General features: G+C 42.0%; 10 protein-coding genes and 1 long non-coding RNA gene across 17 annotated transcripts in view; 6 read left to right on the forward strand and 5 right to left on the reverse strand.

The window, feature by feature from the left end:
• Positions 1-7,052: 7,052 nt before the first annotated feature.
• Positions 7,053-7,837, reverse strand: LOC122698586 (small cysteine and glycine repeat-containing protein 4-like). 2 transcript variants are annotated; one of them, XM_043909804.1, is made up of 2 exons: positions 7,530-7,837; positions 7,053-7,499 (listed from the first exon to the last, which is right to left on the reverse strand). In XM_043909804.1, the coding sequence occupies exons 1-2, from the start codon at positions 7,784-7,786 to the stop codon at positions 7,448-7,450; spliced, it is 309 nt and encodes a 102-aa protein (XP_043765739.1). In that variant the 5' UTR covers positions 7,787-7,837; the 3' UTR covers positions 7,053-7,447. The 2 variants fall into 2 exon arrangements, with proteins under 2 accessions (XP_043765739.1, XP_043765738.1); XM_043909803.1 differs by having other exon boundaries at positions 7,053-7,837.
• Positions 7,838-11,644: 3,807 nt separating this feature from the next.
• On the forward strand, positions 11,645-12,454 carry LOC122698589 (small cysteine and glycine repeat-containing protein 7-like). The gene has a single exon (XM_043909808.1). It carries the CDS (start codon positions 11,695-11,697, stop codon positions 12,004-12,006), a length of 312 nt encoding a protein of 103 aa, XP_043765743.1. The 5' UTR covers positions 11,645-11,694; the 3' UTR covers positions 12,007-12,454.
• A 12,811-nt stretch (positions 12,455-25,265) lies between these two features.
• On the reverse strand, positions 25,266-26,031 carry LOC122698588 (small cysteine and glycine repeat-containing protein 3-like). Its single transcript, XM_043909807.1, has one exon. It carries the CDS (start codon positions 25,982-25,984, stop codon positions 25,670-25,672), a length of 315 nt encoding a protein of 104 aa, XP_043765742.1. The 5' UTR covers positions 25,985-26,031; the 3' UTR covers positions 25,266-25,669.
• A 6,146-nt stretch (positions 26,032-32,177) lies between these two features.
• Positions 32,178-33,309, forward strand: LOC122698590 (small cysteine and glycine repeat-containing protein 9-like). Its single transcript, XM_043909809.1, has one exon. It carries the CDS (start codon positions 32,224-32,226, stop codon positions 32,530-32,532), a length of 309 nt encoding a protein of 102 aa, XP_043765744.1. The 5' UTR covers positions 32,178-32,223; the 3' UTR covers positions 32,533-33,309.
• A 2,823-nt stretch (positions 33,310-36,132) lies between these two features.
• SLC19A3 (solute carrier family 19 member 3) lies at positions 36,133-67,722 on the forward strand. Of its 6 annotated transcripts, XM_043909798.1 has the most exons (8): positions 36,154-36,240; positions 56,589-56,748; positions 58,051-58,202; positions 61,562-62,372; positions 63,932-64,124; positions 65,580-65,721; positions 66,503-66,617; positions 66,769-67,722. In XM_043909798.1, exons 3-8 carry the CDS (start codon positions 58,053-58,055, stop codon positions 66,819-66,821), a joined length of 1,464 nt encoding a protein of 487 aa, XP_043765733.1. In that variant the 5' UTR covers positions 36,154-36,240; positions 56,589-56,748; positions 58,051-58,052; the 3' UTR covers positions 66,822-67,722. The 6 variants fall into 6 exon arrangements, with proteins under 6 accessions (XP_043765731.1, XP_043765733.1, XP_043765735.1 ...); XM_043909796.1 differs by lacking the exon at positions 56,589-56,748 and having other exon boundaries at positions 36,133-36,240; XM_043909800.1 differs by lacking the exons at positions 36,154-36,240; positions 56,589-56,748 and adding an exon at positions 36,321-36,478.
• A 39,600-nt stretch (positions 67,723-107,322) lies between these two features.
• LOC122698593 (cytochrome c oxidase subunit 7A2, mitochondrial-like) lies at positions 107,323-107,761 on the forward strand. Its single transcript, XM_043909812.1, has one exon. It carries the CDS (start codon positions 107,353-107,355, stop codon positions 107,602-107,604), a length of 252 nt encoding a protein of 83 aa, XP_043765747.1. The 5' UTR covers positions 107,323-107,352; the 3' UTR covers positions 107,605-107,761.
• A 7,030-nt stretch (positions 107,762-114,791) lies between these two features.
• On the reverse strand, positions 114,792-115,526 carry LOC122698592 (small cysteine and glycine repeat-containing protein 7-like). The gene has a single exon (XM_043909811.1). It carries the CDS (start codon positions 115,477-115,479, stop codon positions 115,210-115,212), a length of 270 nt encoding a protein of 89 aa, XP_043765746.1. The 5' UTR covers positions 115,480-115,526; the 3' UTR covers positions 114,792-115,209.
• Positions 114,792-123,991, reverse strand: LOC122698591 (small cysteine and glycine repeat-containing protein 8-like). The gene is made up of 2 exons (XM_043909810.1): positions 123,642-123,991; positions 114,792-115,209 (listed from the first exon to the last, which is right to left on the reverse strand). Exon 1 carries the CDS (start codon positions 123,933-123,935, stop codon positions 123,642-123,644), a length of 294 nt encoding a protein of 97 aa, XP_043765745.1. The 5' UTR covers positions 123,936-123,991; the 3' UTR covers positions 114,792-115,209.
• LOC122698587 (small cysteine and glycine repeat-containing protein 7-like) lies at positions 117,275-117,831 on the forward strand. Its single transcript, XM_043909805.1, has one exon. It carries the CDS (start codon positions 117,316-117,318, stop codon positions 117,631-117,633), a length of 318 nt encoding a protein of 105 aa, XP_043765740.1. The 5' UTR covers positions 117,275-117,315; the 3' UTR covers positions 117,634-117,831.
• A 15,353-nt stretch (positions 123,992-139,344) lies between the features above and the next one.
• LOC122698594 overlaps positions 139,345-143,158 on the forward strand; it is a 15,421-nt gene continuing 11,607 nt past the window's right edge. Inside the window, exons 1-2 of the long non-coding RNA XR_006342376.1 lie at positions 139,345-139,502; positions 140,816-140,821. This is a non-coding gene — a long non-coding RNA (uncharacterized LOC122698594). The remainder of the gene's footprint in view (positions 139,503-140,815; positions 140,822-143,158) is intronic.
• LOC122698584 (small cysteine and glycine repeat-containing protein 7-like) lies at positions 141,487-142,287 on the reverse strand. Its single transcript, XM_043909802.1, has one exon. The coding sequence runs from the start codon at positions 142,214-142,216 to the stop codon at positions 141,917-141,919; it is 300 nt and encodes a 99-aa protein (XP_043765737.1). The 5' UTR covers positions 142,217-142,287; the 3' UTR covers positions 141,487-141,916.

Genomic DNA, 143,158 nt, shown 5'->3' on the forward strand with positions numbered 1-143,158 from the left:
TACTGGGAATCAAGTTTTTCACTTTTCATTTACTTTGGACTTTTTGAAAAGGTTAAACAAATACATGTGTTTTCAAACCCCTCTTAGATAAACTTTCCAAATTCTTTAAAATACTTAATTCCTTCCTTATGAATCTGTGTTAGAAAATGGAAAAAAGGAGTGAAAACTGGCTGCATTATTTTTTGAGACAAATGTCATATGGATTCCAAACTAAGGATTTTTCCAGAAAAGGAATGTGTAGAAACAATTCACTTATAAAATTTGCTAATTCACTATGCTGAAGGAGAAAATTGAGAAGACTACCTTAACTTATAAAGAAAATTTCTTATAAAATTTGAAAGCTGTTTTTTGTCTTTGAGAATATAAAGAATATCACTTACTGCCTAGAAATTTCCTGGTAACATACAAAAAATATTATATTTAATGAAGAGACTTTGGCTATATTCTAGTTACTGTCAGAAACAAGACCTGGATACCTAGAAATATTAATAGAACCAACTGATAAATCATTAGATCTAGTAAGAGAGCTCAGAAAAGTGCCAGATGTAGAACCAAATGGAAGAAACCAATAGCAGGTCTTTATGTACCACTCAAATGCAGGATACTTAACCCCTGTGTTAATTTCCTAAGATTTCTGTAACAAAGTTCCACAGATTGGGTGAGTGGAAACAACAGAAATGTATTGTTCCACACTTCTAGAGGTCAGAGGAAGACCTGGGTTCGAGCCCTGGGTTGGGAAGATCTATACAAACTATATTTGGGGTCTCCAATCTGAATCTAATATTCCTTCTAGAAATGAAGGCAAAAGATCACCATTAGATAAGCAGACCGAAACAATGTTTGTTTTTTTTTAAACCCAGATCTTTTAAGTTTAGCCAATACAGCAAATTAAATATACCTGCTTCTTCTCAGAATACTCACACCACAGGAATATAAAAAATACACTATAAATAGGATCAGAATGATTTATGAGAGAATTTAATTTGTAATTTGTTGGACTGCTCTTTTATTAATAGGCTGCTATCAACTGCATTTACCTCTATGTCTCATTGAGTGAAACCAACAACCTTAAAGGAAATTGTCCATCTCTCGCCTGGTTGTTTCCTGTATTTAATATAATTTTTAAATGGGCTCCCTTGTACAGTGTTCCAGACCTCTCAGAAAAGAATAGAGGCCATCCTATGCTGTTCCATCACTCTAGCAGTCATCAGCTGTGGTGACAGAGTACCATAGCCTTACACAGCAGATTTATTTTCTCACAGTTCTGGAGGCAGGATGTCAGAGAGCAGGACGCCAGTCTGGTCGGGTTCTGGTGAGAGCTTTCTTCCAGTTCATAGAAAGCCATCTTCTCACTGTGTCTTCGTGTGGCAGACAAACGGCTCTGGTGTCTCTTCCTCTTGTGAGAGCACTAATCCCAGCATGAGACCCACACCTCCAGGACCTCATCCAACTGTAATTAACTCCCAAAGACCCCATCTCCAAATATGGGGGTTGAGGCTTCAGCATGTGAGTTTAGCTTTCTGTGATTGTGGTTTTCGTTCTCGAGGCTGTGGGTTTAGAGTTCTTGCTTCTTCTGTCTGCCCTCTGATGGATAAGGATAAGAGGTTTATGCAAGCTTACTGATGGGAGGGGCTTGCTATGGGGAAAACTGGGTCTCGCTTTGGTGGGCAGGACCACACTCAGGAAATTTTTAATCCAACTGTCTGCTGATGGGTGGGGCTGTGCTCCCTCAGTTACTTTTTTGGCCTGAGGTGACCCAGTCTTTCAAATTGGGAAAGGAGTACATCAAGGCTGTATATTGTCACCCTGCTTATTTAACTTATATGCAGAGGACATCATGAGAAACGCTGGGCTGGATGAAGCACAAACTGGAATCAAGATTGTTGGGAGAAATATCAATAACCTTAGATATGCAGATGACACCACTCTTATGGCAGAAAGCAAAGAAGAACTTAAAAGCCTCTTGATGAAAGTGAAAGAGTAGAGTAAAAAGTTGGCTTAAAACTCAACATTCAGAAAACTAAGATCATGATATCTGGTCCCATCACTTCATGGCAAATAGATGGGGAAACAGTGGAAACAGTGAGAGATTTTATTTTGGGGGCTCCAAAATCACTGCAGATGGTGACAGCAGCCATGAAATTAAAAGACACTTGCTCCTTGGAAGAAAAGTTATGACCAACCTAGACAGCATATTAAAAAGCAGAGACATTACTTTGCCAACAAAGGTCCATCTAGTCAAGGCTATGGTTTTTCCAGCAGTCATGTATGTATATGAGAGTTGGACTATAAGGAAAGCTGAGCACTGAAGAATTGATGCTTTTGAACTGTGGTGTTGAAGAAGACTCTTGAGAGTCCCTTGGACTACAAGGAGATCCAACCATTCCACCCTGAAGGAAATCAGTCCTGAATATTAACTGAAAGGACTGATGCTGAAGCTGAAGCTCCAATACTTTGGCCACCTGATGCAAATGACTGACTCATTCGAAAAGACCCTGATGCTGGGAAAGATTGAAGGCGAGAGGAGAAGAGGACGACAGAGGATGAGACGGCTGGATGGCATCACTGACTCAATGGACATAAGTTTGAGTAAACTCCGGGAGTTGGTGATGGACAAGGAGGCCTGGCGTGCTTCAATCCATGGAGTTACAAAGAGTTGGACATGACTGAGTCACTGAGCTGAACTGAACTGAACTGACCCAGTCTTGGAGTCTATGACTCTGTGATAGGGTTGCTGGCATCTCCAAAAGGCCTTATACCAACACGCCTCTCAGGACTACTGCTGCCTATGCTCCTGTCTCTGCAGCAGGCCACTGCTGACCACAACTCTGCAGGAGACCCTTAAACACTCATAGGCAGGTCTAGCTCAGTCTCCTGTGTGGTCACTGGTCCTTTTCCCTGGGTCCTGGTACACACAAGGTTTTGTACCTTGTGGTACCCCCAAGAGTCTCTGTTTCCCTTGGAGACAGAGAAAACTGGGAAATGGAAATCATCAGTTTTCATTACAATCCCAATGAAATGCAACGCCAAAGAATCTTCAAACTACCGTACAGTTGTGCTCATTTCACATGCTAGTGAGGTAATGCTCAAAATCCTTCAAGTTAGGCCTCGACAGTACATGAACCAAAAACTTCCAGACGTACAGACTGAGTTTAGAAAAGGCAGAGGAACCAGAGATCAAATTGTCAACATCCATCGGCTCATAGAAAAAAAACATGAGAATTCCAGAAAAACATCTACTTCTGCTTCACTGACTACGCTAAAGCTTTTGACTGTATGGATCACAACATACTGTGGAAAATTCTTCATGAGATGGAAATACCAGACTACCTTACCTGTCTCCTGAGAAACCTGTATGCAGGGCAAGAAGCACCAGTTAGAGCCTTACATGGAACAACTGACTGTTTCAAAATTGGGAAGGGAGTCTGCAAGGGCGTCTGTATGTTGTCACCTTGTTTATTTAACTTCTATGCAGAGTACATCATGAAAAATGCCAGGCTGGATGAATCACAGGCTGGAATCAAGATTGCCAGGAGAAATATCTACAACCACAGATATGCAGATGATACCACTCTAATGGCAGGAAGCAAAGAGGAACTAAAGAGCCTCTTGAGGAAGGTGAAAGAAGAGAGTGAAAAGGCTGGCTTGAAACTCAGCATTCAAAAAACTAAGTCCATGGCATCTGGTCCCATCACTTCATGGCAAATAGATGGGGAAAACATGGAAACAGTAACAGATTTTATTTTCTTGAGCTCCAAAATCACTGCAGATGGTGACTGCAGCCATGAAATTAAAAGACACTTGCTCCTTGGAAGAAAAGCTGTGACAAATCTAGACAATATATTAAAAAGCAGAGATATCATTTTACTGACAAAGGTCCATGTAGTCAAAGCTATGGCCTTTCCAGTAGTCATGCGTGGATGTGAGAATGGACCATAAAGAAGGTTAAGCACCAAAGAACTGATGCTTTCAAACTATGGTGTTGGAGAAGACTCTCAACTGTCCCACGGATGCCATGGTCCAGCCCCGGCAGGACCAGGAATACCCAAGGGATGAGTGGCATTGGCGAGGAAGACAGACAGACAGACACACACACAGAAGGTTGTGTAGAAGAGGTAGCTTTTTTTTTTTTTTTTTTTTTTTGAGGTAGCTTTTTTTTATTTTTAGGATAGCTCAGTTTTTATAGAGTGAACGTTACCTCCCCCTTAAGTCACCACATATTACATCAGATATTGGTTTGTGCTTCCATCAATATTTTTCCCCCATGTTTTTCCCCTATGCATTCATCTAGAATGTTTCTGATTACAGGGTTTATTCTTAAATGTCCTGTACATAGTCTTCTTGCCTCAATGGCCTAACATTCTCACTCTAACAAAAACAATGTTCCACAAATCTCAGGTATAGTGTAAATTATTTGGACAATAAAACAATACATGGGAAGGGTCACAGTAACATGTTTGACATTTCTGAGAATAGTACCATGAGAAAAACCTGATATTTTTCTTTACCTGAAACCACAAAATCTCAATTTACAAGATTAACTATTAAACAGCAAAAACACCTCTACAGCAGCAAAACACCTCTATTAATAGTGAGATAATGGCAGTGAAGCTGGTTAATATAAATCTTCTATTGAAATCCTATGTACCCCATTTTCTAATTTTACAAAAATACCCATAATATCCCATGTTGTTTAAAGAAAGGGAAACAATGAACAAATAGCAGCAAGAAAATAGCAATAGTGAAAACCCTTTCACCACGGAGCAAGTAAACTAAAGCACTAAACTATTTCTAAATCTAAATGCCTCTACTCTTTTCTATTCTAGAACATTATAATTTTTCAAGCAAGCAGCCAAACTATACCTGTGGCCTTTTCTTTTCTGACTTGATGTTTATGGTCGTGTCCTGAGCCAGAGCAATCATGTTCAGTTCAGTTCAGTTCAGTCACTCAGTCATTTCCGACTCTTTGCGACCCCATGACTGACAGCACGCCAGGCCTCCCTGTCCATCACAAACTCCTGGAGTTTACTCAAACTCATGCCCATCGAGTCGGTGATGCCATCCAGCCATCTCATCCTCTGTCGTCCCCTTCTCCTCCTGCCCCCAATCCCTCCCAGCATCAGGGTCTTTTACAATGAGTCAACTCTTCACATGAGGTGGCCAAAGTATTGGAGTTTCAGTTTCAGCATCAGTCCTTCCAATGAACACTCAGGACTAATCTCCTTTAGGATGGACTGCTTGGATCTCCTTGCAGTCCAAGGGACTCTCAAGAGTCTTCTCCAACACCACAGTTCAAAAGCATCAATTCTTCAGTACTCAGCTTTCCTCACAGTCCAACTCTCACATCCATAGATGACCACTGGAAAAACCATAGCCTTGACTAGACGGACCTTTGTTGGCAAAGTAATGTCTCTGCTTTTTAATATGCTATCTATTTCCAAAAAGGCTTGGACTTTTCCAGGGAGGCCTTATTACTATATATTTCCAAAAATTAATAGAAAGCCCAACAACAGTAAGACAGAAGGAAGAAAGGGACATACCGGGCCCCCGGGACAACCTCTAGGGGAAGAGCTGCCTTGCAGATTCCTTTCTGGTCCCGTGACCTTGTCCCGAGGACAACCTCAAGGGGAAGAGCTGCCTCGCCGATTCCTTTCTAGTCCCAGCGGCTCCCGAGGGGACATATTGGGCCCCCGGGGCAGCCCCGTGTGAGGAAGAGCTGCCTTGCAGGTTCCTCTCTCGTCCTGTGACAAGGTCACAGTTTGGGCGCACTGTGGATGCCCAAAAAAGGACGGTTTGGGCGCACCCCGGCGGCTCCCGACACATGGACAGCATGGAGATCCAACCAGTCAATTCTAAGGGAAACCAACTCTGAATATTCACTGGAAGGACTGATGCTGAAGCTCCAATACTTTGGCCAACTGATGCGAAGACCTGACCAAGGATTCCAAGGATCATTAGAAAAGATCCTTATGCTGGGAAAGATTGAGGGCAGGAAGAAAAGAGGGTGAAAGAGGATCAGTAGGTTGGACGGCATCACCGACTTCAATGGACATGAGTTTGAGCAAACCCCAGGAGACACAGAAGGACAGGGAAGCCCAGTGTGCTGCAGTCCATGGGGTCAGAAAGAGTCAGGCACCACTGAAACACTGAAGAGCAACAACAGCGTGAGTTTAGGGGATACAGTTCAGTCCACAGCAATCATTGTCGTCCCACCTTGCCTATTCTGTAATTGCAGGCATCATAGACATTTGCTGGGTTTTGTATTTGCCCATAAATATGCTACCCTGCCATTGTTTCGGTTCTTATTGCTTGTCCCAGGAACACTGATGGAACTTTAGTTCTCCGATTGTGGTACAGGTGGCTGCACCAAGTTCCTTCTTGAAAACCTTCACTGGCCAGCAGCATTGTTGCGTGTCAGAGCTCCACCGGCTGCAGCCGTGTGCTTTAAGCAAGTTACTTAACCTCTCTGTGCAGAGGGCGTTGTAATAGTGCTTCTTTCAAAACAGGTGCATTGTTAGAAAAGTGCCTGGATTTTAAGGGCAATGTGTGTGCTGGTCACCGGTGTCATTGTGAACGATAGACTTAGTGTCTTTTTGGTGCTTATTTCTAACTATTTATATTGATATGCTCTGTACTTAGGTGAAACGCATGGCTTGCTGGTTTCCATATGTGCTTTGAACTTTTCCATCCCTCACTTGTTCGCCCTCCTTCAGAATGTCTGCCTCCAACTATCTCCACTTGTCACAGTCTTACTAATTCTTCAAAACAGCTCAAAATGTCATCTCTTTCTCTACTCGTTACACCCTTTTCTCAGCCAACAATGAGGAGTTCCTACTGCCATGATGCATGACATCATGGTCTCCTGGTATGTTTATTGTTATTCTGTCTTGCATTCATGGCTATTTGTGTATGGCTGGATGGTAGAGTAAATAAAATTGTAAACCACACCAGGGCATAATTATTTGTGTATCCCTGACAACCCCAAGCCATGGGAAACTATAATTAATACCAGTTTAATAAGAGTATCTCTAAGAATAAAACAAGAGCAAATGTTCAGAATTTATTTTTGTATTTTATTAAGACATTTTAATGACATCATCTAGAAAAAACTCTATGGCCACAGGAAGAACAGATATTTATGGTAAAAAACAAGAAGGCAAGGCAAAGACAGAAAAGAAGTTCACAAAAAAAGTGAGAATCATTACCTCATTTTGCTGAGCTTAGTAAGCAAAATGCCCTCCATCATTTTTCTTGGATGACTTTGAATAAAATATCCATGTGTGACTAAATTAAAAAATGGAAAAAGATACTTAAAGTCAGAGCATGCGAACCAGAGGGAAGTGCCATAAAGCCCAGGTTCCAAAGAGAGAGCACAGTACAGATGGATGGATGAAGTCTCAGCAGTGGGAGCAAGCAGACGCCCAGCAGCACCTGCAGACCAGCTCACTCAGTGGCAGCACTGCTTGTGGCAGCAGCACTTCTGCTGGCAGCAGCCCTTCTGCTGGCAACAGCCCTTCCCACCGCCGCAGCCACACGAGTTGCAGCTGCAGGTGCGGCGGTGGCAGCAGACCACGGGGACGCTGCAGCAGCCCCCGCAGCAGCCGTAGCAGCAGGGGCAGCAGCTGGTGCAGCAGCCCACCCGGTAGCACCTGCAGCTGCTGCAGCCGCCGCAGCCGCCGCAGCCGCCGCCGCAGCCGCCGCCGCAGCCCCCGCCACAGCCGCCGCCGCAGCCCCCGCCGCAGCCGCCGCTGCAGCCGCCGCAACTTCCACAACCACAGCAGCCCATGGTGTCGGTAGAGAGGACTTGGACTCAGGAGAGGTGAGGAGGGAGTCTCAAGATGTGAGGGAGGTTGAATGTCACCTTCTTCTAGGGGGACCCTTATATACCATCTTCGGGAGCTGAGCCAAGAATATACAGTTTGTGCCCTGTTGTTCATCCCACTTCCTATAAAAGACCTCACGAGACTCTGACATCCTTCCTTGTTGAGACTGTGTCCAGTTAACATTGCTATTTTAAACCATTACCTGTCTCTTAAAGCTATATTTGGATTAGAACACACTTCGAACAGCTTTGCGCTCCTAAGGACTTACACGTGTATGTATGTTTTGCCCCAGGGACTGGAATAGTGCCTGACCCATTGTACATATTCAACAGCCAGCTGCTGTATTAAATAAATGCCTGAAATATTGAAGAACTATCCTCATTTTTTATAACCGTGACAGTTTGCATCTGGAGTCAGGTAAAAGTCCCATTTTTTAACATATGCTTCTTAGTCATCGCAGGTTAGGAAAAAAGATTGTTTTTCTCTCTACTGAGATTCAATGTTTATCCACTAAGTTACAAAAACCTCTTGGAAGAATAAGTGAAAAACCAGACCCCAAACAGAAAGAGCATCCTTAACATGTCACCTTAAAACGCAGGTGTGGTTTCCGGTTCAAGATAGCAGAGGAGAAGGACACACACTCCTCTCCTCCTCCAAAAACACCAAAATTGCAACTAGCTGTTGAACAACCATCAACAGGAGGACACTGGAACCCATTAAATAAAAACACCCTATGTCCAAAGACAAAGAAGGAGCTGCAGCGAGACAGTAGGAGGGGCACAATCATGATAAAATCAAATCCCATACCCTCCATGTGGGTGACCCAAAAACTGGAGAACAATAATACCAAAGGAGTTCTTGCACTGTTCTGATAGTTCTGAACTCCACATCAGGCTTCCCAGCCTGGGGATCCAACAAAGGGACTGGGAATCCCCAGGGAATCTGATCTTGAAGCCCGTGGGATTTGATTACAGAACTTCCAGAGGACTGGGGAAAATAGGGACTCCAGGCTTAGAGGGCACAAACAAAATTTTGCATGCACCAAAACCCAGAGGAAAGGAACAGTGAACCCACAGGAGACTGAACCAAAACGACCTGTTAGTGTTGGAGGGCCTCCTGTGGAGGCATGGGTCGGCAGGGGGCTCACCACAGGGATGGGGACACAGGCATCGTCAGGCCAGGAAGGTCCTCTTGGTGTAAACCCTCTTGGCGTTCACCATTAACCCTAGCACAGAGAGCCCACAGACCCCAGGGCTGGGTCACCTCTGGCCAAACAACTACCAGGGAGGAGTGGAACCCCACCCATCAACAGATAATTGGATTAAAACTTTACCAAGCAAGGCCCTGCCCACCAGAGCAAGACCCAGTTTTTCCCATCACCAGTCTCTCCCATCACCAAGCTTACACAGCTTCTTAGCCCCATCCATCCAGAGCAGACAGAAGAAGAAGCATAGTTTCACAGTGGCTAAAACAAAAACCATATTACAGAAAGTTAATCATGAGGAAAAAGCAGAAAGTTATGTCCTAGACAAGATAAAATGCCAGAAAAAGTGGAGATAAGCAACGTTTCAGAAAAAGAATTCAGAGTAATGATAGTGAAGATGATTCTGGATCTCAGAAAAAGAATGGAGGCAAAGATCGAGAAGATGCAAGAAATGTTTACCAAAGACCTAGAAGAACCAAATAAAGAAACAACAAACAGAGATGAATAATACTAAAAGGAATGGATAGCAGAATAACTGAGGCAGAATGGATAAATGACCTGAAGGACAGAATGGTGTAAACCACAGCCCCAGAACAGAATATAGAAAAAATAATGAAAAGAAATGCAGACTGCCCAAGAAACCTCTGAGGCAACATTAAAAGCACCAACATTCACATTATAGGAGTCCTAGGAGGAGAAGAGAGAAAGAAAGGACCTGAGAAAGTATTTGAAGAGATAATAGCTGAAAACTTCCTGAGCATGGGAAAGGAAAAAGTCAACCAAGTCCAGGAAGCACAGAGTCCCAGGAAAAATAAACCCAAGGAGGAACACACCAAGACACACAGTAATCAAACTGGCAAAAATTAAAGACAGAGATAAAATATTAAAAGCAACAAGGGAGAAACACCAACACACAAAGGAACTCTAATCAGGCTATCAGCTGATTTCTCAACAGAAATTTTACAAGCCAGAAGGGAATAGCATGATATGCTTAAAGTGATGAAAGGGAAGAACCTACAACCAAGACTACTCTATCCAGCAAGACTCTCCTTCAGATTTGAGGGAGAAATGAAAGGCTCTGCAGACAAGCAAAAGTTAACAGAATTCAGCACCACCAAACCAGCTTTACAATAAATGCTAAAGGAACTTGTCTAGGCAGGAAACAAGAGAAGGAAAAGACAGAAATAAAACCAAACAAATGCAGAAAATAAACCCCAAACAATTAAGAAAACAGTAATAGGATCATATATATCAATAATTATCTTAAATGTAAATGGATTAAATTCACCAACCAAAAGACATAGACTGGCTGGGTGGATGAAAACATATACACATATGTACTTCCACTTACCACATCACTTGACTTGACGCCACCCCCCCCCCCCAAACTGTATGTAATTATTTTATATTGTTAAGTTAATCATGTTCCCAGTATGGCTTGTAATTGTAATTATCTTTTTTGGGGGGTGGGGAGGTTCTGGCTATTGATTGTGAAAACTGATAAAACATCTTTTACTATTGTGATTATGTTTAAAAAAAACAAAAACAACAACACAGCTATGCTTTTCCTGGCTCCCTGAGGTTCTTATTTTATAAAACTTGACTGTTCATTAAAGATTACCCTGCCCCTGCCAAAAAAAGAAAACTTGTGTGATGTCAGATGCTAAAACTATAATTTTTTGTAGCCCACACCTAACATCTGCTAGGAGGAAGTTCCTCCTTGTCATTTGTCTGTTAAATAATTGGGTAAACAAAAATAAGAAAGATTTCATCCAGTGGCTGGCCTTTTCCTGTGCCTCTCTGGGTTTGAGACCTGCGGCCAGCCCATCGATTCAATCCAAATATGGCCCAGGGGAATGTTTATTTGAAGTGACTGGTCTCCATCCAGCTGGCTCTGCGGGTCTGGTTTCCTAATTTCGCCCCAAGTAGCTTGCAGGTGTAAAGAGTAGTCCCCTTGCTTGACCGTCTTGAGAATTGAGGCCTGCCCAGCTAGTCCAGGAACTCCAAAGAGCTCACTGTCAGTCTCTCTTGAGACTTACACCGCAGCTTCTGCATCAGAGACACCTGGGCTTGGGCAGGTCTGTGCTTCTCCCAGGACAGTGGTGTCCCTGGACTGACAACTGGCATCTCTTTGTTAAGTTTACCTTTTGAAAACTAGAGAAGGAAATGTTAATATGCCCTCCTTTGATTTACTTCTCACCATTGAGCGGTTTCTCCCAGCCCCCCATTTCCATTGCCCAACGTCATGGGAAAACTCTGGGGCACTCGTGGGAGCTCTTCAACTCTTCACTCATGTGAACTCTAGGATGGTCACGTCTGACACACAGGCAACACTCTGAAGCCCCTGAGGCTGCTTTTTCCCTGCACCTTGGCCATCACTTTTCCACTTCTGAACTAAAGATCTGATACACAACCATTTCATTCCCAACAGAAAACTCAAAGTTATGGGGCTGCTATGCTAAAAATAGCAAGTTATCATGGCACATGTACTCAAGAAGGAAGTAAACAAAAGGTCTTGTGAGACTCTTCCAGGGAAACTGGGCCAAAAAACAGGAAAAGGGGTCAGTATATAAGGGTCTCCCCCAGCAGAAGGCAGCATCCAACCTCCCTCTCCTCCTGAGTCTCGCTCCTCACCTCTCCTGAGTCCAAATCCTCTCTCCCGACACCATGGGCTGCTGTGGTTGTGGAAGTTGCGGCGGCTGCGGCGGGGGCTGCGGCGGCGGCTGCGGCGGGGGCTGCGGCGGCGGCTGCGGCGGCTGCAGCGGCGGCGGCTGCGGCGGCTGCAGCAGCTGCAGGTGCTACCGGGTGGGCTGCTGCACCAGCTGCTGCCCCTGCTGCTACGGCTGCTGCGGGGGCTGCTGCAGCGTCCCCGTGGTCTGCTGCCACCGCCGCACCTGCAGCTGCAACTCGTGTGGCTGCGGCGGTGGGAAGGGCTGCTGCCAGCAGAAGTGCTGCTGCCACAAGCAGTGCTGCCACTGAGTGAGCTGGTCTGCAGGTGCTGCTGGGCGTCTGCTTGCTCCCACTGCGCAGGCAGAGGGAGCACTGCCTCCATCCATCTGTCCGCTCTGCACGGTCTCTCTGCCACTTGAGCTTCCTAGGAATTTTCTCTTTGGTTGTGTATATCATACTCTGAGGCTTCAGTGATTCTTCACTTCTTGAGGGTGATGGCAGGACATCGTATACAATGACATCCAGTGGGGAAAGATGGAGTTGCTTCTTCATCAGTAGCTGCAGCGCTTGGCAGGTGCTGAGAATATGGCAGTTGTAGAGACCAACCTCCCTCAATTCAATCTTGTCTGCTTCTCCCAGATCTGTTACCCTGCTGTGTAGGATTTAGACTCTGTGTTGGGACTTTGTTTTAGTATCTTCTCTTTTTGCTTTGAGCAGTTCAAGCCTTCATACCTTTAAAGTGTTTAAACCCACGGGAATAATTAAATTCAAAGTTGTGAGCACCTCTAAGCACCTGATGGCAGCCCATAGCCCTGATCTCAGACTAGTAGGATTGGGATCCTCGGTATTTTGATCTGTAGCAGGTGTTCATTGTTTCTGTCCACCAAGTTTTGCCTTTGCCATCTCTAGGTACAATGCATTCCTGATTTCGTAATGCCTGCTTTATATTTCTAGTTATTACACTGCCACTTTCTAAATGTCAAATAAAATAAACTAAATCATCCTCAAAATATTGACTCATAAGATCTTCTTACTTGATTGTAACCTCTGAGGGAAGATGGAGGGGTAATGTTGAATAAGGAGGACAGAGACCTCCCTTGGTTGCTTGAATTGATTGTGAGCACAAACTACTTTAATGGAAGACCTACATTAATAAACATTAAAATTTTAAGTTTTTTATCTGTGTCTCATCTATTTTGTGACCTGATTTTTTTTTCCAAGGTTATCTTAAGTGAACTGATAATAATAGCCAAGCACACACACCAAGCTGGACAAAGTTTACCTGGGCTGTAGAATTTCTGCCATTGTGATCCATGCATATTTCCTTCTTTGGCAAAATAATTTCATGAAAGTATGGATTTCATATGCAATTTAAATTTGATTTGTTAAGAGTGTCTTTTTGACAAGTGGGTTTCTTCAATTAAATTTAAAATCCTTGTTCAGTCACAAAAGATTGATTTCCACAGATTTTTAGCCAATTCTGTGTCTAATTACAATGTAAATATCCTCTGTAACAGAATGCAATACTGCTTCTCAGTTTAGAACTATATTTTCACACTTACTGTGAGCAAATCAGGATTTGGAATTATGAAGCTTTTAGGTGAACTCTGCCATTTCTTCCAAAAAAATGAATTTTCCACAGAAGATCACACCCATCCAACCACCATTACAGCCATCATCACCATCCTGACCATAATCACCAGCTTGACCACCGTCAATTTGCATTAAAAAAGAATGAATTGAAAGAGTAGCATTGAAACATATAAAATTATCATATGTAAAACAGACAACCAGTGGGAATTTACTATATATCTAAGGAAGATCAAACACAGAGCTCTGTGACAAGCTAGAGGGATGGGATGGGACAGGAGGTGGGAGGGAGGTTCAAAAAGGAAGAGACATATGTATACCTATGACTGATTCATGTTGATGTATGGCAGAAACTAACACAATATTGTAAAGCAATTATCCTCTAAATAAAAATTTTAAAAAATAAAAATTAAAAGGAAGACTGAATAGAGAAACTTAAGGAACTCACCTTTCAATGGTCTTGAAACAGTATTTTCAAGGTCCCCATAAGCTACTTTTGAAAATGAGTAACAGATTGGAATGCCCATGGAGAAACAATCCCTCCTCTACAATATCTGTAAGAATGCTGAATAGTACTATTTCTTGGGACAGCACTTAAGCAGTCTGAACTTTCATTTCTTTAAGTACATGTCTTTTAATTCAGAAATTTTCTATCTTGGACAAAAGCATACTCTTTACAAGGCTACACACGTTACCAAATCACACTTGAGTCTGCTACCCACATAAAGCCAATCTCCTGGCTGCAGGTGGTGGTGAGGGAAATTGCAGCCTTTACTATAAGGCGCCTCACAAGGAGAATGGGTGGCTCATGCTCAGAAACCCCAAACTCACCAAAGGATTTCAGCAAAGCCTTTTAAAAAGCCAAGTAAGGGAGAAGGTCACAGGGTCTGTGATCAGCTCATGCACAGTGCTCTGATTGGTTGATGGTGAGGGAACAGGGTGGTGTCACAGAGGTTAACATATCAATCCTTAGGCACCAGGAGGTCTGCAGGGCAGGTGGAAGTTTCTAAAAAAATATCTTAGAAAACATGCATCAGATGTTATTATTTAAGCATGCAGAGAGGAGAGAGAGCAGAGGGTATAGGGGAGGTGTCTGCCCTGGGAGGGTCCCTCTTGGTCGAACTCATGGCATTGAACTTACAGACTTTGTTGTTCAGTCACTCCGTTGTGTGCAACTCTTTGTGACCCCATGGACTACAGTACACCTGGCTTCCCTTTTCTCTACCATCTCCCAGAGTCCACTAAAACTCATGTCCATTGAGTGGGTGATGCCATCCAAACATCTCATCCTCTGTCACCCCCTTCTCCTCCTCTCTGCATACTTTCCCAGCATCAGGGTCTTTTCCAATGAGTCAGCTCTTCATATCAGGTGGCGAAAGTATTGGAGTTTCAGCCTCAGTCCTTCCAATGAACGTTCAGGGTTGGTTGTCTTTAGGATTGACTGGCTTGATCTCCTTGCTGTCCAAGAGGCTCTCAAGACCCTTCTCCAGCATCACACATAAAGACTAGGAAAACACTATCTTCCCCTGTGTGTATCTGTGTGTGTTAGTTGCTCAGTTGTGTCCAACTCCTTTGACCCCGCAGACAGTCCGCCAGGCTCCTCTGTCCATCCATGGAATTCTCCAGACAAGAATACTGGAGTGGGTAGCCATGACACCACCCTTATGGCAGAAAGCAAAGAGGAACTGAGGAGCCTCTTGATGAAAGTGAAAGAGGAGAGTGAAAAAGCTGGCTTAAAACTCAACATTCAAAAAACTAAGATCATGGCATCTGGTTCCATCACTTCATGGCAAATAGATGGGAAAACAATGGAAACAGTGGCAGACTTTATTTCCTTGGGCTCCAAAATCCCTGCAGATGGTGACTATGGTCATGAAATTAAAAGACACTTGCTCCTTGGAAGAAAAGCTATGACCAACCTAGACAGCATATTAAAAAGCAGAGACATTATTTTGCCAACAAAGGTCCATCTAGTCAAGGCGATGGTTTTTCCAGTAGTCATGCATGTCTGTGAGAGTTGGACTATAAAGAAAGCTGAGCACTGACTAATTGATGCTTTTGAACTGTGGTATTGGAGAAGACTCTTGAGAGTCCCTTGGACAGCAAGGAGATCAAACCAATCAATTCTAAAGGAAATCAGTCCTGAACATTCATTGGAAGGACTGGTGCTGAAGCTGAAGCTCCAATACTTTGGCCACCTGATGCGAAGAGCTGACCCACTGGAAAAGACCCTGATGCTGGGAAAGGTTGAAGGTGGGAGGAGAAGGGGACAACAGAGGATGAGATGGTTAGATGGCATCACCAACTTGATGGACATGAGTCTGAGCAAGCTCCAGGTGTTGGTGATGGCCAGGGAAGCCTGGCGTGCTGCAGTCCATGGGGTCACAAAATGTTGGACACAACTGAGCTGAGCTGAACTGAACTGGGCCATTCCCTTCCTCAGGGGATCTTCCTGACCCAGGGATCAAACCCACACCTCCTGCATTGCAGGCAGAGTCTATTACCATCTGAGCCACCAAGGAAGCCCTGAAATCAGATTCAATTTCTCTCTGTACAACAGAATCCTGCCCACTTGTCTAAAAAAGGAAATAAATCTCCATGAACTGAGAAGGAATGATTTCAGATAGATTAAATGTTCATAAAGCAAGCTACAGTGTACAAGGTCAGTTATGCAAACTGAAATTTACCTAAACAATTAGAATACACAATCAAGAGAAATGTGTTAACAATGAGGTATACATGAGGTGTTGTCCGAGTAACTGCAGGGGAACAAAGGGAACTAGGGAGGTTTGGGGCTTCCCAGGTGACGCTAGTGGTAAAGAACCTGCCTGCCAATGCGGGAGATGTAAAGAGATGTGGGTTCAATCCCTGGGTTGGGAAGATACCCTTGAGGAGGGTACGGCAATCAACTCCAGTATTCTTGCCTGGAGATTCCTCTGGACAGAGGAGCCTGGCAGACTACCGTCCATAGCGTGGCAAAGAATTGGACATGACTCAAACGACTTAGCACCCATGCAGGGAGGTTTCAGGAAGAGGACCTGATATGATGGTTCCCTGCAGGCTTTAATGGTACACCTGTGATGGCCCTGCCACCACTGGAGCATCCTGTGACATCCCAGCTGAGCAGCATTAGTGCCCTGGGGAGCCCTGAGCCAGGGGGAGTGACGCTCTGAGTTCTCCCTCTTTGCTGGCCTCTCTGGATGTCCAACCACAACTTCCTTGGTACTGGGGCTGAGGGGTTCCAGGGAAAAGCGAGGCAAAGATAGCCTGATAGCAGCTCCCTTCCTGCTGTGTTGGATGCAAGTGTCTGATTTTCAATTGACCAAAGACTTCAACGTCTCCAGATTCCTAGTGGGTAAAATAATTTTGGGGGAGATCCACGGATTCTCATGTACAAAATCAGCTCAATCTATAGGTGTCATTGGTCTTCCCTGGTGGCTCAGTGGAGAAGAATTCACCTGCCAATGCAGGAGACATGGGTTTGATCTCTGGTCAGGAAGATCCTCTGGAAAAGGAAATGGCAACCCACTCCAGTATTCTTGCCTGGGAAATCCCACGCACAGGGAAGCTTGGTGGGTTGCAGTCCATGGGGTTGCAAAGGGTCAGACATGACTTAGAGATAATAATAATAACTAAACAATAATAACAACAATAGGTGTCATTAAACGATTCACCCTTACCTTATTTCCTGCATGTTTTTAAATTCCAATAGGTGCTGTCCAAAAGATCTTCTATAGTCACAGAAGTAGACCTACAACAATCTCTCAGATTCCTAAGGAGACACACCCAGATAAGAGAGGCTTGTCTCCAAACACATTCAGGACAGAAGTGAGGACTGTATGATTAAATTATCATTATGCATTTATGTAATTATGCATTATGAAATCTGCTTCAGAGTATCACTGTTGAAGCTGTACAGTTGGGAGTTCATTACATGCTTAAAGTTTCTTTACAATAAACAGTATAAAAATACAAAGATCAACAAATAGTGTACAATTAGAAAAAGATGCTCAACCTCACTAATAATCAAGAAAAATATTGATCTTTTCATCTGCTATAGTAACAAAACATTGCTTTAATACTATCTAGTGTTGGTTGTAGAGTATAAAGTAAGCATCATACTAAGTGGGTGAGAATAACTGATGTACATTCTATAGGGGGTTATTCAGTTAACTTTTATCACTATGCAAAACATAGGTAATCTTTGATATGGTAATACCATCCCTAGAAATTTGTTCAGAGGAAATAATCAGAACAGAGAAAAGATGTAATATATAGTTAACATTTATGGAGTGCTTATTTTGTGCTGGGGCCTGACACTTTTAATCTGCATAATAACCATATGGATCAGATATTAATATTATTATTATCATTTCTATTGGTTCAGATGCTAAAGAATCCACCTGCAATGCAGGAGACCTGGGTTCGATCCCTGGGTTGGGAAGATCCTCTGGAAAAGGGAACAGCTACTCACTCCAGTATTCTGACCTGGAGAATTCTGTGGATGGAGGAGCCTGGCAGGCTACAGTACGTGGGGTTGCAAAGAGTTGGACACAGCTGAGAAATGTTCGCTTTCATTTTAGGAATAGGAGACCAGAGAGGTGAAGTCATTGCACAAACGAGTAAGCGTTAAAGCTGAGAATTGAACCCTGGGAATCTGACTCCATGTGGGGAGTGTTATTTCACTGTTTGGACATTCACTGTTTGGAATGTTTGGACATTCAGGACCACATTAAAAGTTCACTTATATAGACTTCCCTGGTTGTCCAGTGGCTAAGACTCCAAGCCCTTAATTCAGGGAGCCCAAGTTCTATTCTTGGTCAGGGAACTAGATCCCACATGCCACAACTATGAATTCGCATGCCACTGCTAAGATCCAGTGTAGACAAATAAATTAGATAACTAAATTTTTAAAAGTTCACTCATAGGCATTTGGCCAAATAAATTGTGCTATCTACAACTGTTACAATAGTTCCTACATGAACATCAAGCACCTTTGACTCTCACACTCATCCTATCTGTACTTGCATGTGTACAAAGCTGAAGTTCCCTATAAAACAGCCCGCAGCGTATTCCAAACAAGGACAAACTGTAGCAACATGCTTTAGCCACCCAAATGTTCAGGCCTCTAATTAGAGCAGGGTCACATTTCCATCAACCTCCACAGTCATGGTTGTGTCATGTGGGGTAATGGCTGGATCCGCCCCAGTTTTTGTGTTGGAATCTCATCCCTCTGGTAGTCACTGCCAGGCTGCCCTAAGCCTCTGCACCCTCCCACCACTTGTCGTAAGAGATCCCTAGGTTGCCGGGTCACCTACTCAGCTGTCCCTCCTCACGGCACCCACCCACAATCCTCCACTTTCAACCTCCTCACCACAGACCCTCTTTGCTGCTTCTGACCGACTCTTGTGGATCCTTGCTCTGCTGGACTGAGGGTGCCCTTCTGGCATTCACTGCTTTTATACCATCCATACCCACCTCCCCTCCTCCATCCCAGAGGTGGAACAGGGTCTTCTTTTAATTCCCCACAACTTTTCAGGCTCCAGATGACAACCAAGCTAGTCTCTACTTAAGGTACAAGGACAACAGAAAGGGATTTAATATCATACCAATGCAGCCATGCTCTTTACCCCCTAATGCCTCTGTGATCCGCTCCATTCCACTACTGGTCTCTGGGGGGAACACCAGCCAGCTCCCCTCCTCCAGGCACCTTTGCTCCCCTGGGAATCTAGGCACAAACCACAATTAAACTCCAATGAAAGGAAAATTGGCCCACCCTGGGTGGGGCCTCGTCCTGATCTTATTCTTAAATCTACCCCAGGTCTAGGCAGGGACTGTGGGAAAACCTGCTCCTTTCAGGGTAAATCCCACTTTATTCTCACCCACACAGATGAGGTCTTGCCTCCAAACCTAGAGTTCACAGCAGGACAATTACTTCAGAACACAATAAACCAACATCTGTACCACCTGATACCTGGAGTATTTCAAGTAATCATATGTATGGGATGGGCTTGCCAGGTAACTCAGCTGGTAAAGAATCTGCCTGCAATGCAGGGAACCCCAGTTCAATTCCTGGGTCAGGAAATTCCCCTGGAGAAGGGATAGGCTACCCACTCCAGTCTTCTTGGGCTTGTCTGGAGGCTCATATGGTAAAGAATCTGCCTGCAATGCAGGAGACCTGAGTCCGTATAGTCAAGGCTATGGTCTTCCCAGTGGTCACGTGTGGTTGTGAGAGCTGGACCATAAAGAAGGCAGAATTCCTAAGAACTGATGCCTTCAAACTCTGGTGCTGGAAAAGACTCCTCAAAGTCCCTTGGACAGCAAGGAGATCAAATCAGTCAATCTTAAGGGAAATCAACCCTGAATATTCAATGGGAGGGCTGATGCTGAAGCTCCAGTATTTTGGTTATCTGATGCACACAGATGACTCATTGGAAAAGCCCCTGATGCTGGGAAAGATTGAGGGCAGAAGGAGGAGAGGTCATCAGAGGATAAGATGGCTGGACAGCATCACCAATGCAATGAACATCAACTTGGGCAAACGCCGGGAGATGGTGAGGGACAGGGAAGCCTGGCGTGCTGCAGTCTATGGGGTCGCACAGAGTCGGACACAACTGAGCGACTGAACAACAACAATGTATGGGACATAAATATTATGCCTCTGTTGAAAAGTGCCCAACTCTGACTTCTTCATGTTCATGGTCCTTCCCTTCCTCTCTTAGGGTAAAACTGACCTGGATCATCTTTCCTTCGAAATGATGGGCTTGAACAAGAACGTGAACACTCACACACTCCCCACACCAAGAAAAGAAATAGGGTGACCCAGACAGTTCTCTGTAAACACAGCTAAAATACCTGTCAAATTACTGTTCCCTGAATGAACCTTGTCATCTGCCTCTGCAAGATCAGGATAAATGCTTATCTAGTGGTGGACCCTGGTAGCTCAGCCAGTAAAGAATCAGCCTGCCATGCGGGAGACCTGGGTTCAATCCCTGGGTTGGGACGATCCCCTACAGAAGGGAAAGGCTACCCAATCCAGTATTCTGGCCTGGAGAATTCCATGGACAGAGGAGCCTGGCAGGCTACAGTCCATGGGGTCGCAAAGAGTCGGACATGACTGAGCAACTTTCACTTTCACTGGTGGACCCAAATCAAAGGAGCAGTAACCTGAAGGTAGCTTGAAGTGGTCAGTCACATTGAAGCCAGACATGGCTTTCAATTTTCCTATGAAACCTCTGCTGCTCTCTCCAAAGTATTACAAAGGGGCACAATTACAGGATGGAAGACAGTTGATAACTTTTCATGTTTGAAACTGAACTCATTATCTTCCTCAAAAAGATGCCTTTGTCACAGACATCCTTTCCTGATTTCCCTCAGTTAACAGCAATCTCATCCTTTTGCACCAGCCTAAAAGACGCTGATGCCACCTGGACTCCTGTTTCCCTCCCACACATGTGCTGGGTTTATCAGCAAGTCCAGGGGACATTACCAGAGCCCAAAGCACTCATATTCCACTCACCACCTCCGTCCAGCAAGAACTTCCTCAAGATGGCGCAGTTCCCATCCCAGCCCCTCCAAAGTCAATTCTCAACGTGCTGTTTAGAGTCATCCTTTTATAATGAAAGGAAGGTGATCCCTTTTCTAAACTCACACTCTTCCCAGGTTGCCTGCTCCACTCATGGTCAAAGCTGAAGTTTACAATGATCTATAATGACACCCATGAAATGCAGTCCCCATCACCTTGCTGACCTCCCTACGCTCAGCACCCTCATTGACCTGCGCTCTTTCTGCCCCCTTCCCACCATTCACAATGCTCTTGTCCAATTAACTGGCCAGTTCACTCCTCCATCACTTTCTTCCTTTGCTCAGATGGCACTTTCTCTTCGAGTCCTATATAAAATTGAACTGCCCAATAAAAAATTGAAATCCCACCTATCCTCTCTGCTACTCAAACCTCTTATATTCTGCTCTATTTCTTTTCTTTTGCATCACATTTTAATTTGCTTTGTTCTTTTTAAAGGACTTCAGAGGCCCAGAAGATGATGGACTGTAATCTCTTTGGTTCATAATACACCCTAAGCATAGTTTTCCTTATTTATTCTGCCAAGCATTTTAATAATTTATCAAGCTAGGATCTTAACAAGATAGCCTAAATATAAGGCTCCTACCACCCCAATTTGCCCCCTGTAACCCCACACTCAGGCAAGCCCCTACCCTAATGCCTGTACTCATAATTCCTTTGATTTTCTATGGTCACGGATTGCTTACAACTATATGCATTTCTTTCTATGAATATGCTTCAGTTATTTGTTCATATCTTCTCCAGCTGATGGGAAGTTCCATTGTTTCCAGGTTTTGCTACTTTTGACAATGCTGCTATGAACATTCTTGTATGTATCTCCTAGAGACATATGCAAGAATTTACACACACTTATGAGTGAAATGCATAAGTCTTATGGAAATACATGAAGATCAATCAAAGAAAATGGGTAAAGGTCATTTATTCAGAGTTACTATGGCAAAGGGGCCACCCACTGTCACTGTGTTATGACAGAGACTCAAAGGCGAACAGAGGAGTGGGAAAGCTTTATGGTGGAAAAAGGGGAGGATCCATGTGGACCCTGAATGGAGGCTGTTGTAAGGAAACTGGATGTGGCTAACTAGAAGTGGGGTGTCCTATGCAATGGGCTAGACATGCTTGACTTTCTTTGACTCATCTTAAGTTTGAAGAAGGCGAAAAAATTAGGGAAGTTGTCAGCTATTAATCAAATTGCTACAGACAGTATCATTTGACTTCCAGCACCCTTTGCTAAAGATACTTGGCTACATGGGCTGGTCATTTAGATAACCATGCCATGAGCATGCATGCAACATAGCAAGATCAGCCCAAGACTGATATTGAGTTGTTCATTAGATCTGAGGTTTCATCTATATAATACATATTTCTGTATAATTTCTCTTCCTGAACTTTTAAATTATAAAGTAATTAATTTAATTATAATCATAATAATAATGTTACTTCAATTATAAAGTAAATTATACATATCTGCAAGTCAATTATTTGTTTCACCCTTTATAACATTTAATAAACGCTCATTCTTTGTAGAAAAATGTATTAAATACTTTCTAATGCTCTGTGATACTTCTTTAAAATTCATATTGTGTTGTCCCTACATAAGCTCTCTGGAAATATCTATAAGCAATGGGACACATGCAAGCCCTCAAAGATCCATCAGGAATTCAGTACCCTGCAAAAACAGTGTCTGGACAGAGCTTTTAGACAGTATGACCTTTATACTTGTGGATGTCAATGTGTGTATCCACATTTAAGGTGTATTTACTATTACAACTCCATTACCTATTATATTTTATCTATTCTACAGTTATAAAAGTCACCATGGCATGTATGTTTCTAATTTACATTCTAATTTACATTCTGAAAATAATGAAATGTATTAAAGTATCACTTGTGTAAAAAGAAAAAATTCCTGAGGGCAAGAATTTTTATCTCTTTTGTTCACTGAAGTATTCTCAGTGTCTAGAACAGTGCCTAGTGTATTGTAGACATTCAATATATATATGTAAAATGAAGGGATATGATGTATCTATAAAATATTATTTTACGGGTGCATATGTTTGATTTTGCCATTACCCTCACAAGTAAAAACTGCATCACTCAGAGCTACAACCCCTCCGTTAATGCAGGCTGGCTTCCAGCTTTTGCTTATTTTTATATAATCCACCACATGCTCAATGTTTGACAAAGTTGGTGATCACCAGGTAAATGCTGAAGCAAACTCATCTATTTATATTATTAGCCTTTGATGCACCTATTAATGTGAAGGCTGGCAAGTAGTAACAAGCTATAACCCCCCAGTAAGCAGGATCACCGGAGAAGGCAGTGGCACCCACTCCAGTACTCTTGCCTGGAAAATCCCATGGACGGAGGAGCCTGGTAGGCTGCAGTCCATGGGGCCACGAAGAGTCAGACACGACTGAGTGACTTCACTTTCACTTTTTACTTTCATGTATTGGAGAAGGAAATGGCAACCCACTCCAGTGTTCTTGCCTGGAGAATCCCAGGGATGGAGGAGCCTGGTGGGCTGCCGTCTATGGGGTCGCACAGAGTCAGACACGACTGAAGCGACTTAGCAGCAGCAGCAAGCAGGATCACTCCTCATTGTCTAGGGACATCTGAACACAGACTGCGCCAGGTGGGAAGGGCTCGTTTTTCCCTGTGCCGGGTTAAATCCTCCCACAGCCTCTCCCTAGAAGCACCCCGGTCGCTGTTATTATTGCTGCTGTTTAGTTGCTAAGTTGTGTCCAACTCTTTGTGACCTCCATGCACTATAGCCCACCCGGCTCCTCTGTCCATGAGCTTCCCCAGGCAAGTATACTGGAGTGGGTTGCCATTTCCTTCTCCGGGGGATCTTCCTGACCCAGGGATCGAACCCAAGTCTCCTGTATTGGCAGATGGGTTCTTTACCGCTGAGTCACCTGGGAAGCACATGTCATTGTTATTGCGTGTGTGCTTCTACCGTGCACCCAGAACCAGTGTCTTCTGAAGTTCTTCTCAATGCAACACTTCTAAAGTATCCACCCGCTGTGAACGCTGCCCAGAGGAGTGGGGGAGACGCAGAGGCAGGACCTCTGTGGTCCCAGCACCGTCCAGAAGGAATAAATCACCTTCTCAGCAACTGCCTGACCACTGACGCAATGACCTGCCCCTTTCTTCATCTCTTGCTTTGACCAGGGAACAGACTTAGGTAGAAAATCCTAAGGGCACTGCATTCCAAGGGTGGGTTTATCAACATCGTACACTGTGAGTGGTTTCACCTTCAAGGGACTGTGAGAGATGTGATTGAAAGTACCTTGTTGTAATCTCTTCATTTTTATATTCCTACAGTGGTCACTTATGATAGAATATAATCAAAGTGGGTAGTGTTTCAGTAACTCACAACTCTTAAGAATAGGTTTATTCACTCAGGACCAGATCAGTATTTTATAATCATAATCCTCTGAAAGAAAGTTGATTAGTACTGGTAATGAAATTTTAAAATCTCACTAAATCGTGGTCAGATGTTAAACAAATAAGAACTACACAAATAAACTAAAATAACCAAGACCTAAACAAATGCACCTTGCTTTAGGCGTTGAATTTCATCGGGCTGTAGACACTGAGATCAAAATCTGTTAGAAAGTTACCTAGGGGTAGAGAGAGAGTGATGTCATAAGTGTTCATTGATATGGTGTTCCTAGTATCCTTTTTCTCACTGATATAAGAGGAGAGTTGAAGCCACAAATTTTTTTAAAAATTTATTATTGGAAAATAATTGCTTTACAATGTTGTGATAGTTTCTGCTCTACAGTGAAGTGACTCAGCTCTGTGTATACACATATCCCCTCCCTATTGAGCCTCCCTCCCACCGCACCATCCCACCCCTCTAGGTGGTCAGAGCACTGAACTGAGATCTCTGTGCTCTATAGCAGCTTCTCATCAGCTGTCTATTTTACACGTGGTCATGTATATATGTCAGCGCTACTCTCTCAATTCGTCCCACTCTCTCCTTCCCCCACTGTGTTCACGGATCTGTTCCCTATATCTGCATCTCTGTTCTTGCCCTGCAAATAGGCTTATCCAAACCATTTTTCTAGACTCCCTATATATGTGCTAATATATGATATTTTTTATCTTTCTGACTTACTTCCCTCTGTATAACAGGCTCTAGGTTCATCCACCTCACTACAATGGATTCAAATTCACTCCTTTTTATGGCTGAGTAACATTCCACTGTATAAATGAGCCACAACCACCAAATTTTTACCATCACATGAAAACCTATTAGGGATAGATTATTCATTAATTACTCTAAATTCATCTCAGAAAACATCAAGGGGTCTTACTCACTTCAGTGGGTTTAATTGCATCTTTGCATGAGACACATTCAAACAAGGAAATAAGAGGAGATATTGACACATTTTTGAATGCCAGTTTTATGGTTTATTAGGAAAAGAATTGTCTACGGTTTACAGCATCAGAAAATAGTAGCAGAGAGAGAGAATGCAGAAACCACAGAAAGAAGGAGAAGGAGATAAACCAAACATTTCAACAGTAAAATTTCGAGAAAGCATAGCATTAAAAATCATCACTCCATTTTGTGGGGTTCATACTTTGGTGATGGATGGAGAAAGACTGCATTGGTGTTTTTCATTTGGAGGCAGCATCTCAGTGACCAGAGAATATGAAATAATCTCCTCAGCCTGAGAATTCGTCTCAGGTCACCTACATGACATTCAAATCAGGAAGGACTGGCAGAAAGAAAGAAAGTCTTACCCACAAGACAGTTTCCAGCAGCAGCTTCCCAGAGGCCAGACTGGCAGCCTAGTGGCAGCACTGCTTCTGACAGCAGCTCCTTTGCTGGCAGCAGCACTTCTGCTGGCAGCAGCCCTTCCCACACGAGTTGCAGCTGCAGGTGCGGCGGTGGCAGCAGACCACGGGGACGCTGCAGCAGCCCCCGCAGCAGCCGTAGCAGCAGGGGCAGCAGCTGGTGCAGCAGCCCACCCGGTAGCACCTGCAGCTGTTGCAGCCACCGCAGCCCCCGCCGCAGCCGCCGCCGCAGCCGCCGCCGCAGCCCCCGCCGCAGCCACCGCAGCCGCCGCCGCAGCCGCCGCAACTTCCACAACCACAGCAGCCCATGGTGTCAGTAGAGAGGACTCAGGAGAGGTAAGGAGCGAGACTCAGGAGGTGAGGGAGGTCGAATGTCACCTTCTGCTGGAGGGGACCCTTATATACCAGCCCTGGGAGCAGGAGAGGGAAGACACATGACCACTTCCCTGTTGCTATTTGGCTCCGTAGTCATGGAAGAACGTCATAATATATTAATTAGTACCCTTTTTAGGAATGTCAGCAAGATGTATTAGATGATGTTTGTTTTTCTAAGTCAAACACCCTAAACATTCCAGTGAGGGCCCCCGGGAGCCCTGGAAAAGGGGGTGCTGTGACCAGTCACGGCCACACAAGGAAGTCCCACATAACACAACATGCTGTGCTTGAAATGTCATCTGAGCAGCAAATGAACACTGCCAGGAGGCTATTTCTGTGTACAGCCCAGAAGTCCTCTTACAAAAGATTGGAGAAATGAAAGCGGTCGCAGCCTCAAAAGTCACTGCCAAGTGCAATAGCAGCCCCAATCCCCTCACCAGAGCCTCTTTACTGGGGAATGGAAGGTCCTCACCACATGGTTTAAGGATGGCCACTGTGTTCCGTTATGTAGTAGGTTGCACGTTGTGTGCTGGCTTAGAAAGCATGAATAAACCTTGTCAATGGCTTACTTTTTTCTGGAAAAATTCCTATTGCAATTAAAATAAGAAAGCTTGGACTTCCCTGATAGTCTAGTTGTTAAGACTTCGCCTTCCAGTGCAGGGGCTGAGCATCTGATTCCTGGTCAGGGAGCTAAAGTTCCACATGCCTTTGGCAAAAACAGCAACAGCAACAACAAAAATCAAACAGAAGCGATATGTAACAAAGTCAATAAAGACTTAAAAACTGATCCACGTCAAAAAACAAATACATACATAAAATAAGAAAGCGTTTCCTAGCTAGAATGAAAAATGAATTTAGGTGTTTGAAGAATTTTTATTGATACCAGGATGAAAAATGAATTTGGGTGCTTGAGGAATTTTTATTGATTGATATCTAAGAGGAAAATCTTATATGCAAAATCATATGGCCCAGTGGCAGAGAGATGAAGAGAAACAATACAAAAACCAAAAAAATTAAAAGGACAGATACTCCAGAAAAATGAAAAGTGAAAGTCACTCAGTCATGTCTGACTTTTTGCGACCCCATGGACTATATAGTCCATGGAATTCTCCAGGCCATAATGATGGAGTGGGCAGCCTTTCCCTTCTCCAGGATATCTTCCCAATCCAGGGATTGAACCCAGGTCTCCCACATTGCAGGCTGATTCTTTACCAGCTGAGCCACAACTGAGCTATCAAGGAAGCCCATCCAGAAAAATGAAAGCTTGTACATAAAGGAAATATAATCAGAGTATATAATTTTTATTCTGTGATGAGTCATAGTTATATTGTAATAATTTTATCATCAGTTACAGATTTTACTAAAAATAGTGATATAAATATTAATACATTAGGAGTGACATAAAAGAGTTCAATCCTTGTTTTAACAAAACTAACAATGGCTACCAAGAAATAGTCATTCAAGGAATTAATAAAAAATATGAAGGTTTTCCTGGTGGTCCAGTGGCTAGGACTTCACACTCCCAATGCAGGGGGCCCAGTGTTCAATTCCTGGTCCAGGAACTAGATCCCACATGCTGCAATGAAGATCAAAGATCTCATGTGATGCAATTAAGACCAAGCACACTCATATAAGTAAATAGTTTTTAAAAATAGAAAAGAAATGTTGGGGGTGGGGGGGAGGCAGCTCCCGGAAACGATTGCAAGATGGCAATATTGCCTTTGCAGAGTGGCCTAGAAGGTGAGGTGGGATGAGAGAGGGCAACTTAGAATTATTTTAACTGTGTATGTACATATATTTTGTTAATAATATTCAAGATGTCCTGGTAATTGACTGACACCTCCCCTGTGGCACATTTCACGTGACCCTATCACCCAGTCTTACTTCCTATTCTAAATCACAGATCAAATAGTCACACAAAATTTCCATTTACATCTCCCAGCACAGAACTTGGTCCACCCCAAGAACTCTACCCACGTTTATTAACTAACTGAAGGACAGTTTTCTTTCAAGCAAGTATCAGGCAATTATGCTGTTGTGAAATACTAGATGGGGAGATGCTTTGGAAAGATAAAACACTATCTCAGTCTTGGCACTACTGACATTTTGAGCCAGACGTTTCCTTGCTGTGAAGGGAGTCCTATGCAGAATGTGGAGCAGTATCTCTGGCCTCAACCCACTAGTTATGACAACTTCTTCCTCAGTTGTGACAACCAAAGATGTCTCCAAATATTGTCAAGTGCCCTGGCAGGGGAGGTACAAAATTGCCTCCCATTGAGATCTAGTGCCCTATAGAAATGGATCCAGTGGTAAAGAATCTGCCTGCCAGTGCAAGAGACGCGGGTTCAATCCTTGGGTTGGCAAGATCCCCTGAAGTAGGAAATGGCAACCCACTCTAGTATTCATGGAATTTTCCATGGACAGAAGAACCTGGCAGGCTACAGTCCATGGGGTCACAAGAGTTGGGTGTGATTTAGCAACTGAGCACACACAGAAATGTAATAGGGATAATCCATGCCAAGCTGTTGTGGACAATGATGCAAGTTTAGAAAGAGCAAAAGGATTTGGGGTGAAATTCTTCTTTCCTCTTAAATTCTGGGGAGAATCTCTTGGGCATGTGATTCTGAAGGGGCTAAGCACCTGAGGTGGCTGGTGAAAGAGGACAGGAGAGGCCTCGTCCAGTCTTACTTCTCCCTGCTGCCATACTTAAGAGCAGCAATGCTCAGAAAATGCTTGCTAGAGTAAATTGATTCACATTTTCATGTAGCTTCTTTTGTGCTAAATGTCACAAGAAGGCAGGCAGTAACAGGAAGAACACCACAGGAAATTCTACTGATGCCAACAAAACAAAATCCTGCCTCCCCTTTCTAAAAGTGGAGTAGAAAGACTAAAACACACACATACACAAGCAAAAATGCCAGACAAGGTCCACATGGTCTTGCTAGTCAATTATAAGCCAACATTCTATCTCGCACCTCTGTAGGAAGTGAAAAAAGGAACACAAAGAAACACAAGTGATGCTTGGTGAGGGGAAGGGCAATTGTTGGAAGTGGGGTTTGCCTGCTGACTCCTGGCTGCCACAGCCATTACTGAAAAGACAGGAGACCTGAGGAAGGGGCCTGGGGAGATGGTCTTTTCTATAATATTGGGTACCGCAGGGAACTCAAAGGGCTTCCAAAAGACCTAGGTTGTGGAGAAGAGAAAGATGATAAGGAAAAGGGGCATAAAAACAGAACTGGGAGAATGAATGCAAGGGACACACTCTGCTCCATGCTTCTCCCACAGCTCATCCCCCCACCCCAATTTATGTCGCCTATAGGCTGGGTAGCCAGCCATAGCCTTCTTCTTGGCTTCTGTTTGAAAGCCTCCATGGTGGTCCTTTAACCCAAATTAAAGTTTAACTTTAACCCAAGTTGTTTAAACTGGATTTAACATCATCTCAGTTTGAGCCACTATAACAAAATACCACAGTGGCTTATTAACAGTAGGAATTTATTTCTCATTGTTCTGGAGACTGGAAGTCTGAGATCAGAGGGCCAGCAGTGTGAGGTTCTAGTGAGAACCCTCCTCTAGGTTGCAGACACCCAGCTTCCAGTTGTATCCTTACATGGTGGAAAGAGGGTGAGAGAGATCTCAGTGGTCCCTTTTAAAAGGGCACTAATCTCATTCATGAGGGCTCCACCATCCTCATGACCTAATCACTTCACAAAGGCCTCCTATTAACATCACATTGGAGTTAGGATTTCAGGATATGAATTTGGGGGGGGACAGAAACATTCAATCCATTGCAACTTCTTCATTACTCTTCAACTGGCCCTTTATCGTTTCATTTCTGTGTTCCTGATACAAGGATGAAAATATAAATACAATACAATACCAGACTTTGAAAAGTTCACAGTCTGGTCAAGAACACAAAAGGTTATTATCTGAATGTGAAGACATCAAGAAAGAAAGAAAGAAAGTTCAAAAGAAGTGAGTGATGGTCTGTGGGTACTGATGGTGGACAGAAGATGCTCCAGTTGAGTTTTGAATAAGACCAGAAATCTTCCCAGAGGCCACAAGTGAGGAAAATAGAGATGGTGAGATTTCCTTCTTAGAAGATGATTTCTTAAAATGATCAATCATGGTATCTTTTCAAATATAAAAATGTGACCAAGGAATTAAGCTTGACTGTGAAAGCAAGCTTAATCCCCATTCCTCCAGGCTTTGCAATCTATGGTGGCATTTGCAGAGGGTACCTGAGTGGCAGTGAGACATAAGTGCTTCTTAAGAAGTGATGGGTCACTGAGCATATGTGATCCATTGTGGGCTTCTCTGCAGAGGAACACAGTACCAACTAATCATTGTTCTATATAAAATATGTTGAATATAATAGGAAATCATTATAATCACTGCCATTGATGTTGGATCTCAAAGTCATAATTGAAAGCAAAAAGTTAGCCTGAAAGTCACAGCAGTAGGTTCTGAGGAAACAAAGCAGATCTTAGAATCGAAGAGACATGGAAGTCCCTTCACTGTGTGCAGAACGAGGCATAATTGAGTTGGAGCCCCACTCAGACCCCAAATGTTACCCTGAGCAAATCCTTGGACCCCTTTGAACCAGAACTGCTAATGAATCTACCTTGTAGGACTATGCTGAGAATAAACACAATAAAGTACCTGACATGTGGTCCCTTTCTTCTAAGAAAGCTAAGGATAAAAGCTAACATGGTGTGCAAAGTAAGTTTCTTATATTTACACGAACCTCATTAACTGCTCGTCATGATAAATGTGTGATTTTTTTCAGACCTAGCAACACAAATATATGTGGGTCAAATTATTCCAACTAGAAGACTTTGTGGAAAAGGTAAAACTGGAGGCAGGGTTTAGTGGGGAAGGAGGGATGAACAGGTAGAGCAGTTTTTAGAGCTCTTTTTCTTAGAGCAGTTTGCTCTATATGATACTATGATGGTGGCTACCCGTTATTATATTGAGTTTGCCAGTAAGTTTGTTTGGGCTTTTCCATAAGATGTAATGGAAGAACCCAAATGAACTTTTGGGCAACCCAATACTTATGGAAACTCATAGGATATACAAGACCAGAATTCAACCCTAACATAAATTATGAACCTTGGGTGATAATGACTTTTCAGCGTAGGTTCATAGGTTGCAACAACTGTAGCTCTCTGGTGTGGGATGCTGATGACTGTAGGTGTAGGGGGGCAGGGAGCATATAGGAAACCTCTGTACCCTCAGCACAATTTTACTATGAACCTAAATCTAAACCTACTCTTAACAATACAGTCTAGTTCAAAAAAAAAAAAAATAGACATGATTTAACCTAAACTAAGGAAACTGATTCACAGAGAGACTGGTTTCCTGGGGGACATGAACTCAGTTGGAGGTTGGGGTTCTTGGCTTCTTTGGCCCTTACCGTCAGTACTGGAGAAAAGAGACAGAGATAAACTAGCATGGGACATTCACTTTGAAATCCATCATCACAAGGCCGCCTACCCCAGAGCCATCCCTTTGCCAAGCAGCTTGCCCATAGTTCACCTACTCTCAAGATAAGGACAAAAGTGAATCTTCAAATCAGTGAGAAGATTCATTTGGGTTTTTAGCTTCAGAACCTTATGACCTGCGAAGAGGGGCAAATTGGGGTGCTTTGCTTCCACATGTGGAATTCCACCTTGTCTGGGCTTCAGCAAAGAATATCTGCAAACAGGAGGATTTCCCTCTGAAACTGAGGGAAAGAACTTCACTGGGTGCTGAGCGAGTGATCCCAATGCCCAGAAAACAGGTTAAGTGTTCATCAAATGAGACTCACGGGAGTCTCACTTGATGAGACTCATCAATGAGTGAGACTCAACTCACTCATTGCACTTTAAAACTGCTAGACGAAAACAAAATTTAACATTTTAGAAGCATGCTGTTTTATTAGAAGCATAACCTGAGGAAGAAGCCAATGCTAAAATAAGCAGTTGGATGAGGTCAGGAAATAGCCTCGGCGTCTTGTGAAAGTCTCCGGAGGAAGCTGGTGGGAACCATAACAAAGGAAGTGGTCACCTGCTCTGAGTTAAGCCCTGACGATGGTATTTAAGGGAGGGCCCCTGAGACAAAGTGCATCAGACCTCCCTGTCCTCCTGAGTCTCGCTCCTCACCTCTCCTGAGTCCAAATCCTCTCTACCGACACCATGGGCTGCTGTGGTTGTGGAAGTTGCGGCGGCTGCGGCGGCGGCTGCGGCGGCGGCTGCGGCGGGGGCTGCGGCGGCGGGGGCTGCGGCGGCTGCAACAGCTGCAGGTGCTACCGGGTGGGCTGCTGCACCAGCTGCTGCCCCTGCTGCTACGGCTGCTGCGGGGGCTGCTGCAGCGTCCCCGTGGTCTGCTGCCACCGCCGCACCTGCAGCTGCCACTCGTGTGGCTGCGGCGGCGGGAAGGGCTGCTGCCAGCAGAAAGGCTGCTGCCAGCAGAAGGGCTGCTGCCACAAGCAGTGCTGCCACTGAGTGGCTGGTAGGCTCTGCTTCCCAGGGTAAGAGATGTTGGGGGCACAGCTCACAGCGTTTGGTAAGACTTCTCCTTGGACTTCGCTCCTGTCTCTGATGGTAAAGAATCTGCCTGCAACGCAACAGACCCAGGTTCAATTTCTGGGTCAGGAAGATCCCCTGGAGAAAGGAATGGCAACCCACCCCTGTATTCTTGTCTGGAGAATTCCATGGACAGAGGAGCCTGGTGGGCTACAGTCCATGGGGTAGGGTCACAAAGAGTCGGACATGATTGAGTGACTAATACTTTGACTTTTCTTTTTCCCTCCATCCCTCCCGCCCACTGCCTCCTGTCCCAGGTACCTGGTTGCTTTGTAACTGCTGGTTCTGCCCCTTTACTCTGAGGTTTCAGGGCTTGTTCTTTCCCTTTATCATGTGTGGTATCATGATGACATTAATTTCTGCTCCCTGTATCTTCAGAACTCAGCATACAGAGGTATCTATTTTCTCTCACCTTTGTATTCTTGTCTCCACTTGGAAAAAAGAAAAAGATGAAAGATGAGCATTTATTATCAACATTAGTGCTTGGGAACACAGCCACTCATGTTAAAATCTACTTATATTATAAATATAACAAAATAAAATAAAGATAGGTAATAATTCATTTCTTTAGAAAACATTACATTTGATGGACTTTTTATTCTTTTCTATTGTCCATTTACTAACTTTTCCCCTGTTTCTGTATCGTTTAAAAAAAAAAAAAGGAACTCTTTCTTGATTAAAAGTGATCTTTCTTTATTCTAATGTGTCTCTCTGTTCTATGAGATGGATACCTGCCCATGGGTGATCAAAGAGCACAAAAGACAAAAGGTGATACTCAAAGATTGGGATAAGTTTCAGTTAATGGATGATTAGTCCTCTACTATCCTATATCTGGTTTGATAATAAAGATAGAAATTTGGGGGAAATCCCCAAACTTTGGTTGTCAGTATCATTGAGGGAAATTCCTAGGCTCTCCTACAGATGCTGTTGTGACATCTGTGTCTGCAATTGAGTTTTGGCTTTAAGAGTTGACTGCACCAGTCCTCAAAGGTCACAGCTTCACTCCCTTGCTCCATGTGTTTCTTACTCACTCATTCATTCAGCAAGCATGGGCTGTATTAGGCTAGATATTCAGCCAAGTACTAGAGCTCTGAGGCTAAACAACCCTTTGCCCTCAAGGAGTAGACATCTCAGAGGAAAAGGGAGAGTCAATTACAATATAGCTTTCTATTTCAGTTTTCTTTGTCTGGTCACTTTTCTCCAGGATGGATCCTACATCAGCAATTCAAATAGATTTTGGGGGCACATAACTGCAGCCGCTGTGCTGAGTACCAATGTAAGAGACACTCAAGTCATTTCCTGGATAAGCCAACCAAGGAAATAGTTGATTGTACTTTTCACAAGGCGTTTCACCCAGCCTCCCAGCTGACCAGTTCCTCATCCCTAATAACAACCCCCCTCCTTTTTCTTTTCTCCTTCCTCTTCAACCTTCTCTGCAGCTCCATTTCCAACATTGGTACCCAAGGCTCAAACCTTCATCTTCTTCTCCATTGTTTTACACCTTCATCTGGTCTCTACTCTTTTTTCTTTCCCATAGTACTCAACACTTTCTAACATACCATATAACCCATGAGTTTACCATGCTTATCCTTTGTCATTCCCTCAGCCTCACCCACACCCAATTAGAAGGTACAAAGCAAAGATTCTCACTCTTTTGTTCACTGACCTATTTCTGGCACCTAGAATAGCCCCTGGTACATAGTATGTACTCAATAAATAGCTTTGTAATGAAGAGATGATTTTTCAAAAAGGGTTTAGTCATGGAAAATGTCAAACATACACAAACGTGGAGAAGAGTACAAGAAACGCCTAACCACCATCACCCAAGAAAACAACTGTTAACATATGGCTCATCCCTTGTCATCTATGCCCTCCTCCACACCCCTCCCATCACCAGGTCATCCAGACCGGAATCCCCAAGTCATCTCCTCAGCAAACATGTTCACATTTCTGGGAACAAATGGATTCCTCATCATCTCTCTCTGACTTAGACTATGGCTAACAGCTATCAGAGGAATGCGGCAATAAACTTCTCAGGATCCAAAGCAAAGTGGTCTCTCCGCAAATCATGTAGAGGAAAACATGACACCCTCACCTCTAAGAAAACTTCAGTTTTCCCTGGGAGGGCCCTGCAATTTATTCTTTGCCACTTCCTAGGAGCATCTTGCTAACTTATAGGCAGACTTCTTAAAAAAATCACAGGAGGATGAGAATAGAAAACCCAAACCTATAGTACAGTGATCCAAGACATCTGGAGAGACCTTTAATCAATTCTGTTTTCACTACCAGCCTTCAGAACCAAGCAGTGTTCATCTTTGGGGAGAGTTTTCTGTTTCCAGCAGCAGATACAGAAAATATGTTTTTAAAAATCCATTTTAACAAGTGAGAATTTCATAATGCTTTTTTAAAAAAAAATCTGGGCTTCCCTGATAGCTTAGTTGGTAAAGAATCCACCTGCAATGCAGGAGACCCCAATTCAATCCCTGGGTCGGGAAGATCCACTGGAGAAGGGATAGGCTACCCACTCCAGTATTCTTGGGCTTCCCTGTGGCTCAACTGGTAAAGAATCCACCTGCAATGCGGGAGACCTGAGTTTGATCCCTGGGTTGGGAAGATCCACTGGAGAAGGGAAAGGCTACCTACTCTAGTACTCTGGCCTGGAGAATTCCATGGACTGTATAGTCCATGGGGTTGCAAAGAGTCGGATATGACTGAGCAACTTTCACACTATACACTACTCACACTATGCTTCATAAACAGTATTTAATAAATGAGCTATTTGTTTTAGAAAATTCTCAAAGCACCAGAAAGCCACTCCACCTACCACCTTTAAAAACAATATCAAAATTCAAGAGACAGTGGACATATGTATACTTATGGCTACTGTATGACAGTTCAGTTCAGTTCAGTTCAGTCGCTCAGTCGTGTCTGACTCTTTGCAACCCCATGGGCTGTGGGCACGCCAGGCCTCCCTGTCCATCACCAACTCCTGGAGTTTGCTCAAATTCATGTCCATTGAGTGGGTAATGCTATCTAACCATCTCATCCTCTGTCGCCCTCTTCTCCTTTGCCTTCAATCTTTCCTAGCATGAGGGTCTTTTCCAATGAGTTGGCTCTTCACATCAGGTGGCCAAAGTATTGGAGCGTCAGGTCCACCAGTCTTCCCATTGACTATTCAGGGCTGATTTCCTTCCAGATTGACTAGCTTGATCTCCTTGCAGATTTACACGAAATGTCATATTGATAAGCAGATGATTGTCACTGCTCCCAGCGTCTCTTGCGCTGTCACACTGGGTATTAACGGGTATGGATACACTACTTCCAGTTGGTCTTTCTGCATACAGAGGTGTTTGCCCACAAACCGCGGATTCCCACCTCCAGTTTAAAGGTTCTGGAAGCTTGTGAAGAGGATTTGCAAAACGTTGGGGCGGGGCTTTCGACTCCTAGTAGGACCGGCTCAGCCTCCGCCCCGCCCACGGCCCTGCCCCAGCCCGGTCCCGGTCCCGCCCACGGCGCCACGCTACTATAGAGGCTGGTTCACTGGACCGGACTGTCGAGGGTGCTGGTCCCCCGAGCTTGATAACCCAGGCTGTGAGCGAGTTGGTGAGCAGAAATCCCCTCCTGTAGGTAAGGATGTCTCTGGGAGGTAAATTAATTGATGAAACAGACACCTTCATCCTATCTCCCCTCCCCCACCGTTGGGAGCGTGAGGGGGCGGGCACCTGCGCTGCCGCGGGCGAGTTCAGACTGGCTTGGGTTACCCGCCACCCCACCTCCCCAGCGCTTGGCGGACTGCCAGCTCCTTCCTGTTGCGGCTCCCCTGGGATCCACAGTCCTGCCAAACACAGTGCTGAGACGCGCGCAAGTAAGTTTGGCTAGAATTGTTACTCTCAACCATCTGGAAAAAACAGATTACGTAAAACCAGAATTCTGATACAGGGCCAGCATTCCCCATGGTTACATCCATGGTCACAAATTTTTAACTGTTAAGAAATCTTAAAGTACAATTCTGAATCCTCATCCGAGAATGTCGAAGAAGTCCTAGTGAGGGGAAAAACGGAAACTTTGAAGTTAAGAAATCTGGGACCCTGTTGAGACGACTCTGATTGAAGTTAACAAATAGACTCTGATTGAAGTTAACAAATAACGCAACGCTTACCTTACAATGATACTTCTGGAAAGGATACCAAATTCATCAAATAACGTGTATAACAATTACTCGTCAAGACCTTGTTGCCGCGGTAAATATGCAAAACGTTTGAGCTTGTGGAGTGCTTAAAATTTTTCAAGGGTAATGGAAATAATATTTTATAAAAATACACAGAAGAGTTTTCCGTCTGCAGACATCAGAGTCTCCTGAGGTAGAAGGTGTGTTTCATTAAGATACAGATTTTAAAGACCGGTAAACATAACAGATACAGACATACTTCCCTTTGTTGAGTTTTTCATACAAACTGAAGGTTTGAGGCAACCTCACCTCTTCGACCAAGTCTGTCTGCACAATAGTTAAAACAGCATTTGTTTCCTTCTGTGTCTGTCACCTTTTGGTAATTTTTGCGGTATTTCTAACTTTTTAAATTATTATTGTATTTGTCATGGTGGTCTGTGAGTTTTGCTGTTACTCCCACCATTTGCTGAAGGCTCTCATGATGGTTAACATTTTTTCACACTGAAGTATTATTAAATCAAGGTATGAACATGGGTTTTTTTAGACATAATGCTATTGCATGCTTAATAGACTACAATATAGTGTCAACATAAACTTTTACGTGTCCTGGGAAAGCAAAAAGCTCCAGTGACTCCTTATTGCAATATTTGCTTTATTAGGGTGGTCTATAACTGAAGCCATGGTAGCTGGGAAGTCTGCTGGTATGTTTTTCTTCAGACTATCTTAGTGGTAGCTGAAATGGACAAAAATACTAGTTTCTTTTTTTTTTTTTTCCTCATTTATTTTTATTAGTTGGAGGCTAATTTCTTTACAATATTGTAGTGGTTTTTGTCATACATTGACATGAATCAGCCATGGATTTACATGTATTCCCCATCCCGATCCCCCCTCCCACCTCTCTATCTACCCGATCCCTTTGGGTCTTCCCAGTGCACCAGGTCCGAGCACTTGTCTCATGCATCCAGCCTGGGCTGGTGATCTGTTTCACCCTAGATAATATACATGTTTCGATGCTGTTCTCTCGAAATATCCCACCCTCACCTTCTCCCACAGAGTCCAAAAGTCTGTTCTGTACATCTGTGACTCTTTTTCTGTTTTGCATATAGGGTTATCGTTACCATCTTTCTAAATTCCATATATATGTGTTAGTATACTGTAATGGTCTTTATCTTTCTGGCTTACTTCACTCTGTATAATGGGCTCCAGTTTCATCCATCTCATTAGAGCTGATTCAAATGAATTCTGTTTAATGGCTGAGTAATATTCCATGGTGTATATGTACCACAGCTTCCTTATCCATTCGTCTGCTGATGGGCATCTAGGTTGCTTCCCTGTCCTGGCTATTATAAACAGTGCTGTGATGAACATTGGGGTGCACGTGTCTCTTTCAGATCTGGTTTCCTCAGTGTGTATGCCCAGAAGTGGGATTGCTGGGTCATATGGCAGTTCTATTTCCAGGTTTTTAAGGAATCTCCACACTGTTCATAGCGGCTGTACTAGTTTGCATTCCCACCAACAGTGTAAGAGGGTTCCCTTTTCTCCACACCCTCTCCAGCATTTATTGCTTGTAGACTTTTGGATAGCAGCCATCCTGACTGGCATGTAGTGGTACCTCATTGTGGTTTTGATATGCATTTCTCTGATAATGAGTGATGTTGAGCATCTTTTCATGTGTTTGTTAGCCATCTGTATGTCTTCTTTGGAGAAATGTCTGTTTAGTTCTTTGGCCCATTTTTTGATTGGGTCATTTATTATTCTGGAATTGAGCTGCAGGAGTTGCTTGTATATTTTTAAGATTAATCCTTTGTCTGTTGCTTCGTTTACTATTATTTTCTCCCATTCTGAGGGCTATCTTTTCACCTTGCTTATAGTTTCCTTTGTTGTGCAAAAGCTTTTAAATTTCATTAGGTCCCATTTCTTTATTTTTGCTTTTATTTCCAATATTCTGGGAGGTGGGTCATAGACGATCCTGCTGTGATTTATGTCAGAGAGTGTTTTGCCTATGTTCTCCTCTAGGAGTTTTATAGTTTCTGGTCTTACATTTAGATCTTTAATCCATTTTGAGTTTATTTTTGTGTATGGTGTTAGAAAGTGTTCTAGTTTCATTCTTTTACAAGTGGTTGACCAGTTTTCCCAGAACCACTTGTTAAAGAGGTTTTCTTTTCGAAGATAAGGTGTCCATAGGTTCGTGGATTTATCTCTGGGCTTTCTATTCTGTTCCATTGATCTATATTTCTGTCTTTGTGCCAGTACCATACTGTCTTGATGACTGTGGCTTTGTAGTATAGTCTGAAGTCAGGCAGGTTGATTCCTCCAGTTCCATTCTTCTTTCTCAAGATTACTTTGGCTATTCGAGGTTTTTTGTATTTCCATATAAATTGTGAAATTATTTGTTCTAGTTCTGTGAAAAATGCCATTGGTAGCTTGATAGGGATTGCATTGAATCTATAGATTGCTTTGGGTAGAATAGCCATTTTGACAATATTGATTCTTCCAATCCATGAACACGGTATGTTTCTCCATCTGTTTGTGTCCTCTTTGATTTCTTTCATCAGTGTTTTATAGTTTTCTATGTATAGGTCTTTTGTTTCTTTAGGTAGATATACTCCTAAGTATTTTATTCTTTTTGTTGCAATGGTGAATGGTATTGTTTCCTTAATTTCTCTTTCTGTTTTCTCATTGTTAGTGTATAGGAATGCAAGGGATTTCTGTGTGTTAATTTTATATCTTGCAACTTTACTATATTTGCTGATTAGTTCTAGTAATTTTCTGGTAGAGTCTTTAAGGTTTTCTATGTAGAGGATCATGTCATCTGCAAACAGTGAGAGTTTCACTTCTTCTTTTCCTATATGGATTCCTTTTACTTCTTTTTCTGCTCTGATTGCTGTGGCCAAAACTTCCAAAACTATGTTGAATAGTAGTGGTGAGAGTGGGCACCTTTGTCTTGTTCCTGATTTCAGGGGAAATGCTTTCAATTTTTCACCATTGAGAGGAATGCTTGCTGTGGGTTTGTCATATATAGCTTTTATTATGTTGAGGTATGTTCCTTCTATTCCTGCTTTCTGGAGAGTTTTAATCATGAATGGGTGTTGAATTTTGTCAAAGGCTTTCTCTGCATCTGTTGAGATAATCATATGGTTTTTATCTTTCAATTTGTTAATATGGTGTATTACATTGATTGATTTGCAGATATTAAAGAATCCTTGCATTCCTGGGATACACTTGGTCATGGTGTATGATTTTTGTATAATATGTTGTTGGATTCTGTTTGCTAGAATTTTGTTAAGGATTTTTGCATCTATGTTCATCAGTGATATTGGTCTGTAGTTTTCTTTTTTTTGTGGCATCTTTGTCTGGTTTTGGAATTAGGGTGATGGTGGCCTCATAGAATGAGTTTGGAAGTTTACCTTCTTCTGCAATTTTCTGGAAGAGTTTGAGTAAGATAGGTGTTAGCTCTTCTCTACATTTTTGGTAGAATTCAGCTGTGAAGCCATCTGGTCCTGGGCTTTTGTTTGCTGGAAGATTTCTGATTACAGTTTCAATTTCCTTGCTTGTGACGGGTCTGTTAAGATCTTCTATTTCTTCCTGGTTCAGTTTTGGAAAGTTATACTTTTCTAAGAATTTGTCCATTTCATCCAAGTTGTCCATTTTATTGGCATAGAGCTGCTGGTAGTAGTCTCTTATGATCCTTTGTATTTCAGTGTTGTCTGTTGTGATCTCTCCATTTTCATTTCTAATTTTGTTAATTTGGTTCTTCTACCTTTGTTTCTTAATGAGTCTTGCTAATGGTTTGTCAATTTTGTTTATTTTTTTTCAAAAAACCAGCTTTTAGCTTTGTTGATTTTTGCTATGGTCTCTTTAGTTTCTTTTGCATTTATTTCTGCCCTAATTTTTGAGATTTCTTTCCTTCTACTAACCCTGGGGTTCTTCATTTCTTCCTTCTCTAGTTGCTTTAGGTGTAGAGTTAGGTTATTTATTTGACTTTTTTCTTGTTTCTTGAGGTAAGCCTGTAATGCTATGAACCTTCCCCTTAGCACTGCTTTTACAGTGTCCCATAGGTTTTGGGTTGTTGTGTTTTCATTTTCATTCATTTCTATGCATGTTTTGATTTTTTTTTTTATTTCTTCTATGATTTGTTGGTTATTCAAATGTGTGTTATTTAGCCTCCATATGTTTGAATTTTTAACAATTTTTTTCCTGTAATTGAGATCTAATCTTACTGCACTGTGGTTAGAAAAGATAACTGGAATGATTTCAATTTTTTTGAATTTACCAAGACTAGATTTATGGCCCAGGATGTGATCTATTCTGGAGAAGGCTCCGTGTGCACTTGAGAAAAAGGTGAAGTTGATTGTTTTGAGGTCAGATGTCCTATAGATATCAATTAGGTCTAGCTGGTCCATTGTGTCATTTAAAGTTTGTGTTTCCTTGTTAATTTTCTGTTTAGTTGATCTGTCCATAGGTGTGAGTGGGGTATTAAAGTCTCCCACTATTATTGTGTTACTATTAATTTCCTCTTTCATACTCGTTAGCGTTTGCCTTACATATTGCGGTGCTCCTATGTTGGGTGCATATATATTTATAATTGTTATATCTTCTTCTTGGATTGATCCTTTGATCATTATGTAGTGTCCCTCTTTGTCTCTTTTCACATCCTTTATTTGAAAGTCTATTTTATCTGATATGAGTGTTACGACTCCTGCTTTCTTTTGGTCTCCGTTTGCGTGAAATATTTTTTTCCAGCCCTTCACTTTTAGTCTGTATGTGTCCCTTGTTTTTGAGGTGGGTCTCTTGTAGACAGCATATGTAGGGGTCTTGTTTTTGTATCTATTCAGCCAGTCTTTGTCTTTTGGTTGGGGCATTCAGCCCATTTACATTTAAGGTAATTATTGATAGGTATGGTCCCGTTGCCATTTACTTTGTTGTTTTGGGTTCACGTTTATACAGCCTTTCTGTGTTTCCTGTCTAGAGAAGATCCTTTAGCATTTGTTGAAGAGCTGGTTTGGTGGTGCTGAATTCTCTCAGCTTTTGCTTGTCTGTAAAGCTTTTGAATTCTCCTTCATATCTGAATGAGATCCTTGCTGGGTACAGTAATCTGGGTTGTAGGTTATTCTCTTTCATTACTTTAAGTATGTCCTGCCATTCCCTTCTGGCCTGAAGAGTTTCTATTGATAGATCAGCTGTTATCCTTATGGGAATCCCTTTGTGTGTTATTTGTTGTTTCTCCCTTGCTGCTTTTAATATTTGTTCTTTGTGTTTGATCTTTGTTAATTTGATTAATACGTGTCTTGGGGTGTTTCGCCTTGGGTTTATCCTGTTTGGGACTCTCTGGGTTTCTTGGACTTGGGTGGCTATTTCCTTCCCCATTTTAGGGAAGTTTTCAGCTATTATCTCCTCAAGTATTTTCTCATGGCCTTTCTTTTTGTCTTCTTCTTCTGGGACGCCTATGATTCGAATGTTGGGGCATTTCACATTGTCCCAGAGGTCCCTGAGGTTGTCCTCATTTCTTTTGATCCTTTTTTCTTTTTTCCTCTCTGCTTCATTTATTTCCACCATCTTATCTTCTACCTCACTTATCCTATCTTCTGTCTCCGTTATTCTACTCTTGGTTCCCTCCAGAGTGTTTTTGATCTCATTTATTGCATTATTCATTTTTAATTGACTCTTTTTTATTTCTTCTAGGTCCTTATTAAACATTCCTTGCATCTTCTCAATCTTTGTCTCCAGGCTATTTATCTGTAACTCCATTTTGTTTTCAAGATTTTGGATCATTTTTATTATCATTATTCTAAATTCTTTTTCAGGTAGATTCCCTATCTCCTCCTCTTTTGTTTGACTTGGTGGGCATTTTTCATGTTCCTTTACCTGTTGGGTATTTCTCTGCCTTTTCATCTTGTTTAGATTTCTGTGTCTGGAGTGGGCTTTCTGTATTCTGGAGGTCTGTGGTTCCTTTTTATTGCAGAGGTTTCACCCAGTGGGTGGGGTTGGACAATTGGCTTGTCAAGGTTTCCTGGTTAGGGAAGCTTGCGTCAGTGTTCTGGTATGTGGAACTGGATTTCTTCTCTCTGGAGTGCAATGGAGTGTCCAGTAGTGAATTTTGAGATGGGTCTATGTGTTAGGTGTGACTTTGGGCAGCCTCTATGTTGACGCTCAGGGCTATGTTCCTGCATTGCTGGAGAATTTGTGTGGTATGTCTTGCTGTGAAACTTACTGGCTCTTGGGTGGTGGTTGGTTTCAGTGTAGGTATGGAGGCTTTTGGGTGGTCTCTTATTATTTAATGTTCCATGTAGTCAGGAGTTTTCTGGTGTTCTCAGGTTTTGGGCTTAAGTCTCCTGCCTCTGGATTTCAGTTTTCTTCTTCCAGTAGTCTCAAGACTTCTCCAACTATACAGCACTGATAATAAAACTTCTAGGATAATGGTGAAAAGATTCTCCACTGTGAGGGACACCCGGAGAGGTTCACAGAGTTACATGAAAAAAAGGAGAGGGAGGAGGGAGATAGAGATGAGCAGGAGGAGAAAAGGGGGGACTCAAGAGGACAGAGACAGATCTACACAGTTGTCTGTTCCCAAAGGGTTCTCCATAGCCCAGAGACCCACAAAGATTCACAGAATTGGATTGGGAAGAGAAGGGGGAAGGAGGAAATAAGAGGTGTTCTGAGGTAGAAAACGGAGAGTCAAAAGTGGGAGAGAGTAATCAACACACTCCTGAATAAAAATGGGAACTGAATATTGGATTCTTAAATGTCCAAAATTTATATCACATTACTGAAAAACAAAGATTAAAAATCTAGAGTAGAGATTAGACTCTTAAAAATACAATATTAAAAACAAAAACAAAAACACAAAAAATTTTAGAAATATATATGAAGTTTAGTTTAAAAATAGGGCTTCTCTTTTTTTTTTTTTGCAAGGTTATAGTGAAATGAAAATGAAAATTAAGGAGTAGTCAAGGAGTAATAGAGGACTTTAAAAGAAAATAAGAGAAAGAAAAAGAAAAGAAAAGAAAAAAAATTTTTTTCCGAGTTAAAAAAATCATAAAAATATATGAAAATGAAAGTTAAGGAGTAATGGGGGAGTAATAGGGAATTTTAAAAGAAAAAGAAGAGAAAAAATAAAAAAGAAAAGAAAAGAAAAAAATAATTTTTTTTAATTAAAAAAAAAAAAGGTAAAAATATATCTAGGAATTTCTCTGGAGCTGTTGCGGTCAGTGTGGGTTCGGTTCAGTGTCAGATAGCTCCTCGTTCCAGCTTACACTTCTTGATATCTATAGGACCCTTCCGGTGTAGTTGGTGTTACCTACAGGGATTTTAATCTGTTGCACTGGTCTCTTCTGAAGTGGTTCCCTTTGTTTATTTGGCTTCTGTTTGCCGGTCTCTTCAGTGTCTAATTTCCACCCTGACACAGGCGGGCGGAGGTGGTCTCTTGTCAGGTTCGCTAGTTCAGTCCTGCTGCGGGGAGGGCGGGGCGCTGCAGACGCTGTGTGTGGGGAGCACTGGCAGTGTTCCGGCCACACTGGGTTTGCCCTGCTCCCGGGTGTGTGCTCTCCCCATCTACGCTGCTCAGGCTCCCGGCTGCTCTATGTGGAGCGGGCCCTGCATGGCGTGCGGTTCCAGTTTTCGGGTACTCCACAAAAGCGCGAACTCGGTTGCACCTGCGTTTTGTGCCTTCCCCGCTGGAGCAGCTCAGGCAGCCAGGAGCTTGACCGGCGCACTCTCCCCGGGTGCGGCGCGCCCTCTCCCCTCCGCGTCCCCAGCCTCAGTCCCCGCCTACACCATTTGGGTGCTTGCGCCTTGTGTTTAGCTGTGACCCTCCCAGCAGATGTCGACCATCCAGAATCTCAGGAAGTCTTTGGTTAGAAACTGGAGGCCTGTTTGCAGTGCGGTAGGGGATGCCGTCTCTGGGGCCAAGCCTGCCCCTTTCCCCCCGGCCCTGCTTCCCGCCTCCAGCGGCGATGGGCCGGGCCACAGCCGGCTAGCTCCTCTGGACTTGCTCGGTCCCTTTGTTCTGCAAACGGCCGGCAGTGTGTTCAGGCCGGTTAATTTTCTCTCTCTCTTTTGCTATCCCATAGTTTAAGTTGCTGTCTCACAAAAGCTCCCTCCGATTGCCCTCAGGGCACTCAGGCCCAGTCCTTACCCTAAGCAATGCCGTCTGCTCCTCTCCGTTCCGCCCCCACTTGCTGGTGGCGGATGCGGGTGTCTGGGTTACTTTTCTGCTGGGAGTTGCTATTAGGCACGTAATCTGTGGGTTTTAATTATTTTTCCTCCCAGTTAGGTTGCCCTCCGAGATTCGAAAACTTCCCCTAGAACCGCCAGTGCAAGGGTTTCCTGGTGTTTGGAAACTTCCTCTATTAAGACTCCCTTCCCGGGACGGGTCTCCGTTCCTAGCTCTTTTGTCTCTCTTTTTATCTTTTATTTTGTGCTACCTCCTTTCGAAGACAATGGGCTGCTTTTCTGGGCGCCTGATGTCCTCAGCTAGCGATCAAAAGTTGCTTTGTGAAGTTTGCTCAGCGTTCAGTTGTTCTTTCAATGAATTTGTAGGGAAGAAAGGGGTCTCCCCGTCCTATTCCTCCGCCATCTTGCTAGTTTCTTTCAGTCATTATTGGTTATGGACCAACAGTGGTGTCTCAAGCTTGGGTAATGGTAAATGCAATTCAAGCATAAATATTTAAAGGTGAATTGACTTGGCTCTCTTCCCAGGTGACACTGCGCTTAGTCGCTCAGTCGTGTCCGACTCTTTGTGACCCCATGGGCTGCAGCCTGCCGGGTTCCTGTGTCCATGGGGATTCTCCAGACAAGAATCCTGGCATGGGTTGCCATGTCCTCCTTCAGGTCATTTTCCCAACCCAGGGATTGAACCCAGGTCTCCTACATTGCAGGTGGATTCTTTACTGTCTGAGCCACCAGGGAAGCTAGTGGGAGACATAAGAGACGTGGGTTCCATCCTGGAGTAGGAAATGGAACCTGCTGGAGGAGGAAATGGCAGCCCACTCCAGTATTCTTGCCTGGAAAATTCCATGGACAGAGCAGCATGGTGGGCTATGGGGCCACAGAGAGTCAGCCACAACAGAGCAACCAAGCGCGCACGCACACACACACACACAGACACACACACAACCTTAGCAGTTGAGGTGAAGTTAACTACTGTGTATGTTTCTGAAATTATTGTCTGAACTATGCAGGCCCAGCTGTGTTCATTCTGGTTGGATATACAATGTCTGCCTGTATGAGGGCAATGGGAAGGGGGGCTGTATTGAGTCCCTCATAGGGGCCAAGAACCAGATGGAGCAGTTCCTGAGGCAACCTTATGCAGTGGATGTGATCATCTACATTTTAAGAGGCAGCTTGGAAAGGTTAAGTACATGCTACAAACAAGGGTGGGGGCAGAAGGAACATGGGCTTCAGACTCCAAAGTCTCTTTCCACGGTACCACACTGGTCACAGCAAACCCAGACCTAGGGGGAAAAAATTAAATAAACAAGCTTAAGGCTGGGTAGTCTGTAGTGAGATGTCAAAATATTAAAGCTGATTTGGTGGTTTTAACAACTAGTCCCATATCATTTAAATTCAGAAGAATAAATTAGAGGTTATGTGCATAGGCTGGAGGCACAGCAAATACTTAACAAGTATTAAAAGATAATTTTCAGAAAGAGATAGTCATGACTCATACAGATATAAAATAAATGCATGCAGTAAAGGTTTTATTAACTCATTAATAAGGAAACCGTTAAGGCTGTTAGAACCAGATCAAAGAAGAATCCATGAAATTGGTACATTTATAGGTCAGGAACGTTGAAATGGAGGTAAAACTGGTTTTCCATGGAAGAGAGGGGCAAAAGGCTACGTCTCCCTTGGATAGAACTCATTTTCATGTCTACAGACAAGAGTTCTTTCACATTGCCTGTGAGTTATTACAATTCAGTGCTCAGTTGTGTCTGACTCTTTGTGACCCCATGGACTGTAGCCCACCAGGCTCCTCTGTCCATGAGATTTCTCAGGCAAAAATACTGGAGTGGGTTGCCTTTTCCTTCTCCAGGGGATCTTCCCAACCCAGGGAAAGAACCCATGTCTCCTGCATTGGCAGGCAGATTCTTAAACCCCTGAGCCATCAGGGAACCCAAGTTACTACAGAGTTGTAAAATAGCTCAAACAAATGCCTAGGTTTTCCTTGAAACACAACTTTTCCCCTCCACTTCCACCCACTCCGTATTTTTTACTAGTTACCACACCGCATTTCAGTGACTAGATGTGATGGTTAACTTCTATCAAAGTCATCCACCAGTGTGATGGTTAGATAGGCATATCCCTCCAGCTACATCAGAAACCAGATTTATCTAACCATAGACACACAGAGAATAAACAATCTGGGAGGGGATGATCAATTTATCAACAAACGTTTTGTGCAAATAAAAAAAGGGATGCCAAATATAATAAAATAAGACTTGAAGCATATATTTTAAAGGTCACTTGTATCTACTCTTGCTATGGTTGTGAGCAAAAGCAGAACTATCCGAGCCTGGATATTGAATGTTATTGTTGTTGTTCAGTCTCTAAGTCATGTCCAATTCTTTGGAACCCTATGGACTGTAGTCCGCCAGGCTCCTTTGTCCATGGTATTTCCAAGGCAAGAATACTGGAGTGGGTTGCCATTTCCTTCCCCAGGGGATCATCCCAACCCAGGGATGGGACCTGAATCTCCTGCATTGACAAGAGGATTCTTTACCATCTGAGCCACCTGGGAAGCATATTGAATATCTGGACTTAATTACCTTTTGAAGTTGTGTGGATGCTTCATTTCAGTGAGGAGTCCACGGTTTTGGTTTTGATTGGTTTGGGAGGAGGGAGATACCTGAAGGATTATGAGTGGGTGATGGGTAATAGGGCTACTTCATAGTTTCCTGCGATTCTAAGTCACTTTGACAAAATTCTGGAGAAACTAGATTACTTTAGTAATATTACTCAGAGGAAAGTGTTTTGATGTGTTTACCTCCCTAACCATCTGTTGCAGAAGGGAATAGCAACCCACGCCAGTATTCTTGCCTGGGGAGTTTCATGGACAGAGGAACTGGCAGGCTGCAGTTCATGGGGTCACAAAGAGTCAGATACAGCTGTGCAAGTAACTTTCACTTTCAATCATCTGTGTTTGAGAAAAATCAGAATCTCAATCTTATTCAACGGCATTCCAAAGAGGGTGGCTTCGGAAGAGGGTGGGTTCCAAGGTACGAAACCATTAGAAGGAGGTGTGGTTTGGTGCATATAAAGCCATTGCTCCTGACAACTCAGTTCTGAAGGAGGAGGACTTGAGACTCCAGTGAAAGGAAGGGACATTGTGATAGGGACTCACAGCGGCTGGTGGCAGGAAGAAGCCGAAGTTGGATCTGAAGGCAGGAAATTGGACTAGGTTCTAGGAAGAAATAAGTTCAGGGCACGAAAGGAACAGGTAACTCTGACTCTATCTGCATTATTTTTTAGGATGCTATATGTGGTCAGACTTGCAAAGTTTGTTGGCCTGTCCTGGGTTTTATTTATGAGCCCTGTTTCCATTCTAATATTCTAGGACAGACCCAATTTCAAAGATGCTGTTCTATTTTCAGATTAAATTGAGGTCCTGCTCCAATGTAGAATTTGGGAAAACCTTAGTAGTTGCAGCAATAGGAAAGTTCCAGGACTTTGGAGAGTCATACACAGTAAAATGCTTTGATGGGGGTGGGGGGAAGGGTGGAAGGTGAGGGATATATTTCTGTTAATTGAAGTATAATGTACATGTAATATACAAAGTATAGATTTTTAGCTTGAGTATCTATAATTACATACATGTATGTAACACTAGCATACCAGAATTTAGGATATTTCATTATCCCCAGAAAGTTCTCTCATGCGCCTTTACAGACAGTTCTCTCATGCGCCTTTACAGACAGTTCCACCTCCTGCCGCTCCTGATTTTAATCAGTGATGTATCATATAGAGATGTTTTTCTGTGTCTGGATTCTTTTTAGGCAGCATGATATTTGAGATTTACTTGTTTTAGTCCATGTATTAATGGTTCAGTGCTTTTTAAAAAATTATCTTTATTGAGGCATATAATAAAATGTACATAAAATGCAAATAGATTCTGACAAATCTAAGTTTATAATCATCACTATGATCAAGATGAGGAGCTTTTTCATCACTCCAGAAAGTTCCCTTGTGTTCCTCTGCAGTTAGTCCCCAACCCCATCTCCTACCCCATGCAACTACTGACCTAACTTCTATCACTACAGATTAGTTGTGCTTGTCTTAGGGCTTCATATGTATTAATGAAACTGTATGGCTTTGAGTCTTGGTTCTTTAGAACAGCATAATGTTTTCCATATTCACCCAAATTTTTGCAAATAATTCATTCCTTTCTATTTCTGATTCAGTATTCCTTTCTATTGCTAATCAGTATTAGTTGCTTAAATATACAGTATTGTTTATTCATTCACCTTTTAATGGACATTTCAGTTGCTTCCCATTTTTTTTTTACTGTTATGAATCACATTAACTTTCTTATATAGATTGCCAAAAGGTTTTCCAAAGAGTTGGTACCATTTCACTTTCTCACAAGCACCTGTCTCAACCCAGTTGCACTAAATCTTTGTGAACATTTGGTATGCTAATGTTTTGTACTTAGACCTTCTAGTGGTTATGAAGCATTTTCTGTGATTTTCCTTTCTGGTTTCTAAATGGTATCTCTAAAAGTGCAAATATGGTTTGTTTTTGTTTTTGTTTTTCATTTATTTTTATTAGTTGGAGGCTAATTACTTTACAGTATAAGTGGTTTTTGCCATACATTGACATGAATCAGCCATGGGTGTACATGTGTTCCCCATTCCCCATCCCACCCCTCTGGGTCATCCCAGTGTACCAGCCCTGAGCACTTGTCTCATGCATCCAACCTTAAAAGAGCAAATATGGTTTTTTAATGAAATTCCATTTATCTTTCTTTTTAGGTTTAGTCCTTGTTGTCATTGCAATGAAATATTTACCAGCCCTGAGGTCACAAAGATCTGTTTTCTTCTAAATGGTACTGTTATAGCCACGCTTTCCGGGAAACAGACTCACTCAGAAGGACAATGCAGATAGTGAAGTGCAGTTTATTACACCGGTGGGCCCAAGGCAGAGTCTCCTCTTAGCCAAGGACCCCGTCCAGCATTTGTGAAGATCTTTTATACCCCATATGTATGTGTCCAAACCCACTATCCCAATTCCCTTGAGACTTACATAAACAAAGGAAGGGTAAATACAACCACAATAACCCCATCATTCACGTGTTATGTGTTCAAACAGTCAATAATCAATAAGCCCGCAGTTACATTCCAAATAGTTAATAACCGATAAGCCTGTGCTTACATTCTGATAGATAGTGTCCGGAGGCAGGGGTGATTAGTGTCTGTTTTCTCTTCTTTAAGATTCCCCTGCCCAGAGGGGGGGGTCTTATCCTTCCATTGTCATTCCCACAGGCGCTAAGCACAGAGTTCAGAGTCCACGCTAAGCACAGAGTTCAGAGTCCACTGGAGAGGTGGCCACGCACGATCAGCACAGACAGGCCTGAGATGGAGTCCAGGCCCTATGAATTCCTTCTTCAGTACTCTCTGGTACTTGAGTTTATTATGTGAAATTAGTTTTTCTGTATGGAATATAGTAGCAATAAGTATTAATGCATTTTAAATAAGATGAAGTCACAGCTAAAATGCAGTCTCTCACTAGAAACTGGTGAAACCACTCTCCAACCTTGATTTTGCAACAGAACAATAGTAGTTAAGCAATTCCCTGGAGTCATTTCCCAGGCCTTCCTCCATCATCAGCTTGCCTTGCTTAAGCAGATTTGGATTTGGATGTTTTACTCAAAATTATATTTTCTTCTGTTTTAGTAGTAAATAGATTAAAAGGCATAAGTAGTTGTTATACTCTATCAGCAAAATGCAGATGTTTCGGTTTTCAGTGATTAAATTTTTGATTTGCCTCTGTCTGGTGAGGGGCTTGGCCTGGCAGGGTTGAAAAATCTAAAAGGGGAGCTTGAGTTTTTTGGAAAATGTAACAAATATTGGCCCTAACTCTCTTTTCACAAAGGCTTTGGGCCTTGGGGAGTGAAGCCATTTGCAAATGTCATCTACTTCCCAGCTGCCCAACCCCTTTGGAATTTAGAGGCTCTGAGATTCATGATCCTTTTGAATTACCAGTCTCTTGCTGTGTTGTTTGAGATAGCTGTGAGATTCTGGAGTATAATGTGAAAATTAGGCCAGTCCCCTTCTCAGATGCTGGTTGTCTTGTCAAGCACCCTCTCCAAGATGAATGGAACAATTAGTAAGGAGGATGGATGGGAATGGGGTAGAGACTGGGGCTTCTAGATAGTTTCCCTCTAAATTATTAGCATCTCAATTAGTTCTGGCAGCATCTTCTTAACAAGCATGGAAGAGGATTTGATAAAATGATTGCTGACTGCTGACCTATCCCTTGTACTCCAGGTAAATGTTGTGGGGAACTTCTGCAAAACCAGATTTGGAGAAGGTCTTTGATCAGGTCACCTTGACCCCTGCCTCAGGGAGCCCTGCAGCTCTGAAAACTTTGGCTCTGAGCAGAATTCCATCCTCTGGGAGTGGGTGGAGGAATCTAATTAACTAAGATTTTTAGCTAGGAAATCTACCCAGACCTCAAAGAACCAGAAAGCCCATTGGTGTGTGCCAGTCTCTACAGTTCTTGCTTTTTAATAGCTGCCTTCCTATGCAAATGAAAATATATATTTAGAAATACCTATGGTCATAAGAGTTTTTATGCATATACACAGCCTATGGATTAGGAAATAGGACACTGCCCATGCCTAAAATTTAGATGAAGTTGTCATAGGCCCAGTATGTTTCCCTGTGGCATATATGAATAATACATGAAAAATTTTTATGTGAACAAATGTGGAAAAGGTTTGTTCCACACAATGAGACTACAAGTGAAGATTAACTGAAGGACATACAGCAAAGTGGAGGGTCTGGACTTTAAGAACCAAGAAATGTGAGTTCTGGGTTAACCTTGCAACTCCTTGAAAAGGAGTCAATTTTTTTGTTTACTTTCCATTTTAAAAAGTTTCATTTTTCCCACATTGTAGAATTATAATAACAAATGAACTTCTTTTGCAGTCCGTATAATAAAATTGAGAGTTTCAGAGGTGATATTATAAAATCCAGGAAACACCTAAGATTATTACTAAAGCTATGCACATTCATATGAAAAAGAATGTTTGCTTGAAAGCAGTTAGAAAGGTTTAAGGATATGGTTAAATAACAATAGAAATGGAAAAAGTCAGTTACACAGCAATTCTTGGAATAAAAGAGAAGAGGAAAAACTGGACTCTATACCAAGACACTAAAAACATGTAGGAGATTGCCTAGAAAAATTTTTCTAAGGCAGATAGAAACAACCAGCCCAACTGTTCATAGTTGAAAGACAAGTAAATCTTCATTTTTTTTCTTCAGGAAATGAAGAATAACTTATGATCACCTCAAAGTGAAGTCAGATAAGACATGCCAGCAAAGAGATTATGTTAAGAAGGTTACCACCCCCACATACCCCAAGAAAGGGAAGCAGCAGTAAAAATATGGAACCTTCTAGACCTAGATCCAAATGAGAGACGGAGAGACTCTGGAGACTTGAGTAGAATATGAAGGGTCCCTGCTGAGGCGCTGTGGATTTTAATGAAAAATAATCATTATCCGCCTGCCAGCAAAAAGAGAAAGGAACATGTAGGTCTCAGAGTAGTTTAGGTGAGTCACTTCCAGTCAAAACGGTATTGGTGGTTTGGGGGCTTGCTCACGGCCACAAGGGCTGGCTGGTCACCACAGTGGTGCGTGTGGCAATGTGTGCCCAAGGCCCACGTGACATACTGCCTGTGTGTACAGATGGCACAACTAGATCTGGTCTGCGGGGCAGGCTGAGCCAGGAGGCTGCGACCTGCCAGGGGCCACCGTGGCTCAGCTGACCAGAGGCTAAAGCTTAGCGCCCTGCTCACCTACCAGCAGGAGCTTGCCCTCCTAAGAGCACTCCAGGGTGTCCCGGGCTCCAAAGCCCTGTTAATTCATTCGCCTCTCTTGTTACTTGCAGCGTCTTCATTGTAGATTTCAAGTCTTGGTAGCCTGATAGGCTGAATTTTAGAGACCCGTCTTTTTTTTTCTTTTTTCCCCCTCTTTAATCCTATTGCCTGCTGCAGTGTTTTTATACCTTTTTAAAAACGGTGATGGAGCATGGAAGTAGTATGTGAGAATTGCTGCCACAGGAACAACTTTTGAAAGGATTGTCATATTTGGAAAACACAGAAAGGGGAAAGATAAGCATCTTCTTTCAAAACTGCCAACTCAGAAAATCAGCGTGATTCATATCCTCAGGTTAGATTCACTGAAGACTCTTTAGGAGGAGGAGAATTTTGTGTGGAGTCCAAACGGAATGATAAATGGATAAAGTAGCAAGAGAACAGCCTTTTCAGGATGGTGCATTGCCGTGAAGGCTGTGGTCCTCCCAGACAGAACAGGTGCTCTATGATGACGTAGACAGGTGAGTTTTATTATGAGGGACGTGATTAGATACTTAGTTCTCTTCTTTCCTCTCCAACTTCTAACCCAGTGGCTCTATCTGCAGTAATGTAATGTAAAGTCATGGTCATAAAGTTGACCCTTGAACAGCATGGTTTTGTGCTGCATAGGTGTACTTGGTCATAGACTTTTTTCAGTACTAAGTACTACAGTAGTACACAGTCTGGTTGTATCCACGGATCCAGAATCATCAATAGAGTAGAACCATGGACCACAGAAGGCCAACTATAACTTCTACTCTGATTTTTCAACTGTGTGAAAAGATGGCACCCCTAACCCCCTCTGGTTCAAGGATCAACTGTATTGATGTACTGATAATCCAAACTAAAGTTTTGGAAGAAACAGGCATACTCTGCAGTGCACTTTGATACTTAAATGTTTTTTATGAAACATTTTTTTTTTTAAATCCTATTGACAACCCACTAAAATTTTTTGACACTGATCATCTGAAAGGCACAGTTCTGAAATAAATTGGAATTGGAATTCTGAGGATATAGCCAGGCAGTCTCAACACAGTGTGAGAGGAAAGATTACTGACCTTGTAATTAGAAAAACTGGGTACAAGTCCAGGTTTTGATGTTGGTTAAACGTGAAAACCAGTGCAAATCTTGTCTCTGGCCCTCGGTTTCATTACATGTAAAACAAGGTCAATACCACTTCCTTTAGCTACTTCACAAAATTTTCAGAGAAAAATTAAAATAATTGGCAGCCACTGAGGAAAACAATATGGAGATTCCATTAAAAACTAAAAATAGAATTACCATATGATCCAACAATTTCATTCCTGGGTGTATAATCCAGAAAAAATAAAAATACAAATTCAGAATGACACATGCACCCCAGTGTTTAGAGTGGCACTCTATAATAGCCAAGACACGGAAGCAGCCCGAGTACCCATCAACAGACAATTGAATTAAGAAGTAGTGGTGTATATATATGCAATGGAATATTACTCATAGAAATAAAATATTACTATCTGCAGCAACATGAATGGAAAGTATTATGCTTAGTGAAATAAATCAGACTAAAACATGCTACATGATACCACTTATATGTGGAATCTAAAAAATTATACAAATGAATGTGTATACAAAGTAGAAACAGACTCAGACATAGAAAACAAGGTCACCAAAGGAGAAAGGGAAGTAGGGAGGGACAAATTAGGAGTATGGGAGTAACAGATAGAAACTGCTACACATAAAATAGATAAGCAACAGGGATTTACTGTATACCACAGGGAGGTATATTCAATATCTTCTAATAATCTATAATACAAAATAATCTGAAAAAGAAAAAAAAAATATATATATATATAACTGAATCACTTTGTTGTACACCTGAAACTAACACAATATTTTAAAGCAACTGTACTTCAGTTTAAAAAATTAAAATAATTTTGCACATGTAAAAATTGTACAAAGAAATTGCATAAGTAACTTGATTATCATAGTCATAGCCATGATGACAGTAAATAGTAGCATCTCAGTAAGATAAAAATATAGTGACCAAAACTTCCAGTCATTGTGAGACCAGGAGCCTCAGGTTTCTCCAGTAGGAGAGAGAGGATTTGAGTGATAACCAGGTTGTTTGGTTACCAGCGCTTTCCAGGGTAGCTGGCAAGGAAATGAGGAGGTGATGGAAATGGTGCCATGGAAGTAGGAGGCATTACCCATCAGAGAAAAGGAAGATATAAACTTGGAACAAACAAACCCAACCCTGAACTCAGCTTTAGCCTTTTATTGCTGAGTGGCCATGAGCTTTGGGAGGATCAGTTTCTGTGTCTGAGAAATTCGGGGCCATGTATATATTTTATATATATATATATATATATAATGTATAATATATAAATTACAATTTTACATTATAAATATAAAATATAAATATGTACAATTTGATAAAATAAGTATATAATATGTTTAAATTGTGATTTAAATAATATATGCATTGAAATATATCATATAATGTATAATAAAATGTGTGTGTGTATATATATATAAATATATATTAATAGCTGTGGCAACTGGAGGAGCCAGTTGTTGTTCAGTTGCTAAGTTATGTCTGACTCTTCAACCCCATGGATGGCAGCTTCCCTGTCCTTTGCTGTCTCCTGGAGTTTGCTCAGATTCATGTCCAGTGAGTCAGAGATGCTATCTAAAAATCTCATCCTCTGCTTTGCCTTCAGTCTTTCCCAACATCAGGGTCTTTTCCAGTGCGTTGGCTCTTTGCATCAGGTGGCCAAAGTATTGGAGCTTCAGCATTAGTCCTTCCAATAAATAGTCAGGGTTGGTTTCCTTTAGGATTGACTGGTTTGACCTACTTGCAGTCCAAAGGACTCTCAAGAGTTCTCCAGCACCACAATTTGAAAGCATCAGTTCTTCGGCACTCAGCCTTCTTTATGGTCCTACTCTCACATGAGCCATGGTGTTTTGTCTAGGGCTGAACACGGGCACTCTGGGGCCACTGCTGGATAAGCAGTTTAGGTTGGATGGGACAGAATAGGTCACAAGCAGAGTTCTGTGTGCATATCAAGGGGTTAGTGGGTAGGGCAGGGTTTGAAAGTCTTATCTGAACCATCAGAATGCCTCCCACCTATCTTGTACGCTCCAGGGCTTAGAGGACCAGCAAAGAATTTCAGGGTAGTAGGTCTATGTGTAGGTTTGGGAAAGCTCCCTAGTTGATTTCTACCCACAGCCAGACATTAGCAGCCAAGAGTCTGAGAGTGCCCCAGTGGACAGCAGACAGAGACAGGGTCATTGCAGAAGGAACGCTTCAGGCTCACAGCAGGTTAGTTTCTTTCCTATGAATTTTGTTGGAAAACTTAACCATATCCAAGACCACCAAAACACATGTCCCCTTTACAGAGGAAAACTTGATGCAAAATTATGAAGGCATGAGAGTGAATTTTTCTGTCGCGCATTGTAATCCACATGAAAAAGCAAGATGTTCTCAAATGTGGTCGCCGTAAAATAAAGGTTTTCTTCTTGTTTTTCTGTGTATTGGCGGATGAGGTCCTTCACTGGAGTTTTTATCTGAAATTTTAATTTCAAGCAATGTTATTGGTGAGCTGGCAAAAGGAAGTATGAGCTTAGTATGAATGATCAGTAAGCTACCTGCCCCACTGAGTGGTGTGAAACTGCTTAGAGATGGGATGGGGCCCATCTTAAAGAAAAGTGGAATAACAGTCTGAGACATGCTGCATTCTTTTTGCAACACAGAGTTACACCAGGATGGAAAAGAAAGGAAATATGAAAAAGATGGCAAGTCAGAGCTTTACCAGCTTAACTTTTTTAACCGAAGAATTATTAATTCCCAGATCATAGACACTCAGAGTCGGATGGAGAGAAAATGTGTAAATAAATACCTTCAGCATATTAAGTAAGATTTCTGAGTCAGAGGTTTCTGTGCAAAATGTAGTAGGCAGGTTATAGAAGCCTTGACCAAGTCGATCTCTATTCTGGGAGTGACCTCCTAGAAGGTCTTGCGCAGACAGACTTCCTTTTATTGCGCCTAATTGCGCTTCGAAGATTCTGCATTTTTACAAATGGGAGGTTTGTGGCAAGCCTGCCTCGAGCAAGTCTGTCCACACCATTTTCCCCGACATCATTTGCTCGCTTCCTATCTCTCTGTCACCTTTTGGTAATTCTCACAATATTTCAGACCTTTTCATTTTTATAATGTTTGTCATGATGACCTGTGACTAGTGATCTTGAATGCTAGTGTGGCAGAAAGATTATTATAACTCACAGAGGGCTCTAATGATGGTTAGCTTTTTTTGGCAATAAAGTACTTTTTAATGAAATTATGCTCAGTGCTTTGTTAGACATAATGCTCTTGCAGAGATAATAGACTACAGTGCATTGTAAACACAATTTTATATACAATGGGAAACCAAAAAGTATGACTCACTTTATTGTAATATTTGCTTTGCTGTGGTGGTCTAGAAGACTCGCAGTATCTCTGGGGTATGCCTGTACACTGGTAATTCACTAGCTGATGTTTTACTTACTTTCACGTGTCCATTGGCCCACTGTTTACCCTTTACTGTGTGTGTGTTCATTCAGTTCAGTCGTGTCCGACTCTTTGGGACCCCATGGACCGCAGCCTGCCAGGTGTCTCTGTCCGTGGGATCTTCTCAGCAAGCATACTGGTGTGGGTTACTATGCCCTCCTTCAGGAGATCTTCCTGACTCAGAGATCAAACCCACATCTCTTGCATTACAGAAGTATTCTTTACCACTGAGCCTCTGGGGAAGCCCTTACCCTTTATTGCATGCTAAGTCACTTCAGTTGTGTCTGACTCTCTCTAACCCTGGGGACTGTAGCCCGCCAGGCTCCTCTGCCCATGGGATTCTCCAGGCAGGAACACTGGAGTGGGTCGCCTTGCCCTTACCCTTTATTAGTAGCTACTTACTACCAGGATTATGATGGAGAGCACTAATGAAGTGGGACTCTACTCCCAGCAATAATGAGTAAGAAGTTTGTTGATAAAGTAGGGTTGACTGGCTTCCGTAAGAAATAGTTGAAAGCAGTTGTTAATCACTCACCTTTTCAGGTCAGCTTGAGATAGAGGAAACTTTGTCCTCTCATTAAACATTTAGAAATCAGTTCTCCATTCTCTACCCAGAATGCCAGAAAGAATAAACCTCAGTTCATTTTGGTTTTGTTTTCATTTGATCAGCCATGAGTTGTTTCCAGACTTCAGAGAGCCAGTCTTGGATTTATCCCACTGTGATCCTCTGCCTGTTTGGGTTTTTCTCCATGATGAGACCCTCAGAACCCTTCCTTATGCTGTATTTATCTGGACCAGATAAAAACCTGACCAGTGCAGAGGTGAGTTAATACCCATACGAACCTTGATGTTGTTTAATCTTACGGGACTTAAACGAGGACATAGAGTCAGGGTGTCATTCAACTGGAAATAAGATTAACATACTGACCTCAATGAATCCCATTTTCATGGTGTTTGTTATTTTATAGAACTGTTCAAACTGCTCTTCGCACCTCACACTTGCGAAGATGGGAAACCTAAACACATTGCATGTATAATAAATATTTTCACTTTTACAGAGTTCTAACATTAGGCTTAATGCATGGGAACATGTCAAGTCTCATTGATTCTGTTATACTTAGCCTAAGATACAATCACTGCCAGGCACAGGATCTAGTCCTAATAACCTTTTAGTTTGCTGGGGTATAAGCAGAATTTATTTTTTAAAATGTAGCATTTCTTTAAAAGTGTTAAGAGTGTTAAGTTACTCAGTCATGTCCAACTCTTTGCCACCTCATGGACTGTAACCCACCAGTCTCCTCTGTCCATGGAATTTTCCAAGCAAGAATACTGGAGTAGGTTGCCATTCCCTTCTCCAGGGGATCTTCCCTACCCAGGGATTGAACCCAGGTCTCCTGCATTGCAGGCAGATTCTTCACCATCTGAGCCACCAGTGAAGCCTTTCTTTAGGACACTTAATTTTGAAAAACTGTTTATCAGCAGATGAGACATTAACAGTTTTATCTCCCAGCTTTATCTTCCCTGGAAATTCCAATTCTCTAATTCAAAAGGTCCACTGCTTTTTTTTTTTTTTTAATGACAAGTGTAACAAGGAAGTGCACTGACCCAGCTGGAGAATTACCCTGGGCTGGTTCTGTAGTCTCCAGTCCTAGCTAAGAAGACACTGCAGATTGTGAAGCTTCTCCTGAAAGGGTCATTGATGCTGTTTTATTTGGTGATGAGGCGGTAAGGACAGAAGGGCACGTTTATTCTGCTACACTGTAAAATCACTTAGGGGCAGCTCTGTCTCAGAGTTTCCGAGACGGGAATATGACTCTGTTAAGACAAAGCAGACCACAGAGAGAGGTCCAGAATCAGCCAGTGAACCCCAAGTCTCTACTTCTGGAACCATTATGGACCAGTGCAAAAGTGTTAGTCACTGAGTTGTGTCCGACTCTTTGCAACCCCATGGACTGTAGCCCGCCAGGCTCCTCTGTCCATGGAATTCTCCTGCAAGACTACTGGAGTGGGTTGCCATGCCCTTCTCCAGGGAATCTTCCTGACCCAGGGATCAAACCCAGGTCTCCCGCATTGCAGACAGATTCTTTACTATATGAGCCACTAGGGAGCAACTGTGGACTAGGCGGACCGCATAGGTGCAGCCCCGTCACACTAGCCTTTCAAATCACTGAACTGCCCCCCTTGTCACTGACACAGGGACCCATTGAGGTTGCTGCAGGAAGCAGGGGGCCCAGAAGAGAGGCTAGTGTGGCCAACCTCCACCTGTACCCACCATGCCCCAAAGATCAACAACTTCTTCAGTGCTTTCTATGAATGAACAGTGAGGTCCCCGGCATTTCTAACTAAATCCATGAGACAACATGTATTAAGTGGAGACCAAGAATTGAGTAAACAGAGATAAATCAACAGAATTGAAGAGAAACGTGGTTGGAAGCCCAGTCAATTTGTCCAGGAGGGAGACGAAATGCATTGCTTGTTCCTACATCGTAATTCTGCAGGGTGCTTTACTCTTTGCTGCCTTCCTGTGTGTGTTCATTCAGACTTGCAAGGGCTATTTTTTGCCATAATGATGAATCAAGACAAAGATAAAGGTTGCTGAATTCTTCTAACACTGTAGCTGCTTTATCAAGTGTTGTTAATCTTCAGGCAAGACAAGGATAGTATTTTTTTTAATAGCCTGAAAAACCCACAGGTCTGTTGAACAATTTTTAACTAGTTTACAGGCACACCTCAGAGACATTGCTTGGTTACAGACATAATAAAGCAAATAATGCAATAAAGTGAGTCACATGAATTTTTTTTATTTCCAACAAATAGTTATGTTTATACCGTACTAATCCCCAGTGGCTCAGACAGTAGAGAATCTGCCTACAATTCAGGAGACCTCAGTTCAATCCCTGGGTCAGGAAGATCCCCTGGAGAAGGGAATGGTTACCCACTCTCTAGTATTCTTGCTGGAGAATTCTATGGACAGAAGAACCTGGTGAGCTACAGACCATGGGGTTACAAAGAGTCGGACATGACTGAGCAAGTAATGGTCTCAGCTGAGCATGACTTTCAGTCAAAGACTATTAAATATGCAATAGCATTATGCCAAACAATATATATACCTTAACTGAAAAATATTTTATTACTAAAAAAATTCCAAAACAATTACAATAGTAACATCAAGAATCACTGATTGTAGATTCCATAACAAAGATAACAACAATGGAAAAGCTTTAAATATTGCAAGAATTAACCAAAATATGACAAAAAGACATGAAATGAGCAAATGCTGTTGGAAAAGTGACACCAGTAGTCTTGCTCAATGCACGTTGCCATAAACCTTTAATTTGTAATAAAATAAAATAAAAAGAACAAAAAGTAAAAAGCACAGTATCTGCAAAACACAATAAAATGAGGTATGCCTGGGCTCTAGTGTACATACTATTATACATTTAGCATAGTTCACCTGGGGCTTCCCTGGTGGCTCAATGGAAACAAAACTACCTGCCAGCACAGGAGATGCAGGTTTGATCCCTGGGTCAGGAAGATCCCCTGGAGAAGGAAACCCACTCCAGTATTCTTGCCTCAGAAATCCCGTGGATAAGAAGAGCCTGGTGGACTATAGTCCATGGGGTCTTGAAAGAGTCAGACATGACTTGGCAACTGAACAACAAAGTTCAGATTGCACGTTAAGCAGATACATTCTTGTACTGAGATGCATGTAGATGTATAAAGTGGGTTTTTGAGGTGGTGGGGGAGCTCTCTTTTCCTAGGGTTTCCTTGAAAATCAGTTTTCTATCCTGCTTTCTCATAATGTGAAGATACCCTATCTAATTAAGGCTTCCCTGGTGGCTCAGATGGTAAAGAATCTGCCTGCAATGCAGGAGACCTGGGTTCGATCCCTGGATTAGGAAGATCCCCTGAATGAGGGCATGGGACCCCTCTCCAGTATTCTTGCCTGGAGAATCCCCACGGACCGAGGAGCCTGGTGGGCTACAGTCCATGGCGTCACAAAGAGTCAGACATGACTGAGCGACTAAGCACAGCACAGCACCCTATCTGATTAGATGCAGAGTTTTATATTGGGCAAGCCACATGGATCAACACCTTAGTAATACACAAGTCTGAGAAAGGTTACCCTCCTCACTTCCCAGTGCTTCGTGGTCACAGAATCCATTTTCCATCTCTGCAGCTCACAAATGAGATCTTCCCCGTGTGGACCTACTCTTACCTGGCGCTACTGCTCCCAGTCTTTATCCTCACCGATTATGTCCGCTACAAGCCAGTCATCATCCTCCAGGGGATTAGCTTCATCATTTGCTGGCTGCTGCTCTTGTTTGGCCAAGGAGTCAGGACTATGCAGGTGCTGGAATTCTTCTATGGGATGGTCACCGCCACTGAGGTGGCCTACTACGCCTACATTTACAGCGTGGTCAGCCCGGAGCACTACCAGAAGGTGAGCGGCTACTGCAGGAGTGTGACGCTGGTGGCCTACACGGCGTCCTCCGTGCTGGCCCAGCTCTTGGTATCCCTGGCCAGCCTGTCCTACTTTTACCTCAACGTCATATCCTTGGCCTCTGTCTCTGTGGCCTTCCTCTTCTCACTTTTCCTACCCATGCCTAAGAAGAGCATGTTTTTTCATGCAAAACCCAGTCAAGAAGTCCTTCCAAAGTCACCAGGAATGGACGCTGTCTCAGAGGAACCTCAAAAGGATCACAAGCCAGTGGGAAAAGAAGTGTTCGCTGATTCAGGGGACCCAGATGATGGCCAGGTGACCAACTCAAAGCCAGGAAATGTAGCTCTGAGAGTTTTTGTGCAGTGGTTACAAGATTTGAAGCAGTGTTACTCCTCAAAACATCTTTTTTACTGGTCCCTATGGTGGGCTTTTTCTACGGCAGGTTACAACCAGATTTTGAACTATGTTCAAGTCCTGTGGGATTACAAAGCACCGTCCCAGAGTTCAATATATAATGGAGCAGTAGAAGCTATTGCAACTTTTGGAGGTAAGTAAACATTGATCTATCTTCCTTTGTTGCCCAATCCCCACCCCTCCCCCGCCCCCGTAAACTAAATTCATTTCTCCAGTTGCTAAATTCTCCACAGTGGTAAATTAAGTCTTTTCAGAAGGCATATTAATCGTTTTCAGGCATTGAAGGCAATGGGGGGAAAAAGAGGAACAGTTAATGTGTTTAATGTGTTACAGATAACTCAAGAGTTCAGGATTCAACACCAACTGGTTACGTTCTAACCAGATTCCTAAAATTCCATTTCCTCATCAAGAAAAGTGTTAATATTGCCCTCTTTTCTTTCAGGATTGTTTTTAATATCAAGAAAATGGGTATTTTGTATTAATATATAAACAAGGTGTTCTGTTATCTTAGAAAATGAACTGAAATATTAAGACTTCCAAATTTTCACTGGAAGTATTTTTGTTAATAAAGGATTTGATTTAGCTAATGCCTGTCTTTAAGCAAGTCCAGGTTCTACACCACACGTTTCCAAAATTAGCTTTCTTATGAGATTTAAATCAGAAGTGGAAGATATTTGAGAGTCAAGATTCTAATATCAGAGAGGAGTCTGCCTTTGAAGTTCACTCTGCAATAAATATTTATATCCTGGTTAACAGAAACTTAAATTCAGCTAAGACTTTGAAGATATTTTCTAGGAAGTAGGAGATTTCCACACCCTCCTTTACAAAAAAATTTCAGAAACCTCATGTGGCAACCATTTTACTATTGTTTCCCTTTTAGAAGACTTAATGTTTAGCTCCTGGAAACCAGGACAGTCTTGGAATTGGTTCACTGAAATTATTTATCCCACATTTCAAATTCTGAGAAGAAAAGTAATTTTATTTCTTTGGTAGTAATAGTTCTTGCCTAGATCACATGTGGAAAAGTTAATCAAATCTCAGTAATTCAAAACATAAATCCCTCTCACTTCATTAAAAAGAACTATAATTACTAACCCTAATTTCTGTCAGTTATTCAATCTCGTAAATTCTGTAAATTGTTCACCTCAAACCCAAGGTAGATTAAACCAAATCTTGAAGTCATTGGGATGAAGATTAGAAGAAAGATTAAGATTAGTACTAATGACTGAATTTTACTACCCAGTGCAACATATCTGTTATATATTGCTGAAAAAAACAACAAAGAAAGGCAAATATGAACAGTCTAGGTGTACTGCCAGACAACTGTTTCATCTTTATCTATCCTTGCCCTGAACTTGTTATATTAAGCAACTGAGTTTATGTATCTTTTTTTCCCATTCTGATAGTTAGGAACCTTTCTGGTCCCTCTGCATAGAACAGTGTTTGGCATGTAGTTGATGCTGATTTAAAGTGTGACAACTAAATATTTGAAATGAAAGACAGTAACCAAGGGAAAACATGCTTGAGAAGTGGATAAATCCCCACCGAGGCGAGTCACGTTATTTTCACAAATTGTGAAAGTAATATATTCATCTTTCAGAATTGCCTGAAACCTGAGTTATTAAGACAGCATGTTAATATTTCATTGGGCAAAGTCAGTATGTTGGATCTTCCTTAATGTTTCTTCTGTAGGGGCCCTGGCTGCCTTTGCAGTGGGTTACATGAAAGTCAACTGGGATCTTCTGGGAGAGTTGGCTCTGGCCATCTTCTCAGTTGTCAATGCAGGCTCTCTATTTCTAATGCATTACACGACCAACATATGGGCGTGCTACGCTGGCTATTTGATATTCAAGACTGTCTATATGCTCCTTATCACCATAGCAGTGTAAGTATTACTAAGCATTTCTTCCCACTTCTAAAACGAAACCATGTTCTCTTTTCTGTATTCCTGTAATTCCACTGAGAACTTCGGAAGGATTTTAATCAATGCAATATTAAATGTTGACTACTTCATATTAAATTAGGCACAGTTAAGCCATCTTTTCATTCAATTGTTTATCCATTGAATATTGCTAATATTAGTCAGCAAGGAAAAATGTTTTGTAAGTTCATAAACCAAAGGCATGTTACAGTGTCAGTTGTAATCTTTATTTCAAGTGATTTTCCTGTTTGCACAGTATGATGCAGTTTGATTTGTGATTAAGGTGAGATTTCATCTCTAATTTCACTTGGTTTCTAGAGCAATTCCAGGCATATACTTTTGTATGAAACAAAATATTCTCAGCCCGTCATAAGAAGTTAAATACTGAAAAAAAGTAAATGCAAAAATCACAGGAAACTATAAATCCCAGCGATTTTTTTAATGATTAAAAGAATTTGGTTCCATATATAAGTGCAGAGAACTATGAAATAAGAGTATTTCATGGAAATAAGAGTATAGGAAATATGATTTGGTTTCACTGAAAGAGATAAGAAACATTTGAATTTCAAACACATGAAAGAAGTAGTGCCAAGGTTTTAATCTGTGAAAAATGCTTGACAAGTAATTAACAAAACACAGAAATATAAAGACCCTGAGAAAAGATCATGAAACACAGGAAAGAGATGAAGCTTGTGGCATACTCTTTTTTTTTTCTTTCACTGAACGGAATCAGGTTAATGTATCAAACTCATGTATCTTGAGGGTTTTTTTTAATGTATTTTGTTAAGGTAGAATGACATTATTTCTTTTCATTTTAAGAATATTCAGAACCCGAAGCCTTTTACCTTCATTCCAAGAAAGAACTGCAAATATCATATATTTGCCAGTCTTTCAAAAGTGTTTTGTAATAAGACTTCAAAATCTATATAATTATAAAAAAAAAAAAGTTAGTTATAGATTCACTCAGTTATACCACCAGTCATGGTTTGAATCTTCCAAAGAACAATTCACCTACCAAACTTTAAAACTGCCAATAGAGTCAACAATAAAAAGAATAACTGTCCAAAAAATTCCTTAGGTTGGATGTTGCTGATTTTCATAAAAATGCACTGTGAAACAGTATCTAAGATCAGATAGCCTCCCATATTCTCAAGTTATGAGAACTAGAACATTTAAGTTTAATTTCCGTAAGTATTAAATTGGATAAGAGCAAATTTGCCATATTCCTTTAACTACATTTTAATTCAGCCTTTAAGTATATGTACATTTTTTTTCTCTGCTCTGTCTGTCTGTCTGTACTGGAGGAGATTTAGACAAAAAGTGCTGTTAGTAAGACATTTTCTCTTCAGTCTCTGTCTTTTAAAGATAAGAATCCCATGTATGTTCATGTTTTAAAAGATATTATGTGTTGAATGACAGGTTTCAGATCGCTGTTAATCTGAGTGTGGAACGCTATGCCCTGGTGTTTGGAATCAACACCTTCATTGCCCTGGTGATTCAGACCATTATAACTGTAATCGTAGTAGATCAGGGAGGACTGAGGCTTCCAATCAGCATTCAGGTAGGTTGCAATACTTCCACTTACCTATTCATGTAATTGGGGGAATGTAGAATGAAAGGGATTTTGTTCAGCCTTACCACTGCCAGTATTTAATGTCTTGGATTCCTTGGCTAGGCAAATTTTAAAATAAGCCATTCCTTTAATTACAAACTATAAAATCAAGCAGATTTTGAGCAGTGATCACTGTAGGTTAGCATTTGCTTTGGCTCCTAAAGCCCCATCAAGTGACGCTCACCGTCATGTCCCCCTTATGCCTCCTCTTCCTCCCACGGTCTAGGACCAAGGTTTACTAAGGTGCCACAGGGGAGGAGAACATGCTTACCGAGTCTACTTCCCTTTTCCCTTCAGCTGTGAGAGACTTAAAATTAGACCAGCATCACGTTTCACATATGGTTCCGAAATAAAGGGGATAAGGCAGGTGACAAGTAACCTCAGTGTTTATAATCCATTCCTGGAGACACTACATATGCACTATTCTCCAAACATGGACACATACATCAGTAGGATTTAGTGTTTTTGTTTTTTACCAATAGTGGTATCTGCTAGAATTTAACCCAAACAAACTTGACTCTAGAGCCCATACTCTTAGTTACTGCATTGCTTATCCTTTCACACCTGGTTCTTCTAAAAGGGGAGAAGGAAGCTTTATGCAAATCTAAAGATCTGTATTAAGATCCTAGGTCTCAAAAACCCCATAATCCAAGTAAATCAATAGCATCGCTGTGTATTATCAAGGACAGTCATATTTCATGTGTGTCTAATTCAATTTGTTTTTCTCTAGTTTTTAGTTTATGGAAGTTACTTTGCAGCCATTGCTGGCATTTTCCTAATGAGAAGCATATACATTATCTACTCAGCCGCATGCCGAAAGAGAGTGCAGAACTCTGCTATTACAGGTCAGACTCCATATAGGCCACACCCAGAGCAACCAAAGAACGTCTAATGAGCAAAGCTCTAACCTCTGTCAACCACTGCAGCCTCTGAGCAAGGACTCTGCTGGTCACACTCACATATATACTGAGTGTCATATATTAACCCCCTTCACAGGTCTGGATTCCAAAGAACATTTTCAAAACCAGGGAAGTTCAGCCTTGGACTAGATATCTCTGTGCCCAACTGACCTGGATGCAGCTGACCAGGGCTATCATCTCAATTCAACAACCCATGTCGGGGAACTCCAATGAATAGCCATGACTGGAAAATTCTGGTTTTGATCGCTTACAAGGATACGCATGTGGTATGGAAACAAACCATAAAAAACCCCAGTCATCCTTAAGTTGATGTTCCCCAGCTGTGAACAGAAATACTAACTGAAGTGACCTTGTTCCTTTCTTACATATTGGTTTTGTTTTACCAAAATAGGCAACACAATGGACATTTTTTGTCACATGAACCATTGTCCTTCTTCCATTAAATATATTTCTTTAAAACATACAGTTCCCTGAGAAAATTGTAAGACTTGGTCCCATTTGTAAGGACTCCTTTTCTCTCCTGAGAACACAGTATTATTCACAAGCTATTATTTGTTAATATCACCACTTAATTTTTTCACGATGACTTCTCACTTTGTGCTCTGCTGAGCTTTGTTGTTGAAACTCTATCTCAGGAGTAGCTTCATACACTCCTGTGTGGCCACAGAGTGACATTCATGCCAATTTCCAGTGGTCCCAGGAGAGGCAATAAGCTTCTTCCTGTCATGACTCCTGAAGACGGAAATGGCAACCCACTCCAGTAGTCTTGCCTGGAGAATCCCATGGACAGAGAAGCCTGGCAAGCTACAGTCCATGAGGTCACAAAGATTCAGACACAACTGAGTGACTATCACTTATCACTCACTATCTTGACTCCAGAGAGGTGTTTTAATATCATGTCAATGTGATGTCTGCCTAAAACAGAAAAACCTAAGTAGACATTTTAGGGATTTCTAGAAGTATTTGTAAATAAGAAAATTAATTTTTAGATGGCAGAAATTGTGCTAAATAAAATAGACGTGTGCAAAAATGTAAAGAGCCTTTCTAATTTTTTGATGAATTGTGATGAAAAATGTCTGAGTTTGCATGTCCTTTGAAACTTCAACAATAGTCTCATTGAACAGTCTGCAACTGGGAATACAGAATGCTGATTCAATATTTTGTCTTTCCAATAGACTTTTCTGCAAATCTGAAAATTCAATCACTGGATGAAAAATTAAAATTCAGTCCAAAAGTCAACAATACTTACTTAGTGGAGAAAGCTAATAACTAATTATATCATAAACAAGGGAAGAATGACCACTGTTATAGTGAAGATATTAGTCAACACAGTGAGGTAAAGAATGAAAAGTCAAAAATTGGAAAGAAGGGGAATTCCCTGGGGGTCCGATGGTTAGGTCTCTGCACTTTCACTGCCAAGGGCCCAGGTTCGACCCCTGATCTGGGAACTAAGATCCCACAAGCTGTGCAGCAAGCCATAAAACAAACAAAAAAATTCAAAAGAAGGAGGAAAGACTGTCACAATTACAGAGGCTATAGGTATGCATCCAAGAGACTCAACTAATAACATAGTAGTACAGAAAGTAAGTGTATAGAAATCAAGAGCTTTTGTGATACAACAACCATTTAGAAGCTATATGTTAGTAAAAGGCCACATTTATAGTAGAATAAAAATGAAATACCTATGATTACATTTAATCTATTTAACAATTCAATAAATATGTAACACATATGCCTGAAAACACTTCTGGAAATTACAAAACAACACCTAAACATGGATTCGCCTAACCTTGTTCTTGACTAGTAAGAAAAACACATAAAGGCATTAGGCTTCCTAAACAATTTATTTGGTAAATCCTATCCCAGAGGGGAAAAAAATACCCTTTTCAACTAGTAGAGGTGATTCTAAATTTATTTGGAAATTAACAAAGAAGAACCAATAGAATGTTTTTTTAAGTGGAAAACAAGATTAAATTATTTGCAGAGAATAAAATCTAGCTCTAAAATCTTAATTACAGTAACATAATCAGCATGAAGAGACAGTTTGAATTAATGCCTAATTCATATGAAAATTTAGACTATTATAAAGATAGCATCTCATACAAGAAGAAACGTGAATATTTAATAATGTTGGAACTATTCTTTTCAAAGGAAAAACTAAGTTGGACTAGAATAACTATCAGTATGTAATGTATATGTATCAATAGGCAAATATGAAAAATGAAACTGAAACTACCAGAAGAAAACATGTGAAACTTACTTTCTAACTTTAAACCTTTCCAAAGTAACAGAAAATCTGGAAGTCATAAAAAAGTGAATTGACAGCATAAAACTAACCTTAGGCATGGAAAGTAAAGCAATATAAGCAAAGCCAAAAGACAGCTGATAATCTGGGTGAAATATTGCAACTCATCAAAGCTACTTTTCCTAATTTTTATAGAACCAACACAAATTGAGAAGATAGAAGTCAAAAACCTGAGGGAAAGATGAGCAAAGAATGTGAACAGGGAATTCAAAGAAAGAAAAATATAAATGACTCAGATATATGAAAAAAATGCTTCAATTAACTCATAAGAGAAATGCGTATTAAAAGTACAATGAAAAAAAGAAAAAAAATAATAAAAGTACATTGAAGCTCCATTTTTCACCTCTCAGAGTAGAAAATAATCTAAATGTGTGATAATAGAATTTGTTCTCTGGGAATGGGTCAATGGCAGTCTTGAAAATTCTTGGTGGGACTGTACATTGTCTTCATGGCTAGGAAGGAAAATTCAGGAGTTTCAAAATTACAAATGTGTGTATCTTTCCACCTATAGATTTGTCTGATAGAAATATGTATTACTGATATACTTGCATGCTTGGGAACTGACTTGTGTAAATGTATTTCGTTACAGCAAAGTTTCTAGGCACAAAGGATTAGAAGCTATTTACCTTCATTAAAAGGGGAGAGAAGTGTATTATGGGACACCAGTATATTCACATGTAATAATATTAACGAGCTCTAAATATATTATTACTATTTAGTAAATAATGATAAATTATTGTTAAGCGAAAAAAAGTCAAATGACAAAATAGTAATGAATGCAACAGCTCATCATTCATGTAAAGGTAAGGAGAAAAATAACTATAATGGCTTATATACACATACAACTTCTGGAAAGATTTTAAAAAGTTGATAATAATCTTTCCCTGCTGTGGGGTAATGGGAACCAGAAGGAGTTGTCATCTCATCATGGTTTTTGATGTTTGCACCCCCAAATTAAAATATTGATTCTCAAAAACGCATTTAGCTTCTTGGGAAATAAATCAGCGTGGATGAATAAGGAGCTAGAATTTTTAAATTATTTCTATTATTTCTAATAACTCATTCCACTGTTTTTACATTTTGGGCAATATGCAAGGTTAACAAAATGTACATTTATTAATCAAACAAACACACAAGAAAAAATGGAATATTTTTTCAATAGAAAATTTTATTTGTTATCTCAATAAAGAGAAAGGTTATTACCTTTTTTAATTGAAACATAGGTTTGCTTGGTAAGTTTTTGTGCCTGGTAAGTACACCTTATGGAGAAAAATTTTAAATGTTTTGCTTTGTACAGAGAATGACTCAGAAACAACAACAGAAACAGAACTCATAGACAAATAACAGAAATAAGGAGGAAGAAATAGCAAAAGAACAGCCTTTTCTGAGAAGAAAAAAAAATGGTTATGGTTCTAGCTTGTTTGGTTTGCTCTCTGCCTGTATTTAGGCCTTGACGAAGGTGAAGTATGTTACTCTAGTTGAGAAACTTGTCACAGAAGAGGCACTTTTGGCAGGTAAGCAGGGCCACAGGGCCTGTGAGGAAGAGGCACACGGTAGCAGCAGTGAAAACATCTAGAGGAAGGTGGCAGGTGGCGGGGAGGCCTGGGCCCCCGAGGCCCTGCACGTCCGCTGCTGCCAGAGAGAGTCAGGCTGGGGCTGCGTCATCAAGGAAGGACCTCTGAGTCCTGACCGGGGCCAGGGAACAGCCTTGACTCCTGTATGTGTCATTTAGCTTTATTCCATCATCACAACCACAGACTATATCTAAACCTCCCTGTTGTCTTGTAAGTGTTCACCAAGGTTTGCAGGTTGACTTAGGTGAGGAAATGTGTATTGCTCAGAGCAAATTATGACCGCCTCTAGACACACAATTGAAAACTCCTGTCCTTTGACAATGACTGAAAACTCCTGTCCTTTGGCAATGACTGAATCAAAGGCAGAAATAATTACTAAATCAAATAATTAATAGATCATTGTCTCAACAGAATGAAAGTCGGGAGACAGTAGAAGATAACCGCCAACCGAGAACTGTACCCCAAAGAAACTTCCTTTCACATTTTTTTATCACAGGGAAGAAGGATATTCCCTGTACTGGACAACATTCATTTGCAAGTTTACAGATAAGAATTATTTTCTGTCTCTTTCAGTTTTCTAGAATGTACAGCTCTGTGAAATAGCCCACCTGGCCGTGAAAGGATAGAATCAGGTCACTGGAATCTAGATAATGTCTCTAGAATCTAGATAATGTCTAGTTCTCCACTGATGCACAAAGTCTTCCCTATGTATCAACATACCTCATATTCAATGGCAAAATAAAACAAGATAAAAACAGCAACATTCTAAGCCCACCATTCCCTGTCACCTTACTTCTGCAGTTCAGTTCAGTCACTCAGTTGTGTCCGACTCTTTGTGACCCCATGGACTGCAGCATGCCAGGCTTCCCTGTCCGTCACCAACTCCTGGAGTTTATGTCAGGGAACATTTAATTTTAGGATTCCTGTATGTTGTTTTCTGTTTCTCATGAACCCTCTGTTACGTTCCTCGTAGACAGGAACGAGTGGAACGGCACGCTGTTCCCAGGACTGAGGTCATGGGATGGAACACATGCATGGATTTCCTTCAGTAACCTTTTACCCTAAGGTAAAACTGTTTAGTTAGTCACAACCCTCTTACTCAAGATATGGATTGTCTTCTGGCCTTGTGAGGATTGTTATTTCTTGTTATTCCCTTGGTAACAATTGTTATATGTCTGGTTTTTTGTTCTTTGCCTAACTTTATCTTTTACCTAAAGCTTCCTTGTATAACAATATATAAGCTCACGCAAACATGAATAAAGCATCCTTGTTCCACTAGAAACTTGGGTCCCCCATGTCCTTTCTTTCTTTGGCTAGTTCTTTGGAGCGTGGAGGCCTGCCAAGCTCACTTTCCTGCCCGGGCTTTCAAGACCTTGAGAGGACGCCCTGTGCCTTTGTGAGCGGTACAAGCCCTATTCTAGGGCTTTATTGTTTTCCCACATAACCCAGGGAATATTAGTCTCTCTCTTTTGCTTTCTATTCATTGACTCCATTCCACCAAGCCCCGGTCTGTAAAGAAGACCACAGTTTACTCAAGCTCATGTCCATTGAGTCAGTGATGCCATCCAACCATCTCATCCTCTGTTGTCCCCTTCTCCTCCCACCTTCAATCTTTCCCAGCATCAGTGCCGTTTCAAATGAGTCAGTTTTTCAAATCAGGTGGCCAAAGTATTGGAGTTTCAGCTTCAACATAAGTCTTCCAATGAACATTTAGGACTGATCTCCTTTGGGATAGACTGGTTGGATCTCCTTGCAGTCCAAGGGACTCTCAAGAGTCTTCTCCAATACCACAGTTCAAAAGCATCAATTCTTCGGTGCTCAGCTTTCTTTATGGTCCAACTCTCACATCCATACAGGACTACTGGGAAAACCATAGCCTTGACTAGATGGACCTTTGTTGACAAAGTAATGTCTCTGCTTTTTAATATGCTGTCTAGGTTGGTCATAACTTTTCTTCCAAGGAGTAAGTGTCTTTTAATTTCATGGCTGCAGTCATCATCTGTAGTGATTTTGGAGCCCAAAAAAATAAAGTCTCTCACTGTTTCCACTGTTTCCCCATCTATTTGCCATGAAATGATGGGACCAGCTGCCATGATGTTAGTTTTCTGAATGTTGAGCCTTAAGCCAACTTTTTCACTCTCCTTTTTCACTTTCATCAAGAGGCTCTTTAGTTCTTCTTTGCTTTCTGCCATAAGGGTGGTGTCATCTGCATATCTGAGGTTATTGATATTTCTTCCAGCAATCTTGAGTCCAGCTTCTGCTTCATCCAGTCCAGCATCTCATTTCTCTGCATATAAGTTAAATAAGCAGGGTGACAATATACAGTCTTGACAAACTCCTTTCCGGATTTGGAGCCAGTCTGTTGTTCCATGTCCAGTTCTATCTGTTGCTTCTTGACCTGTATACAGACTTCTCAAGAGGCAGGTCAGGTGGTCTGGTATTCCCACCTCTTGGAAAATTTTTCACACTTGGTTGTGATCCTCACAGTCAAAGGCTTTGGCATAGTCAATAAAGCAGAAATAGATGTTTTTCTGGACCTCTCTTGCTTTTTTGATGATCCAGCAGATGTTAGCAACTTGATCTTTGGTTCCTCTGCCTTTTCAAAATCCACCTTGAACATCTGGAAGTTCACAGTTCACATATGTTGAAGCCTGGTTTGGAGAATTTTGAGCATTACTTCTGCAGAAGCTGAAAAAACAATCACCTGGGGTAAGATGGAGTGGGGTGGAGGGGAGTATTCTGACGGCAGTGACTTTGGGTTGGAGGCTACCTTGGGAATCTTTTCTAAGGTTCTGTGCTCCTAGGACTTTAGGTCACTGAGAACAATATTCTAAAAAAAATTCTGAATTCAGTTTCTTTGATCACATCACTCTGGGAGAAATCTTGGTTATGCTTTCCACCCACCCCCCCTTATTTCCAGAAAGAACTAGATCCAAAAATGGAGTTTTGTGTGACTTTACAAAAGAAGCTGGCTTCAGCAGGATGTATGCTTCAGTGTCCATCAGTATCATGACATTTTGGCAGTGGAGGGACTGTCTCAGAAACTGGGAGGCCATAGGTACTGGAAGAAGGAGAAGTAGAAATCAGGACTCATCCAGAAAGTAATCAAAACAGACAGAAATGAGAAGGGGAAACTTGCTCCAACCTCCTGTCTTCCTCGACCACAGAGGAGGCAATCGGGTGATTTGACATGGTATTCTGATAGAGTTTCAGGGAGATTTATATTTGTGCAGTCAAACCACGCAGCTTCCCATCTCTATATACTGCATGACTTGGGGAAAGATACTTAACTTGTCTGCACCTCAATTTTCTTACCTACAAAATGGGGACGAGAATGGTGTTAGGTCATAAGAGTGTTGTGAGAGTTAAATGGGTTAAGACATACATGTCACTTACCCAGAGGGCTCAGGACACAGGGAAGGGTAAGTCTTGGCTAGTATTACTGTTAATAATTATTTCTCTAAATGTGAGATATTCAGGCACACTTGTTTCCTTGAGTTGCCCGAGTTTTGATTCAGAGATCATATCGTCAGCATTTTTCTAAGTAGAAATTTCAATTTCTACTTAGCAGAGTAATTACATAGCAGAGCACTAGCTTGGGTTTTGGAAACTACAGTTAGTGAACTACTAGGAAAAATAAACGTCTTGAAAAGAGACAGTTTGTATGAGGTTGAAAATACTGAATTGCCCTGGAGGAGGTCCCTTCAGAAGTAAAACTTATGTACTAGAAATTAATGGAGTGGGCTTCCCTGGTGGCTCAGTAGTAAAGAATCTGCCTGCCAATGCAGGAAACGAGGATTTGATCCCTGGGTTGGGAAGATCACCTGGAGAAGGAAATGGCAACCCACTCCAGTATTCTCACCTGGAATATCCCATGGACAGAGGAGCCTGGCAGGCTACAGTCTATGGGGTCACAAAGAGTCAGACATGACTGAGTGACTAAACAACAAAAACAATTAATGGAGTGCTTGATATGAACCAGGTATTGTTCTAGTCCTGCATTAATCAGAAGTCGTTAAAAAAAAAAAAAAAAACACCTTCCATTTTCCTATTTTCAGCAGAGAAATAGAAATTAAACAGAGTCTTTTCTTCGCTTAGCATGTGCTTCTGCTCCATCTGGACCAGATTAGATCTTGGCCCAGATTAGAACATCATATGATGGTTTTATCTAAATGGATGAGGGATTTTCCCTGCTTTAATACTAGGAGTAAATTTAAGAAATTTATTTTATTTGACTGTATATGAAATTCAACTAAACCCTTACATTTCCATTTCCAGGTATCCAATATTGGTAGACCCTACTCTCAACCCCTGATCTATAACTTTATAGTCAGAGTTTATTTCTGGGGACAGTACAGAAAAATAGTAGGTTGTGCAATGTTCGTTGCAGCACTATTTACAATAGCCAGGACATGGAAGCAACCTGGATGTCCATCGACAGATGAATGGGTGAAGAAGTTGTGGTACATTTATACAATGAAACATTACTCAGCCAAAACAGGAACAAATTTGAGGCAGTTGTAGTGAGGTAGATGAACCTGGAGCCTCTTATACAGAATGAAGTAAGTCAGGAAGACTGGTTGGATGGCATCACCTACTTGAAGGACAAGGAGGCCTGGCATGCTGCAGTCCATGGGGTCACAGAGAGTCAGACACGACTGAGCGACTGAACAAGTCAGAAAGAGAAAAACAAGTATCTTAATGCATGTATATGGAATCTAGAAAAATGCATATTAATTTATTTATATTAATGCATATATGTGGAATCTAGAAAAATCGTACTGATGAACTTAGTAGAGAAACAGACTTGTGGACACAGTGAGAAAGGTGGGGGTTGGGAGGGATTGAGAAAGTAGCATTGTATGTAAAAGAGATGGCGGGAAGTTGCTAAACAACACAGGGAGCCCAGCCGAACATTAAAGGGCTGGGATGGAAGGCAGGAGGCAGGCTTTGAGGTAAGGTACTGTGTTTGGGTTTATCTCCCAGGATGATCTAGAAAAGACAAGGGATGAATCTTGAAGGGCAAGGGAAGGCTAAGATTGCCCAAAGCAAATTCTTAAGTGTATCTGTGAGGATATGCATCCCATGCTCTGTTCCCTTCTGTGCTCTGTCGCTCAGTCGTGTCCGACTCCTTGCAACCTCACGGACTGTAGCCCACCAGGCTCCTCTGTCCGTGGGATTTTTTTCAGGCAAGAATACTGAAGCAAGTTGCCATTTCCTTCTACAGGGGATCTTTCTGACGCAGGGATTGAACCTGCGTCTCCTGTATCTCCTGCCTTGGCAGGTGGATTCTTTACCACGGCACCACCAGGGAAGCCCTGTTCCCTTCTACTTTGCACAAACTGGAATCTTGGGCAATACTGTTGTTCCTTTTTGCTTTCTCCATGAATGTCATTCCTCTTCCAGACCTTTCAAAATGATTACAGTCGATTCTGAGGGTTTCACATCTGAGGATTCAACCAACCTCAGAGCAAAAATATTCAAAGAAAAAATTCCAAAAATTTCCTAAAAGCAAAACTTGAGTTTGCCACTTCTTGGCAACTATTTACATAGCATTTACATTGTTTTAGATATATAGGTACTCTAAGGATGATTTAAAGCACACAAGAGGGTGTATGTAGGTTATAAACAAAAACTATGCCATTTTATATAGCACCACTGGGGTGACCAGCCAGCCCTTGTGGCCATTAGGTGCAATAATAAAGGCAAAACATCTTTGTGACAACCTCCAAAACTCTTGTTAGTGGCATCAGCAGCAGACTGGAACAGGTCCTGGGGGATAGAAAGAGAAAAGGTCTTCCCCCTTCCCATGTCCCGATATCTCATGGACACAGCCATGAGTCTTGGTGTACATGCTCCTTATCTTTCACCCAAACTTTCAATCTAGGAACCTTTCTAGATGGGAAATTAAGCATCTTATCTCTAAAAGCCTGACAACTAGCAGATGTCACCAGCATTAAATCATAAAGGATCGCTTTGGGGGATAGGGAACATAGAAGGAACAGCTTTGGGGGATGGGGTGCTTAAACTAGTCAAAGAAGAGTTTCTGTAAATGTCCTCTGAACTGATTTCAAGAACTCATCCTCCACTCCTTATCAATTAGGATGGTACATGACGATTTAATTATACTTATTTGAGAAGACGATCTTAAGTCAAATACCACACAGGTTCAATCTTTGGGAGTAGCCTGTAAGGACAAAGGAAGTAACCAAGTTTGTGGGTTAACCTGAAAGGAATGAAAGAAATGAGATGATAATCATGTCCTAACCCAGTAGGTAAGGGGAAAAAAAAGACTTTAGGCTTTGCATCCTTACAGAATTGGATTCTAAATTCCATGACCCTGGGCAAGCCTCATTATCTATCTCTGAATCTCTGGTTTCTCATCCACGCCATGGAGATAATATCTACTTTGCAAACTTCTCAAAGGATTAGAAACAAAGCATGGAAAACAAGTGCTATTAATATCTGCCCAAATAGGAATTAAGTAAAAAATGGCAGCTACCAGCAATGTTACTTTTATGAGCTTGTTGAAAGCACTTTTTGTTTGTTTTTGTGTTTTTGTCTGCACCACGTGGCTTGCAGGTTCTTACCTCTCTGATCAGGTATTGAACCTTGACCCACAGCAGTGAAAGCACCGAGTCCTAACCAGTGGACCACCAAGAAACTCCCAGAATTTGATTTGTTTCTTTTTTAAATTAATTATTTATTTTTGGTTGTGTTGCGTCTTCATTGCTGTGTGTGGGCTTCTCACTGAGGTGGCTTCTCTTGTGGCGGAGCACGGGCTCTAGAGCTTGGACTGGGTAGTTGGGGTACACAGGCTTATTTGCCCTGTTTCATGTGGAATCTTCACGGATCAGGGATTAGACCCATGTGTCCTGCATTGGCAGATGGATTCTTACCCACTGGAGCACCAGGGAAGTCCCAGAAATGATTTGGTTTTGCTGAAGAGTTGCATACTTGGAGGACAAGTTAAACACTCAGAATCTCCAGAAATGTGGACAGACAGGAAAAACCAGACTGAACTAGGTTGCTAGAAACCATATTTATAGGCAGTTATTAAAGTTAAGGGGCAGGGGCTTCCCTGATGTCTCAGTGGTAAAAAAAAAAAAAAAAAACCCACCTGCCAACGCAGGAAACATAGGTTCAATCCCTGATCCAGGAAGATCCCACGTGCTACAGAGCAACTGAGCCCATGCACACATATTGAACCTGTGCCCTAGATCCTGGGAACCACAACTGCTGAAGCCCTCTCACCATGGAGCCTGTGTTCCACAAGAGAAGCTACCCCAATGAGAAACCTGCACGTTGCATCTAAGAGCAGCCCTCACTTGCCACAAGTAGAGAAAAGCCCATGCAGCAGTGAAGACCCAACACAACCAGAAATAAATAAATAAATAATTGCTTTTAAAAAGACCCAACACAGCAAATAAACAAAAATATTTTTAAAAAATTAAAGGGATTTCCTTGGTGGTTCAGTGGTAAGCTCTGCCTGCCAATGCAGGTGTTGCAAGAGATGCGGGTTCAATCCCTGGACCAGGAAGATGCCCTGGAGTAGGAAATGGCAACCCACTCCAGTATTCTTGGCTGAAAAATCCCATGGACAAAGGAACCTGGCAGGTTAAAGTCCATGGGGTTGCAAAGAGTCAGACACAACTTAGCAACTGAACAACAACAACATTACAATTAAAGAGGTGTTAGAAGACCAGTTCAGTTTCACTTCCAGGGAACTCCAGGAGGTGTGGGGGAGGTAGAAGTTTTCTGTGGGCTGATGAATGTCAGCTATTCGTGTGCCTGTCTCTTTGCGACAATGAAGCCCTGTCTCTTCGCTCCATGCAGCACTAACCCAGGACAGCATGGAGGTCTGACTCTCAGGCGATCCCTTTCTGGGAAAGCCATCCAGACAGGGGCTCCAGAGTGGTCCTCAGCTTGGGGTGGGACACATCAGAAACAGAAGAATCACAGAATAGAAGCTGAAAATTGCACATAGGAAATTCTAGTACCTCCTCTTGGTAGGGCATGCCAGGATCTTCGTGAGAGATGGAGAAAGCCCTAAGTAAGGTGTAATAAATTCACCTCCCACCTTTGTGAATGTCACTGTGGTAAATACCTCAGGAGGTTGCCTTTGGGAGACCTGGACCAATGGAGAGGATGAAATGCAGGGTCCCTTGGTCTGCTGCTATGAACTGTGAACACTCTCCATCAGTAAGAACAGTGCTTTGTGAGCATGCAGATTCTTGGGTTTCGAACCTGACCTATCCAGTCAGAAGCTAGAGAGATGAGACCAGTACATTTCTATTTTTCCTAAGTTCCCCAAGTGTATATAATCCTAAAAGTTACTCATTACAGTCTCGGTAAATCACCTGCACGTGCATGTGAATGGGTCAAAGTATAAGGTCAGCATGTAAATACGTCAGTTGGGACAGCCACCCACACATTGGAATAAAGGTGGAGCTGGAGGGGTGCCCACATCTGAGCATTTGAGAGGCAGGATTCCAGACTCAAAAGCCTCACCGACAGATCTCAGAGTTGAGGTTGAAGGTCGAGGCCAATAAAATTGCTTCTTCCCAAGGCATCCTCTGATGATTACTGAAAACCTCAGTTCTCTGCAATCCTGGACTTTGGCCTCTCCACCCATCCTCCCAAGAACAAAGGGCTCCAGTTGTTTTGAGCAGATGATTTGCCTGTCACTTATGCTTGGCAGAAGCACCTGCTCTGGACACAGTGGAAGTGAAGAAGGAACCTCCCCAGAAGTCAACAACAAACCTCCACCTCTCCCTAGACCACTATTCATTGTTTTCATCTGCCACAACCAGAATCTGGACCATGAACACCCACACACTCACGCAGACAAGAAAACAGTTGTTAATTATAAAATGGAAGGAGGGACAAGGGGGAAGAAGGAAAAACTGGAACCAAGACAATATTGAGCAGTAACTTCACGCCAGATTCTGTGTTGTGTTCCTTACATGCACAGATATCATTTAACTTTCACAGCCTTAGTCTAAAGTCTGTATTATGCTCCCTAATTCAAAAAAAAAAAAAAAAATGAGGCAACTGGGGATCTGTAGATTTTCCGTTCATTAAAAATATATTTGTTAAGCCCATACTCCACCAGATCCTTTTCTAGACACTGGGGATAGACTTGCAATCAACAATAACACACTTACTTCCTGATGGCATGGAGCTGACAGACTAAGAGAGAACTCAGCTCCTAATAGACACAATAATGAATGTAAAATCACAAACTAAAATATTGGCTCTGTGAAAATCCCAGTTTTCCCCCACAGGTGTGATCAAAGCATTTACAGGCAAGGGAGTTTAGGGTGTTGGTATGATTATTACAGAAATAAGAAGGGAAAGAAAGGAAGGATAAGCGTGGGAGATTGGAAGAACAGAGGTATCTTGATGAAGAAGTATGCAGTGGAAGTTGTATTGTTCCGTCATTCAGTTGTGTCCGACTCTTTGCGACTCCATGGACTTAAGCACACCAGGCCTCCCTGTCCATCAGCAACTCCCGGAGCTTACTCAAACTCATGTCCATCAGGTTGGTGATGCCATCCAACCATCACATTTTCTGTTGTCCCCTTCTCCTCCTGCCTTCAATCTTTCCCAGCATCAGAGTCTTTTCTAATGAGTTGGCACTTCACATCAGGTGGCCAAAGTATTGGAGCTTCAGGTTCGGCATCAGTCCTTCCAATGAATATTCAGGGTTGATTTCCTTTAAGATTGACTGGTTTGATCTTGCTGTCCAAGGCACTCTCAAGAGTCTTCTCCAGCACCAATGGGAGTAGTTCATCCAGTAATAAGCAAGAAGAGATGGCTGTAGTCAGAGTCAGATGACTGAATTCCTTATTAGAGGGGGAATAGGGTGTGGTCTTGAGAGTGGGTGACTGAGGTAGAATGCAAAAATAAAAAAGGTCTTTAAAACTAAAGAAGTTTGGGGAACCAGAAAGACAAGATGCCTTTCATGTGGCTGTTGAAGAACTTGCAAGATAATAGCGGGACTTGGGATGAAGAGTTGATGCCAAAGAGGTTGATGACTAAGGAAAAGACACCAGGAAGTCAACAGATACCAGCAACTAGGAAAAGGTGGTCAAGTTAAACGAGTTTCCAGAAAATGAACATGTTAATGTTCTCCCAAGGAGTTGGGGATAGTTGTCTGGACACAACAGTAAGAAGCAAGAATAATATCAGTTAACATATGTTAAAAGCACAAAATCACAGCTAGAGAATGATGAAGCTAGTATTTGAATTCAAGGACCTGAAAAATCCTGGCAGCATTATTGGTCTCCTTATTAACTGGGCAAAATAACTTCCGTCTGCCTTCCTCCTGAAGATCACCTGCCTTCATTTCTCCTTGATCCTAGCACCTTTTCCGATTCACCACCACCACCTCTTTGAGGAAGCTCTGGTCCTCTCCACCCACATTCTTTTTCTGGGGGAGTACCAGAATAATAATGTTAAGCATTATTTCTACCCTCTTTTTAAAGTGAAATTACCTGAGGACTAACCGATTGTCACTAGCAAGTTAGTGTAAAAGTATTTATCCATATACTTTCATCTCTCAAGTAGACAGGATTACTCTAGCTGATTATAGAGCCAGGTATTTAACACGAGTTCTGTAACACATCGAATCTATTTTCAGGCTTTCTTTTATTTTGGAGCCACCGCCTGCCCCCTCCTCCACCACCGAACCCCGCCTCTCCCCGCAACACACACACACAGCTCCACTCCTCACTCCTATTACCCTATAACCTCATTCAGCAAAGGAAGAGAGGGAGGGGCCTTGTGATTCAAGGAGAAAAGATAAAACCCTCAGAGACTTAGGCTTGGCTGGTGGGGAAGGTAGACCTTATCACTGTAAGTCAATTAACCTCAAAAACAACTTTGAAAGATCCTGGGCTTCTTTGTTGGGAACTCAACCTCACCCTTTACCACCACCACCACCTTCCAGGGCCCCCTGCCTCCTGCAAAGAAGAAGTCTGGGAAGGAGTTTGCTTGGATTCATTTCCCCATATGGTTGTAGATCAGTGTGTCCATCAGAGGCATTCCTGTGATGTTTGGAGAGGGGAAGTTTTTACAGTGGCCAATTTTCTCCAAGGCAATTATCTTCTCTCTCTCTTTTTTTTTTTAAAGAAAGCTATTGGGTTGGCCAAAAAGTTTGTTCAGGTTTTCCCGAAACATCTTACAAAAACCTAAGTGAACTTTTTGGCCAACCAGCCATGAAATTGAAAGATGCTTGCTCCTTGGGAAAAAAAGTTATGACCAACCTAGACAGCATATTAAAAAGCAGAAACATTACTTTGCCAACAGGGTGCTTCCATGGTGGCTCAGATGGTAAAGCATCTGCCTGCAATGCAGGAGACCCAGGTTCGATCCCTGGGTCGGGAAGAGTCCCTGGAGAAGGAAATGGCAACCCACTCCAGTACTCTTGCCTGAAAAATTCCATGGACAGAGGAGCCTGGTAAGCTACAGTCCATGGGGTCGCAAAGAGTCAGAGACAACCGAGCAACTTTACAGTTACACTCACTCACTACTTGGCCAACAAAGGTCCGTCTAGTCAAAGCTAGGGTTTTTCCAGTAGTCATGTATGGATGTGAGAGTTGGACTATAAAGAAAGCTGAGCACCGAAGAATTAATGCTTTTGAACTGTGGTGTTGGAGAAGACTCTTGAGAATTCCATGGACAGCAAGGAAATCCAACCAATCCATCCTAAAGGAAATCAGTCCTAAATATTCATTGGAAAGACTGATGCTGAAACTGAAACTCCAGTACTTTGGTTACCTGATGCGAAGAACTGACGCATTTGAAAAGACCCTGATGCTGGGAAAGATTGAAGGCGGGAGGAGAAGGGGACGACAGAGGATGAGATGGTTGGATGGCATCACCAACTCAGTGGACCTGAGTTTGGGTAAACTCTGTCAGTTGGTGATGGACAGGGAGGCCTGCAGTTCCTGGGGTCGCAGAGAGTTGGACACGACTGAGCAACTGAACTGAACTGACACAAAAGCTCTTGCGTGATCAAGCCTGGTCCCTGGTCCCGAAGTTAAACCTTTTTCGGAGATCACGAATCCGACACGGTAACCTATCACCGTAAGCTATCACATGGAACGTGCCCTGGGCTGCAGTCAAGGAAGAGATCCCATCACTGTCCTGTCATCATTTTACTTTCTGGTCTCTGATTCTTTACAGGAAAGATGAAGGATTAGGACCAGATCCTTGTCTCCTGCCCAAAATACCCACAGTCATCCTGCATTCTACATCCTCCTCCCAGCAGTTTTCAGTGGACAAATAAAGGCCCTGAGGAACGTTCCAGTAAAGGAACCTGTGTAACTTAACCCAATGTCTTCCAACTTACTTGGTCTCGAAACCCTATGTCCATTATCAACTGAGCTTTGATTCATTGAAAACACCCTTAGAAACATGAGCCTCAAAGAGCTAATTCATCTTTCAATTCTAAAGTTGCCTGAATTAAATATCACATGATATCACTTATATGTGGAATCTTGGAAAAAATGGTACAAATGAATTTATTTACAAAACAGAAATAGAGTCACAGACATAGAGAACAAACTTACAGTTACCAGGGGGAAAAGGAATTGGGAAGGATAAATCAGGAGATTGGGACTGACATATACATACTATTATATATGAACTAGATAACTAACAAGAACATACTATATAGCACAGGGAACTCAATACTCTGCAATAAGTAGAGTTGGGGAAAAAATCTATATGGGAAAAAAAATCTAAAAAAGAGTGGATATGTGTATAACTGTTTCACTTTGCTGTACAAACACAATACTGCAAATCAACTATACTCCAATAAAAATTAATTTAAAAAAATGTTTTTAATAAATTTGTCTGAAAAATGGGACATATGAAAAAGCAGAGATGTTATTTTGCCAACAAAGGTCTGTACAGTCAAAGCTATGGTTTTTCCAGTAGTCATGTATAGATGTGAGAGTTGGACTATAAAGAAAGCTGAGCACCGAAGAATTGATGCTTTTGAACTGTGGTGTTGGAGAAGACTCTTGAGGGTCCCTTGGACTGCAAAGAGATCAAACCAGTCAATCCTAAAGGAAATCAGTCCTGAATATTTATTGGAAGGACTGATGCTGAAGCTGAAACTCCAATATTTTGGCCACCTGATAAAAAGAACTGACTCATTTGAAGAGGCACTGATGCTGGGAAAGCTTGAAGGCAGGGGGAGAAGGGGACAACAGAGGATGAGATGGTTGGATGGCATCACCGGCTCTATGGGACATGAGTTGGAGCACGTTCCGGTAGTTGGTGATGGACAGGAAAGCCTGGCATGCTGCAGTCCATGGGGACGCAAAGAATCAGACACGACTGAGTGAATGAACTGAAGTGAACAGAATGGAACATAAAATCTTGCACACATAGGCCCAGAGCCCTGGTTCTATGACTTTAAAAAGGAGTGCAGCTTTTATACTTATTTTTAACATCATAATCTTTCTTATATATACATTCCAATGTGAAACATCAATAAACAAAACAGATAAAGTCAAAGATGCCTGGGCTGCAGCATAGTTTAGACTAGATGGAAATCAGTAGGCTCAATTCAGTGTGTGTGCTGTGGGGATAGCGCCCTCTAGTGTCTAATCTTCAAAGAAAATAAAGCTTACTTCAGAAAACTCTATTTTACAACTTTCAGCCTAAGAGTTGACCAAGTCGGTTATTTGCTAAGCAGTGACTCTCCAAGTGAGGTCTCCAGCCAGCAGCATCAACATCGCCTGGAAACTTCTTAGAAATTAAAATTTTCAGTATGAACCTGTATCTCCCTCCCCAACACCCACTGAATTAGTTCATGGGGGCGGAACCCAGAACTCAGTGCTTAAACACACCCTCTGAATGAGGAGTAAAATCACAACCCAGCCTATCACCCCCAGGTGGAGCAGAAATTTTTTAAACCATATTCCCTTCAATTAAGAAAAAAATGAACTTGGGAACAGTCTATCAAAAACCTAAAGTTCATAAAGAGAAGAGATTCTATACTTAGCATTTGGTAAGCAGTTTTCATCCATTCCAACAGGATGTTATATCCATGCCAGCAAACCACTGGAGCCAAATTGGTGTAGCACTGCCATGAATAACAAAAGAACATTCTAGAATGGACCTGATCAACCCATTATAAACACCCATTCTAAAGAAAAAACAGGCTTTCAACTTGAAGTAGTGGTGAAAACTGTATAAAGCTGACTTATGATAAGATGAATAGAGGATGATATTTCTAGTATAAGTTTTGTTTTTTTCTGGCCAGCCATCATGGATTTATACAATGTTCATGATCAGGGAAACCAGATAAATGTGCATGAATGAATTAAAGCAATTTCACTACAAGAAAAATAAATGGCTTTCTTCCTTCTTCCTTCCCCAGAGGCTGCCTGAACTGTTAGGATGGATGAGGGCTCTGTTGGCTGAAAACATGAATTCATGAAATGTCCTGGGAGCACCAGCCTCCTATACAAGACACACCTCCATTATCACCACGGCACACTTGTTTCCAAAACTTGATAACTTGATAAAGAAGATGTCAGCCAAAAGGAAAGCAATAGTTATAAACATCCATTTCAAGTGGAAAATCAGTACAAGTAATGACTAAGCTATAAGTAAATTTACAAATTTTTTACTTGAAAATTACAATTTGCTTAAAAAGGCAGGTCACCTAAAAGCGTGAGGCAATCTTTTATCACTTCTGCAATATATAACGTTACATTTAAAAAACTAACATTGCACTCTTATGAGAACACTTAAGTTTTCAAACAGCCACCATATGGGGTGTAACCAGTGTTTATTACCTAGCTAATGATACTTATGAGTCGCTGTGAAAACAAGCTGGAAATTTTTACTCTGTGTGCAAATAAAGACTCACCTGTCCTACTTACGTTTAACAATAATAAAAGTATGGATACATGGAAATCCAGATAGACTATATCTAATGAAAATCTTTAAATGTGAAATGCATCTTACGTTTTGTCCAAATTATCTAAAACTCAGAGTAAATATATCAGAGTCTACATCAGTTTCCTAGAGCAGCTGTAGTAAAGTATCACAAAATGTGGTTTAAAGCAACAAAAACTTATTGTCTCACAGTTCTGAGGATTATAAATCCAGCAGTAGGTCAGTAGGTCCATTCTCTCTCCCTGAAGCCTATAGTGGAAGATCCTTCCTTGTGACTATTAGCTTCTGGTGTTTGCTGTCAAACCTTGGTGAGTCTTCGCTTGTAGATACATTACTCCAATCTTTGCCTTTGTTATCACATGGCCATCTTCTCCCGGTGTGCCTTTGTGTCTCTTCTTCTTAAAAACATTCCAGTCATAATGGATGAAGGAACCATCCTCCACAACCTCATCTTAACTAATTATATCTGCAATAATCCTGAAAGTGAAATTCATTCAGTCATGTCCGACTCTTTGCGACCTCAAGGACTATACGGTCCATGGAATTCTCCAGGCCAGAATACTGGAATGGGTAGCCTTTCCCTTCTCCTGGGGATCTTCCCAACCCAGGGATTGAACCCAGGCCTCCTGCAATAATCCTATTTCCAAATAAATCCCATCCTGAGGTCCTGGGAATAAGACCTCAGCACATTTTAGGGGAGGACACAGCTTAGCCCCTAACAGTCTACCCTCTGCCCTCTCCCCAAATTCAAGTTCTTCCCATGTGCAAAATATATTCACCTTATTCCCAACATTCTCAAATGTCTTAAACATTCCAGTATCAACTCGAAGTCCAGAATTCATCTCAATATCATCAATTCAAAGTCCCAAATTTCATTATCTAAATCATGTAAATCAGTATGAGTGTGATTCTTCTTGGGGTGAAATTCTCCATCTGAGAAACTGTGAAATCAGAGAATAAGTTGTCTGCTTACTAAATACATTATCCAGGCATAGAATAGAAATGTTCTTTCCAAACAGGAGAAATTGGAAGGAAAAGGAGATAATAGGTCCCAGACAAGTCTTAAAAACTAGCAGGGAAAGTTTCGTTTGATTTCAAAGTCTGGGAATAATCCTCTGTGGCCTGATGCTCTGTCCCCTAGGCCTGATAGGATGACAGCCTGCCTCTTGGTTCAAGGAGGTCCCATCACCATAAGCTTCTGTATTTTGGTTCTATCCTTAAAGTCATTCTTTCTTCATTTTATGCTGTCTCTGTCTCTTTTATTCCAGGCTGGTAGTGTTTTTGCTGGTATATTCTCAAAAACCTTGTCAGTCTCCCATGTAACTCACAGAGTCCTAAGTCATCAGACAGGAGTGTCCTCCTTAGAGCTCTCCTGGATGACCCCATCTCTATTCCTGGATCCTGCTGAGATTAGATAAACTGGTAGTCGCTCAGTTGTGTCGGTCTCTTTGAGATCCGTGGACTGCAGCCCACCAGGCTCCTCTGTCTATGGGTATTCCCAGGCAATAATACTGGAGTGGGTTGCCATTTCCTTCTCCAGGGGATCTTCCCAACCCAGGGATCAAAGCTGGGTTTCCTGCATTGCAGACAGATTCTTTACTGACTGAGCTACCAGGGAAGCCCTTAGATCCATTAGCTAAATACTTAATCTCTTTAGCATTAATAAATGATTTTGCAGGCACACTCTCAGTTCTATAAAGTACACTGTCTGGGTAGCCTGAAAATATTTCAGATCATCAAGTGCTGATTCATTTTTACTCGTCAGTTCCTTCTTCAATTTATCTTTTTACATTCACATTTTACTGTAAACGGTATGAAGAAGCCAAGCTACACCTTCCACACTGCTTGGGAATCTCCAAGCAAAATGTCCAAGTTCATTATTTACAAATTCTACTTTCCTCTCAACAACAGAAAGAATTCAGACATGTTGTCTGACATTGTATAACAAAGATCACATCTCCTCCAGTGTCCAATAATATGGTCCTTTCCATCTGAGACCATGCCAGAAGCATCTTTACCATCTATATTTCTAGCAGTGTTCTGTTCATGGTGATATATGTGTCCTCTAAGACAGTAGACACTTTCTCTATAGCTCCTCTTTCTTCTTTCTGAGCCCCCATCAGAAATTCCTTTCATCTCCAAATTTGTACCAACAGTCTCTTCAAGGCATTCTAAGTTTTTTCTATCAAGTACTTCAAAACTTTTCTAGCTTCTACCCAGTATCCGGTTACAAAGCCACTTCCACATTTTTAGGTATTTGTTATAGCAGTACTCCACTTCCCAGGACCAAAATTGGTATCAACAATTCATTAGTCCTGTGATTTCCTGGGCGCTTGGGAAACATACTATTGAAATGAGGCCCTCCACCTCGCTCATAGCATCAAAATAGCAAGATGAGTTAAGAAAATCTGTCTAATCACCATTAAAAAATGATGAGGCTGCATAGTCAGTGTGTATTAACCAACACTACTGGTTTTAAAAAGGCAAATCAGGGTCCAGACGGAGAATGTTGTTGTGGAGTATTGACTTAGTAATCTGGATAAAATTATATTTAACACTGAGTCATGATGAGCTGGAATATAGAGATCATTTCCTTTCAATTCTTTAAAAAGTACGTATAGCAAATGTTCATTAATTTAGACTATTTGGAGAAGAACCTAAATGAACTAGTAAGACAACTGAATGGGAACTTTCTTGAAAGTCCAGTGGTTAAGACTGCGCTTCCACTGCAAAGGGCATGGGTTCAATCCTTTGTTGGGGAACTAAGATTTCCACCTGCTGAGTGGAGAAGCAAAAAAATAATAATAATAATAATTTAACATCTGAATGGAGAGGTGTGTGTGTGGACAACATGCATTTTGAGCAGAACCTGAATAAACTGACCATGTGTTCTTGTAGTGAAAGACCTAAAAATTTGATTAAAAGGCAAATAAGTATGACAATTTTTTTATGTAAGTTAATATTTTTAAGGTGTTTTCAGACAAGGCAATTCCTTCAAGAAATAGTTTTCCTTGTGACCTTACTTAAACTGTAAATTTACTTTTTAAATATCTCCTTATCGTCTCAACATTAATTTTGCATTTTGTACTAATGATCAATAATTCAGATTAGCTGGGTCTGATATTATGAGCATTCACCTAGCAATTCGTTGGACCTTGTGATTTCCTGGGTCACTGAGACTAGATCGGATCTCAAAAGAAAGGCAAGGGAAAGACCATGGTATTTATTGTGTAGCATTTATTTACTGCCCCGAGTCTGCTCCTGTTGGCCTCATTTACTCCTCACACACAAACAGCTTCTCTGGGGGCTCAGTGGTAAAGAATCCTCCTGCCAATGCAGGAGACACAGGTTCAATCCCTGGGTCGGGAAGATCCCCTGGAGAAAGAAATGGCAACCCACTCTAGTACTGTTACCTGAGAAATCCGATGGATGGAGGAGACTGTAGGGCTACAGTCCATGGGTCTCAAAAGAGTTGGACACAACTTAAGACAAAACAACAACTCCTCACAAACAATAAAATAGATAATTAATTTTTATCTTCTTCTAAATCAGTGGTACTCAGAAAGACTAAGAAATTTGAGTAAGGTCAGCCAACTGTGATTAACTACAACAGAAAAAAAGTATATATCTGATAGCCCACATCACATAATAATTGGGGTATTTATTTAATGCCCACCCACTCATGGAGTGAGCCAGCTCTGCAAACAGCCAGGGCTCCAGAACGGAAATGGGACCAGGAAAGACCAGGGTCCTGAAACAGAAGCCCACTACTTTCAATGCACCCAAGTTCCCTAGGAAGGATAGAAACATGGATTTTAACATCATCAGAAGCAAATCAGAGCGTTTGTTTAGTAACATTTTAACTAACTACCAGTAACCTTTGAAGCAATGAGTTAAAATTTAACTAAAAATTATCACCTGCTTGAAATATTAAAAATTGCATTACTAAGACAATCTTGGATGGTAAATTCAGTATTCCTCTTTTTTTGAAGTTACAACTCCACCCCTAATTTTTAAAATTTAAAGAAAATGCCTTAGAATTAGGGGGAGAAAAAAAAAAGCTCAAAGAAAGGAGTGTTTCATCTTTCAGGTTGAGTTTTTTTTTTTTTTCCTCCCTTCAGTGTTAGCAGAGACCACATGTTAAGAGGACTATCGTACCCTCACGTTTTCAAAGTTCTTCCTTGAAAGTCACTAGTTTTCCATAGACCATAAGGAAAGTCATTCAATTCAAAGGAGCTGCCCAGGCAGAACATTTGTAGATAAAATAAAAACATGTATACGGATGGCTGAGTCGACTTGCTATGCACCTGAAACTATTACAGTATTGTTTAATTGGCTATACTTCAATATAAAATAAAAAGATTAAGTAAAAAAGTTTTTTTTAATTTAAGTAAATTTTTTAAAATAAAAACTGTCTTTTTACAGTAATAACAGCAGGGGACAAAACTGGAACCTATCCTAATTGGAGCAATGAAAATCTCACATATGAGGGAGTTTGCTGCACTGTTTCTCCATGTTGTTTTTGTTTAGTCGCTAAGTCATGTCTAATGCTCTTACAACCCCATAGACTATAGCCTGCCAGGCTCCTCTGTCCATGGGATTTCCCAGGCAAGAACACTGGAGAGGTTACCATTTCCTTCTCAAAGGGATCTTCCTGACCCAAGGAACTGCACCAGAGGGGAAGCCCGTTTCTCCATGTAATCACTCACTTGTTGAGTCTTTTCCTTCTAGTGGTAATAGATTTCATAGTCTAGCCAAACCAATCCACCTGTTTTGAGTCCACTATTCTGCTTTACAAACTGGCTGCTAACATTAGGGGTAGAATCAGAAGTCATTTTCAATATAAAATCTTAAGACATGATCACTTTGAAACCAAAGTCACTGGTCTTAGAAATGATGATATTTCATCCCTGCCAACACCTGAGGCATGGATTCAGAAAGATGATTTGAGATTTCCTCAATCTGACCTCTGTTAGAAACTGATTCTACTCTGCATTTGTTAGTAGTATCCCAAGTATTACTAGTCTCTCAAAAACACTCTCAAAAACTTCAATGGGTATGACAGTGAGAAATTATGAATTTTTGTAAAGTGTACAGTTACTTAATATGTCACTCTTTAGGGGGTTATTTCCTGATGAGTAGAAAGCTCCCTTGGCTGTTTCCCTTGACTTCCAGCAGGACTGATCTGTGTAAAAACAATCTAAGGTACTAAGCGTATTCACTTAACAACCTAATTGTCCCAGGTTCTAGAACCTCCCTGCAGGTTAAGCATGTCATACTCCAACAGAAACCAGCTCAGTGGTGCCAAACGCCGCCACTGTCTAGTATTTTCCCTGTTCATTCCCACAGAAGCTGGGTGTGGATTCTCTAGCTAAAGGCGGGAATCTAGCCCATGTTATATACCTTGCAACAATGACAGGCATCATACCAAGAAATTTCCACACAACTACACTTGTGTGATGGACATTCCTACCACTGTGCAGGTGAAGAAAATATTGAGGTCTCAACAGAATAGGAAACTTATCCAGGGTCACAAGACTTGAGAAGTCAGATTCGACATCTGTATATGCTCAGCCAAAAGCCCATGTTCTTCCCATCAGGAAATCCTCTTTTCCTTAAATCCAAAACTGCTCCAAGAATAACCTACACATTCTCGAAAATCAAGTGGTGTGTAGTTCCCACTCCAGAGAACACCTTTAAATAACTGAACACTTGGAAAGCATCCTGCTCTTATAATTTTGATTTTTTCTGGCCAGTTAGAAAATCCCATTTGGTTCAATGGCTGTACAACATTTCCAGGAGACCTTCAATGTATCGGATCCTGTGCTAGACTCTGGGTGACAAAGATGAATCTCTGCTCCCAAGGAGCTCCCAGGTTAAGGAGCAGAACTGCGTGTCCACACATTAGTACCTTTCAGGCCATCAGTATTACAGATTGCATGCTCGTGCCTAGCAACTGGCCTTGTTCTAACAACTAGAGGATTACTAATGTGTGTATTCCTCATCACATTAGGTAGTTATTATCAACCTCATTTTACACACGAGCAATCATACAAAGAAGTCCAGAAACTTGCTGTAGGTCACATGAGTGTAAGTAGCAGAGAAGGATTTGGACCTATTTGAATCCAGAACCCTGTTCTTGTTAGAAATATAAATTTTCAAGCCCCACTCAAGATCTGCCAAATCTGAATGTCTGCTCTTTTAAAACTGAACGATAATTATTTTACAATGCTGTGTTGGTTTCTGCCATACATCAATATGATTAGCCACAAGTACACATATGTCCCCTCCTTCTTGAACCTCTCTCCCACCCTCCACCCCGAACATCTGTTTTTAGCCATTCCTCCAGATTAATCTGAGATTTGCTAAAATTTGAGAACCACTGCTTTAAGCCATTGGGCAAGAAAAAGATCAGATAAGGAATTGTGTCAGTTCACTTGCTTCAGGGAAAAACAAACAAACAAAAAAAAACACGAATGTCACTAACATCTGTTTTACAGCCTGGTTATTCAGCAGATGGCGCATGACAATTTTATCTCCCTTTCTTCCTTGCCTTGCCCAGCCACCATCCACATCCCCCTCAGCCCCACACCAAGGACACTTTGCCCCCTAAACCAATCCACCATTTTTCCCTCACCCTAAACACCAGTCAAACTTGAATGCCAGTAAGTGCAATTTTAGGGGTAGCTGGGAGCTATTGCTGGGCTAGATTTAGACTCCAGATTGTCATAAAAAGCAGATTTGGAATGTAGCTTTTCCCAGGTTTGTAATTATCCCTAAAGGCCAGGATGAGCAAGAACATCTTCTACCAAATTTTAAGAATGCTTAGATAGGGCTTCCGTAGGTAGAGTATCCACTCTAGGAATCTGCCTGCCAGTGCAGGAGACGCGGGTTCAATCCCTGGTACAGGAAGATCCCACATGCCTCGGAGCAACTAGAACCTGTGCACCACAGCTACTGATCCCATGCTCTAGAACCCAGGAACCGCAACTACTGAGACCTCTGGCCCTAGAGCCCATGCTCTGCAAGAAGAGAAGCCACCGCAATGAGGAGCCCATGCACCACTCTGAGAGAGTAGCCCCTGCTCATGGCAACTAGAGAAAGCCCACGCAGCAACAAAGATCCAGTGTAGCAAAAAAAAATAATAATAACCTATATCTTAAAAAAAAAAAAAAGAATACTTAGATAAAAGTCTACTGGGGAACCTAAACACCATATTAAAAAGCAGAGACATTACTTTGGCAACAAAGGTTCATCTAGTCAAAGCTAGGGTTTTTCCAGTAGTCATGTATGGTGTGAGAGCTGGACTATAAAGAAAGCTGAGCACCGAAGAATTGATGCTTTTGAACTGTAGTGTTGGAGAAGACTCTTGAGAGTCCCTTGGACTGCAAGGAGATCCAACCAGTCCATCCTAAAGGAGATCAGTCCTGGGTGTTCATTGGAAGGACTGATGCTGAAGCTGAAACTCCAATACTTTGGCTACCTGATTCGAAGACCTTACTCATTAGAAAAGACCCTGATGCTGGGAAATATCGAAGGTGGGAGGAGAAGTGGCCAACAGAGGATGAGATGGTTGGACATGAGTTTGAGTAAACTCCAGGAGTTGGTGATGGACAGGGAGGCCTGGTGTGCTGCACTCCATGGGGTCTCAAAGAGTCGGACACGACTCAGCGACTGAACGGAACTGAACTGGGGAACCCAAGAAGTGAGGACACAGATTCTGTCAAAACAAAGGACATTCTCAGGCTCAGTAAATCAGTGGGTTTATTTCAGTTGTTTGAGAGACACTAGGATTCGAGAGGGTCTATGCCAACCTCCTCATGCCATCTTCTGTCCACTATACTTTCCTCTTATGGAAACTGAAATAATCATGTGTTACTGATGGGCTCAGGCAATTTTGCTGATACAGCCAGTGTTCCTTGGGAAACTGTGACCCAAACTGACTTAAGCAAATGACTGACTGAGCAATCTCTCATGGCTCTTCCGTTACAGCCACAGCCGGGTGAAATAAGGCCAAGAATGTGGAAGAGCAAGATATACCAGTAAATTTCTTTCTTTGACTCTCAGTCTTAAAATATCATTTGTTTTAGAGTGGCCTGATTACTATGATGGTATCTCAGTTTGGTCTGGGCATTTACACGGAGGCAGATCAAAGGTGAAGATGCTCAGGTTCTTCCAAGACTGAAACATCCTTTTTACCCTCGTGGTTCTGACTTTGAAGAAGAGTAAATGACTAAGTGCTCACAGGCAGCAGTGCCTGAGCGTGAATTGCCCTGGAACTACCACGTGGTGTGAGAGATAAGTGGATGTACGCATTGTGACCTCTTTTCCCAGCCTCAATAGCTTATGCAGATCAAATCACATGTTAAAATGTAAGGAGCACTTAATGACGAGCAATAGCTGCTCCTTCCCTACACTTAGAGGAACGAATCCACATGTTATAAACATCTGTTATCTTTGCAGTTTGTTTCTTCGAATTTCAGCTGTCTTTGTTTTTCATTCTACTATCAGAAAAGCGTGTGAAGTATCAAAGTGGACCCCCTTGATCAGAGGCCAAACAATGTGTCCTCAGATCGAGGACACATGCCGTATGCTAATGTCACGACGCTTTTCTCTTCCTGGAATTTTGTCCTCACACCCTGCCCATTTAATCTTGCAGATCACAAAAGACATCTTTCACTTTGAATTTTTTTTTCTTTTTAAGTGGGGGAGTCTTTCACTTTGAATACACTCTTACCTGGTGCTGCTGCTCCCGGTGTTTATCCTCACTTATTAAGTCCAATACAAGCCAGTCATCATCCTCCAGGGAATTAGCTGCATCGTTTACTGGCTGCTGCTTTTGTTTGGCCAAGGAGTCCAGACCATGCAGGTGCTGGAATTCTTCTATGGGATGGTCACCGCCACCGAGGTGGCCTACTACGCCTACATTTACAGCGTGGTCAGCCTGGAGCACTACCAGAAGGTGAGCGGCTACTGCAGGAGTGTGACGCTGGTGGCCTACACGGCGTCCTCCGTGCTGGCCCAGCTCTTGGTATCCCTGGCCAGCCTGTCCTACTTTTACCTCAACGTCATATCCTTGGCCTCTGTCTCCATGGCCTTCCTCTTCTCACTTTTCCTACCCATGCCTAAGAAGAGTGTGTTCTTTCATGCGAAACCTAGCAAAGAAGCTCATCCATAGCCAGTAGATGTGAAGTGAAAATACCTTCTGCCATATCAATAAACCAGAAATGTCACAGCCATTAGTGATTTCTACCCTCCAAATGTGAATGAGGACTCCCAAAACTGAGATCCAGAGTATGCTGCCACCTTGCTGAGGAGCTAGGGGAATGCAAGAAGCAAGGTGAACAAGGAAACAGGATTGGCCCCAGATAGCTGAGGAGCAGATGAAAGGAATGAATTCAGTGAGCCCAGAGACTTGCATCTTCCCATACATACAATGCTAGATTCCTTAACTTGATACCTGATCTTTGATGTTCAGACTGCCTGCTCCATTTGTTGTAAACTTGTGTAGAGCCTGATTTCCCTCCTGCCTCCTTGGAGCAGTTTCCTCAGAGCTACTGAGAGATGCTATCTCCCAGGCCCAGAGTCTGAAACGTTCTCACCAAATAAAATAACTACTTCAGATTGTAACTATATTATTTAGTTGACACAGGAAAGGATGCTGTCCCAGAGGAACATCAAAAAGATCACAAAGCAGTGGGAAAAGAAGTACTCACTGATTTAAGGAACCCCAGTGGTGTCCAGGTAACCAACCCAAAGCCATAAAATATAGCTCTGAGTGTGTCCACAGTAGTTCTAAGACTTGAATGAGTGTCACTCCTCTACTCATCATTTTTACTGATCCCGATTGGGTGCACTTTCTCCACAGCAAGTTTTAACCAGGTTTTGAACTATGTTCAAATCCTGTGAGATTTATAAGGCACCATCCCAGAGTTCCATGACACAATAAGGTGCAATAGAAGCCCTTACAAACTGTGGGGCTAAGTATAGTTTATCTCTAGGGTTATGCATAGTTATTTTATATAATTATCCTATACATACTCCCAAAGATAAACTATACTTACCCCCACAGTTTGCAAGGGCTTCTACTGCTCCATTATATATTATGGAACTCTGGGAGGTCCATAGTCAAAGCTATGTTTTTTCCAGTAGTCATGTATGGGTGTGAGAGCTGGACAATAAAAAAGGCTGAGTGCCGAAAAATTGATGCCTTCGAAATGTGGTGCTAGAGAAGACTCTTGAGAGTCCCTTGGACAGCAAGGAGATCAAACCATTCAATCCTAAAGGAAATCAATCCTGAATATTCATTGGAAAGACTGATGCTGAAGCTCAAGCTCCAATACTTTGGCCACCTGATGTGAAGAACTGACTTATTGGAAAAGACTCTGATGCTGGAAATGATTGAAGACAGGAGAAGAGGATGACAGAGGATGAGATGGTTGGTTGGCATCACTATCTCAATGAACATGAGTCTGAACAAACTCCAAGAGATGGTAAAGGACAGGGAAGCCTAGCATGCTTCAGTCCATGGGGTCGTGAAGAGTTGGACACGATTGAGTGACTGAACAACAATCAATGTGCAAGAAATGTATTCTTTCAAATTGCATTCTTGGATAATCTTATAGTGATTTCAGCATTGAATACCAGCTACTTTGAAAAATAAAAGAATTTTGTCACAAAATGTTAAAGAGACAAGGAATATAACAAAATGTTTTGATGAAGCTATACATGAGTTTCACTCATCTCTAAAAACAGGGGCTGCAAATTGCTATCCCACTAGTCAAGCACAGTTTGGCCATGGCGAGTTAGATAGTTCAAGGTCAAACTATCAAAACTCTTTCCTCTCTTTAAACTTTTGGTAGCTCTAATCTTTAATCTGTGATTTGCAAACCATTAATATGAGGTGGCAAATGATGGCCAATGGGCTACCATAGCTAATAGTTTTTACACCTTTAAAACACTGTAAGGGGGGGAACTTCCCTAGTAGTCCAGTGGTTGAGAATTCTCCTTTCAGTTCAAGGGATGCGAGTTCGATCCCTGGTCAGGGAACTAAGATCCCACAACTACTGAGCACTGCAACTACTGAGCCTGTGTGCCGCAACTAGGGAAGCCTGCCATTACAAACAAAGAAGGGCCTACAGTGAAAGATCCTGCATGCCACAAGTAAGACCTGACACAGATTAGTTAATCAAAATAATAAAACATTGTAAGGGAGAAAAAAGAATATATGACAAGGGTCGTGAAAATAAATACATCCCATCTAACAGCCAAGTGAAAACAAAGAAAGATATGTGGCCCACGAGTCTGAAATACATACTATCTGACACTTTACAACATAAAGATCTTGAAATCAAGTTAATGGATTTCTAACCAGAATAAAATAGACTAGAGCATATCAACTTGTAAGGATGAATTCTGTATTGTGACAATTCAGTTTACACATGCATATGTACTAACATGGCTAACATGTAAAATATACTTCTTTCTCAGACTATAGTCCAAGAAGTTTGGAAGTTACTGCTCTAGGATCTATCTTATCATTTCAAAGATTCCCAGTTGAGACAACTGAAATAATTATATCTTTCCCCTCACTATACATTTAGAGATTTGCAGAAGTTTTTGCCCTCTGTTAAGACTATTTTCCACACCCAGCTATCCCCTTCCCTACCATATCCTGATATATGCTAGAATAAAAGTGAATCTAGCCTCGATTCTAATAAACTTCCCTGCTGTCTCCTCTCCACAATCAAGTTATTGTGTTATCCCATATACTTGTCTCACTGGCCTTTTATTCATGTAATACTTTCACTCAACTGTCATTAGTAAGAACAAAGACACAGTTGCCCTTAGCAAATAAACAGTAATCCTTGATTTTTGGTGAAAATGGCAGCTGAGGACAAACGGCATTTTAGAAAGGGTCAGGCCCTTCAGGAGGACGTGGTGAACCTGAACAGCTTTTCCTTGAGTTGTCTGATACACGTCTGTTTCATCCTTATTTACTACAGACAAATTTCTGACATTGCATCTTGTCCAGTAGAAAGAAGCCAGGGAGACTATGTGGCCTGGAGAAGCCTTGGTAAGGTCTCTAGGGGGTGGAGGGCCTCCAGCCTCTGTTCCTGGAGTGGGTATTACCCTCCACCCCTCCTGAGCTTTTTGTTTTAGCAAAACTTCCCTCCCAGCTGAGAAGCTATGGTCTTTGGTGGTTTTAGATGTGTATCCAGACACCCTTCCTTGTTCCTAGAACATATTGTGAAATTTGAAACACTTTTCCAGAAGGAGTAGTGTGCAGAGAGAGAGGGAAGGTGGCCTGATACAGGAGTTAATATCCTACAGTCTGGGCAGAACCCAAAGCCAGCTTTGAAATTAGCCCAACAATGCACACAGACCTTCCTGAAGAAACAAAGCCTTCACATCAAATAAGACTTTGAAGATACTTGCTTTTGAAGTTGGGCTGTTCCACACCCACTTATTTATTGAGCATTTCAGGGTCCATTGTTGAGCTCATATTCTTCTCATTTCCCTTTCTGGAAATTCTATTTTGACTCCTAGAAAACTGTTCTAGTTGGTTCTCCTCCACTTATTTCCTCTGTAAGTACTTGGTCCTGGGGAGAAGCAGGGGGAAAAAATCCTCTTCTCTCCAGGTAATGTACCCTTTCTTAGGCCATGTGGACAAAAGATAAAATTCTCATAAAATATATTCTTTACAAGCCCATTAAACACAAATAGTATTTATAGTCTCTTGGTGGTAGGGAAGACCTTACTTAGTGTCAAATTTTTAGGGAAAACTTAGTAAAGTAGGATTGGGTTGCTGACCTAAGGATGCATGTAAATTAAACCACATCTTTAATAAAGAAAGCCTTCCCTGGTGTCTCAGATGGTAAAGAATCCGCCTGCAATGCGGGAGACCCAGGTTTGATCCCTGGGTCAGGAAGACTCCCTGGAGAAGAGAATGACAACCCCCTCCAGTACTCTTGCCTAGAGAATCCCATGGACAGTGGAGCCTGGTGGGCTACAGTCATGGAGTTGCCAAGTCAGACATGACTGAATGACTAACACTTGAAGAAAGAAAGCTGAGAGTAGTAAGAAATCTGACAATTGACTACTTAGTTCCCAGCACATTGTGGGAACACAGTGGAAAGACATCTGTATAATGTATATTATAAAATAGAACTCTCCTAAGGATGTGTCCTATGGCCACATGTGCTTCCAAGCACTCCATTAGTTGGGTGAGGGCTTGGGTCAGGGTTTCTCATCCTCACACTATTGACATTTTGAGAGGGGATAATTCTTTGTCCTGGGGCGGAGGTGGGGAAGGGGTCCTGTCCTGTGCGTTGTAGGATGTTCAGCAGATTCTCCAGTCTCCAGTCCACTAGATCCCACTAACAACTCCCTCCTCCAGTCATGACAACAAAAAATGTCTTCAAATATGGCCATCTTTCCCCTGGAGGCAGAAACAATCCTGGTGATAACCATTTGGTTAGGGTTAGGTTCCATTTGAGTCAGGATCAGAATTTTTACAATCTTTATCACAAACTATTAAAACTACAAATTTATTACTACATGGTATCACTTATATTGGGCTTCACAGGTGGCACTAGTGGTAAAGAACCTGCCTGCCAATGCCGGAAACTTAAGAGACACGGGTTCAAACCCTGGGTGGGTGGGGAAGATCCCCTGGAGAAGGAAATGGCAACCCACTCCAGTATTCTTGCCTGGAAAATCCAATGAACAGAGGAACCTGGCAGACTACAGTCCCTAGGGTCTCACAGAGTGGGATATGACTGCAGGGACTTAGCATACATGCACACATCACTAAGTGGAATCTAAAATGGGACATGTTATCTATGAAACAGAAACAGACACACAGTCATAAAGAACAGACTTGTGATTGCCAAGGTGGAGAGGAGGTAGGGTAGGGATGGATTGGAAGTTTGAAATTAGTAGATGCAGACTATTATATATAGATTGGATAAATGACAAAGTCCTGTTGTATAGCACAGGGAACTATATTCAATACCCTGTAATAAACCATAATGGAAAAAAATATGAAAAGTAATATATATATATATATGTATAACTGAGTCACTTTGCTCTACGGCAGAAATTAACACAACATTGTAAATAAACTATAATAAATTTCTTTAAGAACTACAGATTTGTCTCATTTTCCCAGTGAGCTATATTATTTTCAAGAGCAAGAGTCAGCTCTGTAAAGATCTAGAGGGGAGGGATGGGGGGAAGGGAGGGAAGCACCGGAGGGAGGGGATATTTGTATAGTTATGGCTGATTCCCATTGTTGCACAGCAGAAACCAACAAAACATTGTAAAGCAATTATCCTCCAATAAAAAATATTTTTTTTTTTTTTTTTTTTTTAGAAAAAAGAGCCAGGGTCCATAGTTTAGCACCACAATTTCCCACAGAGAAGCTCAAAAATTCTTGGTGGGCAAATAAGTGAATGAATGAGGACTGAACAAATAAAGAAGAAGATGAACAAACACACAAGTGGGGAAGAAGTGTGTAGAGAGAATTCTGGAAGAGAAGTTTGGTATCTGTTGGGGATCTTGAAGAAATATTTTAAATGATATTTCAGAGGAGAGCGAGAAAAGTAGAACCAAGGGCAAAGAGAGAGGTCATACTTGCTAGAGCATCGTAACATAGCATGAAGCAAGGGTGTGCTGGAATGAGCTGACATTTCAGTTGAAAAACTTGGCACCTCACTGGATCACGTAGCATTTACTATTGTCCATTTCTTACCCATTGCTTTTTCTTGACCAAACTTTAATCCGGCTCCTCTCTTTCCTGCAGGTCCCTACACCCTGCATGCCCACAACCCTGAGCAAGGACAAAAAAATGTGGACCGCGCCCAAAGCCTCCGCCGCTGCCCGCCCCTCCTTATCAGCTTCTCCCGGGAATCGGCTGACCACAGCGGGACACCTTCCTGTCAGACTCCACTGGTCACTTCCCCTGGCTTGTCCAGCTTCCCCTCCAAAGTTCTGCCTACCTCTGCTTGCCAAGAGCAAAGGATTATCTTTGAAAAGAAACCCCCTTTTCAGATTGATTTTAAGACACTTGCAGATTCCAATAATCGTAGCAAGTCTCCCAATTCCAGTAGTCTTCTCATCAATAAGGCTCTCCCTGTGGAAGTCTGGATTTGCTTTTGTTTGACACCAGGTTTCTAGCCTGAATTTAACTTCTAGCAAAGAGAAGAGAAGGGGAGAGAAAAAAATGGCCTCTATGGGTCCTTTCCAGTCTATGATTTATGGAGACCCAAATTTCGGTGGGTCTATTTCAAATGTTAAGAAAAAAAAGCTATGTGCAGTTCGCAGAGTTGGATCAAGCGATTTTTCATTCAAAGTTCACAAGTCAACCTTCTGTACCATAGCCTAGAAATGCTTCAGTGCTTATACAGTTTGGATTTTGGCAAAATGGTGCAGTACTTTATTATGCAGAGAAAAATGGGATGACTGTTGTTTCCTCTCTCTTCAGGGGCAGAGGGCAGTGGGCCATGTGAGTGTCAACTGGAATCTACTGGGAGAGTGGGTTTTGGGAATCTCTCTGCAGCTGATGCAGGTGCTCTTTTTCTCAACTGTCCACAGCTAATATTTGGGTGTGCTCCGCTGATCTTTGATATTCAAGTTACAAGCTTCTTATTTTGATAATCAAGTTACAAGCAGCTTAGGTATTTATCACTTCTTTATTTAACCATGTAAATCTGAAGCAACAAAATACATTTCTTTCTTTATTCTTCCAGTTTCTCTGCATAGCATTTTGCATTATTTATATATAATGCTTCACATAAGAGACGATGGAACTATATCCCTATATTTAACCAACTTTCTCTTGGAACTTATTGTTAACTAGGCAAGAAAATGCAGAGTTCTCACAGTTAATAAACAGGGACATACATTTTTCAGGTTTTGATTTTTTTTTAATCATTTTGGTATTCTATTTATTTATTTGACAGAATCGTTTTATTGATTTTTTTCTTTCATAGAGCTCCCCCATTAACCTGAAGTCTATCCTCTTAACAGATTTTTCAGTATACAATACAGTATGGTTATCTATAAGTACAATGTTGTACATCTGCTCTCTAGAACTTTATCCATGTTGCATTACTGAAATATACACGCTTATATTACAGTTCCTCATTTAAATATACAGTTTAAATCCCCAGTTTAAATACACAGTTCTTCATTTTCCTCTCTACCCAGCCCTTGGAAACCACCATTCTTTGCTTCTATGAGTTTGATATAATGGAATATATCAGAGTAATGGAATCAGGCAGCATTTGTCCTGCTGTCACTGGTGAAATGTCAGAAAGGTTCATCCATGTTGTCCTATATTGAAGAATTTCTCTTTTTAAAGGCTGAATAATATTCTATTGTATGTATATACCTCATATTCTTTATCCATTAATCCTTCAATGGACGTGTAGGTGGTTCCCATATCTTGGTTATTGTGAATAGTGCTACAATGAACATGGCAATGCTCACAGCTCTTCAAGATCCAATCTCTGCAACTACACTCACATCTAATGGTTATTCTAACTTCTAAGCAAATTTTAAAATGAACTTAACAAGTGTAGGGTATTAAGTGTATCTCTAGTGCAAAGGGTTACTGTTCAGGTTTGGAAGAAAGTCTGAAAGTCATTGACCATGGTTTCAACCACCATGTAATATAAGAAGTTCACATAAAATAATTGTGTTTCTTATATAAAAATATATTTACTTCCTATTTCCTTCTCATGATACAAAAACTGATAAATTTCATCCAATATTAGACAAAGCAGTTATCTAGTACCAATTACTTATTCTGTGACAGACTGTGAGCTCTGTGAGGGTAGAGTCAAGCTTCTGCATGATTATACAGCCTGGTTCTTGCTTACACAAGTTCGTGCTTACCCTGGTTCTTGCTCCACAGTGAATACTTGACTAGCATTTCTAGAGAAAAAAAAAGAACAAATACAACATTAAAAAATAAAAGTTTGGGCTATTGAATTTTTAAACATTCTATTTTCACATAAGCACAAATTAGTGTTCTTATTACTTTCCTTGAAGTTACAGGGTAAATTGGTAAATGCCAATCTCATGATTCCATAATACATGGGACATAAACAACAATTCAAGGTGATTCTACCTTTTAAAGTATAGACTATCCCAAAGACTCACCAGTATTAAGTGCTAAATGCCTAACAGAAGATCACAAATACTATTCTTTTTCTAAGAACTTATTAGCTGGGACCAGGTACTCTGCGTGGTAGCTTTATGGTGAATAAGCAGGTGCCATTGAGAAACGACCCAGCAGGAATTTTGAAATAAGGTCTTAGATAATATGATTATACATGCAACTTCAGGTATGTGGAAAAGTAATTTCTGGGTTTAGACTGAGAAATCTTAGGAGTCAATGCCACGCTCAGCCTGCCCTCAAAATTGTGTTTTCTTCCGAATCCACAATGTGTATAGGTCTTATCGAAAACCAATTCGTCACTGACAAGCTGTTTAAGCATCTGTACAAGTGAAATCAAGATCCTAGCCTGGAATAATTTACATTCTAAATGGGAATCTGCCGTTTGATTTAATCTAGGTTTCAAAATATCAATCTAGTGTAACATTTGGTCAAGGGAAAAAAACTTTAGCTGAACAAGAAATACCTGGAATTTTAAGGCCCATTTAGGCCTCCTGCTCTGTTCTTTTTGTGGGACCTATGGTTATTTGCAGTTTTACTTATGTTTAGTTGGTAATTCTTTGCACTGAAGTAATGCATTTTCACTGAATCATATAATTTTTAAATGCTTATATTTGCTTTTCAGTGTGAGAATTTGGGAGGAGATATAAAAATAGTTAAAACTTTTCATTTGGTTTTATATTTTTAAACAGATTCAAGTTACAAATGTTTGAGCTGTATTACATGGAAGAAATTTAATTCATATACGCCAGTCTTGTCTAACTAAATTTAAAAGCCAATACAATTGCCAGATTGTATCACCTGTGAAAGGAAATAATTTGTGAGTTTTCCAGAGAAAAAATTCACCTTTTAGACTCTGAAACTGCTAATTTAGACAATCAGTGAGCCAATGAACAGTCTCCAAAGAAGTAAATGTTCATCAATTGACCTGTGTTTTCACTCACTGATATGGCTCATTTAAAAAGCAACTAATACTCTGTAAGGGGCTTCCCTGGTGGCTCAAATGTAAAGAATCCACCTGCCAATGCAGGAGATGTGGTTTCAGTCCCTGGTTTGGGAAGATCCTTTGGAGAAGGAAAGGGTAACCCACTCCAGTATTCTTGCCTGCAAAATCCCATGGACAGAGGAGCCTGGAGGGCCACAATCCATGGGGTTGCAGAGTCAGACATGACTTAGCGACTAAACAATAAATACACTATAATGGCCTATATGGGAAAAGTATCTTTAAAAGAGTGGGTATATGTATTCGTATAAAAGATTCACTTTGCTGTAATATGAAACTAATACAACTTAGTAAATCAACTATGCCTCAATAAAAATTGAAAAACTAAAAAAAGGTCTTTAAAAAGTGATGGCTGAACCTCAGCTACATCACATAATGTTCATGTTCTTTAGTTTCAGAGCAGTGGAATACTTGGCTTAATTCTAGAACAATTAACTAGTTTTAAATTCTTATCATAATCTATCACATCCCATGGAATGTTAAAATGCAACATTTTGGGAGGGAAGTGGGAGGGGGGATCAGGATGGGGAACACATGTAAATCCATGGCTGATTCATGTCAATGTATGGCAAAAACCACTACAATACTGTAAAGTAATTAGCCTCCAACTAATAAAAATAAATGAAAAAGAAAAAGAAAATACAACATTTCACTATCCCATTTATCCTTTCCTTCTTCTCTGCTGGAAGAGTTCTTAACAGGAAACTGTCAACAAAAGCCTGGGCTTCTGAGCAAAGCAATACCATTTACCTCTCTGTATTTAAAAGCCCACATATATACTCTTTCAAAACTCTTTCATTTGTACCATGTGAGATTTCAGATCATTTTCAATCTCAGCATGGAACCCTGCTCTCTAGTGTTGGAGGTCATGCCTTCATTGCTTTGCTGACCCAGACCATCCTGACGTGGCCATGGTTGATAATCAGGGACCTGGGCTTCCAGCCAACATTCAGGTAGGTGCATTGCTTCTGTGTCTACACCGACACAGAAGTGTATCTTTTAAAATACATATTTTTTTTTTAATCAGATTTGTTGAAGGACTTCCCTAGCTGTCCAGGGGTTAAGACACCAACCTTCCAACACAGGAGGTGTGGGTTCTATCCCTGGTCAGAGAACTAAGATTCCACATGCCATGTGGAAAGGCCAAAAAAATTTAAAAAAAAAAGAAAAAAAGATACTCTAGATGATGGGGTAGCAGTCAGCAAGTTTGTCCTTTTGAATAAAAGTCAGACTTAAAAAAAAAAAAAGTCCTAGAAATGGAATCACATATTATACAACCTTTTGTTTCTGGCATCTTTCATGTCTCATAGTGTCTTCAGATGGAATAATTCTGTACTGAGAAACAGAAATAGAATGTACTTAAGATGCATTCTGTTTCTTAAGAATCTTTTTCATTAAACAGATGAACTTTTTATTCAGCAGGTGAACGAATTAGAACCGTAAAGTCACGCCAGTCTAATGGGTCCCATTACTTATCGAGTTTTTTCCTTGTTACTTGTTTTTTCCTTTTTACTTGTTTCCATTACTTACAAAAGTTTTTCCTTGTCTTGGTTAAAGCTCATTTCTATTAAAGCTTAGTTCACAAACTCTGTAAACCTACCCAATCTCATGAACAAAATGGTCAGTCTTACATATCTCTATAAATATTTACTTCAAAACATTTAGATATTGAGCCACTTTGAAAACAAAAAGATAAAATCGGCTCATAAAGCACAATTAAATAAAATAACATCAGAATATTTTTAAAAATCTATTTTAATCCCCCACTTATTCAATAGAAGGAAGGATATCTTTATTTAGTAAATATTAAAAGTAAAGGTTCATATAGATTCAATAATATTTGAGATAACAAAGCAGACAGTTTTTACTTTCTAAAATTATTTTTGAATTCCCAATTTATTATCCGGCTGGAAATTTGCTCCCCTGTTTTTCAGAAATTATTCAGTGTGTGATGGAGAGAATACAAGCTTGAAATGAGAAAAATACAGATTTGAATCTTCAAGTTTGTTAGTAAGTTTTTAAAAGCTTCTCATTGTGGAAAATTCCAAATATATTTTAATAGAATAGACAACATGGTGAAACCTCACCCAACAATCATTATCATTTTGTGGCCAGTCTTGTTTCATCTGTTTTCCCCACCCAATTCCTCATCTTTTTTAATGTCTCAGTTTTCTCATCAAGAAAATGGAGAATGTAACATCTACTTCATGAAGTTTTGCAGTCAAATGTCAGCCTGTTAAACACATGATTCCTGGCCCACAATGTACACAATACATGGTGCATTTCTCTGATTTCCTAACTGAATAAATATTCATGTTAGTCACACTGCTAAAATGCACTTACTTTTTCTAAGGACTTTTACATTAATCATCTCCAGATATTTCCTTTATTTTTTCACAAACCCATTGTGTCTTAATTTGAAATGAATGCATCCCTATGACTGAAGTAGGCAAAATAGAACTTGTGATGGAAATTAACCCATCAATCTCTCTATCCTCCTTCTGCTGCTATTTTGTATAACTCAATTGAAATGCCTCCTTTGTTGGCAAATCATGTTGCCCTTTCTGGGGAGTTCACGCAGGCATCAGAGACTCAGAAAAAAATTAAATTGGGCAGAAAAAGTCAAGGTTCACCTTGTTTCTCCTGATAATTCAAGATTTTTAATCTTTTTAACTTCTCAACTAAGGGAAATATAGATTTTTAGAAACTTCTCCAAAATCTTCCTTTGTATTCCTGTAATATATTCTCCTCTAGTTTCTGTCAACATCCTCAATGCTAAGACATCTTTCATTGAGATCCTTTCCTTGAAAGTTACTTTAAAACTCAGCTCCCAAAGGAAGGACTTTACCCAGGTGCCAGAGAAGAGTAAGCAAAAAAAGAAAAAAAAAAAAAAAACACAGTCCAAAGGCATAACAGAAAACAAATCCTATTTCAATAAAATATTTCCCTAGACAAAAATATGTTATTGCAAGCTCCTGGTTTTGAAGAGCAAACTTCTTCAAAATTGATTTTTGGTAGGAATCTAATTAAATGTAGTTGAATTAAACTTCTAAGTGCCAAGACTATAGAGACACATTGATTAATAACTCTCCAATCTCCACCATAAAATTCATTTATCATTGATTATACACTTATGATATCCCATGAGCTCTTCAATGTAATGCCATTGTAAAAGATTGGAACCAAAAAAAGAGAAAATATGCTGTCAGCATTTTCACATGACACAGAGATTCATCAGATAGAAGATTGCGTTGAAACATCCTAAAGTAATTCTTCTATTTTCTCAGCATTTCTCAAACCATTATCACAACATAAGCTATTTATGAATTTCACAATTTAGAAAAGCTATGCATAGTTTAAAAAGAGATTTCAAACACATCTTTAAAGATTAATGAAAGGTTGGGGGTGGGGAAGGCCCATGAGAAAAGCTAAAAAAAAACCTTTTTATCTCATCTAGAAAAAGCTAAGGAGTAATTCAGTATCTTTAAACATACAACCAGTTAGGCAAGGAGTGCCACTATAAACTATCTTTACTGAAAACATAAGAATATATTGTTGTATACAGATGATATAAGATAATTTTCTGGGGGAATCTTGTTTTTAAAAAAAATAGATGGCTCGTTGCTTGTGGTCAGTTGCCATGGTTGGTGGGCAGTAACTGAGCCAAGATGCTGCGGAGTCTTCTGGCTCTCCGTCAGATTGCTAAGAGGACCATAAGTACTGCTTCACGCAGGCAGTTTGAAAATAAGGTTCCAGAGAAACAAAAGCTGTTTCAGGAGGATAATGGAATTCCAGTGCATCTAACAGATGGGATAGCTGATCCCCTCCTGTATAGAGCCACCATGATTCTTACAGTTGGTGGGACGGCATATGCCATGTATGAACTGGCTGTGGCTTCATTTCCCAAGAAGCAGGATTGACTTCAGTTTATCCTCCCAGCCATCAGTTGGTTCAATTCCATTCATCTCTCTGTGGACCAGTAATCTGATACATAACTGAGATCTTTGAGGATCAATATTTTTTGACTTGTACTAGCTGCCACCAATAAAGCAGTCTTCACCAAGAAAAAAAAAAATAGATGAAATTTCTAAGTCTAAAATATGGGCTGGGGGCAAGTGTTGTTGGAGAGTGAATAATCACACAACCTCTCAATAAAGGTTAATTTCTTAAAATAATCCTTTACTTAGGCAAACGAAGTAATAACACTTCACTAGTATCACACCGAACACCCAGCTATTGACAGATTGGTTGCCTATTACCATCTCTCTCACACACACACGTACACACACACACCCTTCTACCCTCCACCTTGCAAAGATACCCCTCTGAATGGGAAACAGATTGGGTGAACATTCGTTTCTTGATCAAGAGAGTTAACAGTAAGAACATCCTTCCATGCATGAATCTCATTGTCTTCATGGTCCTCCTCCCTGGATGGTTTGGAGACTTGAGCTACAAAAAAGCAACTGTGTAGTTTTAGAAAATTATTTTTTCCTCCTACCTCCTTTGGTTCTCAGCTAAGTCTCTCCAACAAAAGACAGATTAACAAGAGAAAAGTGTGCAAATTTATTTGCCATAAGTTTTATGTGACACCAGAGCCTTCATAAGGAAATGAAGACCCAGAGAAACAGTTAAACCTGTGCGCCTTTATCTTAGGTTTGATGAAGAGGGGAGAGTCATGAAAAAATGTGATAAGACAGAAAGGGTATGAGCTAAGAGTAGTAAACTGAGGGGAACTTAGCAAGGCCTGGTCATTCACATTCCTCTCTGTGTCTCTTGGAGGTAAGGAGTCTCTTTTCCCTTGAGTGGAGGGAGGGCATCTCTCACATGAGTGTCTTAGGACCTGCTCCAGGGGAAAGTCAGTCTTTCCTGCATGTGCCATGTCTCCAATTTCTATTAAAAAATATTTAGTATGTCAAGATGCCACATTTGGGGGTAGCATGTCCTGAAACCTATCACCACCAAGTTTGGAAAGTATACATGAAAAAGAAAAGGGGAAGACCAGTAGTGCAGAGTGGCCCCTTGATGTCAGGAAAACCACAGCTGCTGGCTGCTCTGCCCTCCCTGTCCTCACTGGGAAATGCAAAGTGATCCTTTCTATCCGTCCTGGCAGGAAGCCATTGCACTCAGCTAACTATGACCAGCCAGATGGATCCTGATTATACTGTCCATTAGGTTATTTAGCTCGGGTAACTGGTGTTTTTGTCTACCCTAAATTAAATAAAAATTAGAATCATGAAAATGGCTTTTTAGCTGTAACCTCCAAGGGCTTAGTAAAGGAAAGGTCACTGTAAACAGAGAGATTATCTCACAGAAAGTAGAGCAGCGATGCTGTTATTTTAAGTGCATGAAACAAGGATGTGTTCAAATTTGGGGCAGCCTCACATACACAAAAACTGAAAGTTTTCAGATGTGTTTAAAGCATATAATATTTGCAAAAAGTCCAGACAGTTCAGATGAGTGCTTTCACCTCATACCCATTCATTCAAACCTGTGATGTATGCAGTTGCTCAGCCTCAGGCTTTTCACTACTTCATATGCTATTTTGGGGTCAACTCAAAGTATAGCTGAAGTTGAAAGCCAGACTTTCAATATCAAACAAAATAGCAGTATATATGGATTTTCAATAAGTTTGGCTCCTGATCATTAGGACAATATTAGCTTATCTTTCTGTTCTCAGAAATGGCCTCATTGCAATTATTTAGGGGAATAGGATTGAGGGATTGAACTCGAAGAAGGATAAGAGAACTTACACAAATTTCAACAAGTGCTTTTTTAAAAAGCCATTTTAAAAAAATGTTAAAAGAAGAAAGGCTTACTTCCATTAAGGCAATGATAGGCTAGATATCAGGAAAATCCTTACAGAACAATCCTTACAAAACACCTAAAACTTGTGGATATAATTTTAACTTTTTAAAATAAAAATCTGAATTGGTGATAAGTAAGAAAAATTCTCAGAGACCAAAGCAAGACAGGAAACCAGATAAGGAAGCACTGAGTCTGTCATGTGCTCAAGGCATCTGCTGATTCAGTGACATGGAGTTTGTGTTTCAGTAGCGTCCCCAAAAGGTTGCACCTTCAGTAAGTGGTAAAATAGAATAAAACGGAGTTGGGGGGAACCTAACAAAAAAGATTAATTTGGATAGAGTTGGAGGAATTTACTCTAGGAATTTGTCTTCATAATCTAGCATTCCTAATTCTGGAGCCCAATTCCTACAAGCTGTTTTTTTTTTTTTTAAAGCTGAGAATTCAGTGTAAATTGGTGCTCAGTGGCAATGGCCCTATATACATATATGTATTAAAAGCAAATACTCTCTGGAAGTGTCCATCAAAACAAGAATCAAAAAATTGCCTCAGATAAAATTCCACCAGATAAGAGTTTATGATAAAAAATCCAAAATCACATAAGGATATAAAATATCATAAGCAAGTCAACTGAAATAATAAACAGCATAATCAGACCAACAAAGATTTTAGAGTAATCATCAGCATTAAAATATAAAATGATATATAGTATGTTTTTACACAGAAGGAAATAATAGCAAAAGAGAGAAATACAATTCATAAAAAATGATCATGAAACAAAGGGGTGATATAGAATTAATCAGAATTTAAAACTTAATAAACATGTTAAGAGCAGTGTAGACATATATAAAAGGAAATTATAGAACTGGAAAAATATCACTTAGAATGTTGCACTTTTTTATGAGAGATAAAAACGGAAGAATTAACACACAGAGAGATTAAAGTGAGAATGTTTAACAAATCTCTCTTTGGAGTTCCTAATAGAGGTGATAGAGTGAGGAAGATTTTAAAATTACTGAAGAATTTTTCAGACGTGATCAATGTTATGTATTCTCACACCTTTGATTACTTCTGAAAGGAATCAGAAGTAGTTACTTTGGGGAAGCCCCCAAAATAAAAAAAAAAAAAAAGACCAAAAAATAAGTGAAAACAGATTCATATCTAAGCACACTGGTAAAACTGCAGAAAACCAAGGAAAAGACAAGCAGAGAAATGAGAACTTCCACTACAAAGAAATGTCAATTAGATTGACAGTTGATTTCTCAGTGGCACATAATGGAAGCCAGAAAAACAATGGCTTCGAAGTGTTAGAGAAAATAATTGCCAGCCTTCAATTATATGCAAGGAGAAACTAAATTTTAAAAATGAGGGGGGAAATGAAGACATATTCAGACAAACAGAAATGGAGTGACTGTACTATCATCAACAGATCTTTCCTTGAAAGCAACTTCTAAAGGATGCCCTTGAGGAAGAAGGCAAATCATCCCAAAAGGAAGGGAATCCCAAAAGAAGGAATGCAAAAAAGGAGGTTAACAAAACACTGACTCTGTGTTTTCAAAAGATGACTAAATAGTGAACAACAATATATTAGTCAAAGGATGTTCAAAATTAAAGATTTTTGTATTGTTCTGAAGGAGGGCAAAAATTACACTGACTAGACACTGCTAGGACTGCATGCCAAGCAGGGAGTTGGGAAGAAGTCTATGGGGCAGGGAGGCATATGTTTATCAGCATCATGGTTTGAAATTGCTGATTCATGGCAATAATAAAATGTAGACAGAGTTTTAATCAGTTTTATTATTGCTTTTAAATTCTCTGCAGACAATTCTCCCCCTTACTACCTGTACCCAGGGCAGACAGCTCCCACGACCACCATTCTTATACATCCCTACTTCATTTATTCAAGAATTAATATGTCCAGTGTAACTACCAAAAACTTAGAGATAAATTACATAATTTATAAACAGAAGGGAGGAATAAAACATATGGGAAATGTTAACACTAAAGAACTCAAGGAAGGAATGGGAAAATTAAGGAGCATGAAAAAATAGGAAATGAGTAGTAAGAAATAAATGCAAATAATAAATGTGCTTCTAGATTGAACTACTAATTAAAACTACTAATAAAACAGAGGAAATAGAAGAGTCATTAAATGACATCCAAGGATATCACTCAAAAACACCAGAATCTGGGAAAGTATGGCTTTTTTCTTTTTTTTTTTAATTTTTTTTTTTTTGAAAAGTATATAACAGATTTCTTCTTTTATTTACAATCAAGTTCTGTTGGGCAACATAATTAAATAAATAAAAGATGTGCCCTGGCCTGTGAACACAAATGGAATTTGAGGGGAAAAGAAAAAGAGGCTGATAGTATCTTAGGAGATCTACCAACCAGTGGCTGTGTATGAATCTTGTTTGAATCCTGTTTCATACCAAGAAACTAAAGTATGAGATAATCAGGACATTCTGAACACTGACTAGAGATATTAAAGAATTATTCACATTTTTAGGTGTGATAGTAGTTGGTGGTTAGGCTTTGCGTGTGTGCTAAGTTGCGTCAATCGTGTCCGACTCTTCGCAACCCCACGGACTGTAGCCCACCAGGTTCCCCTGTCTATGGGATTCACAGGCAAGAATACTGGAGTGGGTTGCCATGTCCTCCTCCAGGGGATCCTCCTGACCCAGGGATCGAACCCACATTTCATGTCTCCCGCATGGTAGCGGGTTCTTTACCACTAGCACCACCTGGGAAGCCGGTGGTTATGCCTTAGTAAGTCCTTATTTTTAAAGAAATAAACTTGTAATCATGAGCTATTAGACCAGCCAATATTCAACAGAGGTGGTTTCACGAGTCAACCTGAGGCAGGAATCATGAGCACCATCTTAGAGGCTCCTACGATAAAGAGCTTTTGAAACTTGTTTGCAGGGAGGTGTTTTTGGTATTATTTTCATCTATTTCTCTTCTTGCCTCAATGCCCCACTCTCTTTGCGTCTTCCTGTCTAGAAGTTTTGTATTAATAGTTAACTTTCCTGCCCCATCCGATAGTAGTTATGGGATAGCATAGGTGATTCTTGAGCAAGATTGTTGTTCAGTTGCTTTGTCGTGTCCGACTCTTTTTGACCTCATGGACCGAAGCATGCCAGGCTTCCCTGTCCATCACTAACTCCTGGAGCTTGCTCAAACTTATGTCCATAGAGTCAGTGATGCCCTCCAACCATCTCATCCTCTGCCGTCCCCTTCTCCTCCAACCTTCAATCTTTCCCAGCATCAGGGTCTTTTCCATTGAGTCAGTTCTTTGCATCAGGTGGCCAAAGTATTGGAGTTTCAGCTTCAGCATCAGTCCTTCCAATGAATATTCAGGACTGATTTCCTTTAGGATGGACTGGTTGGATCTCCTTGCAGTCCAAGAGTCTTTTCCAACACCACAGTTCAAAAGCATCAAAACCAGTGTCTCTGGTGAACAGCAGTTTAGAAGCCATAGCCCCAGGCAACAAAGAGCAGTAGATTATTTTTTAAGATCCAAGAGGACCCACCCTGGCACCTAACCTCAAAAGTGAGCCTGACTCTGGTCCCCCATATCAAGTGAGATGTATTGGCTATACTACCACATCCCCACTCTCCATTTAGCCCACTGACAGGCCCAGAACCCAACACATGCAACCTTGTATTCTGCATTTCCATTCTGAGTCTCCTCCACAGAGATATTTGTCTTGATTTTGAGCCCAGCTTTACTGTTAACTCGGAGAAGGCAATGGCACCCTACTCCAGTACTCTTGCCTGGAAAATCCCATGGACGGAGGAGCCTGGTAGGCTGCAGTCCATGGGGTCGCAAAGAGTCGGGACATGACTGAGTGACTTCACTTTCACTTTTCACTTTTTTTTTTTTTTAATTTTTTTTTGGGTACAATGCTTGTTTTTTTTTTTTTTAATTTTTATTTATTTATTTATTTTTTGTCATACATTGATATGAATCAGCCATAGATTTACACGTATTCCCCATCCCGATCCCCCCTCCCACCTCCCTCTCCACCCGATTCCTCTGGGTCTTCCCAGTGCACCAGGCCCAAGCACTTGTCTCATGCATCCCACCTGGGCTGGTGATCTGTTTCACCATAGATAGTATACATGCTGTTCTTTTGAAATATCCCACCCTCACATTCTCCCACAGAGTTCAAAAGTCTGTTCTGTATTTCTGTGTTTCACTTTTATGCATTGGAGAAGGAAATGGCAACCCACTCCAGTGTTCTTGCTTGGAGAATCCCAGGGATGGAGTCGCACAGAGTCAGACAGAAGTGACTTAGCAGTTACTGTTAACTTGTTTTATTTTTCTGTTGTCCACACTGGATTTTTTCCACTTTTTTGAACATAGATGTTGCATCAAAGTGAAAAGACTGAACTATTGTGATCCAGATCTCCTCAGCCTCCCATCTCTACTGCTAATGAAACAGCAAAATCTCAACAACTGGAAAAAGTTGTAGAAAATAATCAGACATGATCAGGTGCATTCAGGTTGATATGGCTGTAGACCACAGATAATAATCAGAAAAAGAAAAGGAAAAGCAGCTAAAAGGAGAAGGGAGAGAAAGAAGGGAATAGGAAAGGGAAGGGGAAAAAAAGCAGTTACCCTGTTGCTTTTAATGAAATTTAACCAGTGGAAGAAAAGTCTTCCTCCGGGAAAAATGCATTGAAAGCTTCCTTTCCCCTTAATATCCTTTCATCCTTCCTTTCCTTCATTTATTACTTTTGCTAAAGATAATTGAGAAGATAGAGGCATTGGGAGAGTTTGTGGCAATTTAATGTGTTTTATTTTTAAATATTTCAGTGTGTTTTTATTGAATGTTGCAGTGTACTGAAAAAAAATTGAAAAAAGAAAACATCACACACAAAGAACAGGAAGAAGCAAAGAAAAAAATTGAATATATCAGTAACAGAAACCCATCACAAGCTCAGATAGTCTTATTCCCACCACTGAATTCTGTATTTGGGTCCTGAAGAGAGTGGCCGTGCTTGGCTTGCAGAGCAGCTGCAGATGGGCCATGTCAGTTTGCATCAATAAAACGGAGGAGTCGACACATTAGGGTGTAAGGGAGGGAGGGGTCACGGAGGCAAAGTGATGTTTCACTGGGAAGAGAGGTTGGTCCCCCTAGACCTGGCAGAACTTCTTATATGACCTTTGCTTGCGATGCTGCCACTGCGAGGGAGTTGAAGGCTTTGTTCAAAGACTAATTCTCTCCAAAGTTTCAGAACAGACAAACCAGGAATCAGTGTGATCAAAATACAATGAAGACAAAAGACTGGTTTCTTATGGGTATCTAGTTTTTATTTTATTAGGAAATTTGGACAACATTATGGGATAACTAAGAACACAAAAGGGAAAAAAGAAAACCATGCCTGCAGGCAGGGAAAAGTAGATCAAGGAAGGAGCTGCATGGTGCTATTCAGCTGGATGTATTCACATCCACCAAACCAAACATTAGGAATCAAGATTTCGTTCGGCTGAGTCTACTGATGTGCACAATCACTCAGGTACTGGGCTGCACACAGAATTTTTCCATTAGATGTTTCCTTTTTAGTTGGGAAACTTTCCAGATGAAGGGATTTGTGGTACCAAAGAAAGCCAGGAAGAGGGTCCAGGACCATAAAGTAGAGGAAAAACGGGTGAGAAGGCGGGAAATCTTACCAACAGGATGGGTACCAGCAGCACCCGAAGAGCAGCCCATCTAGTGGCAGCACTGCTTGTGGCAGCTGCACTTCTGCTGGCAGCAGCCCTTCCCGCCGCCGCAGCCACACGAGTTGCAGCTGCAGGTGCGGCGGTGGCAGCAGACCACGGGGACGCTGCAGCAGCCCCCGCAGCAGCCGTAGCAGCAGGGGCAGCAGCTGGTGCAGCAGCCCACCCGGTAGCACCTGCAGCTGCTGCAGCCGCCGCCGCAGCCGCCGCCGCCGCAGCCCCCGCCGCAGCCGCCGCAACTTCCACAACCACAGCAGCCCATGGTGTCGGTAGAGAGGACTCGGGAGAGGTGAGGAGCGAGATTCAGGAGGACAGGGAGGTCTGATGCCGCCTTCTGCTGGGGGAGACCCTTATATACCATCTTGGGAGACGGGAGAGGGAGTGACCCGGGACTCATGACCAGTGGTCACTTCCTCCTTGCTGCCATTGCAGCTTCCAAATAGGGTTGTCTAGGCTTCTTCCTTGTTCACATTCTTATGGACTACATTTAACCCAACAACATTTGCTAATTTTAGCTTTCCTCTTTACAATCATTTTAGAAACAAGCCAAGAGGTGCTAACCTGGTGGAGGGGATCTTTGTAGAAGCACAGTTGAGTCTAAGATTCTGAATTAAGAAGGTCCTGGATTGCTATGAGTTCCCATTCTGTTTTCTCCTTAATGGTTTTCTCTCCAAATAGTTCGTTGAAATCACCCTGCTTTCACAGAAATTTTGAGAGGCAGGCAAGTCAACGTGAATGTCCACACTGAACAAGCCATTCTCTTTCAAAGTTTTCCCCTTTGTTAGCATTGTGTCCTTTCTGCCTCATTACATTGGCCCTTTTAGTTCTTATGAAGCTACATGTTCACAGCTTTATTTCCAAAAATTGTTTTTGAATGAAATTAACTTCTTTCCTTTTTGTAACCTCAAAAGCTGTCTACTAGAAGCCTTGATCCATGCTCTTCTCTCTCACTGTACACTATCTCCCTGAATCTCATGTCCACACCCGTGGTTTCCATTTCCCCATGTATATGCCTGGATTTGTTCCTTGGATGCATACATCCAGCTTGGAATCTTCTTCAGATTCCACACTTAGCCAACCTGCAGTCCACCTTCTCCCTGCAGGCATCTCAGAGGCACCTCCAGTGTCACTTGTCCCAGACTCAAGTCATAATCTTCCCTGACTCCCCCTCCCCCCAAAATGTAAGTCAGCTACTTACACAGGGGTGCTTCTCTCAGACATCAACTGATGTCATATCATCAAAGACAAAATAAGTCCCTTATCCAAAGCTACACATGCCAAGAACTACACTATTAGTATGCAGACTCTTCAGAGGATCTGTTGGGCTGGCCAAAAACTTCGTTTGGGTTTTTTCATGTGAGGTTAAACCCAAACAAACATTTTGGCCACTTCAATATTTCTGTTTTTAAAAGAATCATTACAGCCTGGCTGTGAGAAGATAAATCACAATGATACATGTCAAACGAAGAGGTGAAGAATGAAAACTTCTAGCCTCAGCAGTTCCCACTGGTCACAAAGCCTGATCACAACATCTGGCCTTGTTTGGAATTTGTAGCCATTTTCACATCCCCAGCTTCTAATGTCACTATACTGCAAACTCTTTGAGGTCAGGGATTGTACCTTAAGCTTCACTGTCCCAACCCCCTTGGAAGCTCACAGATCACTTGGCCTGGGGGCTGTCCAGTGGCAGGTGTGAGCTGCAGATGACCCTGCCCAGCGGTCACACTCACAGTGATGTTCCCCTGGTATTGCGGGATGATGGAGAAGTCTGCCCATCCCTGTAGACACCAGTTTTCAGCATGCTTCCCTGGAACATTGAGGCCTTTTCAAATTGCATTGGAATATAGTTTTATGAAGAAAAAAAAACAACATTGAAAATTTGGTAAAGACAAAGATATCTAAAAGGGAAGTAAATAAGAGATGATGCAGTCTTCCATGTAAATCCAGACAAATAGCAACAAGGAAGTGGTCATGTGTCTTCCCTCTCCTGTTCCCAGGGCTGGTATATAAGGGTCCCCTCCAGCAGAAGCTGACATTCGACCTCCCTCTCCTCCTGAGTCTCGCTCCTCACCTCTCCTGAGTCCTCTCTACCGACACCATGGGCTGCTGTGGTTGTGGAAGTTGCGGCGGCTGCGGCGGGGGCTGCGGCAGCAGCTGCGGTGGGGGCTGTGGCGGCGGCTGCGGCGGGGGCTGCGGCGGCTGCAACAGCTGCAGGTGCTACCGGGTGGGCTGCTGCACCAGCTGCTGCCCCTGCTGCTACGGCTGCTGCGGGGGCTGCTGCAGCGTCCCCGTGGTCTGCTGCCACCGCCGCACCTGCAGCTGCAACTCGTGTGGCTGCGGGGGCGGGAAGGGCTGTTGCCAGCAGAAGGGCTGCTGCCAGCAGAAGTGCTGCTGCCACAAGCAGTGCTGCCACTAGGCTGCCAGTCTGGCTTCTGGGAAGATGCTGCAGGGAGCCATGTTCTAGGTAAGACTCCTCCCTCCCTTCTGTCTGCTCCTCTTTGACTTGTAAGTCACAAGCATGGCTGGATCCTTATCATCAGTCCACGGAGATCTCACATTTCTGGAGTTTCTGTTTTCCTGCCTGCATTTAATAAACACCAACCAAAATAATAAATGTGTAGTCTTCTCTGTTTTGTGGGGGAGTGGTGGGGTGGGTGTGTGCATTCAGTCGCTCGGTCGTGTCTGACTCCTTGTGATCCCATGGGCTGTAGCCTGACATGCTCCTCTGTCCATGGGATTTGTCAGGCAAAAATACTGGAGTGGGTTGCCATATCCTACTCCAGGGGATCTTCCCGACTCAGGGATCAAACCTGGGCCTCCGGCTTTGGCAAACAGATTTTTTACCACTGTGCCACCTGAGAAGCCCCCTTCTCTGTCATTTACTGTTCAAATCATGTTCTCAATAAAATTGAGTCAAGATGGTTGATGTTCCACGTTCTCAAAATGCCTCTAACTTTGTGTTTGTTTGTGTCCTCTTTTCACCATTGCATTGGCATCCCTGTATACACAAAGCAACTGTTGTCTTAACAAATTGCATTAGTGTTAGTTGTGGCTTCCCTGGTGGCTCAGAGGGTAAAGATTCTGCCTGCAATACAGGAGACCTGGATTTGCATTAAAACAAGATCCATCTCTTTTCTCTTTCCAGTCTCTCAACAGTCTATCAGGAGAAATGTGTTTTGATCTCAATAGACAAGGCAGATGTTACATAAGTAAAGACAGTAATGAATCAAAAACTAGATAGATTTTTTGTCATAGATGTAGTTAGTGAATGAATAATCCTGTGGGTTTATAAAGAAGCAAGGGATTAGGGGCACATCCTCAGTGTTAGCACTTCAATGTAGTACACTAGACTCTCCCCAAATCTCTCCCTGGATAGTGTCTTAGCAGCAGAAGTCTTAGTGCATCAGTAAATATTTATACAGATCCTGCATGGTCATGGGGTCACTTAGGAGCATGGTCACATTTAGGCTCACGTTTATGATGATCACTCTTTGTCTCCTCATAGAGTTTCCTTCTCCTGCATTTTGATCATAATTGCCATGCCTCATTACTGAGAAGAAAATGGCCATGCACTCCAGTATTCTTGCCTGGGAGATCCCATGGACAGAGGAGCCTGGTGCCTACACTCCATGGGGTCTCAAGGAGTTGGACATGACTTAGTAACTAGACAACAACAACAGCAACAACTTCAAAAAGCAACATAAATGGAGGCATTGGGTCCCGCACACTCCTTTGCCACTAGCTCTACAGTTCATGTGTGCTTTCCAACGAGGCATCCCCCTCACTGAGCATCCATATCATCCAGCTCAGACCTCCCAGAGCCAGACCACAAAGTTCAGCTCTAGCCAAGACCAGCACCATGGATATCTGAGACCAGCCTCTGCAAACGACAAGATCAGCCCTCTGTTATAACGTGAGACTGTGAGCGTCGGTATCCAAATAATCAAAAAGGGCAACTTTCATGCACCCCGTTCCCTGAAGAGTCCATATACATGATAAAATGTGTCCCCAAACACCTCTTCCGTCACTTTCCCATATCTCTCCCTGGCCCTTTTCTGCACACTCCAGCTGCGTAATCCATCATGGTCGGTTCGGGGTTCCCAGCTGAGTCGGACAGGAGAGTCAAGCCTGAGGGAAGCCAAGCCCCTAGGAAACATCTCCCAGAAGGACATTCTGGCACCAACCCCACAGGCTCACTTGGGGCATCTTCTTGTCCCTCTACACAGAGCCTGGCACAAGGCAGATGTTTAAACGGGTTGAACTAACCAAATGGAACAAAATAATCAAAGGAGACATGAGTGAAGTAACCATGTCAGGTAAGACTTCCAATGGAGGTCTTTCTTCTCTGCTCCTTGGAATTCAGAAGACAGCATTTGACGAGGGGGTGTGTCTCCCCAAATTCTAAGTTGACGAGGTAGGTTTTGGCAGCCATCTGACTCTGTTTTCGTGTTTTTTCCCACCTCCAAGAGCTCTGAGTCTCTAGTACTCTCTGGTTACCCAACCTCCCCTTAGTTAATCTCAGCCTCAAGGATTCATCCCCGGGACCCCTACTCTCTGACTCATCCTTCCAGTCCCATACTTCACCCTTAGAACCGTGATCATCACATGGCTATTCCCAGCTGGGAGGGAGTGGTCAAGAGAGAAGCCCCATCCATCTTTCTTACACAACTTTTCTTCACTGGGGATCCTTGAGGCAGTTTTCCCACAAAGAAAGGCTGAGCAGATGAATTCTGGAGATAGAGCCACTCCTCCTATGGAAGATAGAACCCTTTTCAGGCATTTGGTCCCTTGTCCCTCTCATTAGACATGTGCATTTGCTTTCAGTCACTGTCAGTAAAAGACGTGAGGCTGTCAGGATGAAAGAGGTGTCATATTCACCATTGACACTGATTTGTGAGAAAGGGACCCAAGTAGCCAGTCAACCACTGATATTACTGAATGTTTATTTGCCAGGCATGGAGCTGGGTCTTACAGGGGGATACCAAGAAGACACCATTCCTTCAGGTAGATAGGTGACAGTTTGATAAAGAAAAGAAGATATGTGTAAATCCATTAAGGCTACAGAGAAACAAAGCAAAGCAAATAGAGGTCACTAGCAAAATCACATGAATGAAGGACATGTGATATGACATCTCTAGGTTGTGTTGCTCTTTTCTTATGAGTTGAACTGTGTCCCCCACTCCTGCTCAAATCAATATGTTGAAGGTGAAGCCCTAACCCCTAGTGCTTTGGAACCTGACTATATGTAGAGATAAAATATTTAAGGATGTAATTAAGTTAAAAAAAGATCATTAAAGTGGGTCCTAAACACATGTGGCCGGTGCCCTTCTAAGAAGAGGAAGTAAGGACACAGACATGCCCAGAGGGAAGACCATGTGAGGACATGCAGGATGGCAGCCATCTGCAACCAAGGAGAGAGGCTGCAGAAGAAACTTAACCGCTGAAATCTGGATCTTCCAGCTGAGGAACTTGGACTTGATTGGACTTGCAGCCTCTATAATTGTGAGAAAACAAACTCCTGTTTAAGCCACCCAGTTTGTCCTACTTTGTTATGGCAGTCCTTGCAAAAAAATACACTCTCTCGGTAATGCGTGATGAGTATCAACCACATGTGTTTCTGTGGGTGTTGAGCTGTAGGCCTAAAGAGATGCTGTGATTTAGGTGAACCTGTGTAATGAATCATTCTTGATGTTTAAATGAAAGAAACACGCTGCTGTTGTATTCACGACGTGGTCCAGGTATGCAGCCTGGTTCCTGGCTTTCCTTGACATGCTCTGCTCTCTCCCTCCTTCTGAACATGGTCCACACTTAATTCCCATCACATGAAACTACCATGAAATTCACAAGGAAGTCAGACAGACTCTATGCATGGACAGGGTGGGGAGAGGGTGTGATGGAGGTTGGAGAGTGTAGGAGGAGCATTCTGAGTTCACAGAGTCTACCACCGCCGCCGCCGTCGTCAAGTCACTTCAGTTGTGTCCGACTCTGTGCGACCCCATAGACGGCAGCCCACCAGGCTCTGCCATCCCTGGGATTCTCCAGGCAAGAACACTGGAGTGGGCTGCCATTTCCTTCTACACCGTACCTCAATTGGTGAATAGTTTGCTTTCTGTAATCCTACTGAGAATTTGGATCTTCACTAGGTTATCTGAATAATTGGCATAAACAGTCTGTGTGCTTTACTGTGGGAAACAGATAAGCAGGGCCTACAGGAATTTGCAAATTAAGTGGGAATAATATCAGATTGAAAAATGAAAAGATTTGCTGAGCTCAACTGAGCTACAGAAAATATTTTCTTTCTTACATTGTGACCCATCACTTTCTTCTCAGTACTTAGTCCATCTGAGAAACTCATGCCTGTCACAAAGGAATGAGGAAACTTATGCAAAAACAATGATTCTGACCACCCCATCTTGGGACAACAGCCTCTGCCACTCTCTGGCTCTTGTACAAACTGGACCACATGTGACGGAGAAAACATACACTGAAAAGGTCACATGGAACAAGAAGCCACACGGGTCAGTGCAATGAACCTGTTCTGTGTGTTTGTAAGAATGGTCTTCCTACCTCTGATGGAAACACCTAGAAGGCCAGGCATCACACTTAGCCTTGGATTATAATTATTTGTGTGCACATCCATCCCCCGCAAACATTCCAAGGCAGAGTCTGCTCCATCTTTGAACTGGCATCATCTTTTTAGACCTACTTTTATACCTAGGAGCCTTTCAATGAATGTTTGTCAACAGAAAGCAAACTCTTGTGAAATATTCAAATCCTTCTAAATTTTATCATGGTTTAAATCATAAAATATCACTTGTATTTCACCTTGCATCTTCAAAGTGAATGATGGTTATCGAGGATTAACTAAGGTCTAGTTTCCTCTAGGAATGAGAGAGGTAGATCTTACCCATATAATGATTTTCCAACAGGAAAGGACTTCCAACAGTCTGGCAAAGGGACACAGGTGAGATGACTGCTCAAAGTCCTGATAGGCTTAAGAGTCTAAGAAACAGAAATAAATACACAAAAGCATAAATTAAAGCTTAAGCTATTAAGATCTGATATAAATTAGAAAGAAACCCTGTCTTAACAATAAACCCCTAGTGAGGGTAAATTATTCTATTGGTCAAAAAGTTTGTTCGGGTTTTTTGTATGATCTTACTTTTTGGGCAACCCAATAACACAAACAGAAAAGCAAGCAGCAGTTACTTGAAAAGAACCAGTGGGGCCTAAGGCTGGTGCAAGTGATCTAACATAACATAAATACCACATCCACCAGTGCCAACTCATTTAGCACAACCTGATGGTATTGATTTTTGTAGTTGTTTTGTTTGTTTTAGTCACTAAGTCACGACCCACTCCTTGCAACTCCATGGACGATAGCACTGCCAGGCTTCTCTGTCCATGGGATTTCCCAGGCAAGAATACTGGAGTGGGTTGCCATTTCCTTGTCCAGGGGATTTATTCCCAACCCAGGGATCAAACCTGTGTCTCCTGCATTGGCAGCCATATTCTTTACCACTGAGCCACCAGGGGAAGCTAAACAAATAATAGGAAAATTCTAAATGTGCACTGCTACCTGAATTTATATGGGGAAAAAAATGAAAGGGCCTACACTGCAGAGGTGGAACTCTGCCCTCCAAGCAAAGAGTAAATGGCCCCAGTGGATGGAAATCTTAAGGCAATGTGGTCATCCATATTTTGGTAGTAGATGTATTTATGAAAACTTTGTTTAAACTGGTTCTTTGTGAATAATACAGGGCTTTTAATAAATTAGAAAAAACATCCATTTGTAAATAAAACTGTTACCTCAAAACTGAATTCAAATTGCGGACAAAGCCACACTTTCAAGCATGTTTGTTCTGCTTGCGTTGAAACTGAAGTTCATAGACAGTGGAGACAGAAAAACCGTTCTCATGGGCCTTCCTGGCTCCACTGTTACTACCCCTCCACCAAGAGACTTTTAAGAGATTGAGATCTTCTAGGAGGTGGAATATGATTAACCCAAAACAAAGGCAAAGAGAAACTTCTACATGATAAATTGAATTATTTTATTAGGAAATTTAGAGAACAGTTGCTGATAAATAGAAATACATGATAGAAAAGGTACAGAGATAAAAGCATGTAATTGGGAATGAAATGTGCATCTAAAGGATATTGGAATGATCCTATTTGATGGAGCTCAGTGATGTCGACTCTTCTTTAGGAGTCAGGTTGTACTTGGGCCTTTATTTTGTGTGTTTGCTAATCGATTGGGAACTTTTCAGGGAGGGAAACTGAAAATACCCAAAGCAGAAGAGATAGGAATCCAAATCCAGGAGCAAAGTTGCAGCCTAGGAAGCTAAGTCCCAGAATCCCAGGTGGATGTCAGGTAGGTGATGAACAGGGTAGAGAGACGTCCAGAACAGAGGCTGAGCTGGTCACCTAGTGGCAGCACTGCTTGTGGCAGCAGCTCTTCTGCTGGCAGCAGCCCTTCTGCTGGCAGCAGCCCTTCCCACCGCCGCAGCCACACGAGTTGCAGCTGCAGGTGCGGCGGTGGCAGCAGACCACGGGGACGCTGCAGCAGCCCCCGCAGCAGCCGTAGCAGCAGGGGCAGCAGCTGGTGCAGCAGCCCACCCGGTAGCACCTGCAGCTGTTGCAGCCGCCGCAGCCCCCGCCGCAGCCCCTGTCGCAGCCGCCGCAGCCCCCGCCGCAACTTCCACAACCACAGCAGCCCATGGTGTCGGTAGACAGGACTCTGAGTAGAGAGGAGAGGTGAGCAGGGAGACTCAGGAGGTGAAGAGGGTCTGATGCCTGCCTCCACCGAGGGCCCCTTAAATACCATCTCTGGGGAGAGAAGTGACCTAAGCCTCGAGGTCACGTCCCTGCTGTTGATGCAGATACCCAGAGTGGAATCTCACATGTCCTTGTGTACTTCCTTAGTGGATCCTTCTCACTTAAAAAACTTGCTAAATTTAGCTTTCTCTTGTCTTTTTAAAGCCATCTTTAAAAATAGAACAGGAAACAACTATTAACCCCCTTTTCTCTCTAGGGAGTTGTAAAGGTCTGAATGGACCAGAATTCTTTGGCTGCTTTTACATCTCTCAGCCCTGTCAGCCCAGGACAGAGATTGTTCATTCCCGATTACCAGGCTGGAAAAACATTGTTTCAGGGGAACATTTTGAACTTGAAAGGGAAATGGGATTCCCGGTCACATTATTTCATCCTGGGATAATTCCTCATCCTCTACCGCAGGTTAGGACTCTGATTCAGAAGAGAATAGTCCTGTGTTATCAGGGGTTACTCCAGGACATGCTTTCAGTTATGTCAGATGATAGAAGCACATCCTAAGAAGAACATTCCCAAGTCACCTGCCAAATTTAAGGACATTTCTGCTATCATCAGCCTGTTCAAAAAGGACAAGCAGCAACAGAGATGCAGACACAGAACAGACTTGTGGACCCAATGGGAGAGGGTTGGACAAGTTGAGAGAGTAGAATTGAAACATATGCTTTATCATGTTTGGAACAGATAGCCAATGGGAATTTGCTGCATGATGCAGGGGTCTCAACCCAGTACTCTGTGACAGGCTGGAGGGGAGGGAGGTTCAAGAGGGAGGGGACATGTTTCAGCTTATTCCCTGGTGGCTCAGATGGTAAAGAATCAGCTGGCAATGTGGGAGACCTGGGTTTGATCCCTGGGTTGGGAAGATCCCCTGGAGAAGTGCATGGCAACTGACTCCAGTATTCTTGCCTGGATGATCCCATGGACAGAGAAGCCGGGTGGGCTACAGCCCATGGCAAAGAGTCGGACACGGCTGACTGAGTAACACACATGGCTGATACATGTTGATGCATGACAGAAACCAATACAACGCTGTGAAGCAATTATCCCCCAATTAAAAATAAATAAATAAATAAAAAGCAGGACAAACCAAAAGACATGTCTCTGTGTGGCTGGGGTGGTCAGGGACCATCCACGTGGAATACTTACTTGAAATTCTTGCTTTCACATGGTTGCCACTGCACAGACAACTCTTTCCTGCTAGAGGCAATCACTGGAGTCTGCAGGTCGGGTTTTCTTTTTTTGTTTGTTTGTTTGTTTTTTTACTTCTACCACTTTATTGCTACCAACCCGTCTCCCTCCACCCTCGTGCACACATGCTCAGTCATGTGACCCCATGGACTTCAGCCCGCCAGGCTCCTCTGTCCATGGACTTTTCCAGGCAAGAATACTGGAGCGGGTTGCGATTTCCTTCTCCATGCAGATCAGGTTTATTAGCCATTCTCAGATGATTAAAACACTCCTATGTGTCACCCTCAAAGAACACTGCAGTCAAGGAGGAAAATACTTTTTGCAGCAAATGAAACTTGAACCCATGGGCTCTGCAGTTGCCTTCACATACACCCAGAGGACTAAAAAGTTTCCTTATCCAGTGACTATACTTTTCTGACTCCAAAGAACATGCAGCTACTTCTATAGTGCTGGGCTTCAATCAGTTACTTGTGTATTAGTATCAGAGTTTACTACAAGATGGCAGAGTAGACTGAACAACCATCGACAGGAGAATGTTGGATTCCACCAAAAAAAAAAAAGGATACCCCATGTCCAAGGGCAAAGCAGAAGCCCAAGAAAGACAGTAGGAAGGGCAAAATCATGTTTAGAATCAAACCCCATACCCACTCAGAGGGCTCAAACATACTTGTGTGCACCAGGACCCAGAAATCCCACAGAGACTGAGTCAGAACTGTGTTTGAGTGTCTCCTGCAGAGGGATGGGTCAGCAGTGGCCTGCCGCAGGGGAAGGGGCTCTGGGTGCAGCAGACCTGGATATGGCATAAGCCCTCTTGAAGGAGGTCACCATTAACCCCACCATAGAGCTGCCAGAACTTACACAGGACTGGGGAAACAGACTCTTGGATGGCACAAACAAAACCTTGTGTGCACCAGGACCCAGGAGAAAGGAGCAGTAACCCCACAAGAGACTGGCCCAGACATGCCCATGAGTGTCCAGGAGTCTCTGGTGTAGGTGTGGGTAGGCAGTGGCCTGCTACAGGGTTGGGGTCACTGAGTGCAGCAGTGCATGCATGGAACATTTTGGAGGAGGTCACCATTATCTTCATCACCTCCACCATAGCGTGACATCAGGTCAAACAACTGGGAGGGAAGATAGCCCCAGCCATCAACAGAAAATTGGATTGAAGATTCACTGAGCATGGCCCTGCCTCCCCGCTGCTGACCCATGCCTCTGCAGGAGACACTCAATCACAGTTCTGACTCAGTCTCTGTGGGGTCTCTAGGGGGTCTCTGGGTCCTGGTGCACACAAGGTTTGTTTGAGCCCTCTGAGCGTCTCTGCTGGGTATGGGGTTTGATTCTAAACATGATTTCACCCCTCCTACGTCTTGCTGGGGCTTCTCTTTTGCCCTTGAAGGTGAGGTATCTTTTTTTGGTGGGATCCAACATTCTCCTGTCAATGGTTGTTCAGTAGCGAGTTGTAATTTTGCAGTTTTCACAAGAGGAGATGAGGGCACATCCTTTTACTCCACCATCTTGTAGTAAACTCTGATACTACAAGACCCAGACCCAGACTACAAGAACAAGACCCAGTTTCCCCCTCAGCCTCTCCCATCAGGAAGCTTCCATAAGCCTCTTATCCATATCCATCAAAGGGCAGACAGAATGAAAACCACAATAACAGAAAACTAACCAAACTGATCACAGGGACCACAGCCTTGTCTAACTCAATGAAACTATGAGCCATGCCATGTAGGTCCACCCAAGATAGATGGGTCATGGTGGAGAGTTCTGACAAAATGTGGTCCACTGGAGAAGGGAATGGCAAACCATTTCAGTATTCTTGCCATGAACAGTATGAAAAGGCAAAAAGATAGGACACTGAAAGATGAACTCCCCAGGTCACTAGGTGCCCAATATGCATGTGCTACTGGAGATCAGTGGAGAAATAACTCCAGAAAGAATGAAGAGACAAAGCCAAAGCAAAAACAACACCCAGCTATGGATGTGACTGGTGATGGAAGTAAAGTCCAATGCTGTAAAGAGCAATATTGCATAGGAAATGGGAATGTTAGGTCCACGAATCCAGGTAAATTGGAAGTGGTCAAACAGGAGATGGCAAGAGTGAACATCAACATTTTAGGAATCAGTGAACTAAAATGGACTGGAATGGGTGAATTTAACTCAGATGACCATTATATCTACTACTGTGGGCAAGAATCCCTTAGAAGAAAAAGAGTAGCCATCAGAGTCAACAAAAGAGTCTGAAGTGCAGCACTTGGATGCAACCTCAAAAACGACAGAGTGATCGCTGTTCATTCCTAAGGCAAACCATTCAATATCACGGTAATCCAAGCCTATGCCCCAACCAGTAATGCTGAAGAAGCTGAAGTTGAACGGTTCTATGAAGACCTACAAGACCTTCTAGAACTAACACCCAAAAAGATGTCCTTTTCATTATACGGGACTGGAATGCAGAAGTAGGAAGTTAAGAGATACCTGGAGTAACAGGCAAATTTGGCCTTGGAGTACAAAATGAAGCAGGGCAAAGGCTAACAGAGTTTTGCTAAGAGAACGCACTGGTCATAGCAAACATCCTCTTCCAACAACACAAGAGAAGACTTTACACATGGACATCACCAGATGGTCAGTATCGAAATCAGATATTATATGCTTGGCAGCAAAGATGGAGATGCTCTATACAGTCAGCAAACGCAAGACAGGGAGCTGACTGTGGCTCAGATTATGAACTCCTTCTTGCCAAATTCAGACTGAAATTGAAGAAAGTAGGGAAAACCAGTAGACCATTGAGATATGAGCTAAATCAAATCCCTTATGATTATACAGTGAAAGTAAGAAATAGATTCAAGGGATTAGACATGATAGAGTGCCTGAAGAACTATGGATGGATGTTCATGACATTCTACAGGAAGAAGTGATCAAGCCCATCCCGAAGAAAAAGAAATGCAAAAAGGCAAAACAGTTTTCTGAGGAGGCCTTACAAATAGCTGAGAAAAGAAGAGAAGCTAAAGGCAATGAGAAAAGGAAAGATATACCCATTTGAATGCAGAATTCCAAAGAAAAGCAAGGAAAAATAAGAAAGCCTTCCTCAGTGATCAGTGCAAAGAAATACAGGAAAACAATAGAATAGGAAAGACTAGAGTTCTCTTCAAGAAAACTAGAGATACCAAGGGAATATTTCATGGAAGGATGGGCACAATAAAGGACAGAAAAGGTATGGACATAACAGAAGCAGAAGATATTAAGAAGAGGTGGCAAGAATACACAGAAGAACCATACAAAAAACATCTTCATGACCCAGATAATCATGATGGTGTGATCACTCACCTAGAGCCAGACATCTGGAATGTGAAGTCAAGTGGGCCTTAGGAAGCAACATTACAAAGCTAGTGGAGGTGATGGAATTCCAGTTGAGCTATTTCAAATCCTGAAAGATGATGCTGTGAAAGTGCTGCACTCAATATGCCAGCAAATTTGGAAAACTCAGCAGTGGCCACAGGACTGGAAAAGGTCAGTTTTCATTCCAATCCCAAAGAAAAGCAATGCCAAAGAATGCTCAAACTACTACACAATTGCACTCATCTCACACACTAGTAAAGTAATGCTTTAAATTCTCCAAGCCAGGTTTCAACAACACGTGAACAGTGAACTTCCAGATGTTCAAGATGGATTACAAAAGATCAGATTGCAGAGATCAAATTGCCAACATCTATTGGATCATTGAAAAAGCCAGAGAGTTCTGGAAAAAAATCTACTTCTGCTTTATTGACTATACCAAAGCCTTGACTGTGTGGATCCCAACAAACTGTGAAAAATTCTGAAAGAAATGGGAATACCAGACCACCTGACCTGCCTCCTGAGAAATCTTTATACAGGTCAAGAAGCAACAGTTAGAACTGGACATGGAACAGACTGGTTCCAAATCGGGAAAGGAGTATGTCAAGGCTGCATATTGTCACCCTGTTTATTTAACTTATATGTAGAGTACATCATGAGAAATGCTGGGCTGGATGAAGTACAAGCTGAAATCAAGATTGCCGGGAGAAATATCAATAACCTTGGATATGCAGATGACACCACCCTTATGGCAGAAAGTGAAGAAGAACTAAAGAGCCTCTTGATGAAAGTGAAAGAGGAGAGTGAAAAAGTTGGCTTAAAGCTCAACATTCAGAAAATGAATATTATGACATCTGGTCCCACCACTTCATGGCAAATAGATGGGAAAACAATGGAAACAGTGACAGACTTTAATTTTGGGGCTCCAAAATTACTGCAGATGGTGACTGCACCCATGAAATTAAAAGACACTTGCTTCTTGAAAGAAAAGCTATGGCCATAACCAACCTAAACAGTGTATTAAAAAGTAAAGACATTACTTTGCCAACAAAGGTCCACCTAGTCAAAGCTATGGTTTTTCCAGTAGTCATGTATGGATGTGAGAGTTGGACTATAAAGAAAACTGAGAGCCGAAGAACTGATGCTTTTGAATTGTGGTGTTGGAGAAGACTCAAGTCCCTTGGACTGCAAGGAGATGCAACCAGTCCATCCTAAAGGACATCAGTCCTGAATAGTCATTTGAAGGACTGATGCTGACTCTGAAACTCCAATACATTGGCCACCTGATGTGAAGAACTGACTCATTTGAAAAGACCCTGATGCTGGGAAAGATTGAAGGCGGGAGGAGAAGGGGATGACAGAGGATGAGATGGCTGGATGGCATCGCTGACTCGATGGACATGAGTTTGAGTAAGCTCCAGGAGTTAGTGATGGACAGAAATGCTTGGCATCCTGCAGTCCATGGGGTCGCAAAGAGTAGACACAACTGAGCAATTGAACTGAACTGATGGGTCACCCTCAGCCTGTCCAAGCAGCAAACAGCTGAGGAAAGCCCAGGTGCCCCTTCAGCCCTCTCTGGGACCCTGAGGGAGGAATTTGTAATTCCCCTGAAATAATGTTATGATCTGGGTCTTTAACACAGGCTCTCTTCCGGTTAGTTTTTAGTTACTTTAAGAAGTCTTAAAGATGCCTTCTGTCTACTCCTTAGAAACCCAGAAAGTTAATCAAGTAGTTGAGTGCTCTAAATACCCTGCCTACACTCACCTGACATTAGTCATTACATTTTCAGGATAACCCCTGTGTAAAACACCGAGTTCATTTCTGCTGATATTTTTTGGCTGATGTTTTGGAATGTAATCATTTTCTATGAATGTTTGGTAGTTATTCTTTCCTGTAACATAGTAAAGACAGAACTATAAAATTACTTAAAGAACTATACCAGAAAATACAGGATGAACAAGCATTTCTTCCATGCCTTCAGCTAGTATACAGTTCTTTCCAACTCTCTAATCTTCCGAATTTGTCTATTTTTATTAAAAGGGCACATGAACTTCTGATTTAATACATCTTAATACTTTCCCATTGTATAAACTGAGAGGAGGGCAGTGTAATCAGCTTAATAAATGGTTGTTGAGTTACTTCTCATCTGAGGAAGTGGCTCTGCAGGGCACTATGAGAATTTGTGGTGGTGGTTTGGTCTGAAAGTCAAGTCCAACTTTTGCAACCCCACAGACTGTAGCCCACCAGGCTCCTTTGTCCATGGGATTCTCCAGGCAAGGACAACAGAGTGGGTTTTCATTTTCTTCTTTAGGGGATCTTCCCAACCTAGATATCAAACTCAGCTCTCCTGCATTGCAGGTAGACTTTTTCCTGACTGAGCCACCAGGGAAGCCCATGAAAACATAACAAGATGACTCCACAAGCTCTTTGTCTTGTAAAAAATGCATATAAAGAAATCTCAATGCAATGGGACAAGAACTAGAATAACCTTGTAAATGGACTTTCTTAGAGGTATGGGGCCGGGGGTGGGGGGGGTGTTGATTCTAAGTGGATCTGAGAGAAGGAGAATTGAGATGACTAGGAGGACTGTCACATAAAAGGCCTCCTATGTAAGAGCTTCGGTAAAGACTGGAGATGGGAAAATGTGAGGGGTGGTCAGGCAGCAGCTGCTATAGGTCTATGGGTGGGACTTGCAGGATAGGACTTGGGAGAGGCCCAGAAGGCTAAGAACAGTGAGAACAGAATCTGGGGACAAAGGTACAGTCAAAAGGGAGACATCCTTGGGTACCACATTGAAGACTCATTTGAAGTGTGGAAGTTGGCGAGAATGTTACCAAGGCTATTGCCCCTCCCCTGAATGGAAACGTGCTGTTCTTATCTGGGTTTCAGGCCCAATGACAAAAACAGGAAGCTTCAAAAAGAAAAAAAAAGAACTGGCTTGAACTAACTAAGCTCAAGATGGTGGAAGACCGGACTTCCAGGGGACCTTGGGACTCATTAAACGCTCCCAGTGACGTCCCAGGTGGTTCAATGGTAAAGAATTCGCCTGCCAATGCAGAAGACACAGGAGATGCAGGTTCAGTCCCTGGGTCTGAATAATTCCCTGGAGGAGGAAATGGCAACCTATGCCAGTATTCTTGCCAGGACAATCCTATGGACAGAGGAGCCTGGGGGGCTATGGGGCCACAAAGAGTTGGACACAACTGAGCAACTGAACACATGCCCGCACACTCACTGTAATGCATTAACAAAGTAAATAACACACCTACTAGTGCCCTGACAGTTGGCAGTTGCCATGGCAACACTGGGAAAAACCCACACAAGAACTGAAAAGTACTGCTGCCTCCGTTCTGGGTCCCAATCAGACCCCTGTTCTTGGATAAGTCATGACTATTCCCCCCTCTCTTTACTCAATTCCCTCCCTTTTACCTCCACCTTGCTATGTATATGGTGCCCATGCCCGGAAGGAGTTGAGAAGTCAATATGGGTACTGTGTCCCCACTTCTCCATTCTTTGGCCATTGAACAAATCTTCCCATCTCAGCTTCACTTTCACTATCAGCTATGCAAACCTGAGCAGAAAAGGAACCTCTCCAACTAAGACAAGGGATCCCAGCCTGGGTTAGGACCCTGGCACAAGCCCAAGCAACCAATTTAATAACAGAAAATGCGATTCACGTTTCAAGAACAGCAAAACCAGGACTTGGGAAGATGAAACTGAACATGGGAGTGAGTTAAAAGATGTGTGCAACAGTCCTGGCCAGATAGAGTGTGGCGTCCAGAGGGCAGAAGCTGGGGAAGTGAGGGAAGGAAAGAGTGGTAAACTGGGGATGGCACGTTTCCCAGGGGAGCATCTCCGCAGGAGAGAAAACAGGGTCACAGTAAGAGTAGAAGTGTTTTACTAGACCTGCTGTTAGTCACTTAGTAAGTGGCCAATAAACACTTGTTGAATGTGTTGATCAATTATTGGTTGATTAATTAAATGAATCCACCTTTATGCTCCATGTGAGTCTTCTCACTCTCTTCAAAGTCCTCCTACTTCAACAACCGTTAATCCAGGCATCCATGTGCTCACACTCAGCTTTCCTGTGGACCAGCTCTTTCCTTTGCTTCATTTTCTACCCTGCACAGTCTCCCAGGCCAGTGGCGATACAACTCCGAGGCCTTTCGGCAGGAAACACCATGAAAGTATATGATGGATGTGACCTCCTGCAGGTACCAGACGAAGGTCCTAAACTGGAGCCCACCAGTGTCACCAGCTACCAGGCTGTGTTGTACATGCTGCCATGGCAACACTCCTGGCCACATCTGTGGCATGTCACCCTGCCCTGATGTCACTCTTCCACAGTGGAAAGAGTGTCCTGCCCCCACATTTTGCCACATTTTGTTACGTGGTCCCAAAATGCTGACTCCCCATGACTCACAGGGAATTGTTCTCACTGCCTTTTCTCTGCATCATCAGGTTCAAGTCCATAGTGGGATGCAACTATTATAGTTCCATGACTTGGACTATTCAAAAGATCTCCAATAACTAGGGCGCTGTCATAAAGTCAAGCTTCATTGTTGTTCTTCAGTCACTAAGCGGTGTCCGACTCTCTGCAACCTCATGGACTACAGCACACCAGGCTCCTCTGTCCTTTACTATCTCCCAGAGTTTTCTCAAATTCATGTCCATTGAGTTGATGACGCCATCCAACCATCTCACCCTCCACTGCCCACTTCTCCTTTTGCCTTCAATCTTTCCCAGCATCAGGGTCTTTTCTAATGAGTCAGCTCTTCACATCAGGTGGCCAAAGTATCAAAGTTTCCACTTCAGCATCAATCCTTCCAATGAATATTCAGGACTGATTTCCTTTAGAGTTGACTGGTTTGATCTCCTTGCAGTCCAAGGGACTCTCAAGAATCTTCTCTAGCACCACAATTCAAAAACATTAATTTTTCAGCACTCAGCATTCTTCATGGTCCAACTCTCACATCCGTACATGACTATTGACTAGAAAAACCATTGCTTTGACTAGATGGACCTTTGTCGACAAAGTGAGGTCTCTGCTTTTTAATACGCTGTCTGGTTGTCATAGCTTTCAAGCTTCACTGTCTGACTCCTTTCCTTTAAAATAACTTTACTTGCTTTTCTGACACAGTGGGGAAGGGCATGGTCGGATGAATTGGAAGATTAGGATTGATATATATATACACTACCATGTGTAAAATAGATAGCTAGTGGAAGCTGTTGTAAAGCACAGGAAGCCCAGCTCAGTGCTCTGTGATGTCTAGAGGGGTGTGATGGGGGTGGAGATGGGAGAGAGGGATATATGTATAGGTACAGTTGATTCACACTGTTGTAAAGCAGAACTAACCCAACATTGTAAACCAATTATATTCCAATTAAAAAAATAAAATAACTCTACTTGCTTTTGTTTTTGTTTAAACACTCCTCAGTCTTCATCTCAAGGGGCTCCTGGCAATCACCATTTCTCTAAACCTCACCAGACACATCAACACCTCCAGACCAGTGGAGCTGAAGTTTAAGCTGGACAGTCACTGGTGTCGATGACATCATGGGAGTACAACTGATAGAAAAATCTGTGGTTATTCAAGACACTTTCCATTTTGTACATATAAAGAGGGTATGCACACTGTCCTAGAAGAAAGACCAGAAGCTGGGGGATGTGGCAAAAAGGTGTGTCAGGGACACTTCACAGAGTCAAAGAGGTGATGGAAAGCATTATACATTGAGAAAAGGCAGATAGAAGCTAAAGAAATAAGGATTCAGAGTACACCAAGGTCACCTATGGATCCTGGACCATCATGTTTTAATCCTAACAACACCTTGCATTGCAAAAGAATGCAAGAGTCCCTATAATTACCCGAAGACTAAATTAGACTTCCAAACAGATGCCATATAATGGATTCTTTGCTTTTCTTGAATTTTTTTAGCCAAACTCAGAAAAAAATAACATTGGGCAATAATCAAAACACATTCAATTAACCTACATAACAGAGCCATCAGCTTGGCCCCACTCTGGGGACAGATAACAATCCCAAACCACATTCAGCCAACTTGTATGACAAAGGTCATTGAAAACCACAGGGCATTCAAACGTGTGACCCATTAATCAGTAGCACAAATGCCTACATAAAGCACGGCTCCCAATATGTAAGCATACCAGTTAAAAATAACCAGGTGCTGCTGACCTAAATACAGGCAATTGTATAAGACATCTATCAATTAACTTCCTGCTTACAATAAACACTTTAGGGACTTCCCTGGAGGTGGAGTGGCTAAGTCTCTGCCCTTCCAATGCAGGGGACACAGTTTCTTTCGATCCCTGTTCAGAAAACTGAGATCTCACATGCCTCGAAATGTGGCCAATAATAATGATAATAATAATAAACTTTAAAGTCTTTTTTTAAAAAAAGAAAAACATAAACATTTGAGCAAAAGCAAACCAAATCAACAAATATTTGTGGAACCTCTGTTATGCACCAGACTACATAGGTGATACAAAGAAATGTGCTTCTAGTAATAAGCAATTCCAAACTAACAAGAAGAAGTAAAGTTCAGTCACTCAGTCATATCTGACTTTTTGTGACATCATGGACTGCAGCACACCAGGCCTCCCTGTCCATCAACAATTCCTGGAGCTTACTCAAACTCATGCCCATTGAGTCAGTGATGCCATCCAACCATGTCATCCTCTATCGTCACCTTTTCCTCCCACCTTCAATCTTTCCCAGCATCAGGGTCTTTTCAAATGAGTCAGTTCTTCGCATTAGGTGGCCAAAGTATTGGAGTTTCAGCTTCAGTATCAGTCCTTCCAATGAATATTCAGGATTGATTTCCTTTAGGATGGACTGGTTGGATCTCCTTGTAGTGCAAGGGACTCTCAAGAGTCTTCCCCAACAATCAATTCTTTGGCACTCAGCTTTCTTTAATAGTCCAACTTTCACATCCATATATGACTATTGGAAAAACCATAGCCTTGACTAGACAGACCTTTGTTCGCAAAATAATGTCTCTGCCTTTTTAATATGCTATCTAGGTTGGTCATAGCTTTTCTTCCAAAGAGCAAGCGTCATTTAATTTCATGGCTGCAGTCACCATCTGCAGTAATTTTGGAGTCCAAAAAAATAGTCTCTCACTATTTCCATTGTTTCCCCATCTATTTACCAGGAAGTGATGGGACCAGATGTCATGATCTTAGTTTTCTGAATGTTGAGCTTTAAACCAACTTTTTCACTCTCCTCTTTCACTTTCATCAAGAGACTCTTTAGTTCTTCTTCACTTTCTGCCATAAGGGTGGTGTCGTCTGCATATCTGAGGTTATTGATATTTCTCCCAGTAATCTTGATTCCAGCTTCTGCTTTATCCGGCCCAGCGTTTCTCATGATGTACTTTGCTTATAAGTTAAATAAGCAGGGTGACAATATACACCCTTGAGGTACCCATTTCCCTATTTGGAACCAGTCTGTTATTCCATGTCCAGTTCTGTTACTTCCTGACCTGCATACAGATTTCTCAAGAGACAGGTCAGGGGGTCTGGTATTTCCATCTCTTTTAGAATTTTCCAGTTTGTGGTAATCCACACAGTCAAAGGCTTTGACATAGTCAATAAAGCAGAAATAGATGTTTTTTCTGGAATTCTCTTGCTTTTTTGATGATCCAACGGATGTTGGCAATTTGATCTCTGATTCCTCTGCCTTTTCTAAAACCAGCTTGAACATCTGCAAGTTCACTGTTCACGAATTGTTGTAGACTGGCTTGGAGAATTTTGAGCATTACTTTACTAGTGTGTGAGATGAGTGCAATTGTGCGGTAGTTTGAGCATTCTTTGGCATTGCCTTTCTTTGGGATTGGAATGAAAACTGACCTTTTCTAGTCCTGTGGCCACTGCTGAGTTTTCCAAATTCACTGGCATATAATAATAACAAGAGAGGTGAGGAAAAAATAATTGGGCAAATTGTGAAAAAAAAGATTTAACTGATAGTCCAATAAAAGGGTTAAAGTACCGGCTGATTAAATTCCAAGTGAATATTACTTTATAAGAGCTCCAAATGACTTCCACTTGCATAAAAAAGAAAGAAATTGAAGAAGGCAGAGCTTGAGCTGCTTCTTGAATGGGAAACTGGACATGAGCAGGTGAATAGGTAGAGAGGAGGAAGGAGAGGAGGGTGGAGGATGCTGGCCAGGGTCATTGTGCACACGCTTTCTCCCTCCCTCTCTAGCTGTGTGACTTGATCCTTCTCTACCTCAACTTCCTGATGAAAATAGCAATACCCTAATACCCATAAGTAGGCTCTAGGAGATAGTGATGGACAGGGAAGCTTAGTATGCTGCAGTCCATGGGGTCACAAAGAGTCAGACATGACTTAACAACTGAACAACAACAATACCCATAAAGGGCTTCCCTGGTGGCTCTGAAGGGAAAGAATCTGCCTGCAATACCCATAATCCCTAAATCGTAGTGTTCTAGTGAAATGTAAATACAATAACATATAAAACACTCAGAGTAGAACTTGGGACATAGTGCTCAATAAATGTTAGCCATTGTTAGTATTTCAAGGAAGGCTACAAGTCATAATGGAAAATACAAGACTTACTCTCAAGAGACAGAAAGGAAAGGAAATTTGCCTACTGGGCAATGTTTGTTCAAGGGAGTTAGTAAGATACTGAAACTGGAAATAAATTTGAGACTAGTTATGAATTTTAGTGTGTGAAGACTTTGATGTTTCTTTTGCAAGTGAATTACGTACCATGGTAAAAATGGTGTTTCAGGAAGATGTAACTGGCAGCAGCTTATAGGATAAATTAAAGATAGAAATTGGTGCTTTGATCTCACAGGCAGAGGGGAAACTCAGCCAATGCACTTAACCCAATGTCAAAGGATTTGGGGGCTTCCCAGGTGGCTCAGTGGTTAGGAATCCACCTGCCAAGCAGGAAATACAGGTTCAATCCCTGGGTTAGGAAGATCACCCGGAGGAGGAAATGGCAACCCTCTCCAGTATTCTTAGCTAGAGAATCCCCATGGACAGAGGAGTGTGGCAGACTACACTCTGGGGGTCGCATGGGGTCCATGGGGTTCATGGGATTGCAAAGAGTCAGACACACAACTGAGCACACACACATGCATGCAAATGGTTTTGTTTGAGAGATGTGAGAGGCCCTAGGTCCCAGGAGAGAGAATTGACAGGACCCAGTCTTGGGAAGGAGATGAGACCTGAGTTAAACCCTGAGGAATAAGGAGAGAATCCACTCCTGGCCCCGCCATGATCAGGCCCTCCCAGCACATTCAAACACAAATGGGCTTTTCCCAACCACAGAGAAAGTCAAATCCATATTACAAGTATTTCATCCATACTGCTTAACCTTTATTGGTGCTCAGTACAGATGACGCTGTGAAAGTGCTGCACTCAATATGCCAGCAAATTTGGAAAACTCAGCAGTGGCCACAGGACTAGAAAAGGTCAGTTTTCATTCCAATCCCAAAGAAAGGCAATGCCAAAGAATGCTCAAACTACCACACAATTGCGCTCATCTCACACTCTGGTAAAGTAATGCTTAAAATTCTCCAAGCCAAGCTTCAGCAATATGTGAACTATGAACTTCCAGATGTTCAAGCTGGTTTTAGAAAAGGCAGAGGAACCAGAGATCAAATTGCCAACATCTGCTGGATCATCAAAAAAGCAAGAGAGTTCCAGAAAAACATCTATTTCTGCTTTATTGACTATACCAAAGCCTTTGAATGTGTGGATCCCAATAAACTGTGGAAAATTCTGAAAGAGGTGGGAATACCAGACCCCCTGACCTGCCTCTCGAGAAACCTGTATGCAGGTCAGGAAGCAACAGTTAGAACTGGACATGGAACAACAGACTGGTTCCAAATAGGAAAAGGAATATGTCAAGGTTGTATATTGTCACCCTGCTTATTTAACTTATATGCAGAGTACATCATGAGAAACACAGGGCTGGAGGAAGCAGAAGCTGGAATCAAGATTGCCAGGAAAAATATCAATAACCTCAGATATGCAGATGACAGCACCCTTATGGCAGAAAGTGAAGGTGAACTAAAGCACCTCTTGATGAAAGTGAAAGAGGAGAGTGAAAAAGTTGGCTTCAAGCTCAACATTCAGTAAACTAAGATAATGGCATCTGGTCCCATCACTTCATGGCAAATAGATGGGGAAACAGTGGTTGACTTTATTTTTCTGGGTTCCAAAATCACTGCACATGGTGACTGCAGCCATGAAATTAAATGATGCTTGTTTCTTGGAAGAAAAGCTATGACCAACCTAGGCAGTATATTAAAAAGCAGAGACATCACTTTGCCAACAAAGGTCCATCTAGTCAAAACTATAGTTCTTCCAGTAGTCATGCATGGATGTGAGAGTTGGACTATTAAGAAAGCTGAAGAATTGATGCTTTTGAACTGTGGTGTTGCAGAAGACTCTTGAGAGTCCCTTGGACTGCAAGGAGATCCAACCAGTCTATCCTAAGGGAGATTAGTCCTGGGTGTTCATTGGAAAGACTGATGTTGAAGCTGAAACTTTGATACTTTGGCCACCTGATGCAAAGAACTGACTCATTTGAAAAGACCTTGATGCTGGGAAAGACTGAAGGCAGGAGGAGAAGGCAACAACAAGGATGAGATGTTTGGATGGCATCACCAACTCAATGGACATGAGTTTGAGTAAACTCCAGGAGTTGATGGATAGGGAGGCCTGGTGTGCTGCAGTCCATGGGGTCAGAAAGAGTTGGACACGGGATGTGAGGGCGATCTGGTTGCGACATCTGTCACCCCATTGATCGCCAGGGTTGATTCGGCTGATCTGGCTGACTAGGCGGGTGTCCCCTTCCTCCCTCACTGCTCCATGTGCGTCCCTCCTGAAGCTGCGCACTCGGTCGAAGAGGACGACCATCCCCGATAGAGGAGGACCGGTCTTCGGTCAAGGGTATAAGAGTAGCTGCGCTCCCCCGCTAGAACCTCCAAACAAGCTCTCAAAGAGTTGGACACGACTGAGAGACTGAACTGAACTGCATACTTCTTTCCTTCCACAGCCAGGTTTAGGATAAGGTAAATGAGGTGCTCTCCTGGGGAGCAAAATTTAATGTAGCTCCAGAAACTTCAAGTCATCAATATAAATGATATTTTGATGCCTTATGTCTAAAAAATCAAAATCAGTGCAAAATATCTATGATGGACATAAGAATTTTATAATATTCCGGTCAGTTTATGCAAAAAAGGTACCTGGGTTTTTAATAAGGATTGCCTTGAATCTGTAGAACAATTTGGGGAGTTTTGCCATCTTGACAGTCTTAAGTCTTCCAATTCATGAGCTTTCAATGTCTCTCCACTTGTCTAGGACTTTAGTTTCTTTCAACAGTGTATTGTAGTTTTCAGGGTACAAGTCTTTCACTTCTTTTGCTAAATTTATTCCTTAGTGTTTTTTCTTTTGGATGCTCTTGTAAATGCAATTGTTTTCTTAATTTCATCTTGGGTTGTACGTTGCTAGTGTTTAGAAATAAGTGCTTGTGTGTCTCGATTCTGTGTCCTGCAACCTTGCTGAGCTCACTTATTAGCCCCGATAGCTTTTTGTTATTGTTGATTCCTTATGATTTTCTATATAACAAGGACATGTCATCAGTGAAGAAAGATGGTTTTGCTTCAAAAAAATCTATGATGCACAAAATACGAAAATTTTAAAGAGAGATAGGACTGGACCCTGCACTGACCTGACTCAGCCTTTCCTAGTTCCAGCCCTGCTTCTCACTTTATAAGAGTTTGGCCCAGTTCAGTGGTGCAGTGATAAAGAATCTGCCCGCAATGCAGGAGATGCACGGTTGATCCTTGGCTTGGGAAGATCCCCTGGAGAATGAGATGGCAACCCACTCTAGAACTCTTGCTTACAGAAATCCATGGAGAGAGGAGCCTGGTGGGCTACAGTCCAGAGAGTCCCAAAGAGTCGGACGTGACTGAACAACTAGGTACACACGAAGCATACATGCCTGAACTTAGGGAGAGAAAAGAGAGAAAAGAGGAAATGAAAAAGGCAGTAGGTCCAAGCTTCTAAGAGCACTACGATATAGAAAAGAGATTGTCAGATTTGGTGTCAGAGAAGCCTGGGATGAAATCAGGATTTATTGGTTGGATTTCTCTGGGTTAGTTTCTTAACTACGCCCTCACTTCAGTCTCTTTACCTGTAAAATGGGTCTAATATGACCCCCGTGGTGAAAGGCTGGAACAAAAGTAGTCGTGTGTGTGAAGAGGGGTCCAGGCCAGCTAACCACTCAGCCTTTCTTAGCCCAGTAGATTTGGGAGCTAAGCAGGGTGCAAGGGGATTGAGAGGAGCCCCTGCTGCTCTACTGGGGGACCTGACAACACAGCGCCACCCCCACTTCTGCCTAAAGAGTCTAAACAGCCCACTTGGTCTGTAGTGGAGAGCATAGGTCTCTGTCCTCGAGGGCGGGCCCGGTGAGTTTACTGCACAAAATCTACAGAAGCAGAGAAAGAATACACCGCTGTGGGAGGCAAGGTCAAGGACATCAGTTAGAACAAAAGCCTTGCAGAACCATCCTCGGCACCCAAGCTGGCCACCCTGGCCAGGAATTCTCAGGCTCTTCAGAAACCACTGGGCTCCGCAGGGTAGGGGGGCTGTGTGAGTTCTGCCTTCCTTTGGGGCCCATTTTTCATCTCCTAGATTTTACAAAAGAAACCAAGACCCACCACCACCACCAGTTTCTACCCTGGAAAAGCCTTGGGTGAGTCTGAGCACCCAGAGACCCCAGGAAAAGAGTCATTACGGGGCAGCATCAGAGGGCGCTGGGCTGATAAACACACATAATCGGCTGATAAATGGCCCTGGAAGCGGGAGTGGGAGACGCCACACCAACAAAGGAACTGATGATACATGTGACTAGTGAACAGTTTTCCTTGGACATTGAGTCATTTTATTAGACAGTGTAAAACAGCAAGTGTACATACACAGCAGCGGAAAAGAATCCACACAGGCAGGAAACACCAAAATGACCCACATTTGGGCCTGAAAGGGTTGAAAGATTAAACAACACAATCAAATATCCTAGGGTTTATTTGTAAATGAGGGTTCTTGGCAAACCTGGGCTTCGCCCAGCTGTCTTATCATCAATTCTTTGCAGTATATTTGTTTCCTGCCGTGATGTGTGGTTTGTGGGCAAAGGAAGATCTCAAAAGGATGAGGCACGGGGCACACGAAGGAGAAGAAAAGCTGGTGACGAAGGTTTTATAGGAAAGAGACGGACGGAAGAGGATGAAGTAGCCTCACCAGCAGGAGAGGGTGTGTCCTCCGCAGCTCCTGGGTGGAGCCGGCGGTCACCTAGTGGCAGCACTGCTTCTGGCAGCAGCCCTTCTGCTGGCAGCAGCCCTTCCCACACGAGTTGCAGCTGCAGGTGCGGCGGTGGCAGCAGACCACGGGGACGCTGCAGCAGCCCCCGCAGCAGCCGTAGCAGCAGGGGCAGCAGCTGGTGCAGCAGCCCACCCGGTAGCACCTGCAGCTGCTGCAGCCGCCGCAGCCCCCGCCGCAGCCGCCGCCGCAGCCCCCGCCGCAGCCCCCGCCGCAGCCGCCGCCGCAGCCGCCGCCGCAGCCGCCGCAACTTCCACAACCACAGCAGCCCATGGTGTCGGTAGAGAGGACTCGGGAGAGGTGAGGAGCGAGACTCAGGAGGTGAGGGAGGTCGAATGTCAGCTTCTGATGGAGGGGACCCTTATATACCAGCCCTGGGAACAGGAGAGGGAAGACACCTGACCACTTCCTTGGAATTGTTTCCATTTCTCCAGGAAAACCTCTTCCTCCTCCTGCTCATTTTCCTGCTAGACACCGTTCCTCTCATTAAGTCACATCTCTTCAGTTTAGCTAAATTTACCTTTGTTTCACCCAATGGGAGCATTTAGCAAAGGACCGTCCCTGTTTTCAAATACAGCCAGTGTTAGCATAGGTGAACTGGGAATACCTTCCTGCCCACTGGCATTTTCCTTAGTCACTAATATTTTCCCAGGGGAATCGTGTATTTCCCCTGTCACCTCTCCAGGGAGAACTCCTAGGGGTCCTTTCAGTAGGAGAAAGACTGTACAGAACCTTAAATAAAGATGGTAACTTTCAACATGGCTATTGCCATTATCGGACTGAAAGTTATAGATCCACGTATATATAAACTAGTGGATGTGCCTGTTTCTCTAAGCTGGGATAGAAGCTCTGATTGCAAATGGTGAACTCACTCAGCAAATTATAAAAATCACCCTCTCTGTCGGGAAGCCCAGATCCATCTACAGGACCTCCTAACCCTCACATTTCTGTCATGTAATTAATACTTCTTGCATGAGTCACAGATGTAGGTCCAGTCTTAATCACAGAGCAGGTGACAAGACAACCATGAGATGAGAGTTCACGAGCCCTAGGAAACTCCTCTGTCCCCCAGAAGACCCCCTCCTCTGATGGCTGACTTCAGCAGTGTCAGCTCAGGACTCATATTAGATCCTTGGCTAGAGAAGGGCTATACTCAATGTTGAAAAAAGAAAGTGGACGTATTAGTCGCTCAGTCCTGTCTGACTCTTTGCGACC

Source organism: Cervus elaphus, chromosome 8 (genome assembly GCF_910594005.1).
Source record: "Cervus elaphus chromosome 8, mCerEla1.1, whole genome shotgun sequence".
Lineage (NCBI taxonomy): Eukaryota > Metazoa > Chordata > Mammalia > Artiodactyla > Cervidae > Cervus > Cervus elaphus.

What these genes read in the sequence shown, in the direction of transcription:
- LOC122698589 (XM_043909808.1), top strand. Translation starts at nt 11,695, where the DNA reads ATGGGCTGCTGTGGTTGTGGAAGTTGCGGCGGCTGCGGCGGGGGCTGC.
- LOC122698586 (XM_043909803.1), bottom strand. Translation starts at nt 7,786, where the DNA reads ATGGGCTGCTGTGGTTGTGGAAGTTGCGGCGGCTGCAGCGGCGGCTGC.
- LOC122698584 (XM_043909802.1), bottom strand. Translation starts at nt 142,216, where the DNA reads ATGGGCTGCTGTGGTTGTGGAAGTTGCGGCGGCTGCGGCGGCGGCTGC.
- LOC122698591 (XM_043909810.1), bottom strand. Translation starts at nt 123,935, where the DNA reads ATGGGCTGCTGTGGTTGTGGAAGTTGCGGCGGGGGCTGCGGCGGCTGC.
- LOC122698588 (XM_043909807.1), bottom strand. Translation starts at nt 25,984, where the DNA reads ATGGGCTGCTGTGGTTGTGGAAGTTGCGGCGGCTGCGGCGGCGGCTGC.
- LOC122698593 (XM_043909812.1), top strand. Translation starts at nt 107,353, where the DNA reads ATGCTGCGGAGTCTTCTGGCTCTCCGTCAGATTGCTAAGAGGACCATA.
- LOC122698592 (XM_043909811.1), bottom strand. Translation starts at nt 115,479, where the DNA reads ATGGGCTGCTGTGGTTGTGGAAGTTGCGGCGGCTGCGGCGGGGGCTGC.
- SLC19A3 (XM_043909796.1), top strand. Translation starts at nt 58,053, where the DNA reads ATGAGTTGTTTCCAGACTTCAGAGAGCCAGTCTTGGATTTATCCCACT. An exon ending in AAAACCTGACCAGTGCAGAG is followed by an intron (nt 58,203 to 61,561) that starts GTGAGTTAATAC and finishes CCATCTCTGCAG; the next exon opens with CTCACAAATGAGATCTTCCC. An exon ending in CTCCTTATCACCATAGCAGT is followed by an intron (nt 64,125 to 65,579) that starts GTAAGTATTACT and finishes GTTGAATGACAG; the next exon opens with GTTTCAGATCGCTGTTAATC.
- LOC122698590 (XM_043909809.1), top strand. Translation starts at nt 32,224, where the DNA reads ATGGGCTGCTGTGGTTGTGGAAGTTGCGGCGGCTGCGGCGGCGGCTGC.
- LOC122698587 (XM_043909805.1), top strand. Translation starts at nt 117,316, where the DNA reads ATGGGCTGCTGTGGTTGTGGAAGTTGCGGCGGCTGCGGCGGGGGCTGC.